This window comes from Phocoena phocoena, chromosome 12, assembly GCF_963924675.1.
Source record: "Phocoena phocoena chromosome 12, mPhoPho1.1, whole genome shotgun sequence".
Classification (NCBI taxonomy): domain Eukaryota; kingdom Metazoa; phylum Chordata; class Mammalia; order Artiodactyla; family Phocoenidae; genus Phocoena; species Phocoena phocoena.
This window is the reverse complement of record NC_089230.1, coordinates 67,035,829-67,144,742: the sequence shown is the minus strand read 5'-3', so window position 1 is coordinate 67,144,742 and position 108,914 is coordinate 67,035,829. Positions and strand designations below refer to the sequence as shown.

The 108,914-nt window shown below is 42.8% G+C and overlaps 2 protein-coding genes and 1 pseudogene across 2 annotated transcripts; 1 reads left to right on the top strand and 2 right to left on the bottom strand.

Moving 5' to 3' along the window:
• Positions 1 to 4,642: 4,642 nt before the first annotated feature.
• Positions 4,643 to 28,815, bottom strand: UBE2J1 (ubiquitin conjugating enzyme E2 J1). The gene is made up of 8 exons (XM_065888788.1): positions 28,658 to 28,815; positions 20,334 to 20,407; positions 18,817 to 18,948; positions 16,575 to 16,659; positions 16,187 to 16,292; positions 13,488 to 13,617; positions 12,132 to 12,251; positions 4,643 to 5,556 (listed from the first exon to the last, which is right to left on the bottom strand). The coding sequence occupies exons 1-8, from the start codon at positions 28,686 to 28,688 to the stop codon at positions 5,278 to 5,280; spliced, it is 957 nt and encodes a 318-aa protein (XP_065744860.1). The 5' UTR covers positions 28,689 to 28,815; the 3' UTR covers positions 4,643 to 5,277.
• Positions 28,816 to 38,881: 10,066 nt separating this feature from the next.
• LOC136132153 (ferritin heavy chain pseudogene) lies at positions 38,882 to 39,431 on the top strand (annotated as a pseudogene).
• Positions 39,432 to 48,194: 8,763 nt separating this feature from the next.
• Positions 48,195 to 84,524, bottom strand: RRAGD (Ras related GTP binding D). Its single transcript, XM_065888728.1, has 7 exons — positions 84,010 to 84,524; positions 69,750 to 70,045; positions 64,116 to 64,315; positions 63,184 to 63,298; positions 62,250 to 62,392; positions 55,004 to 55,152; positions 48,195 to 48,448 (listed from the first exon to the last, which is right to left on the bottom strand). Exons 1-7 carry the CDS (start codon positions 84,143 to 84,145, stop codon positions 48,297 to 48,299), a joined length of 1,191 nt encoding a protein of 396 aa, XP_065744800.1. The 5' UTR covers positions 84,146 to 84,524; the 3' UTR covers positions 48,195 to 48,296.
• Between the last annotated feature and the right edge of the window lie 24,390 nt (positions 84,525 to 108,914).

Here is a 108,914-nt window from a genome sequence, read left to right as displayed (position 1 = left end):
GCGTACCGCAAAAAAAAAAAGAGGATGAGGTCCTGCCCTAAGGGACGGGAAGAGGGAAGGAGAAGCAGACAGAAGACAGAAGAATGTGACAGTCAAGTAATCACCGAAGGAGAATATACATGGTGACTGAATAGAGTAGGAGGTGAGAGAACACAATGAAAGCTAGGACCCAAAAAAAAAAAAAAGGTCTGGTGGGTTGTACCACCATTATCTGATGTCCCTGAGAGGTGGACAAGTTTGGTGGGGTACGGGGGGAAGGATGAGATAAATTTTGACTTATGGAGCTTGAGGTGTCATGGGACCTCTGGATGCCCAGTAGGCAGCTGGAGTATGAGCCTGGAACTCAGGAGAAAGGTCTGGATTGAAGTAATAGATGTGGAACCATCAGTGTAATGGTGGTAGTTTAATCACAGGAAAAGATGAGATCTTCCCCAGAACAGAAGAAGTCGGAATCCAAGTGCAGAATCCTAGAGACTCTGTACTCTTAAAGGCTGGGTGGGCAGCAAGAACACAGGCACAGAAAAACCAGCAGAGATGTTGACTACGAAAACCAAAGGAGTTTCAGGAGGGGGATAGTTAACAGTCAGTGCTGGGAAGAAGTAAGTGAACAAAATATGTTCCTGGACCTGAGAACCAGAACATTGCTCCTAACTTCAATAAACTGTAGTTTCAGTTGTGCGATGTGGAAGAAGCCAAACTGCAATGAATTAAATAGGAATCTGGGAAATGGAGTAATTTAGTACGGGGACCAACTCAGTGGTTCCCAAATCTGGCCACTCCTCAGAATTATCCAGGTAGTTTGTTTAAAAGTCTCATTCCTGCCAAAGATTTAGTGAGGAAGACATGAGACTTATGAAAGTTCTTCTCCATAAATTTTGTTCAAAAGATCTCTTTTGCTCTCTTCCATTTGGACCAGGCCTATCAAGGGCTGACTGACTGGAACCCTAGAATTTTGCACAGATGTTGTTGGTTTTAACAAAATATTTGTTTTGTTGCAGTCCAGATGTAACTTTAGATCCTACCAATTTTTTCTTTAAATCTTATCTATTTATTTATTTTGCGGTACGCAGGCCTCTCACTGTTGTGGCCTCTCCAGTTGCGGAGCACAGGCTCCGGACGCGCAGGCTCAGTGGCCGTGGCTCACGGGCCCAGCTGCTCCGCGGCATATGGGATCCTCCCAGACCAGGGCATGAACCCATGTCCCCTGCATCTGCAGGCGGACTCTCAACCACTGCGCCACCAGGGAAGCCCGATTCACGTATTTCTTTGCACAAATGTCTATTCAAATCCTTTGCCCCTTCTTAACCAGGTCATTTATCTTTTTTATTATTATGAGTTCTTTAGTCTCGATACAAGTCTCTTATCAGATATATGATCTGCAAATGTTTTCTCCCATTCTGTGTTTTCACTTTATTAACGATGTTCCTTGAAACACAAAAGGTTTTTCATTTTGATGAAATATAATTTACGTACTTTTTCTTTGGTTGCTTGTGCTTTTGATCTCGTATCTAAGAAACCACTGCTGAACCCATGGCCACAAAAATTGACAGTGTTTTCTTCTAAGAGTTTTTGCCCTGACATTAAGGTTTCAGATCCATTTGGGGTTAATTCTGCATGTGGTATGAGGCAGTGGGTGCATAACTTTAACATTTGTTTATTTCTCAGGACAGAGGATCGGCCCCATTGGCTCAAGTTAAGAGCTGTGGAAAGGCCCCAGTAAGCCTCTGCAGCCCGATTAGGCCAGAGCTAGGTGGGACTCTGGTCACACACAGCCTTGTGTCCTACATCAAGGGTTCAGGCCTATTTTAAGAGCAATGGGAGAGACGGGATCAGATCTGTACCACGCACTGGAGAAGACTCCAGCTGCTGTGTGCAGAGTGGGGCAGGAATGGAGACTTGTTCGAGATAATTGCACTAGTTGAGAGGAGATGATGGCTAATTAGGGCAGTGGCAGTGAGCATGAAGAGAAGTGGAAAAATGCAAGAGAATATTCAAGGAGGTACAATGAACAGGAGATAAGACCAAATGACGTAAAGAACTCAAAAGCAGGTAAGAATAAAGTCACTGGTTTTATTGAGCAGCTCAAACGAGTTCTGAAGGCAACTTTTAAAGAGGCATTGCAAATAGCTTTGGAGCAATTATAGCCTCCCACAATGCCTGTTAAGAGTACACTTTTTTTTTGGGCTGTACCGCACAGCTTGCAGGATCTTAGTTCCCTGACCAGGGATTGAACCCAGGCCCTGGGCAGTGAAAGCGCAGAGTCCTAACCACTGAACCTCCAGGGAATTCCCAGAGTACACATGTTAACGTACACATTTTTCTTTGTTAAAACTCAGGTTCACTAAATGCATTCACCTTTCATATACTTCTTTGCAAGTAATAAAACAATATAAGCTTTTCAGTACTTCAGCCTAGGTTTCTGAACAACTAAGTCCAATTGTGTGAGGTCTGCCTGTTTACTGATTCTGCTCTATAAAAATGGGAGGTCTCGAAGTACCAGAAAGTTTACTCACAGCCAAAAAGAACAAAACGATTTCTTACTCTCCTGAAATAGGAAATTTTATGTTTTCATAGTCAAAATAATAAACAATTTTTGAAGGTTTTTTAAAAAAAGTAGTTGAGAATTTTGATGAAATTTATTTATTTCAGTAGAATAAAACTATAAGCAGCATGAAAATATAAAGTGCTACATAAAAGCCCCACAATACATAAAATTTGAAAGGTTTCATTGGTTTAAACAGTTACAGGTGAAACAGACATTATTTATTTTCTCAAGCATGCTATTTTAACTACCTTGATATGTGCTATGTCGGTCAAAGGAAAAGCCATGAGTTACCTAAATCTGAGGATTGGAGGAAGGAGTCCTAAGCCTTTACCTACCAGATCACACATCCGGTTTTGGCCTTATGCTGTCAATAAGGGGTTAAATTGGGGCTTTAAAAATAATAGTTTTCTGAAGAGGCCCTTTATCGGGATGTAAGAATGGCTCCAAAGGCCAGTTTTGTTCATTAACCCCACAATGGGGGCCAGATCAACAATTTAAGGAGTTTTAGGTAGCAATGTGAGCTGAAAGGGAAGAAGCAAAAGATATGCCACTTTCAGATACGTGTATCAGGTGCTTAAAAAAAAAAACAGCACAAAGAAGGAGACGGCCTGGCTGTTGATGGGTGAAAGAAGAGAGGCAACTCAGATAGAGGAAGATCTGTAGAACGTGAAATCTTCTTGGCTTAATCGGTTTTAAAGTATAGACACACCACGGAAACATGCAACGAGATCACATAGATCGAGCCTGGCTCAGTGTGATGGAGAGGAAATGGAGGGAAGACTGTTCCTAGCACACGATTAACCTCAGGATAGGCTGAGAGAATGCGGATTTCCTTCTTCTCAGGTGGTAACATTACCTGGTCTTCCCCCGTAAGTCAGTGACCTCTTGCTAGGAGACCACTGACCACTGAACCAATATTTCTAATATTTTACATTCCAAACCAAGACTTCAGAATGAACTTTCTCATGGCAATGAAGTTATAAAATGGTAACCTATAATTTTCCTGACATACGAGGTCTTCATAAAGTCCTTGGGCCTTTTAGACTTTACCAACTTCAGCTGTAGATATAAGAGAAACAATCTGTAAACACTTTAAAAATGCCAATTTATTAAAATTTAAGAAAACTGTGTATTATATAACAGTATACAATACGTTCTTATTTTAGATGCAGACATAACTGGCTATAAGATGAAAACAAATTGTGTCTGATAGTTCATAGAACCAAAATCCTATCAGAGCAGGAGTAAAAATTAAATTTGCCTTTAAAATCATTTTACAAATTGTTTCTATCTTGTCCATAATTTCAGTTAGTTAAAGCTACATAAGGACTTTATAAATACCATTCCCCTAAGTATTCAAGATACATTATGGACTAATGGATTTTGTCTAATGTGGCCTTGTCTAGAACCTAAACATGATTTACAACACTGAGTCGTAAAAAAAAAAAAAAAAGAATTAACTTACAAATGCACTTTTAGAGCGTAACCTATTTGAAAGCTGGGGACTGCCTGCATTTAAACATTAAATCTTCATCAACAATACCCTCAAGAGTGCCCTCAACGCTGCTCTTGAACATGCTGAAGGTGACATTTTTCTGTGATTATATGTTCTCACCAGGCATTATTTATGATGATAAAATTATCTACTAGCGTCTGTGGAGCTAGCTAGCACTAAGTTATATACTGATTTATTGATCAATATATCAATAAATATATTGATATATATTGATTTTGCACTGAAAATTACCTCTTGGGCTTTGATTAGGTGGGCAGTTCTAATTTCTATCACTGTTACATGGGCCCTGAGCTTTTATATTAAAATGGTACATGAAATATTTCAATATTATGATATGCCTGGAATAATTAAATTTATAGTGATTATAAAGCTAGGCATATAATACAACTCAAAAGATATACAATTCAAAGTACAGCAAACATTCCAATCTTAAGATCCTCCCATTTAACTTGTGGGAGAAAATCAAGCAGTTTCCTGGCTTGGATCCTTCCTTCCTTAAATCAAAGCTCTATGGAGGGTTGTTTTCCTTCTTTCTTTTAAAATCTTGTGTGTGAACTGGAGAGAAGGGGATAACAGCATATCAAAGTGGTTACAAAGCATTATTCCCTCTTCAAGTAACATCCAATAATAATGATGTAATCTCATTTCCTCAGAAATGTTTGACCAAAATAGTTTACTTTCACCGAAGAATGTTTAGGACACAAAGTCAGTCACAGAATGGGCAATTCCAGTATGTCTCATGTGAATACATTTTAAGCAAGCTATTTGAGGAGTTTTATTTTCCCTTTTTTTCCAACTCTTATCCCTATATCATTCTACATTAAGTAGAAACAGAGTACTCAATAAATGGTATTGAGTAACTAGTAATACTCATTGGAACTTAAAATACCATTTTTTATCCAGAAAGTTTAAAGGGCTATACAGAAAAGTATCACAAATTTACATAAAGAGAAGCTGAGGCATGAGAAACAACAATAAGTTATTTCCCTATATATAAAGCAGGTCATACAGAGACAAGGGACTTTGACTTCCAGTCCCTTATACTAAGCAGGACACAGTCTGAATGTCTAGCTCTATTTATACTGAATTATGAGGATCAAAAAAGGAATGAAGGGTAAATACAAAATAATCTTTTTGTAAACAATTCTTAGATTATACCCAATGCAGAATGTTTAATGAAGTAGCTGAGTCACAGCTCTTAAGACACGAAACAATATTATAACTCAAAGTCAAATATGTACTCATTGGCCAGATATATCCGTCGGAATATAAGAGCTGCCAATGCCAAAGTCAAGATGACAATCAGCACAGCGGATCCGCCATGATCAGTGTGGTGGTCTCTTGGCGGCCGGCCCTGGGTCACAGCTGGTGACGTAGACGACCTTCTCTGACCCTGCTGCCGGGCCCGGCGCTGTCGAGGGCTCATGGAGGTATCCTCAGCTACAGGTCGGGCAGGCTGTTGAAGGGACGCTGCTAAGGTGTTCTGGACTCCACACTATGAAATTTTAATACATTTTGTTTGAAACTGGCAGATAACACTTGTATACGTACATACAGGCTCTTCAACAGCACAAGGAATCTCCGAGCGCTAAATATGACTAAGGGCAAAACTATCAAGAATTCTCTGAGTGTTGAGATTAATACTTCACCCCTCGGAATAAGCCAGCAAGACAATTTATTCTGAGTGCTCACCAGGTAGAGGAGGGATTTACCAGCAACAAATAAGACAAGGACAGAGTTTGCCCATATTCTCCATAGATCGCTTTGTACTCTCCTCCAGCAGCAATTCTAACAGTACCTGCTAGGCATCTGGGTACCCCCCTTCTTTCAGGAGAGTCAAGGAGGGAAGCAATTTGATTCCCACTTCTACATAAAAATTTGCCATATTCTAAATGGCAAAAAAGGGCAACTCGCAACAGTGTTCTTCCCCCAGTGTTATCTTATTACATCAACAATCATAGAACATAGGAAATAATTTCAAACCATATGTTCTTCATAATAATATTGTTATAAAAAATAGATGTGGTTTTCAAACCAGGTTTATCATTTCTCACAATCCCTGTCAACTGAATTGAACACAAGTCTAGAAGAACTGTTTACTGTGTGTTTGAACTGTGTTATTCTATGAATGTAAAGCATGAACTCTTGTCAAGAGTGCCCTGGGCAGGGCTTCCCTGGTGGCGCAGTGGTTGAGAGTCCGCCTGCCGATGCAGGGGACGCGGGTTCGTGCCCCGGTCCGGGAAGATCCCACATGCCGCGGCGCGGCTGGGCCCGTGAGCCGTGGCCGCTGAGCGTGCACGTCCGGAGCCTGTGCTCCACAACGGGAGAGGCCACAATGGTGAGAGGCCTGCGTACCGCAAAAAAACAAGAGTGCCCTGGGTATGTACTGAGAAACACGTGGAGGTGGTTAGGGGAGACTCAGTGTATCCCCCTGAAAAGCAGTGGATGTCAACTGCTTTCCATCGTTTCAATGAACACTTGGTCAAAGCATAAACACAATGTGGTGCCAAGCGGTTCAAAATCGTAGATGTGTTCTATAGACAAGAAAGCTCTACAAAATATGAATTCCACTTTATTTACAGAGATACCTTAACTCTACCTCTAATAACCCAACAGTCTTTCTTATATTGAAAACAACTTTATGCTGATTATAATAGTGTCAAGACACATTCTTTCAAATAAAAAATAAGAATGTATGTTTTATTCAGAATAACTTTTTAAATTGAGTAATTACAAAAAAAGTGTTGAACGAAAATACTTTTCATTATAGAAATTTTCAGTATTTAGAAAAAAAAGGAATCTAATAATGTAATTCAAATACCTTTTTTTTTTTTAAAGGTAAGAGAATGAGCTTTGTCCTGGCAACAACTGTAAACATAGGGAAAAACTGCTGATCTAAGTTACCTGCAGAAGAAATTACATTTTAATTCTGACAGCACCCCAACATTAAAAGATTTAAATAATCTGAGTTTCTAAAAACTATCCTTTGGAAGCACTCAAATGTAGTGACCCATAACCCAGAGGTAGAAAGGAACTACCCACTCTGAGTTAAAAATAAAAGTGCTGATGCTGAGTTAGAGGTGCATGAACTTGGACTTCCATACTCCAGGGCTCAGGAGCAAGGTGCTCACTGAAGAGCAGATACACAAAGCTGTTACATTTTATGATGTCTAATGTTGCCACACTGTGTCATGTAATGACTTATTACAACATTCTGCTGGAAATCTCCCATTCTTCCAGCCATTCAGCCAAGCAGATAAAAGTATCTGATAGAGTAAAAGTACTCAGGGCTTACAGGGAAATGGGTTCTTAAGGAAAATAAAAAACAAGCTGGTAGTATCAATTCAGAAACTAGCATAAGAGACCGACTCATCTTAAAGCTTTGATTTTAGACATGTCGTTTTGTTCATTAGTTTGAGGGGAGAACACTATCCTGCCCATATACTTGACTAAAACGGGGAGTCTTATCATTACTAGGCTGGCTTCACCACTTCATAGATGTGTGACCCTAAGCAAGTCATTTAACCTAAGACGCAGCTCCCTCTCCTGTACAAGGATACTATCCAGTTCAGTAGTTGCGAAGGATAATTAAATAGGATAATGATATAAAGTGCTTAGGATACACAACTGCTTATTAAATGTTAGTCATTATTAATATTACTATCGATATATCCCTTTGAAGACTCCAGATTTAGGTAACAGAAAAAGTCATGACTTTATTTAGGACTGCTTTTCAGAACTTTATTAGTATGATTATTTGGAGTTGAAGGACTAATTGGACTAAATTTTGGTGGTTCATATTGAACTGCAGATGGAGAATCAAGTTGGCCTTAGCATTTTCAAAATGCCATAGGTTTGGTGGTAGGACTTTTAAATCTCTACTGTTTGCCTAAACTTGTTCAAACACACATATCACAGAATGAAGACTTAAGTCATAATAGTTTCCATTTCCTTCATTAAGATGAAGTGATATTTCTGGGAACGTAAAAGTATGTGACGTTTATATTTAATTAAATTACATTTAAATATTATATAAAAAAATCACAGTCACAGATAAGTCCCTTGTTATATATATATATAAAAGCTTTTCTATAGTAACCTAGAATAGCATCTGGGAGGGAGTTTTGTGTTTGCTTTTTAACACAAAATGAAATGGCTTATTCAGAACCTCAAACCCTGGGAAGAAGAAAACAGTCTGATAGACTGGAAAAACAAAAATCGACCAACAGTATTGTTCCCATTTCTACATAACTAAAAAATCTGCACCAAATAAACAGATGGCCTGATGTTATCTGCTGTGTTTAGACTTTGGGCAATCTCTCGCCCCCTCAAGGCTGAAAAAACATACCTTATCTAGGATTTGATGTATAACGTCTCAGTGAATTTATATTATGCTTGCGTGTAAAGCAGCTACCCCCAGCCAAAAGGAGGTTTCAGTTACTTCCACAGAGATCAAATTATATAATCACACTCTGAGATAATCTGTAAGTAAATGTAGTTAAGAGCTAAATTTGCAACTGTATGCAATTTTACTGTTTTAACCAGAATTGGTATCAATTACCTATACCTACGAAGAAGAGTTCTGCTTTATGTACTTTAAAACCTAAATGGGTGGTGATCATTTCATAATGTATAGAAATATCAAATCACTATGTTGTGCACCAAACTAACGTAGTGTTGTAGGTAAGTTAAACTTCCAAAACAAACAAACAAACTCATAGAAAAAGAGATCCGACTTGGGGTTACCAGAGACAGGGGCCTGGGGGTAGGGGAAATGGATGAAGGTACAAATTCCCAGTTAAAAGATAAATAAGTACTAGGGGTGTCATGTACAATACGATTAATAAAATGAACACTGCTCTTTGTTATGCATGAAAGTTGTTAAGAGAGGAAATCCTACAAGTTCTCATCACAAGGAAGAAATATTTTTTCCTTTTTTCATTTATTTTGTATCTCTGAGATACTGGATGTTCACTAAACTTATTGTGGTAATCATTTCATGGTGTATGTAAGTCAGATCACTATGCTGTACACCTTTAAACTTATACAGTGCTGTATGTCAATTATATTGCAATAAAACTGGAAGAAAAAATGAGAAAAAAATCAAAATGGAAAAGACTACTGTAATAACAAAACTACTGTTGGTGCAATCTAATTTACTAAACTACTTGACTTCTTTATCTGTATTCCTAGCATTTTTTTAGTATTTTTTTTAAAGTGCCAATCCTAAGATTCATTTATTCAACCAACAAATACCGATTGACCATCTACTATATACAAGGCACTATGCCAAGCACTAGGGATATCGTGCAGTAGAAAGACAGCCCTGATCCTCAAGGAGCCTACATTCTGGGAAGGGAGATAGACAATAAATAACTAATTATAAAATAAATTACAACTGGAATAAGTATAATTGGAATATGCAACAGGAGACTTGACATAGATTTAAAATAGACTAAAGACAGATTTAAATACATCACAAGTATTAGGAGACTGTCCTTATAGGTGAAAAATGATTACTACCCTCCTCCTCTCTGTAATAGGATGGTTCTATTTAAAAAAAAACTATTTATGATATCAAAAAAAATTAGAGGGCTTCCCTGGTGGCACAGAGGTTAAGAATCCGCCTACCAATGCAGAGGACACGGGTTCGAGCCCTGGTCCAGGAAGATCCCACATGCCGCAGAGCAACTAAGCCCGTGTGCCACACTACTAAGCCTGCGCTCTAGAGCCTGCGAGCCACAACTACTAAGCCTACGTGCCACAACTACTGAAGCCTGCATGCCTTGAGCCTGTGCTCCACAGCAAGAGAAGCCACTGCAATGAGAAGCCCTCACACCGCAACGACGAGTAGCCCCCGCTTGCCGCAACAAAGAGTAGCCCCTGCTCGCCGCAACTAGAGAAAGCCCACGCACAGCAACGGAAGACCCAATGCAGCCAATACATAAATAAATAAATAACGATTAGAATTCTAAAGGTGAAAAGTAATCTGAATCTTTTTTTTTTTTTTTTTTTTTTTTTGCGGTACGTGGGCCTCTCACTGTTGTGGCCTCTCCCGTTGCGGAGCACAGGCTCCGGACGCGCAGGCTCAGCGGCCATGGCTCGCAGGCCCAACTGCTCCACAGCATGTGGGATCTTCCCGGACCGGGGCACGAACCCGCACCCCCTGCATCGGCAGGCAGACTCTCAACCACTGCGCCACCAGGGAAGCCCTGAATTTTTTTTAAATACTGCAAGCTAAAACATTTACTGACTAAAATTAATTCACTATATCTCTCTGTAATTCATGAAACTACATAGGCAACACATAAAAGTGATTTAACTCTTAGCGTGCACTTTTTTCTTATACTTCCATCTCCAGTCCCCCAAAAACTTCCTTTAGAGCACCCTCTCCCCTGCTTTCTCCAATCCACTTCTTTCTGCCCATCTCACTCTCTGAATGGGAGAAGACCACTCAGTCCCACTTTATAATAAGTATTCCTGAGTAAAAGGAAAATCTGTATTTGCCCAGCTTCTATTTCAATTTTCTTGACCCTTTAAAATCCTCTATAAACTGGACAGGGGGGAAAGATGTGGCTACTCAACCAAACAATCTGTTACGAAAAAGACAGTTCCTCTCTTATATACAGGAAGGAGGGACTTCCCTGGTGGTACAGTGGTTAAGAATCCGCCTGCCAACGCAGGGGACACGGGTTCGAGCCCTGCTCCAGGAAGATCCCACATGCTGCAGAGCAACTAAGCCCATGTGCCACAACTACTGAGCCTGCGCTCTAGAGCCCGTGAGCCACAACTACTGAGCCCGTGTGCCACAACTACTGAGCCCGTGTGCCACAACTACTGAAGCCCACATGCCTAGAGCCCGTGCTCCACAAGAGAAACCCGTACACCGCAAGGAAGAGTAGTGCCTGCTCACCACAACTAGAGAAAGCCCATGCACGGCAATGAAGACCCAATGCAGCCAAAAATAAATAAATAAATTTATTAAAAAATTTAAAAAAAGAAAGGAAAGTCAGTGTTTTCCCCCATAATCTTAATTATTTAGCAACAATCCAGTCACAGTTTCTTAATCAGTCTCTCCAATGACCAAAGCCCGCTAATGTTTAGACAACAGGTCAGGGCACAACTAATAAGACCCATAGCATCCGTGTAATCTTTCATTCAATAACTATTTATTAGACACTTACTATGTACAAGGGAGCACCGTCCAACAGAACTTTTTGAGATGATAATGTTCCGTATCTATGCTGTCTAATGCAGTAGCCACTAGCCACGTGTGGCTCTTGAACACTTGAAATGTAGCCAGTGTGACTAAGGAACTGAATTTTTAATTTCGTTTCATTCTGAATAAGGTAAATACAAATTTAGATAGTCACACGTGGCTACTGGCTACTGTACTGGACAGAGATGGTCTAAGGCAAATCTTTGACTCCAGGCCTTTAAGTCACTGCCTTAATGCTTTTAAGTCAGTGCCGTAATGCAGCTTAACAAACCTTCCAGAGATAGAGTGCCTATTTAGAAAGCAGCTAATGTATGTATATTTTGTTTCATTCAGAGTCTAGCATTATATTGAAACTAACTTTTCAGAAAAGTCATAGAGTTCTGGAAGGACAATAGGACCTAAAATTTGTTTAGTCCAGCCCCATTTAACAAAAAAGAAGGCTCAGAAGATATGAATAACTTGCTTAAGATACTATAATTCGGGCTTTCCTGGTGGCGCAGTGGTTGAGAGTCTGCCTGCCGATGCAGGGGACACAGGTTCGTGCCCCGGTCTAGGAAGATCCCACATGCCGCGCAGCAGCTGGGCCTGTGAGCCATGGCCGCTGAGCCTGCGCGTCCGGAGCCTGTTGCTCCGCAACGGGAGAGGCCACAACAGTGAGAGACCCGCGTACCGCAAAAGACAACAACAAAAAAAACCAAGATACTATAATTCACTAGAGGGAGAGCTAGGCTAGAACCCAACTGTTAGGAGGACCAAAGTATTCAGATATTTCATCTAGATATCACCTCTTCTACTGCAAATAATGACAGTGGTATAGATATAGATATAGATATAAAAGACAAGAGCCATACCGATGTACTTGCTGTAGCACCCTGGAATGTTGTAGGTATATCATCCTGTAAATCGTTTAGTGAAAAAGAGTGGTTTAAGTCCGACTCAGTGATAGTCTTTCCAGATGAATTGACTTCTGCCTATAAAAAAAAGATACACCCAAGAGCAGTGTCACAAGAGGAGATGTACAGAATAACCCACAACCTACTAAGTCCTCTCCTGGATTTATTTTAATTAGTACTTTAATATCAACTAGTCAGTTAAGCACTGAGCATTCATTCGTGTCCAATACTGTGCTAGATATTTTAGGAAGAGTAGACAATACCTATTCTCAAGGAGCCGTTACTTGGTGAGGAACAAAACTAACACTTCTGGTTCACGATCCACTCCAAAAAGCTCTAAAAACTGAAGTTTTTTGTAGTTTTCAGGCAAAGTCTGACATGTGAGGCTATTAACAGTCTTGATCGCACATTACTGTAAATATTCCCAGGTTTGCTGATGAGATATTAATAGATTTGATTATGGGGTGCTGCCCTAGATCCCACTATGGATGTTAGTATAGGTTTAATATTTCTAAAATCTGAAATTCTGATGTACAAAAGACGTCTGGCCCTAAGATTTTCAGAGAAGTAATGTTAAGTACAATAGGAAGGAATTGTACTTCTGTACTTTCAGAAGGAAGAAAATAACCAACATTTATTAAGCACCTCCTCTTCCAGGCACCGCAGTAAAATAGAAGAGAAAATTTCTCCCAAGAACTGGACATGGGAGGATATACAAGATGTAGAGAGGGGAGAAAAGGGAGGAGGCTTAAGGCAGGTTGACTTTTATTGATGGAGCTAAAAATTAAATTCCAGAAGTAATTACATGCAGAGCAAAAGGATGAGAGACATGTCAAAATATTAATAACAGCTATTTCTTGGGGATGGGATATGCATGATTGTTATTTTCTTCTTATTGTTTATCTATATTTTCTATAATAATAGTTAAAATGTATTAAGCACCAGAGACAGTTCTAAATGCAATACATTTAAATGAGCATTAACTCAATTCTCGTAAGAATCCTACAAGTACCATTATTATTCACAGATGAGAAAAAGGTACAAGGTAAGTAATATGCCTGATGCCCTAACACCAATAAGCAGCAAAGCTGAGATTTGAACCCTGGCACAGTATACCAGAGTCTAAGTTTTAACCATTACTATGCTATAATAATAATGCTGCTTCTGTGAATATATATTATTAGTTTTATAATAAGAAAAAATTATTTGTAAAAACCTCAGTGAGACAGAACTACATTGCTTTACTTTCTGTCCAAAAGTTGGCAATAAACAAAAGGGCTACAGAATTAGAATTTATTTACAAATTTAGAGTACCTTGAAACTGATTTGTCTGGCCAGTTCCTTGGCTTCTTGGTCAGCCTGACTTGAATCGCTTCCAGATTTTAAAGGCAACAGGACATCCTTCATGGCAAAGCCACATCCCTCACAACAGAAATCTTGTGATCTGGTAAGAAGTAATTTTTTGATGGGTATAAATCAAATACTTGAAAGTTAATCCAAGACAGTCAAATACTGAATGATTAAATTTAAAAGATCACTCAACAATTCCGTATCACACTCATCTACATGCAAATGAGACAATTTTGGCAATAATTATAGTTCTGAGACAAATACACAAGTTACACTGTTTTTTAAAACAATCCATGTCAATTATAGCTCAATTTTAACAATCTGAAATTTAAAAAAAACAAAAACTAGGGCTTAGATTTCATTTTTTCCTAACATACTGCCTAAATAAAGTAAGCTTTAGATCTGTAAGACAAAACATATAAATTGTTTAACTACACTGTCCTCAAGATCACACATAACAAGCCTATGTTAAGTCTATGTAAAAAGTCCATTTTAAAGCTCAAATCGGGAATTCCCTGGCAGTCCAGTGGTTAAGACTTGGCACTTTCACTGCTGTGGGCCCGGGTTTGATCCCTGGTAGGGGAACTAAGATCCCACAAGCCGTGTGGTGCAATCAAATAAAAACAAAATTTTTTTAATAAAATAAAATAGAATTTACAGACATTTCCAAGGAAAAACTCACAAACCCTACTCATCAAAATAGTAGTACAGCTTGAAAGATCAGAGAACTTGTGGAAAATCCAGACAATGAAATTCCTCATTCATTATAAGTAGAGGCTCAAAATAAGCCTGCTAACTAGACTATTTCCTAATATTAATTTGTTTCTGTATGTTTTTATTTTCTTCTTTGTATGACTGGAAGTAAATGTGTATAATGTGCATTGCTGAACTTTTAAAAACAACTATTTTGTCCTACTTCTAGTTCAACAAAATAAGAGTCTTAGATCTTGAAGAATATACTATTTATAACTTCATGTAGACAAAATATATGTAAAAGTTGTGTTAATTTAGTGTTTTTTTTGCGGTACGCAGGCCTTTCACTGCTGTGGCCTCTCCCGTTGTGGAGCACAGGCTCCGGACGCGCAGGCTCAGCGGCCATGGCTCACGGGCCCAGCCACTGCGCGGCATGTGGGATCTTCCTGGACCGGGGCACGAACCCGTGTCCCCTGCATCGGCAGGCAGACTCTCAACCACTGTGCCACCAGGGAAGCCCTAATTTAGTGTTTATTGATGAATGTTTTTTGTTTCAATAGAAGTAGCACTGCTGTCCATATCCTTTGAGAATCAGTTGTATCCAAATTATTTACCTTAAAATGTGTTCACTTTTAACTGAGAAGTCAGACGAAGTTTAAAGGAGAAAGTTTATTTTTAATATATTAGTATTAGTTTATCAACAAGGACAGTATGCTACCATGGTTGAACGCAAAATCATGTTTTAGAAAGCCTGTATCACAGACTAAGAACCTAGAATATATAGAGTGAGAAGTCTAAACAAAAAGTTTTTTGATTTTTTTTTTTTACCTTGTACATGAAATGAACTGGATGGAAGTATCAAGATAGAAAGTCGACATAGGAAATCAAAACAAATGCTATGTACTCCAAGTACATATTATAGTTTGTGAATAGTAGCTGCAAGGTATATACCAAACTTGGGAATAAGGTTTAAAAAGAAAAGTTGCTGATAAAACAGGGAGTCTATCAAATCTTCCCGAGGCTAAAGTCTATCTGATTTAACAAACATCTATGGAGAGCCAATTCTGGGCTGTGCTAGGATAAGATATACTATAATTTAATTAACATAATAAGTCTGAAAGGTGGTAGGCAGCAAAGTCCAGAATAGGACAATGATCAAAATCAAGAATTAGGGCTTCCCTGGTGGCGCAGTGGTTGGGAGTCCGCCTGCCGATGCAGGGGATGCGGGCTCGTGCCCCAGTCCGGGAGGATCCCACATGCCGCGGAGCGGCTGGGCCCGTGCACCATGGCCACTGAGCCTGCGCATCTGGAGCCTGTGCTCCACAACGGGAGAGGCCACAACAGTGAGAGGCCTGCGTACCGCAAAAAAAAAAAAAAAAAAAAAAAAAAAACAAGAATTAGTTTTAGCACTACTCAAAGGAGAGGCTACTCTGAATCTAATGACTAATCTGGGTTATACAGACAGAATGTACTTGAAAAAAACCAAGAAGGCAATACCACTGGGAAACTACTACTTGATAAAGAAAATCTTTGCTTTATTCCAGATCATTTATTAAGCACTTGCTATGTGGCAGATGCTACAGATACAAAGATGACAAAATGGATTCCCTCCCTGCCTTCAAGGAGTTTTTAAACTTTTGTGGAAAGCTACATACATATCATTACTCTGGCTCTTTTCCATCTGTAAAACTGCCCAAGTGGAGATAAATGACCAGTACTATCTTCTAGAAGGTATCGCTCATTGTAAGTTGATATTATCAACTACTTTTTAAAACTAGATAGCATGAAACAAATTCTTTAGAGTCTGGTCGCCCCTGGGGAGATTGATACAACTGAATTTCTGAAATAGCAAAACTAAGACTAGATCCTGTAGAACCAAGGTGAGTCACAAAGAGACAGAGCCTATCTCCTAGTAGCCATTATCCAGAACAGTATTCAGATCGTAACAAATAAGGAAATGCAAAACTTACTTTTTCGCAAGGGTTCTTCTTTCCTCAGGTGTGTAATCTAGAGAACCTATGGCTCCCTCTCCTTTTGTTGGCATAAACCCAATGATGGCTAATAATGCTGTTCTTACTGAAATAAAAAGTAAACATCAATCTAAATTGCTCTGTAAAAGGAACTGGGTTTACTCTGGAAAGAGAAAAAGAAAAGACTCATAGGGTTTCACTGAAGAGGTACAAGTAGGGGATTGTATTAAAATGATGCAAAAATCTAGACAAGGAAAAGAATTTTATTATTTATTCAATAATATCAAATTATTTATCCAAAACAGCTTCAACCTCAAGAGAGTATTATACATTATTATTATGAATTGACTAAAGTTATATAAGATTTATATTCGCTTTAAATACTCACTACTCCATGAAGGCTGCCAAGTTTCAGGATGATGTCCCGAGATGCTCAAACAGATTTTCTTGCCTACTTCAAATCGTCCATTAGCCTTAGGAATAAATAAGGTATTTTAAAAGTTATACATGTGTGTGTTTAATGTTTTATACTTTAAAGTATAAATATATCTTATATATAAAGAACTTTTAAAGATAATTTTTTAGAGAATTTTAAAAGGATGGAACCTCCAAGGGGATACAGATGTTTGTCCTCTTACAGATACTCCACAAATATTTGCTGGATTCTGAATGAATAATAAAAGCTGTTTTTAGAAGTTGTAGCAGCTTTGTGAAACTGAGTTGCACAAGTGACATCTAAATAACTGACATATAAAGATGTCCTGATATCCTTCTCTGTGCCTAGTATGGTGCTAGACTCTGGGAAGGATCTAAAAGAGAAGAAACTAGATACTGGGGAGGAAGGCTCTGAGATGGGAGTGACCCTCAGAAGGTTGATGCAATTTCATACAGGAACACAGAAGTGAAAGATGAGAGAGAATGATTTCAGTTTTGTCTTGGCAGAAGAGCTACTGATGATGTCCGGCAGGCAGGCAGAAATACAGACACGCTCACATCAGAAGAAGATAATACATTTCTGGTACCTGACTTTCACAGAGGTGATCGTTGAAACCATTTCATAGAAATAAGAGAAAACAGCTGTAGTCTGAACTCGTAGACTATCCGTACTGAGGGGAAGGATAGGAAAAAGAGGCATGAAGTTAGAATATAAGTTCCACGTGGGCAGAGAATTTGACTTATTCTCTGCCACACCCACAGGGTGCATGACACGTGTTTAATAAATATTTGTTGAATGAAGGCTGGAGAAGACTTTTCAAAGAGAGGAAGTGAATCAGAAAGAGTAAGTACTGAAAACCAGTACACATGACAATATCATTGGTGAACAGCTGCTGCCCCACTGGCCCCCACCAGTTTCCCCACGCACCAGCCCTCCCTTCAGACCACCTGGGTCTCTCCACGATATAGCAACTAAAAGAAGGGAAGGGCCCCTCCAGGGCCTCCTGCTCCAGCCCTACTGCCAGCATTAACAATTCTCAACAACACCTAGTGTTTAGTAAGCAGCTTCTATATGCCAGGAACTTTATAGTGTGATTATATTTACCATACACATCCCTTTTGACAAATGAGAAAACTGAATTTCAAAGAGATTATGTAACCTGCCCGTGGTGTAATGGAAACTGCACTGGCCAGAATCCAGGGCTATTGGCTCTAAAACTAATGCTCTTTCCACTACACCAAACACTATAGGTAAAAGCAACATTAATTTGGTGATGATGAATATCTTTTCTTTTACCATTTGCTAACGCCATGTGTATCAGATGTTTAACTTAAACTTAGATGGAATAGGATGAAGACTGAGAAGAGGTGGTGAGATTTCTCAGACTGGTCTCTGAGACTGGTGTCTTAAGCCTGTTTAAACAGGGACCTATGTGTGGGAACCAGAACACAACAGGCTAAACTACAGTTAGCATGTCTTGAAGGTTATCAGAAGAGAAAAATAAGACTGCAGCTTAAAGTGGTAGCAGAGATATGGGAAGGATTTTGTGTTTTATTTTTGCTTCTTTCAAGGTTAAGGGATAATTAAACACACATAAATGAAAGGAAATGAAGGAAGAAAAGCTTAACACTTAACAGAGGAATTTACTGATGGAATACTGTCCCAGGAAATAAAAGAGAAAACTGGATCAACAGCTTTCCTTTACATGGAGATAAAATATGTGAAGATGGAGAGAAATTCTAAGATATAAATAAATAGTAATAACATAGCTAACATTTATTGAGGACTGTGTCCGTTCTTATTCTAAGAGCTGCACGTAAAGATGAGGAGACTCAAGAACAAAGCATAAGAAACGTGAGAAACTGAAGGAGATAACGTGCTTAAGAGGTACAATAACAGTAACTACCCTTTACTGAGTACTTACCATGTGCCAGCCTAGTACTTTGCACACATTAATTCACTGAATCCGAACAACCACACTATGGCAATTAGTATCATGAGTACTTCTCAGATGCTTCAACTTCCTAGGAATTTTTTTCCAGAAAAAAATACAGTCCGAGGTCTGGTCTCCAAAAGCAAAGTTATAATAATAATGGTCCACTTCATTTCTTAATGAAAATGAGTATGCATACACACTTTACAGCCACCAGGAAGAGTTACACCAGAAGCATTCCAAAAAGTCAAGAATTCTTACCGTTAGGAGAATAATGCTTGGTGGTTTCATGGGATACTCTGGTGGCAGTACTATTCGTCCATGATAAACTCCTCCATCAAAATCTGAATCTGGGGGCCCTCTAACTGTGAAGTGCCATTCAAAAAGGTTATCCTGAACAAAAACAATAACCAACAAGGAATCAAGAACATTAAAACATTTTTTATCAGTGAGTATTAGAAACATGGGTGCAAAAAATTAACGTTTTATAATACTGCTAGAACAGTTTCTAATGCACACAATGTCTCAAGTATAAAAGTTATAAATAAAAGGTATTAAATCTAGTTTTCATGTCCCATAAGAGCTAAAATGTTTTTAAACAAATGCATTTTAAAACATCTGAGCATTGTTATATATTCATAAATAAGATTATAGATTTACATATTTCCTATTACTTTAGCTCCATTTATTTTCTCTGAAAATCTCTTCTGGAGCCCTGAAGTTTTAATCTGGACTAATTGCTTTCTTGACACATTCCAAAATTCGTCACTTGAGTGTCTTCTAGGTTTACTGGAATCTCAATCTTCCTCTGTATTTATTTGTTGTTGTTTGTTTTTTTGGTTTTTGCATTATTTTGATGTGGTTTATTGTCACCTATGTGCCTCTGAAAGGAATACAAGGAAGAAAATTTGTGTTCTGGTATGTCTGAAAATATATTTATTTTGAGTTCATGCTTGATTATTTTCTGGATGGAGATTTAATTAATTAATTAAAAAATCATTTGATCTAAAAAAAGATCATAGACTTAATTAAACTGTAAATTAATCCTTATATCCTAATTAGTGATAATTATTATTTATATAATCAAATAATTTACTATAAATTTAGATTGTTTTAGCAAACCTTTAAAAATTATCCCTCATAGATGCCTAAAAGCTCTTTAGTAAGTGGTCAGTAATATTAACACATAGGCTGTTAACATCATCTTACAGTTAACCACGTACTTCATAGTTTGCAAAATGCTTGCACATATTATCACATCTTATTCTCACTATTACCATGAAAACCAGATTGGGCACATTTAAATACCCTCCTTTCACAGATGGGAAGACTGAAGAGAGGTAGAGATGTTCGTACAAAAAGCCCAAACTAGCTGTAGAGACCCCTCAAGGGGCTAAGTGTTCCACCTGTAGAGTCTGGAGTTCTTTCCACTTTCCCTCCTGAGGGAAGACCTAAAATTAATTTAGTATCTGAGGCCCACTTTATAGAGACCAGAAATCTGCTTCTTCTAAAATGTCTGATCCTGAATGGCTAATAGAAATACTCAGTGTACACCTGAAACTAACACATTGTAAATTAACTATACTTCAATTTTTTTTAATGGTTAAAAAAAAAAGTAAAAAAAAAAAACTCAGGAACTATAGGGAATAAAATATATCAATAAAGCATATCAAACACATTTTTAATGACTCAAAGCAATGAAAAAACAATTTTAAGAAACTTGTTTAAAATACTAAAGTATTAAAATACATATGTAGAAGACAGAGATAGAAACTAACCTCTAAAGGCTGTGCATGATAATGATCTGTTGGATCTTTCAATTCTGCTGCTTCTTTCATTAAACGTTTAACGGCTAAAATAAAATTCACAAGATAGAGACATTTAAAATGTACTTTTCTAAGTGATTAGCACAGATTTACAAACCTAATGAAAAAGTTCCTACTTCAACAAAAAATGTGTAGAGGACTTGTTCAACAGAGCATATCATTTAATTATGGGATAATAGTAATAATGGTGGGGAGGAAATGGTAGCTAGGCACTAGAAGAATTACACGTTAAATTAAATATATAGGGAAGTCTCATAAAGTCACTATTTTTATTTAGTAAGTACTTATATATACTTCCTATATGGTAGCACTCAAACATTAATTCATGTAATCCTCAAAACAAGTCTATGAGATAGGTGCGATTTTTAACCCCATTTTACAGATGAAGAAACTGAGACATGGAGAAATTATATAACACGTCCAAGGTCACACAGCTGATAAATGACAGAGCCAGGATTCCAACACAGGCAGTCCAAATCTACCTTGTTAAAATATTTAACAAAAACGTGGCCACTGGAACTCATGCTCATGAACAGTAAACCCCCTATATCCTCAACCTCGAGAGACTATCTACCCACTATCTTCCATTAACTTAATGGCACTGTCCCCAGAGGTCAATGAATTTCTATAGCCCTAGCTGAATTCCTTTTTGAAATGATTCTTCGGCTTAATTAAAACCTCCAATCCACTGATGCCATAACATTCTTCACCCCACCTATACCTATATTCACTTCCCTCTTCATCCACACTTTTGGCTCTTAGGAGTTCCTCTTTCATGTTCCCCTGACAAAATTTAATTCTAACTGAGCCAACTCAACCATCTTTTTTCTTTTTAATATTTATTTTATTTATGTTTGTTTTTTTGTCTGTGTTGGGTCTTAGTGGCTACACACAGGCTCTTCGTTGTGGCGCACAGGCTCCAGGGCATGTGGGCTCTGTAGTTTGCCACGCGCGGACTCTCGTTGAGACGGAGCTCAGTAGTTGTGGCCCACGGGCTTAGCTGCCCCACTGCCTGTGGTATCTTAGTTGCCCGACCAGGGATCGAACCCGTGTCCCCTGAATTGGAAGGAGGATTCTTTACCACTGTGCTACCAGGGAAGTCCCCCAACCATCTTTTTATCTGGAGTCTATACCCAAACAGCTGAGCATTACTGAAGGGGGTTTAAAAAGTCAGAGACAGGCACATTGATGCCATTATAGAGTTATTAACAACAATCTCCACTGGGACACAATGCCACCCTGTGTTCCTACATTTCTCCAGGAAGCCTCCACCCAACCCCCTCCAACAAGCACTCCAAGACTATCTCACACCTATTTACTCTCAATTCTCTTCCGCCTCTTTCAGTTAATGGCACAGACTTTTAGCCCTGTGATCAATGACTATTAACAGCTTATGACAGTTTACAATCCTATGTGTATCTGTACCCTCTTTCCTCCCCTATTGGTTCACAAAGGTCAATCCTTTGATTCCAGCCCCCTCACCCTCAAGCTTTAGGTGCTAAAAAAATGTCAGGATACTGGTGTAGGATACAGGAGAGCAAAGCCAGGGAAACACCAGATGGCCCAAGGCTCTCCAAAACTCTGCTTGAGAACCAGCAGACACAGTTCAACACATGCTATGAGAGAGGTGTGCACCAGGTGGGCACCTAACCTGAGAGCAGACAGAAGAGAAAAGGGGTCAGGTACTGACATCCGAAAGAAAGACAGTAGGAATTACCCACCTCAGTATGAATAAGCAGAGGAAACAATAAAAGTAAATTTGTGGTGGCACAGGTTGGAACGTTACGGGGAGAGGTTAACTGAGAAGCAACTCACACACTACAACCAAACAGTTCGGTATGTGTCAGGACTTTTTGCATAAAATTTCATTTTAATCAAGGGTTCCTAAGCTGGAAAGAAACTCTAAAGTCACTATCCTATTCCATAACTATTAATATTCTTTTCCATCTCCAAATCTGAACTAAGCCCTATAGGCAGAGAATTTGTTCACCTGATCAGCAAATATTCATTAAGTTCATACCAGATGCTGTAGCTACAGACAAAATAAAATATAGCTTCTGTTATCAAGGAGCTTATAGGCTGGGGGGAGGGGTCAATACAAATCAGCATGATAAATGAATGCTATATTAGAAACACGCACATATATATTGAGACACGATCTCCCCCCAAGTTCCAGACACTAACTAGGCTTTGTTCAATTCTTTGCACACAGTTCACCTTCTCTCTACTTCAGACCTTCCTTCCTACATAGCAATTCCTCAGCTTGCATTGCTGTTCCTCCTCCCTTCCCCCACTTCATCATTGAGTCTGGCTCCCACCAGACCTTTATGAAATTTACTCAGGAAGGTCTCCCTGACACCTTCCTTTGTCCATTCTCAGAGGAGTGACTAGAGATTTCCATTTGGACAGATAAAAATCCTTGAGGAGTCCTGGCAGGAGAGTGGAGAGCAGGAATGCTCTCTAAGTTATTTCGTTTGGAAACCACTGCCCTGGATACTGGCTTGAGTCCCCTTGCTCTAAGTCCTCTTAACACCCTATAATTTTTCTTTCATAAAGTTCAGCTCACTTGTGATTAACACCTGTCCTTCCTGCTCAACATTTACTTCACTGCAGTCTCCTCAAGCCTTTAGTACACAGTAAGCACTCAAATATTAGCTGAAATGAATTTTACTATCTTCCCCCCAACAAAACTCTTTCCAAGGATCTGATTAACATGCAGTGGTTTTGGGGACTTCCCTGGAGATCCAGTGGTTAGGACTCCGTGCTTCCACTGCAGGGGGCACGGCTTCGATCCCTAGTCAGGGAGCTAAGATCCTGCAAGCCACATAGCATGGTCAAAAAAAAAAAGCAGGGGGCTTCCCTGGTGGCACAGTGGTTGAGTCCGCCTGCCGATGCAGGGGACACGGGTTCGTGCCCCGGTCCGGGAAGATCCCACATGCCGCGGAGCAGCTGGGTCCGTGAGCCATGGCCGCTAAGCCTGTGCGTCCGGAGCCTGTGCTCCGCAATGGGAGAGGCCACAACAGTGAGAGGCCCGCGTACCGCAAAAAAAAAAAAGCAGTGGTTCTCAAATTTATTTGATAATGAGGTAAAATCCTTCGTTCAAAGAAAGGTTTAAGGAGAACCTCAATATGTAAAACATAACAGCAGGGCCAGCATGGAAGGGCCTTCAGGCTATTTATCCCCATCTGTCCATTCTACCTAAGGGGCCCACAGGAAAAGAATTGAAAGCCCCTGTTTTAGAGCCGTGTAAAAATATCACTAAGTTAATATAATTAGATATAAATAAAATCATGGAAGTTGTTATGAAGTTAATTAGTTTAACTTGATTACTGCTGTCAGCAATCAAAGATGCCAGGAAGACTGTTTTTCCTTATCCCTCATCAGCAGGCTGCAAAATGATTAAGCAGAAGAGGTCAGATTTTATGCCATTCCGTAACATTATCACATTTTCTCTGCCTCTTCGTCACTCAGCTCAGTTCAACAGAGGAAAATAAACACCCAACGGATATTATGAGAGATGTATGAAAGGGTCAGAATTGCTACAGGAAAGAATTTAAAGGAACAATCATTGGTTCAACCACTAAACAAGTTGATTTTATTAGTTCACGGGCCACACAGGCACATACCATGTGAGAGACAAAGTACAAAGCCAAACAGAAGGTAAGATTATTCTAGTGTTTTTATAATCTATTTTTTCTGAAACAACATATACTATGAACACCTTTGTGAAAAAGAACGTGGACTCTGGAATTAGAGCTGCATTAAAATTCTGGCTCTGGGGACTTCCCTGGTGGCACAGTGGTTAAGAATCCACCTGCCAAAGCAGGGGACACAGGTTCAATCCCTGGTCTGGGAAGATCCCACATGCCGCAGTGCAACTAAGCCCGTGCACCACAACTACTGAGCCTGCGCTGTAGAGTCCGCAAGCCACAACTACTGAGCCCACACTCTAGAGCCTGCAAGCCACAACTACTGAGCCCACGTGCCACAACTACCGAAGCCTGCACACCTAGAGCCCGTGCTCCGCAACAAGAGAAGCCACGACAATGAGAAGCCTGCGTGCTGCAACTAGAGAAAGCCCACACGTAGCAATGAAGACCCAATGCAGCCAAAAATAAATAAATTTTAAAAAATATGGCTCTGATATTTTGTAGCTCTAAATCCTTGAAAAAGTCACTTATAATCTTATTCTGCCTCAATGTTCATATCTGTCAAATGAAAGTCAATAATTTTGTCACATAATTCTTTCCTTTTCACCCCTTCCTCTTCCCCAGGTCAGAAATGGATTGAGATTTAAGGCCCTCTCAATGATTCTCCCTGGTTCAAATCCAGGCTATAAGCATATGTAGTTGGCCACATGGCATGGCTCCCTAGCTCCCCAAAAGAAATATCACTGCTATGGAATAGTCAAGATTCAAAGTACCGCCTGGAAACTAGGGCTAGAGCATAGTCTGCCTCTCCTGATACTCCATCTCTTGCTACCACATGGATAGTGAGGAAACTTCTTCCATTCCAGCTCCTCTCTTATCTCTTTGCAAGGTTATCAGTGGAACTCTCCAACCATGGTAAGACAAGATATGCCAGGAAAGAGAAGGAGGGTGGGGAGCGCCTGCATGCCTGCCCTCATTCTTCCTCTTCATGTAGGCCACATGATCACTGTGGATCCAAACTCTAGGCTCTAAGGGCCTCCCATTAGCGTTCTTCACATGCCCAGGTAGCTCACTGGGCTTTGAGACAAAGCTCCAGCTAAAGGGGTCTTTTACAGGTCACTGTCTCTCATGCATCTGTCTCTCTTGGAACGTATCAATGAATATCTTGATATCATCCATCTCCAGGTTATCGAGGATGTGAATCCAACGTCATGCTCCCCAACCACATCTGCCTGCTCCCATAGTGAAGGCACTTAAGCAAATACTTAAGGACTCATGTTTCTGCCCACAAAGACCCTGCAAAGGTATCCATTCAATTTAAAGAATATCTGAGCCATGGAGATAGAAGAATGACTAAGACCTGCTTCTTGTCTTCAAAAAGCTTGTAGTGAGAGAGAAAGACATGAAAACAATTACAACACAAATATTGACCAAGTATGCACAAATATAGGGACTACCTTAGTCTGCCTATGGGAGCTGGACAAGGCAGAACCTTAAAGAAACTTGAAGAATTAATAGGAAGTTCAAATGCATAAAAGGGAAGGCATTCCAAAAAGAGGTTCCAACAGGGACCAAGGCATATAGGTGAGAAGAGCTGCTCCATCTGGAGAATCACTCAGGCAAAATGGGTAGATGGTAAAAATGCAAAGGAGCACAGGAGTGATAGGAGACGAGGCTGGTGAGGAGGGCAAGCTAAACAGTTTACTTTGAACTTAATCCACAGCTATCAGGAAGCTACTGAAATGTTTTCAATTTGAGGAGTGACCTGATCAGTTTTTGTTTTGTTTTAATTGATCTGGTGACAACAGCGAAGGATTAGATATATGTGACTGTGTGTATTGGCACCTGCGTGAAAATGCATGCATTTGTGTGTGTTTCAGGGTAGAGCGTGGAGTAAAGGAGTAGACCAAGAGATCAAAGACGACGCCAGTGGATTCCTGGGTGGCTGTCAAACCCTGGGTTAGGAATATTAGGGTGAGGGGCAAGTTTGGGGGAGGAGAGAAAACTGATTAGTTTGGTTTTGGGTTTTTATACCTAGGAGAGATTTTTTTGGTCTGTGGGAAATTTGGGTAAAGATGTTAAATCACCAGTAAGTTCTATGTATCTACAGCCTAGGAGAAGGGTTTAAATTGGACATTAAAGCTTGAGAATGATTAGTGTGAAGGGGTAGTAGACATCTGGGCATGGATAGAATAACTGCTAGGTTTCTGATGGAGGTAGTAGGTGCCTTTACACCAATCTCTTATATGCCTGCCAATCACCTGCTGAATGCAACCCATAGAGCCCTTCCAAAGAAATCTGCCACAGGAGGTTCATTACACATACATCTCCCTACTTCGTACTCTGATATCCTGCGACTTTGGCCAGAATGGACCCAAAAAGAGATCAGGGAGTCTGATGCAGAGGCAAGTACTGATACGCTAGCCAGAGGCTTATGAAGTGGTTCCACACAGAGCTCTGCACACAGCCAGAGGTCCATTCCAGAAAGATTGTAAAAAAATATGTTTTCCATTGTAAAGCAATTATACTCCAATAAAGATGTTAAAAAAAAAATGTTTTCCCATCTATAAAATGAACAAATTTACTATCCATATGCTAACACATTGGCCTTTAACCAGTGATTTGTACTGTCTTAACTTAATTGTCCCATCCATACCTCTAAGACAACTCCACATCAGATAGAAAAAGTGTTATATCTCTTACATTGTGCAGTGTTTTTAAACACTTCCTTTCACACATGCATTACCCTACGAAATGTTACAAGACAATAAAACAAAGGAAGGAAACATTTTCACTATGCCTCCTGCACTTATTCAATAAGTCCCATATCTCGTCTAATTTACCTTTTCCATGAACTCTAAATAATCTGTACAATGACCAAAAAAGGTTTTACAATTTTTTTTTCATTTTTAGAACAGCAGCACTACCTTTGAGGAAATGAAACCAAAAAGAGGAAGCAATTTATTACACAGTAGAAACATGTCTACCCAAGTTCAGCCAGATGACAAGTAGGTCATATAGTATAGAAACATACAACATTCTGGAGAATTTTAAATGCTTACCACAATCTCAGGTATGATAACCTAACAAAATTGAGCAAGGTCCTCTGACAACAATCTCTTGGGACCCATCAATCCTCCATTACAAATTGCACTACTGTACAATTGTACATTTTCATTATTCTCTGGACATCCCACTAAGTACCTCAGCTGTCTCAAGGAACTTGATACCATGTGACCAAGGAGTCATCCTACATTTTACCCACATAGTTTATTAAAATCTAACACAATCTTAACAATCTAGTCATTCTACCATCTAATCTTAAAACTAAGCTTTTCTAAAAAAAAAAAAAAACTAAGCTTTTCTTTCCCTCTTTCTCTTTGATCTCCTTTTTTTTTTTTTTCCTGGTGTTCTTAGGAGATGGGTTGGGGGCAGGGATTGTGAATCCACTGAAATTGAATCCTATAAATGTATTTCTTGGAGAGCCCATGGCCTTTGCCAGATTTTTTAAAAAGTCTTTGCCTCCCCAAATGTTATGACCAATTCTGTAAACTTAGTTACCTAAGAACGTGTCTTAGCCTGACAGCACTCTGGTTAACAAAGCTCTGTTCAATCAGTATCCTCAGGCTCTTCTGGATTCTTTGTACGTTTTTAAGTTATTTTAAAAAATCAAGGATCCACAATTAGCTCTTTCCACGAGCATGCTAGTCTTGCTGATTCTTACTGAGAAATTGCTTCTTTGGAAGGAAAAAAAGAACTAGCAAGCGTTGGTCAAACCATCACTAACATCCTAGGATTATCATTTAGAGCTAAAGTGTGGAGCTTCTCCCTCCTAACAAATTTATCAAGGTACAGATCGAATACCATTTATAGAACACAAAGATTCGTTTCAAGCCTGTCTTAATCTGAGAGAGCCGCTTACTTTTCGTGCATCTTTATGGTACATCAGAAAAGAATTTGAGGCTAGGATCGTTTGGCTGCTTCTGTGAATGAAGCACGGGCATTAAATACAGAAAGAGAAGTTTCTATGACTGAACATAGACATACATCATACTAGTCAGTATGGCAAAAATCATGGTTAGCTCTAAAGTACACGGCTCAACTAGTTTTCGTAGCTTTTTGGATAACTGGTATGGTCCAGAACATTTCCTTTATGTCTGTAATTCTATTCGCCCCAAATGCTGCAAACAGAACGTTTAAACTAAATCCTCAAATGCGAGTGGGTCAAGCAGCTAATAAAAGTCCGGTGGCGGTGACGGAGAAGGGCTAACGACGGTGTTCAAGGCGCAGGTAGGGCGAGGGGCTGATGATCACTATTACCCAGAGCCATCACCTTTACACCTGTGCTCGGGGATGAGTTGATAACCCAGCTCTACGGGGCGAAAATGAGGGCAGGGCAGTCGCGGTGCCAAGGGGAGTCCCCAGGTTTGGTGCCCGCTCGGCAGCCCGGCTGCGCGGCCTGCACCAGCCCGGCAGGCGGCGGGCTCGCGTAGAGCGCAAAACCGGGAGCGGGGCCGCGAGCGGCGGCCGACGCGAGGGGACGACGGCGCGGGGCCCTGGAGTACGGGGTCACTCCTCCCTCCCGCCCACAGTGCGGCACCGCGCCCAGCCCGCAGCCCCGCTCACCCGGACTCTTCAGATTGTAGCGGGTCTCCATGGCGGGTCGCTGTCCCGGCTCCGGCCTCCCGGCTCGCCGCCGCCGATGCCGCCACCTCTACGCGCCGCTGCCGCCCGGGTCTCACCGCGGCTCGGACCAACCGGACCTGACCCAGGAACCTCCGGGGACGCCGCCCAGCCCTGGCCAGGACTGCAGGCGGGGCGGGAGGGCACGGGCGAGGCGCGGGCTCCGCAGTGGCGCGGGCTCCGCGGTAGCACCGCCTCCTCCGCTGCTCCCCCGCCTCCCTGAGGGCTGGGCAGGCGCCGGCGCCGGCCCGCGTGTCGCTGAAGCGGGGGCCCGGGCTGGAGGTCAGCGTCCTCGTCTGGCCGTGGGCCCAACGCTGCCGCGGCCGCCCGGCCTGCGTCACTCGCCCTCTCCCCGGTTTTGTGAAGTTGTCCTGACGTGGCAGTCGCTTCGTGGCGGGAGGGCGGCGCGGCCGCGGGCCACTTCGCCGGCCCCGGGAAGCCCGCTCCGGGATCTGAAAGAGCGAGCAGCGCCCAGGTCGTCTTCCTCTCACCCAGGGCCGCCCGGAGGCCGACCTTCCGCCGGGCCCATCCGACGTCCCCAGGCGCTCGCGGACCGGCGCGGCAGGAAGCGCCCCGGCCCTGCTCGCGGCGGGCTGGGTCCGGGCCCGGGCCCTCGACACCGGGTTCAGAGCCGCCCCGGCCCGGCGCGCGCGTGCACCGGCGCCTGCCAAGTGCTTTGTTTTTAGCTCAATAGTTGTTTTGGGGTGGAAACAGTTAAATCGGGAAGATAAAATCCAGTGATAAGGGATTGAGTAGGGTTTTATAAGGATTCTTTTTCAGACAGATGTGTTTAGGTGCAAGGCACTTAAGCATTTGGGGAGATTAAAAAAAAGGAATTGAATCGGGGAAAGCATACAAATATGAAAGGTATATCCTTAAAGAACACACTTCAGGCTTCATTGCGGAAAGAGTGGGATTGAGAAAAAGAGGACAGGACTGGGGCTTTTGAAGACTTAAAAGAGGAGCAAAGACTTAGGAAAAGAGGGGAGATTGGGATGGTGAGGAGGATGAAGAGGGAAGGAAAGACGTCTAGGTGGGATGAAGAGAGTTAATCAGGTTGGGCAAGTTTCATTTTTTATGTAAAAGTAGAAAACTTTCTTTTTGAAAGGCAGCAGAATATGCCACCTCAAAATATGCCTCTTTGGCATAAGGATTATTTTGAGCTGATTATTTTTGAGAAAGAGCTGGCTCAAGAGAATCTCTGAAAACAGAGTAGAAATTACCCTTTTCTAGGCGAAATTTACGTTCTCTAAAAAGAAGGAAGGTTGACTCTAAATCACAAGAGAGCCTCAATGGAGAAGGCACTGACAAATCTGCAAAATAATCTTTACCCTTGTTTAAGTGCTTTTCCTATGACCTCCCATAACTGGCCTCCCTCCAATCCCCCTACAGCTTTCTTTTGTCTTTAGTTGAAGATAGTATTTAAGGTGGTGACTTGGGCCAAATCAGGGAGTTACTTGGCTTGTTTTTCTTTTGTTCATCTGTGTATTACAAGGGGTTTCAGCCAAGAACTCATAAGGGTAGAGGGAAATTATTTTCCTCCCTATATTTTCTATTGTTAAAATTAAGAATCTAAGGTGAATTGAGGGCTTCCCTGGTGGTACAGTGGTTAAGAATCCACCTGTCAATGCAGGGGACATGGATTCAAGCCCTGGTCCAGGAAAATCCCACATGCCACAGAGCAATGAAGCCCGTGAGCCACAACTACTGAGCCTGCGCTCTAGAGCCTGTGAGCCACAACTACTGAAGCCCACGTGCCACAACTACTGAGCCCGCGTGCCTAGAGCCCGTGCTCCGCAATAAGAGAAGCCACGGCAATGAGAAGCCCACGCACCGCCACAAGAGAAGCCACCGCAATGAGCAGCCCACGCACCGCAACAAAGAGTAGCCCCCACTCGCTGCAACTAGAGAAGACCCACGCACAGCGATGAAGACCCAACGCAGCCAAATAAATAAATAAATAAACAAATTTATTTTAAAAAAGTAAAGTGAATTGAGTTCTTGATATCTGATTGTATCAGCAACCCTTTGTAAAGAGTGAAATTTGGAGGAGGTGTGGGTAGGAGGTGGAGGATATCAAAAATAAAACTAGATAGTATCTTTTAAAACATTCCGTGACGTTTTCTGAAAAGTAAACTGGTAAACTGATTGGCACATATGTGCATCCAAAATGGAACCCCAGTGTGCTGCTTCATTCACTCACTCTTTGTGTTGAATCTTCAAATTGTCTAATGCTTGACACGCTCTCTGTACCACAGCTCTGCAAAAGCCAGCATTCGTGCAATAGGCCTCACAATGGAGAGGCTTATGAAGCTGATACTATTGTTACTGATCGCAAGTTCGTGTGCTGGATGCACAGTGAGGCCAAACAAGCCAAAACATTGGAGTTTGGAGCAGAGGAATGTTTATGGCAGGGCCAAGCAAGGAGAATGGGCGGCTCGTGCTCAAAAGACCCAAACTCCCTTATGGTTTTCAGGGAGGAGTTTTTAAAGGCAACATTTGGGGTGAGGGCTGTAGGGTGTGTGACTTTCTTCTGATTGGTTGGTGGGGAGGTGACAGGGTGGTGCTCCAGGGACCTTGTGCTCAGCCTGAAGTTACCATCCGCCACCTGGATGGGGGCCTTAGTTCCTATAGAAGGACTCTACTTATATCCCTTGAGGAGGAACTAGGACTCTGCTTTCTTGCTGTACTATTGTTTCTTGAGTGCTTTCCCTTTGTTTCTGCATTCCATCACTTCCCTGATCAGTAACTGTTTGAATCTGCCCTTTGGAATTCGCAGAAAGTCTAGGGGGCTGAAGCCTCTTTCCTCCAAATGAGAAACTGGAGACACAGGAAGGCTTTTGTGCCTGGGAGGGCTCCACAGGGTCCTGCTTTAAAATATTTATTCTTCCACATTTAAAAGTGTTTTTATTTTTTTTAATGGTTTTTTTTCTTGAGCACAAAAGTAATACATGATTGTTGTTTAATATTTAGAATATGAACAAAATACAAATCTCCTATAGTTCTACTGCTCAGAAATGGCCACGGCTAACATTCCAGTGTATTTACCTTTAGCCTTTGTTTAGAAAGCATAGGTATGTTATTAGGGTTGAAATTCTATTGTTTATACTTTTTTTATACTAAAAATATCTGCCATAAGCTAACTGGATTACTTGTTTTGGAAGCCACAGAGCTATTAATGACTTGTTTTTTGTTTGTTTGTTTGTTTTGCCACACCACAAGACGTGGGATCTTAGCTCCCTGACCAGAGATCAAACCCGTGCTGCCTGCAGTAGAAGCACAGAATCTTAACCACTGGACCACCGGGGAAGTTCCTGACTTATGTTGTTAAAAAGGAAATGACAGGCCCAAAATGGAGTCACTTGTGTTAAGCCACATGACAGCAAATCAAGATTCAATACCCAATCTAACTGTAGTTACGACCTCTTCCAGGAATGCATTCTGCACTGGTCAGTCGAATTTTCTGGTCAGCACCAATGAGGTAATCTTCCACATAGCCCCCTGCCATCCCAGTAGGTAGGTTATCTAAAACTGAAACAACCCACTCTTTTCCCCTTTCTGCCTATAAAAGCCTTCCATCTTGTACAACTCCTTGGAACTCCTTTTTATTTGTTAGATGGGATGCTGCCTGGTTCATGAATCCTTCAATAAAGTCAATTAGATCTTTAACTCAGTTGAATTCTGTTTTTTTAACAGTTTGAATTGATAAATTTTATATCAGTGTCTTCCTAGAGTATAATTCAAAATAAAAAACACCTCGGAAAGCCATGTATTGACTTTATTGTAAACATTTTATTAATTACTTAGAATATTTCATGAGGTTTTGATTTTTCATTAAAAAAAAAACAAAAATAATGCTGCCATAGTTTTTCCTACTGTTTTCTTTTCCCCCCCAAGATTTCCCCTTTGTAATGGTTAATAAGAAAAATGGTACTAATTTGCTGGCTGGTATTAATGTTAGGAAATGTTGGTTATTATCAGGGGCACAAGTTTAAACTCTGGTTACCTAAACAAAAATGTCCGCCAGGAAGGAGTTCTTTGTTTTTTTCATGCCTCGCCTTACTGCATTGCAGGTCTAATAGCTTTGCTTTTGTCTACCATCTGGTGGCCAGCTGAGAGATCCAGGAGAGAAACTGCCTCTTCATTTTTTCTTTCTCAGTTTCTGCTATAGTCGAGATAATGTCTTCCCTGCTCATTCTATCTGAACAATTTTCTAATACTATATTCCAGAAGAAAATATTATGGAGAGACATCAAGTGAGTATACTTGAAACCAGTGGAGTGCTTACAATATTAGTGCAGTAGATTTCTTCCACCAGATGACCCCGTACCTCATTTTAAAAGATTTTCCCCATTAATAAGCAGAGAAGCATTTTCTAAACACAGTACTTAATAGTTGTTTGCAACATTATTAAAATGATTTTTATTGTGGCTTTCTTAAAAATGATGTCTTTTCTTGGAAACCTAATTTGCTACCATAGCTTTGAATTATCTGACATCTCCCAAATTACAGCCCTCGGTAGTAGGGATGAGGAAAAGGAAACCTGGTTAGTACTGTGCTTCTGCTTTATTTGCGTGGATTGCATTTCTTTGGTTTTTGTTTTTTTTTTCAAAATAAAGGTGCTTTTAAAATTAGCAACAAAAATGACAATACTCATATTATATCCCTTACTCCTTAGTTCTGAGGAACCAATGAGTTTGACACAAGATCTTTCATTTGCTAAACTTAGCTCTAAAGGAAACACCTGCAACTAAGATAAAACTGGTGTTCACGGGTGAAAGAAAGGTACTTCATGATGGGTCAGCAGAGAGCCCTACACAGCTGCGTCTTCTCTCGCACCGAGTCCTCTCCTAATAGCTCTTCAGGCACTGTCCCTCTGCCACTCTGTCTGTGCCTTTTTTTCTTGTGTCCCCATATCCTGACACCCCGATTTGTCACTCTCTGGACCCCTTGTAGTCACTCGGTCAGCTACAAACCAGCCAGAATAGCTTAGAACTCTGCTCCCTACCTTCACAGATGTTTTGGTTTCTATTTATTGGGAAATTGCAAAACGACAAAAAATACTATGAGTTCAATACTTTTAAACAAACTTGTATTTTATTTACCACTATAGCATCCACAAACTTTCAAAAAATAATAGTTCATAGATGTGCAAAGCACACAGGATGCTCAGGGTGCACAGGAATTATGGGACTCAGAGTAATTCTGCAGCCACAGAGCATTTAGACAATATTATTAACGTCTTTAGAACAAACAACCCTACCTGCTTCCCATTAAAATTCACGTTACAATTATAGGCAAATTTTGAAAAATAACCAAATCATCCACTTCTAAAAAGTGGTCCTGGACTTCCCCACAATGTATTCTTTTAGCACAAAATAACCAAAAAATTGCAGGTATGCCATACTCCGTCTGCCTTATAGCATCTTGTGAAAAAATAGCTGGGCCAGTCTGACTTCCCCAGAAGTTGAACTGGGCTTTAGGTGCAGATGTTCTTGAATGGAAGTATACACCATACATGCCAGGATAGAAAGCAAATTTTTCCCCAAAATATTGTTCTTCAGAAAAGAGAGTTGCCTTATATTTTTTTCTTTACTTTGTCCTTTTTGAACAAAGTACTCTTCAGGAAGACACCATCTCTTGAAAGGACCTCAAGGGATGGCAGTTTTCTATCTTATAAAGGTCAGCTAGCAAAATCAGGGGGAAACGGTGAAAACATATGTATTAATTATTCCTGAGGTTACGACCACGGAGAACAAGCACTGGAGATCATAATTAGTAAGCTTCTTACAAAGGTATTAGAAAAAGGAATACAAGACCTACTTGCGGAGATTGTGAATATGCAAGGGAAAAAAAACACTTGTCCCAATGTTTAACAAATAGTTCCTGAGATGCGGTAAAATCTCCACTGACAGCATCCTACTCAATTCAAAACCTGTTCTATCTTAAATAACTAGAAGGGAACTGTTAGATGACTCAAAATGTTGTTCCAGTGATGAGAGAGACCCTGCTGTAGCAGATCCCTGTGAAGAATCTGACTAAAATTATTTGAGTGAAGAAAAAGTAACTTTTCTAAATTAATACCATTTTGTATAATTTTTGATATTAAATGCAAGTATTTAAATATCTAAATGAATAGATGGTTTAAATAAAGTTTTAAATTGTTTCATTTACATCCATAAAAGTTCTACATTCAAATTGCAGATTAACTAATGTAGACTTTGAAATAAATCAAGTTGGAAAAGGACACCAATGCTTGAGACATATGTGTGTGTGTACATATGTGTCCGTGTGTGTGTACGTTTATGGAGGAGTGACAAAAGCTCTTCTAGGTGATTCCAATCCAGTGCTTCACCATTTCTCTTCCTATACCTTTTTTTTTTTGACTTAAATATTTTTTTAAATTTTGGAACTATTATAAATGCACAGGAAACAACAAAAGAATATACAGGGAGGTCCCAAACATCCTTTGTGAAGCCTCCCCCGTGTTAAGATCTTACATATATATAATACAATGTCAAAATCAGGAAATTGACATTGCTACAATGCATAGAACTTACTCATACTTCACAGTTATACAAGTACTGATTTGTGTTTGTGTTTGTAGTTCTATACAATTATATCACATGTGTAGCTCCACATAACTATAACCACAATAAAGATTCATTGCCAACAACTACAGGCCAATGTCTCCCAAATTGTAAGAATTGCCTAGGTGCTTGTTTTAAAATACAGATTCCCAGACAGACCTCTGCCCAGATATTCCCACTCCAGAACACTGGGGTAGAGATGGCAATTTGCATCTTTAAGCACCCTAGATGATGCTTAAGATCAAGTAACTTTGAGAAACACTGGCCTGGAGCATTAAATGAAACAGTATAACGTGAATTGGTGGCAGTATTTCTTGCACATTATAAACCTGATCTCCTTCCTCTTCCACCAATATGGAAAGACATCCAGGCCTGGTCTCTCCCTGTCAGCGCCTTTACTGTTTGCTTCCCACGTAGGGGCAGTGAAAGCCTGTTACCAAGACCGCCTTATAGGGGTCTGGGAGAGTCTGGAGTTAGTTCCTGGTTACTATCTAGCTCGTGAAGGTGGAACACTGCAGGGGTGAGCTATCCATAGGCCAGAGGCAGAGAATTGGCAGCAGACAACAGCACTTAGGCAATCATGGAAACCGGAAGCAAACAGAAATAGCTTATAGGAATGGAATTCTTCGCAGTGATGGAGAGGGGTAGCATGGGAGAGCCTAGGTCTTAACTGCTCTACTGTACTTGGCCATTCAGGGAAAGGGCCTTAGTATTCTGACTCTCAGTTCTGGGGGACTAGAAAGATCCCCCTTGCCCCAGCAGCTTATTAGTACAGATTAATAAAGCAGGGAGGTCAAGGCCTGAGGCAGCTGGACACTAGTTAATGTCCCCCTTCCCCCCACCCCCATCCTGAGTGGAGGGAGCTAGATCAGCCCCCTTTCATGGGAAAGGGCCTTGTCCACCTGGTTCTTGGGAGTGTCCAAAGAGCACAAAAGGGCAAAACTCATGGATTCTTGATGCTGGATAAGACCGATGTCATCTGAATCAAAAAAGGACCCCTTAGAAGTTAAATATGAACTCATGAATCACTAAACTCCAAGTTAATTATTTATTATAGTCAAGGATAGAGTTTATAGTAAAAGATGATCCTCTAGAGACTGCAGCCCCCGGACGACAACCCAACATACAAAAACATCCAAGGGACGGCAGTGAAAAGTGAAACTGCTCTGGTCAACACAGCAGAAAGCCCTGATCAAATGAAAGAAAAATTCAAGAACTTTCTCAGAAGTTCCCTGTTTGGTAAGATCTTAAAATTAACACAGAGAGAAGGAAAATCTTTTAGGTTGGAAAGAAAATCCTCAGATATCTCTGATATGGCCAGTGGGTTCCCTCTAGCAGTGCTTACAAATTGCAGGTCATGACCCATTAGTGGATTGTGAGATATTTTTTTATAAAGGAAATGAAAGAGAAAAATACTAGAATGCATTGCATGTAGAAAGAATAGTACTTCATGAGATTTTTTTTAAGTAATATTTGTAAGCATGAGGGTATAATAGTTTACATTGTGAATTGTGTTTATTGTTGCTCACAACAAAAAGTTAAAAATGGACTTCGTAAAGGGTTGACTCCTGCAGTTCTGTCCCAGGGCAGTTTTAAGCATCCATTCAAACATTGCTTTGGGTATGAGTTCACATGGTCATTCTGTTTGTTTTTTTTTTTTTTTTTTTTTGCGGTACGCGGGCCTCTCACTGTTGTGGCCTCTCCCCTTTGCGGAGCACAGGCTCCGGACGCGCAGGCTCAGCAGCCATGGCTCACGGGCCCAGCCGCTCCGCGGCATGTGGGATCTTCCCGGACCGGGGCACGAACCCGCGTCCCCTGCATCGGCAGGCGGACTCTCAACCACTGCGCCACCAGGGAAGCCCTTTTTTTTTTTTTTTAATTTTTATTGGAGTATATTTCCTTTATAATGTTGTATTAGTTTCTGCTGTACAGCAAAGTGAATCAGCAATACATATACATTACCCCCTCTTTTTAAGATTTCCTTCCCATTTAGGTCACCACAGAGTATTGAGTAGAGTTCCCTGTGCTATACAGTAGGTTCTCATTAGTTATCTATTTTATACATAGTATCAGTAGTGTATATATGTCAATCCCCATATGTACACTAATATGTATAAAATAGATAACTAATAAGAACCTGCTGTATAGCACAGGGAACTCTACTTCGTTATACAGTAGAAACTAACACAACATTGTAAAACAACTATACCCGAATTTAAAACAAGACAAAACAAAACAAAACACTGACCATAAAAAGTGAATATTCTTGTCTATTTTTCCATAAGTGTTATATAAAAATAAATTGAAATTTTTGAGAGAAAAAAAAATAGTGTATGTATGTCAATCCCAATCTCCCAAATTCATCCCACCGCCCCCCATTCTGCTTTTTAAGATTGTTTGCCTTTTCAATATTGAATACCGAGGACCAGACTCCATCTCAGCTTTAAGTGTAAATCATTTATTGAAGCGAAAAAATGTAACATTCTATAAAGAAAGACTATTGACTGGTATTTACTGGATTAAAGATCTTGTTTCAGATTTTCTTTTTTATTTACTTGTTTTATTTGTTCACTTAATTTTAATCATTTTACTTATTTTATATATAATATAATTTAAATTTATTTATTTATTTTGGCCATCCCACATGGTTTGTGGGATCTTAGCTCCCAGACCAGGGATCAAACCTGGGCCCTCTGTAGTGAGAACTTGGAGTCCCAACCACTGGACCGCCAGGGAATTCCCTAAATTTATTTGTTTTCATGAAATTGAATTGTTCCTTGGAATAACATGATACAATCTGAAGTATTTTTTAAAGGATAACAGGGACCATTAAAGCCTATATTTTCACTTTACCCTGACAATTATAAAAAACTGCAAAGATACTGATGGTACAACTGAAACATAATCCCTGCCTGAACTGAACTTGAATTTTTGATAAAGGTAGATCTTCTGGAGGACCTACCAGGCCAAATTTGACACCTTTAAAAATATCATCCGGGGCTTCCCTGGTGGCGCAGTGGTTGAGAATCCGCCTGCCAATGCAGGGGACACGGGTTCGAGCCCTGGTCCGGGAAGATCCCATATGCCGCGGAGCAACTAAGCCCACACACCACAACTACTGAGCCTGTGTTCTAGAGCTCGCAAGCCACAACTGCTGAGCCTGCATGCCACAACTACTGAAACCCGCGTGCCTAGAGCCTGCACACCACAAGAGAAACCACTGCAACGAGAAGCCCGCGCACCACAACGAAGAGTAGCCCCCACTCGCCACAACTAGAGGAAGCCCGCATGCAGCAATGAAGACCAAATGCAGCCATAAATAAATAAACAAATTAAAAAAATATATATATATATATATATATATATATCTCTATCATCTGGACAGTCCTCGCAGAGAGTCGCCGCGGTTTCTTGCTTCAACAGTGCTTGGATGGAACCCGGCGCTCTTCCCCAGCTCCGGCCTGCCGCTCAGAGCCAGCCCTCGCCACCACCTCACAGCGCCCTCTGACCGCCCCAAGGTCCCCGCCGCCGTTACAACCGCGCAGCCACCGCCACCGTTTCACCTCAGCCGCCCGCCATGACGACAGAGTCCCCCTCGCAGGTGCGCCAGAACTACCACCAGGGCTCGGAGGCCGCCATCAGCCGCCAGATCAACCTGGAGCTCTACGCCTCCTACGTCTACCTGTCCATGTCATACTCTTTTGACCGCGATGATGTGGCTTTGAAGAACTTTGCCAAATACTTTCTTCACCAATCTCGTGAGGAGAGGGAACATGCTGAGAAACTGATGAAGCTGCAGAACCAACGGGGTGGCCGAATCTTCCTTCAGGATATCAAGAAACCAGACCGTGATGACTGGGAGAATGGGCTGAATGCAATGGGATGTGCGATACACTTGGAAAAGTGTGAATCAGTCACTACTGGAACTGCACCAACTGGCCACGGAGAAAAATGACCGCCATTTGTGTGACTTCATTGAGACTCATTATCTGAATGAGCAGGTGAAATCCATTAAAGAATTGGGTGACCACGTAACCAACTTGCACACGATGGGGGCACCCGAATCTGGCATGGCACAGTATCTCTTTGACAAGCACACCCTGGGAAATAGTGATAATGAGAGCTAAGCCTTATGCTGGCTTCCCGTAGCCACAGGGGTGACTTCCCTGGTCACCAAGTCCTTTCCTTAGTACTTTTCCTTCAAATAAAGTAATTTGGTACCCCCCCAAAAATATATATATATATATATATCATCCGGACTTCCCTGGTGGTCCAGTGGTTAGGACTCCACACTTTCACTGCAGGGGGCACAGGTTCAATCCCGGGTCAGGGAAGTTCCACATGCCACATGGTGAAGCCAGAAAAAAACAAAACAAAACAAAAAACACCTCACTAAAAAAATCATCCAACCTTTCAAAATTCTAAATGACTTCTTAAAAAGCTCTGCATTAGCCCTATTTCTTACCATCAGATTCTCTTCACATCTTCTTCATATCAATTTAGTAAGAGAATATAAACATCTACCTTGGACAGCACTCAGAGTTCCTGGTACAAACAGATGGAAAAGAGGAGTAACAGTAAAATAAACTTTTAAAAAATGGTTCTGAAGAACCTAGGGGCAGGACAGGAATAAAGACGCAGACGTAGAGAATGGACTTGAGGACACTGGGAGGGGGAAGGGTAAGCTGGGACAAAGTGAGAGAGTGGCATGGACATATATACACTACCAAATGTAAAATAGATAGCTAGTGGGAAGCAGCTGCATTGTACAGGGAGATCAGCTCAGTGCTTTGTGACCACCTAGAGGGGTGGGATGGGGAGGGTGGGAGGGAGACACAAGAGGGAAGAGATATGGGGATATATGTATATGTATAGCTGATTCACTTTGTTATAAAGCAGAAACTAACACACCATTGTAGAGCAATTATACTCCAATAAAGATGTTAAAATTTTTTTAATAAACTTTTTATTAAATCTAATTTTGGAAATAATATTGACTTCATATATGGATTAAGTTAGAAAAGTCTGAAAATTAAAGTAACACTTAAAACACATCTTTAAGATAATTCACCTCTTCTCTTAATTACAGGGAAAGGCACTACTACCTCAATAAACATTTCTACTTTCACAGCCTACCTCTTGTATTTAGTCACAGTAAATTAATAATACATTAAATAGAGCTATTGATCTGCTCTTGGTAGAACAACTCAACTTTTCAGATGCTTGTTATGACTCTCCATGGTCTTTGCCGGAGAGTGGTAAGATCCTATACAGCTGTGGTTACAAAACCTAACATCTACAGGATCTATCTAAAACTAGTTTTTTTTCTATTATTTTTAGATATTAAAATCCTTCCATCTTCATTGTCTGTCTTTGTGCTCTTTTACTAGCACGAGGTCTGGCATATAATAGATACCCTATCAATCACTGTTGAATGAAAGAAAATTATAATTTAACTCAGAAAATGGCTGATAAAGAAAGGACCGTGCTACTGGTCCAGCGCTGTTGAGGGAGAATGAACCAAGGCTGGAGAAGGGGGTCGGGACTGAGCAGGCAGGGTTTTGCAAACTCTTTTGAGGAGTATGACTGATACCTGTAGTGGAAACCTACGAAGGTGTCAAGCAAGTAAGTGATGTGGTCAGAAGTGAGGTTTAGATGGTCACTCTGGGTCTTGTGTGCAGAATGGAACGGATGGATGGCCGAGGCAGAGGGATACTAGTTAACAGGCCACTGAGATTCAGATTCGAGGAGAAGGTGGCTTAGACCAGGAGAGTGGAGGGGAGGTGGAGAGAAGAGATTCAGTAGACCTTTGTAAAGCTGAGCTGAAGGAACTGGATGATTGCTTGGAGGAGGTGTGCAGGAAGGGAGAGTCAAGAATGAGATCCAGGGCTTCCCTGGTGGCGCAGTGGTTAAGAATCCTCCTGCCAGTGCAGGGGACACGGGTTCGAGCCCTGGTCCAGGAGGATCCCACGTGCCGCAGAGCAGCTGGGCCCGTGCGTCACAACTACTGAAGCCCGCGCGCCGTGCTCCACGATAGGAGAAGTCACTACAATGAGAAGCCCGCGCACCGCAACGAAGACCCAAAGCAGCCAAAAATAAAAATAAATAAAATAAATTTTTAAAAAAAGAATGAGATCCGGGCAGTGCGCTCCGCTGTCCCGCAGATCTGTGTCTTGCTTTGACAGTGTTTGGATGGAACAGACCCAGGGACGCTCCTTGCTCCAGCCTCCCACCAGCCTCCAACCTTTACTTTCCAGTCGCAGCCTTTGGAATCAGCCACTCAGCTATTATTGGCCTCCGGGACGAGCCAACACCATTTTCTGAGCTTAGCTCTTTATTACCGATCAACCATGAGCTCCCAGATTCTTCAGAATTGTTCTACCGACGTGCTGTAGAGCACAGGGAACTCCACTTCACTGTACAGTAGAATCTAACACAACATTGTAAAACAACTATACCCTAAAAAAAAAAAAAAAAAGAACTGTTCTACCAAGGTGGAGGCCATCAGCAACGGCCCGGTCAACATACATCTGTGGGACCCCCGCACCTACCTCTCCCTGGGCTTCTATTTCCATGGCGACGATGTGGCTCTGGAGGGCGTGGGCCACTGTTTCCACGAACTGGCAGAGGAGGAGTGCGAGGGTGCACAGCATCTCTTAAAAATGCAAAACCAGTGCGATGGTAGCGCCCTCTTCCAGGACTTGTAGAATACTCACCAAGATGAGGGGGCTAAAACCCAGGACACTATGGAAGCCACCATTCTCTGGAAAAGAACCAGACCCAGGCACTTTTGGATCTGCATGCCCTGGGTTCTGCACATGCAGACCCCCACCTCTGTGACTTCCTGGAGAGCCACTTCCTGGATGAGCAGGTGAAACTCATCAAGAAGACGGGTGACCACCTGCCTGATCTCCGCAGGCTGGCTGGTCCCCAGGCTGGGCTGGGCGAGTCTCTCTTCGAAAGGCTCACCCTCCAGCATGACTAGGGGCCTCCGGAGCCCAGCAGCCTTTGAGGAGCCCCTCTGGTGTCAGGGCTTCTGCCTGAAGTCCGTCTCTGCATCCACGAGGCAGCTTTTTTTTTTTTTTTTTTTTAATTTATTTTTGGCTGCATTGGGTCTTCATCGCTGCTTGTGGGCTTTCTCTAGTTGCGGCTAGCGGGGGCTACTCTTCGTTGCGGTGTGCGGGCTTCTCATTGCGGTGGCTTCTCCTGTTGCGGAGCACAGGCTCTAGGCTCGCAGGCTCAGTAGTTGTGGCTCGCAGGGTCTAGAGCGCAGGCTCAGTTGTTGCGGTGCGTGGGCTGAGGTATGTGGGATCTTCCCAGACCAGGGCTCGAACCTGTGTCCTCTGCATTGGCAGGCGGATTCTTAACCACGGTGCCACCAGGGAAGCCCTAGGCAGCTTTTTAATCACCCTGGAGCCCTCTCTCAAGCCTTGGACCAAAATGGAAACAATAACTTTCTGCAGAAAAGAAAAAAAAAAGAGACCCAAGTTTCTGGCAGGGACCCTAGGGAGGGTGGTCACGCCATCACAGGGAGAGAAGATTTAGCAAGAAGAAGCCAGTTCCATGTGGGACGTGTTAGATCTGAGGCCCCTCTTATAGGAGAGTCCAACAAAGGTATGCTAGCGGCAATTTTAAATATAGGTTTGAAGGATTAGGATTGAAATGTATCTTTTAGAATTTTAATCCAGATCAGTGTTTTAAGTTATTGTTACATATACTAAAAAATCAAGGTAAAGGTTGAATATAGCTAAGATCAAAGGCCTATTCTCTCTTGATTTTCTTACAGTTTGATATACTATTGCTTCTCAGAAAATCAGATGGCTTGGGCAATTCCCTGGCGGTCCAGTGGTTAGGACTCTGTGCTTTCACTGCCAGGGCCCAGGTTCAATCCCTGGTTGGGGATTCCGCAAACCATGCAGCGGAGCCAAAGAAGAAAAAAAAAAAAGAAAGAAATCAAATGGCTACAAAAAGTATTTAAAATTTCTGATATTTAAATGCTGTTAATATTATTTTGGGCACTGGAGTTATTTAATGGATTAGGAAGAAAAACAGCATAATCTTTGTTGAGTTTCTCCTCCAAGTGAAGCACATTAGCAGACGGCTCCTACTGATTCTTAACGTAAGAAAAGGTATTTTAAACACCTCAGCACGTCAGCCTTCACGAGCCCATGCGGCAGAAACTCTGAACTTCAAGTCTCCCTCTTCCTACTCATGAAAGGAGGGAATTTTAAGGGACATTTGGTGAGGTTACTTAGAGCAGTAATTGACAGGGTGGACTCTTAGGTCCAACTCCGGGCCTCGTATCTTGCTAGTAATATGATCTCAAGTTATTTTCATTTTATCTTTTATAGCTGCCTCCTCTGTAAAATAGGAGTGATAACAGTGTCTACCTCGGGCTTCCCTGGTGGCGCAGTGGTTGAGAGTCCGCCTGCCGATGCAGGGGACGCGGGTTCGTGCCCCGGTCTGGGAGGATCCCACATGCTGCGGAGCAGCTGGGCCCGTGAGCCATGGCCGCTGAGCCTGCGCGTCCGGAGCCTGTGTTCCGCAACGGGAGAGGCCACGGCAGTGAGAGGCCCGCGTACCGCAAAAAAAAAAAAAAAAAAAAATAGTACCTACCTCTTGGGTTTATGAGGATAATTATGTAAAATTATTTAAAATTTTGTAAAAATATTAAATTATGTAAAATATTATACAATTATGTATAATTGTATAATATGTAAATTGTATAATATGATAATTATGTAAAAATATTAAAATTATTTAAGAGCAGTGCATGGCATATCGTGTGCACTCGATATCTGTTAGTATTAAATAATGCTTTTAATGACATGTTCTTTCCCCTAAACTCAACATCACCACTGATTAAAAATCTTGGGGGGGCTTCCCTGGTGGCGCAGTGGTTGAGAGTCTGCCTGACGATGCAGGGGACACGAGTTCGTGCCCCGGTCTGGGAGGATCCCACATGCCGCAGAGCGGCTGGGCCCGTGAGCCATGGCCGCTGAGCCTGCGCGTCCGGAGCCTGTGCTCCGCAATGGGAGAGGCCACAACAGTGAGAGGCCCGCGTACCGCAAAAAAAAAAAAAATCTTGGGGAATTCCCTGGCGGTCCAGTGGTTAGGACTCTGAACTTCCACTGCAGAAGGCATGGGTTCGACCTCTCGTCGGGGAACTAAGATCCCATATGCCATACAATGCAGCCAAAAAAAAAAAAACTTGGAAATAATTTTTTTTTTTTGGTTGCACTGGACCTTCATTGCTGCGTGCGGGCTTTCTCTAGTTGCAGAGAGCGGGGGGCTACTCTTCCTTGCAGTGCTCAGGTTTCTCACTGCAGTGGCTCCTCTTGTTGTGGAGCACGGGCTCTAGGCGTGCAGGCTTCAGTAGCTATGGCACGTGGACTCAGTAGTTGTGGCTCGCGGGTTCTAGAGCACAGGCTCAGCAGTTGTTAGTTGCTCCGTGGCATGTAGGATCTTCCCGGACCAGGGATTGAACCCGTGTCCCCTGCATTGGCAGGCGGGTTTTAACCACTGCACCACCAGGGAGGTCTGGAAATAATTATTTCAGTTCAGGTTTTCCCATGAGAAACAGGATTTCATATTTAACATCTAATGCTAGCCTTCTCTGAGAACTCTGAGGGGGTCTGTAAAAGTCATTATACGGTGGAATCTTACTAAGCAAGTAAAAATCAAAAGGTGGACTGTTAGGAAAAGAATTTTCAGATGGCTAGGGATTAGGGCCAGAGCAGCAAGAACATCTGAAGTTTACTGAAATAAGTTCTACAGCCAAAACAGGCATGCCCCCATCAAAAATATGGAGAGATACGAGTGTTTAAAAAAATAAATAAAAATGTAAATCCAGCTTAAATAGATCAATTTATGCTCATTCTCATAAAGCGATAGCTGGTTAATTAGGACACACACATTTATCTAAAGGAACCCAGCAGTGATATGCATGTATACAGTAAACAACCTCACAAACATGAAAGACCATACTTTCTTTTCACCAAAGAGACCATTCCGCTCCCAGAAAGATTAGTTACGAATATGCCTGAAATAAAATGAGAGTGTTACCAAATCATGAGCGTATGACACACGCTTTTAAATGGGCAGCTAACGTTCTTGAAAGGAATGCTTTAACAATGGTTATAAATGATGTACTGCTTAAAGTAAAACATAATACTAAATACTATACTTGATTACAAATTACATCCAGTCCACATAAGTTGAATGCATACCATACTTTAATAATCAAGACAATCCCGCTGTTTTTCTCGAGTGTGTTTCATAGAACCCGTATATAACAATATTGCTGTGTTTTTAGGCATTTTTACATTTAAGGGCCCAAAATATATCATGTTCACAAAACATTACCGTCTGTGAATGTCAACCAGTTTTTGATATATATTCCTTCAGAAACACGCTATCCTGGTCATACACACTAATCTATATCACTGAAAATAACCAAAGAGGGTATTTCACAAGCAGAGTCTCATCCCTACATAGAAGTTCTAATTGCCCTGGAAATCTGTAGGTCAAGTTCTCAACCTTTGAAAACGAGCAAAAATGTTCCAGAGCAGTCACTGTAGTCACGTATTTGGGCTTTGTATTTATACATTATTTTGTATATTTATACATATTTATAGCATTACATTTGAGACCTAAAGGTGGCCACACACAAGTAAGCTAAGTCCCATATCAAAAATAAAATGAAAAAGGAATTGAAGAGATTTTGTAATTCCAATAGCACAGACTTCAGAAACTGAATGTTTATAACTCCTACATTTCTCTTTAACTAAGAGGTCATTGCCATGCTTACGGCTTTGAGGCAGTAGTCTATGTATCAGTGTGTCATTAATCAAAGAGTGCACTTACTACCATGAACTTGAGTCTGATGTCATAGCATTAACTTTGCCTTTCCCCCAAAGAATCATTTGCTCTTGAAGTAATAGGCTTTTAAGGCACATTTTAACAAAAACCCATCATATACCCAGCTTAAAAATGGAAGCTCCACCTGGTTATAATAACATATATACCTAAGTAATGTGTGATTTACCAGACAGGTAAATGTCTCTATCTTGAGGATAAAGTCACTTTAGAAAAGTGATTCTTTATTTGCTTATCCAAAAAGAAACACTGTGTAAAAATATTAAAGAATAGATTTATAAGAATAACTTCCATGTACCATGTTGGCAAAGGTCTAACAGGTTATAGGTCTGAAAATCAGGAAAAAGACTTCCCTGGAACCCTGGCTTCCTACCCACCTGTGTTTCTGAGTAGGAATCATGAGGAAGGGAGTTAGGGCACCTTCATGATTTTTAGAAATTTCCTTCTCAAATGCACAGACCCTTGGGAGGGCTCAAACCTTAAACCCCAGTCAGCTACCATCTTAAATTACAGTTACCAGCCTCAAAGGAATAGGACTTGGGAAAAGGATGGAAGGGAAGAGGATGGAAAGAAGCTGTAGATAGTAGTGGGATAGCTTCAAGAACAAGTTGCTTTAGGAACCTGATCCATTTTTGCTAGGATCAGCATTGCTATCCCTATGAGGCTCTGCTAAAAACATTTTCTAATACCTGCCAACATGCTTTCCTTAGGGCACTGACCCTTGAGAGGGATCTAGAATAAGCTACTTGGAATGGTTTGGGATGGGGGTAGATTTAGAATCTATTAACTTGCTGTTGGCCTAAAGTAAACATAAGTGGAAGAATTTCATAGAAACAGACACAAAGCTAACTGTAATGCCTCCCCTGGCCATCCTTTTCCACTGACCTTTAGAGGTTTTCAGGATGGCTCTTTAGCCATGCAGAACACGCTGCTGGAGAGTCGAGCTCTAGTTCAATCATAAGGTGGAAACAGGCAGAGTCCACAAGGCACACTGTCACAGGTGAGAGGGAGACTCAGAGGGGACAAATGTGCCCATCAGGATTCAGCTCTGTGGCAGAGAACTGAGATATTACCTGTGGTCGTGGAGCAATGCAAAAACAACAACAACAACAAAACTGGTCCTAAATAAACATTTGCAATGTTGCACAGTAAGAGGCTCATTCCACAGGGGCCAAACGTTGTATAGGACATATTTTAAAATCTGCAGTTGCCAATCACCTACATTTGGGAAACCATGTGGCCTCTGATGTTATTACTTTAGCCTGAGTGGCAGGTACAGAAAAGCCTCCAGAAACCCTGCAATTTAGTGACATTCTGATTTCTCTCCATTGATCGGCACCATTTTGGAAATCTGGTCCCAAAGGTCCTAAAGAACAGTAATGCAGCAAAAAGAAATAACCTCTCTGTATAAAATGATTATAGAGATGTGTGTTGAGGTAAAGAGTTTTGTAAAAAGGGTCGACTAGGGAAGCACTGTCACGGCTATAGAAATTTTTAGATAAGTTTGGTGCTAATATTATTCTATAAAACTTCTATTTATGTCAGTTATAAACAGGGGACAGTTCTTATTGCTCCTGGAGCTTGCTGCCCCAATCTGTTCCTCCACTGAAAAATGTTTTTCTCAACAATTGGTAGCAAAGATTCCCAAATTTATAAAAAGTCATTGCCAACGCATCACTTTTTGATTACTTTCTGACTGCCCTATAGATATGGACTCGGTATGCATGTCCTAGACACCAAGGACAGAAAAGAGCCTAGAAAAGTTGTTTTATCAAAGTTTCGTTCAATGAGGAAAAAAAAATAAACATGAAAAAGTGCAAAATATATACAGTTCCTGGCAGTTCTCACACAGGATTTTTTCTGACTACAGACCATAAAATTTACATTTGTGTAATGAAGTTACAGTAGATTTCACTTCATTGTTAATATACGTTTTTGCTTCAAAGTGCTTACTTTATTTAAAAAAAAGAGAAGATCAAGTGGGTGGCAGGAATTTTTTTTTTACAGCAAATATATGTCATGTGTCCCCATCTCCTTCTTCCTCTTCCTTTAGTGCAACAGAGCAGCAGCCTCATTGAAAGGTCTGATTTCAAAAGATGTTCCTGAAACCTCACCTACAGCAGCACCCTAGGCGTCCCGTTAGGGGTGGCTCCTTTTTTCCTCTGCAGCCTATTCTGAACCTTTCGTGATTTCACCACTTTCATTCTCACCTCAAAAACTTCATGGATGGCCTTCCGGAAGCAATGAAAATTATAGTCAATCAGCCCTGGAGAAGAAAACAAAAATATTTATAGAGGTGCCGCCTAGAAATAATCTCTTTTCATGGCAGCTATGGCGAAGACAAGCCAGTAGGGGGCGGTAGAGGAACAGGCTTAACATAAGATCTATAGATTTCTCTAGGAGGTGTGCAGCTGGGCTTCAGGAATTGCAGGCAAAGTCTTGTGACTATATATATTTTTACTAACGAAAGGTTCCAGAGTATATACCACATTTTCAAAGGTGTCTATGACCCAAAAAGTTTGAAGAACCAACTGAACTGCCTTTTAAAAAAATCTTTCAGAATTAAAGATTGTAAGAACAATTAAGATATATCTTCAATGAAATACTTATTAGTATTTTTTCCCCAAAAGGTATTTTATTAAATTGACTCTGAGTAGAGGCAGACCCTGACTTGGAGTGTAGCTGAGATCTCAAGGTCACAGAGCCGTTGTCATAAGCCCTGGGGAAAACAAAGTCCCTGATTTTGTTTTATTTATTTATTTATTTTGCGGTACGCGGGCCTCTCACCGTTGTGGCCTCTCCCGTTGCGGAGCACAGGCTCCGGACGCGCAGGCTCAGCGGCCATGGCTCACGGGCCCAGCCGCTCCGCGGCATGTGGGATCTTCCCGGACCGGGGCACGAACCCGCGTCCCCTGCATCGGCAGGCGGACTCTCAACCACTGCGCCACCAGGGAAGCCCAGTCCCTAATTTTAGAGTGGTTATCATCACCTCAGGTGAACTCTGAGCTCAGGAATTCAACAACCAATGACACTCTCACTTTTTCAATATGAAGTAAATTTTAAATGGAGAATAATAGTGGAGAATCTTCTTGTATTTTCAGAAATTAATAGAATTTTGTAGAATTGAAAAATAGAATAAAATATAATCTGTCTTGAGCATATTTCTCATCATCACCACTAACTTGTAAAGTGTTGAGAGCAGCATTACGTTTATACCAATTAGGATAAGGCAGTGGGTTCCATTTACTATCTTTAAATTTATTAAAATAACTAGTCCCAAAATTATTTGCATCCACTCAGGTGATGCTTCCAGAGTACCCCCCAACCCCCCCCCAAAAAAAGAATTGTTTTCCAGACAAGAAGAGAAATGCTTCAAAGCAGTCATGTAACCAACCACAAGTACGCTGGAAGAAACACCATCTCAGCTTCCAGGAGCAGGAAACTCTCTGAGTGGCGCCCTCTGCTGCTTCTGCAGTGATAGTGACCACAGTGCAATAAAACTAGGAGACAATTTCCTCAAGAAAAGACCAGTGAGGCAGGAGGGAGAAAGTAATAAGAAATACGCAAGCCCAGGTATGGGCATCTCTTCTCTGCCTGACGCTTTCTTTGGTACACAGACAGGTACCAGGGCTATGGAAATAAACGTTTCTGAGGGCATCCCTCACACAAAGAGACATGGGAGTTGGTGGACAAATGTGGAAGTCTTGCATGCCCAATGGGGGTGATTCTGAATTTCTTGCACACAGCTTCTCCGAGATTCCCCCAGCATGAGTGAGCATACAGCTCCCACTGCGGATGGCTTTTCTACCTCCCTTGTCTATTTCCCCACTTCCTCACTTTTATTTCTTGGAACCATCTTCCAAACAAAGCATGAACTTCAAAAACAGAAAGAAACATGGAGCATAGAAATGATTTTATTTAGTGGGAGTTTGGATAAGAGATGTGAGAACCACCTCAAAATTCTCTGCCTATGTGTGCAACCAACTGCCTTAGGCAGAAAGCTTAGCTAGAGGACTTTGGCTCAATTAGAATTCAACTAGGGAAATTTCAGATCCAGCCTACTATGATTCCTGACAAATCTCAATTTATTCATGGTGCACATTTAAAATGTTAACAGTAGGGGCTTCCCTGGTGGCACAGTGGTTGGGAATCCGCCTGCCAATGCAGGGGACACGGGTTCGAGCCCTGCTCCGGGAGGATCCCACATGCCGCGGAGCAGCTAAGCCCGTGCGCCACAACTACTGAGCCTGTGCTCTAGAGCCCGTGAGCCACAACTACTGAAGCCCATGCACCTAGGGCTCGTGCTCTGCAACAAGAGAAGCCACTGCAATGAGAAGCCCGCACACCACAACAAAGACCCAACACAGCCAAAAATAAACTAAATAAATAAATTTATAAAAAAATAAAAATAAATAAAATTAAATGTAACAGTAATCTTGCTGCCTTTGGAGCTTTAAAAGTGAAAATTCGGGCTTCCCTGGTGGCACAGTGGTTGAGGGTCCGCCTGCCAATGCAGGGGACACGGGTTCGTGCCTGGTCCGGGAGGATCCCACATGCCGCGGAGCGGCTGGGCCCGTGAGCCATGGCCGCTGAGCCTGCACGTCCGGAGCCTGTGCTCCACAGCGGGTGAGGCCACAGCAGTGAGAGGCCCGTGAACCGCAAGAAAAAAAAAAAAAAAAAAAAACAAAGAGTTTGCTGTTTATTTGAACTCTTTCATAAAACGCAGTTGAAAATACAGGAACAGGGCTTCCCTGGAAGCACAGTGGTTAAGAATCCATCTGCCAATGCAGGAGACACGGGTTCAAGCCCTGGTCCGGGAAGAACGCACATACCGTGGAGCAACTAAGCCCGTGAGCCACAACTACTGAGCCCACGTGCCACAACAGCTGAAGCCCGTGTGCCTAGAGCCCATGCTCTGCAACAAGAGAAGCCACCACAATGAGAAGCCCGCGCATCGCAATGAAGAGTAGCCCCCGCTCGCCCCAACTAGAGAAAAGCCCGCATGAGGCAACGAAGACCCAACACAACCCAAAATAAATAAATTAATTTATTAAAAGAAAAAGAAAATACAGAGACACGAACAGAACAAGCAGTATGTTCAGAACCATACGCAGCTATGGGATGGTCCTACCTCCTTCTCTTGGTTCAGCGATTCTCAATCACAGCTGCATATTAAAAGCATCCAGAGAACTTTTTAAAGATTAACAAACCCCAGGTTCCTCCCCCAGGAATTCTGTTCTAATTGTTCTGTGGCAGGCCTCGATGGCCATATTTTTTAACCACCTCCCTTCCCAAGGTGCCTATGATGTGCAGCTATAAGACCAAGAATCCCACTTCCGCTTTCTATCCTCCTCTTTCTGCCAAAGCCGTCAGAAATCATCCACGAAAACACAGACAGAGACCAACATCAGGACAAGTCAATTAACAAGTGTTGATTATCAGCACCAGCAGGACTCAACACTTGAGATTAAAGCAGCAAAAACAAATGGAACCACTCCATGCATATGTAAAGCATCAAGCTCTTTCTAAAGCTAAGGTGATCAACTTAATGCATTTGCCTGGGACTTTCCCAGTTGCAGCCCTGAAGGTCCCCTGTTTCAGGAACCCTCACCTCTGTCCCAGGCAAATGGAGATTGGTTAGTCACCCTAAAAAGCAAACAAGTTTACCTTCATGGGGTTAAACCTTGTCTGCCTATTTATCTCTCTTATCACATTAAAACAAATACTCAGGTTTCTAATTAGTTTAATAAATTTTACAAAATCTGCCTATCTTCAGAGATGATCCTCCCTAGGTGGTTTAACAGTAAGTTGCCCAAGATCCACATGAGAAATCCCTGCTTAAATTAACTCACAGGACCATAGATGGACATTAAAATTAGTGGGCAAAAGTGTGAGGAGAAAGGATTTGCATAGTTTGAAAGTATTTATTCACTACAAAGTGAAAAGTAGGAACTCTCCAGGGGAAAGACCTGGTAGACCCTATCTTAACTAAATCAAGGGCAGCATCGCCAGTAATAAGCCAAACTAACATCATAAATATATGATACACTAAGGACACAATATCATTTCTGTGCGGTATTCTGGCCAAATTGCATAATCTCATTCCAATTGTGTGAAAATATCAGACAAACCCAATTTGAGGAACGTTATACAAAATAATTGATGAGTACTCTTCAAAAGTGTCAGAAAGACCATCACAGATTGGAGGAGACTAGGAGAAATAATAACTAAATCAATTTGGGATCCTGGAACAGAAAAAAAAGGTATTTTTGGAAAAACTGGTGAAATTTGAATAAGGTCTGTAAGTTTTATTAATATTGATAGTATTATACTGATGTTAATTCCCTAGCTTTGAAAACTGTACTACAGTACGTAACATGTTAACATTTCAGGAAGCTGGATGAGTATATATAAACTACATACTATTTTTGCAACTTTTCTGTTAAGTGTAAAATCAGTTCAAAATAAACAAGCTCTCAAGGTTGATGTTATTGTAACCTAAATTTTAGGACCTGTCATCACCCTAGATGGTTTGGGGTCTATAGTTGTACTATTTGCATTACTTTTACTTTCCTTAGTTTCCAAAATCAACACAAAATATTAATCACCAAATATAAATTCTAGAAATATCTTTAACCAAGGGAATATATGTATAATGGTTTAAAACACAAAACACAGAACTGATTCCATACAGGGAGAAGCCTAGAAATCTTTAGCCCAGACTGCTATACACTTGGTGGTATGACCATAGGAGAAAGTCACTTCTATTTCCTGGGTCTAGGTAAAATCATCAGTAACTGAGAGAGTGAAACACAGGATGGTCCCGTCTATCTTCAAAATTCCATGAATCCATTATATAATCTGTTCTTAGTTTCAGCAAGATGAAAATAAAAAGTAAAAGATTACCAGCATTTAATTAAAAGTTTTGAGGGCCAAGGACATAACAGGCAATTTGGCTGGTAATAGTAAATACATGAAAAAATACACAACTTCACTAAGAAGCAGGAAAAATGTAAATTTGTTTTCAATTATCAATGTTTAATGCTAAAACCCAATATTAATGAGAATAAAGCAAAATGGACACACTCATATTCTCTTAATAGCATAAACCAGTAAAAACTTTCTGAAGGACATTTTGGTAATATGCATTAGAAGCTACCAAAATGTATTGATCTAAGTAATTCCATTTGTTGAAGTATTTCCTGAGGAAATAACCAAAGATGTACACAAATATTTAGTGGAAAGAAGGTCATTATGGATTATTTATAACATCAAAATCTAGAAACAACACACATTTCTAACAATAGAAGAAACTAATCATTAAAATGATGTGGTTAAAAAAAGATTTAATGAATTGGAAAGATGTCTGTAATAATTTAAGTGAAGGTTATAAAGTAGTATTTATTATATAATCCCATATATAGAGATATCTATGAAAAAACTGGAAAGTTATACAAAAAATATCAAGAGTGATTGTGTGAGTGAGAAGCTTATTAATAATTATTTCTTTTTTGCTTATTTATTATATCTAAATTTTCTAAATGAATCTATTACTCTGTAACAAAAAGAAGTAATAAAAATCTAAATCATGGGCTTCCCTGGTGGTGCAGTGGTTGAGAGTCCGCCTGCCGATGCAGGGGACAAGGGTTCGTGCCCTGGTCTGGGAAGATCCCACATGTTGCGGAGCGGCTGGGCCCGTGAGCCATGGCCACTGAGCCTGCGCGTCCGGAGCCTGTGCTCCGCGACGGGAGAGGCCACCACAGTGAGAGGCCCGCGTACTGCAAAAAAAATTAATTAATTAAAAAAATAAAAATCTAAATCATGTTTTCAGGCTCAATGAATTAAGAAGATTTCCATGATATAAATAAGTGAAAACAACAGGATAGAAAATTATATAGGCAATATGGTACCACTTTTGTTGGAAGAAAGGAAGGAAAGAAGGGATGAAAGATGAAAGGGAGGGAGAAAAGGAAGGAGAAAAAAAATCCCAGAAATTTAACATGGAGTTTAGCTCTAGATGGTGAAACTGATTTTTTTATACTTTCCTAAGTTTTTAAAGTATTTTTATAGTGAACATGTATTGCATATAAGAAGAAAGGCTATTTCAGAAAATGTTACTATTGCCACTTTGTTGGGAATTTAGGTAAATCATCCCCTAATTACTAGCAAAAATCCCTAGCTATATCAGTAAACTGATATTTCCCAGTTTACATAGTGGCGCCCGGCAGGGCGGGGGAATATGAGTATCTTTATGAGGGTTAATTGCTTTTGTTTCCAAATAAATTTGGTCCTAAAAAGATATTTGGTGACGTTATTAAATATATTCATATCTCCCTGTTTTGAAATCACGATGCTGTCCCTGTGTTTTAGGACTAAAGAATGGACAAGGGCTGAACAGAAGTTAAATAACATCTAGCTTTAATGTTGTATGAGTTTCATCCTTTACACGGGGAGGACAAGTGGTCACAAGGTCCCTAATACCTTCTATGGGTGTGGACCAAGAGGGAGGCCTTGGCACCCCCTGTAGGCTAGGGGACCTCCCCGGGGTAAGAGATCTACAGCCTGGCAACAACGCCCCAGCTGGCTCTGCTCCCAGAAAAGCTCAAGCCCCTCCCTGGGAGGATGGCGTGGTTCCACTACCGCCTCACGGCAGCTGCATCACTAGAAGGCAGGCTGGTTCACGGATCCCAAAACCCCAGGATGTTGGGAGGAGCCAAAGGGGCCTGTGACTAAAGTCTGGAAGCTTCCCAAGGCACACTGCTGTCCACCTGCATTCAACGTCTGAATGGAAATGCTTCATTTAAATCACACAAAAAATTACCTTTTCTTTCAAAGCTTTCCTCTCTGACAAAGCAAACGAGAGCCAGGAACTTGGTCACCTCTTTTAAATAAAGAACTGTTGTATTATTCAGCTTTATAATGGCTGTTGATTCCTTGTCATAAGGGGTTCCTGCTCCATCTTCTTTGAGACTAAATGGGGACAGAAACCAAAACATATTTGACAATTGAGAAAGAACTTCAGTTTGTAACCCAGAGACGGAGACCAGCTTTCACAAAGAGAACGATAATCATAATGACAGGGAGTTTACACTTACAGTGCCTTTCGGCTAAAGATCTCAGAAACCCCCAATCACAAGAATGTACACAGCGTACGACAGTCACTTTCCTACTGACACACTGAGTGTGGTGTGTCAGCTGGGCAACTCTCCAGGCACCTGAGGAACACAGGTGAGGGATGGAGGTTAGTTCTTCTCCCCTCCGTAGCCCACAAGGGCTTCCAGTTTTCTCTCGTGACAGAATAACCAGGCTGCCCAAAGCACAGCCTGATGAAAGACCAAGAAGGGGTGAAGAACTGATCCAAAATAAAGCAGCCTGAAGAGAAACGGCAGCAAAATGCTGGGCTAGATCCAGCAAAAAAACTGCTATGGAACATAGAATTGGGACCTTTGGTAAAATTTGAAAATGGACTCTATATTAGATAAGAGTAATACAGATATGTTAAATAAGTTTAATTTGAAAGTTAAAACTGTGATCCTACAAGAAAACATCCTTGTTATAGGACATGATTCCTATAGAATCATGTTACAAATTCCTCCCAATTAGTTCAGCAAAAACAAACACGTTCAGTCATCCCTCACCATCGGGGCGGGGGGAGGGGCTTGGTTCCAGGATTTCCCCCAGCAGATAACAAAATCTGCAGATGCTCAAGTCTCTTATATAAAACGACACAGTATGGGCTTCCCTGGTGGCGCAGTGGTTGAGAGTCCGCCTGCTGATGCAGGGGACACAGGTTTGTGCCCCGGTCCGGGAAGATCCCACATGCCGCGGAGCGGCTAGGCCCGTGAACCATGGCCGGAGCCTGTGCTCCGCAACGGGAGAGGCCGCAACAGTGAGAGGCCCGCGTCCCGCAAACAAACAAACAAACAAAAAGACACAGTATTCGCATATAACCTACACACATCCTTCCATATACTTCTTTTTTTTTAACATCTTTATTGGAGTATAATTGCTACAATGGTGTGTTAGTTTCTGCTTTATAACAAAGTGAATCAGCTACACATATACACCCATATCTCCTCCCTCTTGCATCTCCCTCCCACCCTCCCTATCCCACCCCTCTAGGTGGTCACAAAGCACAGAGCTAATCTCCCTGTGCTTTGCGGCTGCTTCCCACTAGCTATCTATTTTACACTTGGTAGTGTATGTAAGTCCATGCCACTCTCTCACTTCGCCCCAGTTTACCCTTCCCCCTCCCCGGGTCCTCAAGTCCATTCTCTATGTCTGCGTCTTTATTCCTGTCTTGCCCCTAGGTTCTTCAGAACCTTTTTTTTAGATTCCATATATATGTGTTAGCATACGATATTTATTTTTCTCTTTCTGACTTACTTCACTCTGTATGACAGTCTCTAGGTCCATCCACCTCACTACAAATAACTCAATTTCGTTTCTTTTTATAGCTGGCTAATATTCCATTGTATATATGTGCCACATCTTCTTTATCCATTCATCTGTCAACGCACATTTAGGTTGCTTCCATGTCCTGGCTATTCTAAGTAGAGCTGCAATGAACATTGTGGTACATGACTCTTTTTAAATTATGGTTTTCTCATGGTATATGTCCAGTAGTGGCATTGCTGGGTCGTATGATAGTTCTATCTTTAGTTTTTTAAGGAACCTCCATACTGTTCTCCATAATGGCTGTATCAATTTATATTCCCACCAACAGTGCTAGAGGATTCCCTTTTCTCCACACCCTCTCCAGCATTTATTGTTTGTACATTTTTTGATGATGGCCATTCTGACTGGTGTGAAGTGATACCTCATTGTAATTTTGATTTGCATTTCTCTAGTGATGAGTGATGTTGAGCATCCTTTCATGTGTTTGTTGGCAGTCTGTATATCTTCTTTGGAGAAATGTCTATTTAGGTCTTCTGCCCATTTTTGGATTGGGTTGTTTCTTTTTTTGATATTGAGCTGCATGAGCTGCTTGTAAATTTTGGAGATTAAGCCTTTGTCAGTTGCTTCATTTGCAAATATTTTCTCCCATTCTGAGTGTTGTCTTTTGGTCTTGTTTATGGTTTCCTTTGCTGTGCAAAAGCTTTGAAGTTTCATTAGGTCCCATTTGTTTATTTTTGTTTTTATTTCCATTTCTCTAGGAGGTGGGTCAAAAAGGATCCTGCTGTGATTTATGTCATAGAGTGTTCTGCCTATGCTTTCCCCTAAGAGTTTAATAGTGTCTGGTCTTACATTTAGGTCTTTAATCCATTTTGAGTTTATTTTTGTGTATGGTGTTAGGAAGCGTTCTAATTTCATTCTTTTACATGTAGCTGTCCAGTTTCCCCAGCACCACTTATTGAAGAGGCTGTCTTTTCTCCATTGTATATTCTTGCATCCTTTATCAAAAATAAAATGACCATATGTGTGTGGGTTTATCTCTGGGCTTTCTATCCTGTCCCATTAATCTCTATTTCTGTTTTTATGCCAGTACCATACTGTCTTGGTTACTGTAGCTTTGTAGTATAGTCTGAAGTCTGGAAGCCTGATTCCTCCAGCTCCGTTTTTCGTTCTCAAGATTGCTTTGGCTATTCGGGGTCTTTTGTGTTTCCATACAAATTGTGAAATTTCTTGTTCTAGTTCTGTGTAAAATGCCATTGGTGGTTTAATAGGGATTGCATGGAATCTGTAGATTGCTTTGGGTAGTATAGTCATTTTCACAATGTTGATTCTTCCAATCCAAGAACATGGTATATCTCTCCATCTGTTTGTATCATCTTTAATTTCTTTCATCAGTGTCTTATAGTTTTATGCATACAGGTCTTTTGTCTCCTTAGGTAGGTTTATTCCTAGATATTTTATTCTTTTTGCTGCAATGGTAAATGGGAGTGTTTCCTTAATTTCTCTTTCAGGTTTTTCACCATTAGTGTATAGGAATGCCAGAGATTTCTGTGCATTAATTTTGTATTCTGAAACTCTACCAAATTCATTGATTAGCTCTAGTAGTTTTCCGGTAGCATCTTTAGGATTCTCTATGTATGGTATCATGTCATCTGAAAACAGTGACAGCTTTACTTCTTCTTTTCCAATTTGGATTCCTTTTATTTTTTTTTCTTCTCTGATTACTGCGGCTAAAACTTCCAAAACTATGTTGAATAATAGTGAGAGTGGGCAACCTTGTCTTGTTCCTGATCTTAGAGGAAATGGTTTCAGTTTTTCACCATTGAGAACGATGTTGGCTGTGGGTTTGTCATATATGGCCTTTATTATGTTGAGTAAGTTCCCTCTATGCCTACTTTCTGGAGGGTTTTTATCATAAATGGGTGTTGAATTTTGTTGAAAGCTTTTTCTGCATCTATTGAGATGATCATATGTTTTTTTCTCCTTCAATTTGTTAATATGGTTTATCACATTGATTGATTTGCGTATATTGAAGAATCCTTGCTTTCCTGGGATAAACCCCACTTGATCGTGATGTACGATCCTTTTAATGTGCTGTTGGATTCTGTTTGCTAGTATTTTGTTGAGTATTTTTGCATCTATGTTCATCAGTGATATTGGCCTGTAGTTTTCTTTCTTTGTGACATATTTGTCTGGTTTTGGTATCAGGGTTATGGTGGCCTCATAGAATGAGTTTGGGAGTGCTCCTCCCTGTGCTGTATTTTGGAAGAGTTTGAGAAGGATAGGTGTTAGCTCTTCTCTAAATGTTTGATAGAGTTCGCCTGTGAAGCCATCTGGTCCTGGGCTTTTGTTTGTTGGAAGATTTTTAATCACAGTCTCAATTTCGGTGCTTGTGATTGGTCTCTTTATATTTTCTATTTCTTCTTGGTTCAGTCTCGGAAGGTTGTGCTTTTCTAAGAATTTGTCCATTTCTTCCAGGTTGTCCATTTTATTGGCATATAGGTGCTTGTAGTAATCTCTCATGATCCTTTGTATTTCTGCAGTGTCAGTTGTTATTTCTCCTTTTTCATTTCTAATTCTATTGATTTGTGTCTTCTCCCTTTTTTTTCTTGATGAGTCTGGCTAATGGTTTATCAATTTTGTTTATCTTCTCAAAGAACCAGCTTTTCGTTTTATTGATCTTTGCTATCGTTTCCTTCATTTCTTTTTCATTTATTTCTTATCTGATCTTTGATTTCTTTCCTTCTGCTAACATTGGGGGCTTTTTTTCTCATTTTCTAATTGCTTTAGGTGTAAGGTTAGGTTGTTTATTTGAGATGTTCCGTGTTTCTTGAGGTAGGATTGTATTGCTATAAACTTCCCTCTTAAAACTCCTTTTGCTGCATCCCATAGGTTTTGGGTTGTCGTGTTTTCATTGTCATTTGTTTCTAGGTATTTTTTGATTTCCTCTTTGATTTCTTCAGTGATCTCTTGGTTATTAAGTAGTATATTGTTTAACCTCCATGTGTTTGTATTTTTACAGATTTTTTCCTGTAACTGATATCTATTCTCACAGCATTGTGGTTGGAAGAGATATGTGATACAATTTCAATTTTCTTAAATTTACCAAGGCTTGATTTGTGACCCAAGATATGATCTATCCTGGGGAATGTTCCATAAGCACTTGAGAAGAAAGTGTATTCTGTTGTTTTTGGATGGAATGTCCTATAAATATCAATTAATTCCCTCCCATACACTTTTAAGTATCCTTAGATTATACAATGTAAATGCTATGTAAATAGTTGCCAGCATGCGGCCAATTCAAGTTTTGCTTTTTGGCATTTTCTGGGTTTTTTTTTTTTCTGAATATTTTCAATCCGCTGGTTGGTTGAATCTGCGGATATGGAACCCACATGGAGGGTCAACTGTATTAGAAAAAGAAAGAAAGAGCAAATATGGCAAACTGATAAAAATTGGTGAATCCCAGTGAAGGGTACATAGGAGTTCACTGTACTATTCTTGCATATTTTCCATAGATTGGAAATATTTTCAAAATAAAAAGTTAAATAAATAAATTGGTCTATTTACGAAAAGGTGTGGCCTGCAAACACAAATGACTTGGGTTTGAATCCCAGCTCTCTTATTCATCGTATAAGTTTGGGCAAATTGAGTAACTTCTTTGAGCCTCAATTTCCTCAACTGTACATGAATAATAATTACCTCAAAGTCTCCTAATGCAATGAAATAATACATATATAGTGCTAAGCATAGTGTTGAGAGCATATAAAATGCACAATAAATGCTAACTGCTATTATCATTATTAATATGGCCTTAATGATCAAAACTGAGCCCTCTGAAGCCACTGATGTAATCAGTTATGTATCCTTTCTTTATAGGCAAAGGAGCACGTCCTGTACCTTTTCCCTTATCTGAAACTGTGTATACGTTTTCCGAATCCCAGCTGAGATTCTTGAGCAGACCAGGTCACCTGCTTCTAAGGTCTCCAATTACAGGGCTGCCTGCTTCCCGGGCTGTGGCATGCATCCCCGGCCACCCCCTGCAGCCATGGGCTAGCTCATGGCTGCTCCAGCAAACAGTCTCAAGAAACCCCAGAACTCATGCCCCATTTGTGACCCATACCCAGACCGGTTCTTACTGAACCGGGCGGGCTCCCAGGAACACTGCACTCGGCAACAGAAAAGCAATCTACCAGCAAGGCCCTGCTCCCTCCTCCGCCCAACCCCTCCCTCCCCGTGTTTGTTTTAGCCGGATAAAAGTAACTCTGATTAACATCATTTATATGAACAACTTACCACTTATGTCTAATTAACATATAGCAAAATAATGATTATGCATATCATTAAACATGTGTCAGATTAATTGTGTTGTTCATTGTATTTGATTATGACAGCCATCTAGACTGTAATCAGGGTAGTTTCAGCTTCCATGACTATTTCAAGGTCATCCACTTAGAGTTTCAAAACAAGACAATACTGCAGGGCAGCGATCGTGGAAAATAAGTTCTATTTCTAAAGCCGGTGGCAGTGTTTAGGAAGAATAACAATAATTAATAATAATTATAATGGCAGCTACATTTATCCAGGGTCCACCAGGGGAAGCCTAATGATATTGCATCCTCACTACAGTCCTGTGAGGTAAGAATCACTTTCCCTGTTTCATAAGGGAAGGGACTGTGGGTGTTCATGTGTGTATAACAGTTAACAGAAAGAGTCTAAACTGAATGGAAGAGAGAAATGGTAAGACTGAGGCTCGCCCAGAAGCTGGCAGAGGAGGCTGTGTAAAGCGAGTCACAGCCAGTGAGTAAAGAGGAAGATGAAGGACAGCTCTATCTCATCGATGGGTGTGTGAGGATGTGAGATTCAATATGAATACAAGGCAGCAACAGTGCGTTGCCTTAATAAGATAGACATACAAGGTCACACCCACTCACTCTGTAAAACACCCTGAATTCAGCAAATTCACAATTATGTGGAATTATTTCTATGTCTGGTAACAGAATCAATTTTCCCCACGCCTGTTTATTTTATATTATTTTAAATGTACAAGAAGTTCTGTTTTCTAAGAATATAAGATAATAATAATAAGCAGGTAATGTTGTTTGCTTACTTTAATAATTCTCTGCTATCCACCATAGAAGACAATCAAAACTATATTGGAAAAACAAACAACTCAGCAGTTATTTCATGTAAAGAAGAAAATAACAGAACTGTGGTAAACATGAGATATTTATGTAGAATCCAAGGATCCTAGTGGTCTCCCTCAAGTAAATACATTATGATATGACAACAGATTTTTCAGTAGAGGAAGAACGTATCAGACTTGAGCTCAAATACAATACTAATTCTGTCCCTTATTGACAGTGTGAGCAGGGGTTAGAAACTTAACCACTCTGGACCTCAGTGCCCCCATCTATAAGATGGTGATAGTAATTCCTGCCTCGAGGAATAGTGGAGAATTCAATGATAATAATGTGGGCAATGAAATTATTAGCATAATGCTAGGCATTTACTCAATAATGTTTTGTTATTATTATTACATACGAAATGGTGTATTTATAGATCTCAGTCATTTCAAACAAAAGTACTAAGATCAAATAAGTAAATGCAAAATTCTCAAAGGTTATGAAAGAAAAGTATGGCTCAATTGTAGCCTTTCAGAATGTTCTACTTACCCATAAATACAAGAAATGTCGATAACCACATCGATCATGTCACAGCAGAGCTCATAGGTTTGCATATCCACGGGGGTACTATCAGTTGCAATGTAAATCTTACTGACCACATCAAACAGAAACGCCTTTTCAATTCCAGAATTCTGAAACAGAAAAGGAGATGCGGCCTTAAAGGGACAGCTGATTGCAGAGCATGTCATGGTTACATAAAATGATACGCCATCCTCAGTCTCAAATATGAACCAGCAAAAATTTAGGTTGTTCCATTTTATTACAATTTAAACCTCATTGTCATAAACTTCTTTATAATGGATTTGCACAAGAAATGAAAACTGGAATTATCACGAATTATTTACTTTAGGTAAACAAATTAAGTAGTGTTTCCTGACTCTTAGAAATGTACGTGCAGTTAGGAAAAAGGCCAAGTAAAAAAAAAGCATTTTAAAAACTTTAAATTTAAAAATAGATTTAAAAAATCTAGACAAACAAACTCAAAATTGTGCAGTGAGAATCAATGTGAATACAACCAAAGGTCTGCCTTAATTCTATTCTGTGAAGTTTGACTTGACGTGGTGGTTTTTAGGACTCAGCCAGACAGCACATCATTCACAGTGTTAAACATATTTTTAAAAATTCAACAGTATATATCTTATAGCCAAAACCAACTTTTATGCTCCCAAACTCTGGTAGGATTCCATTAACATTGAATTGCCTACAACTTGAATAAACATTCCGATTATACAAGTGAAGTACAGGAATCGTTTTGGCAGTTAAATTTTAAAGGCCCTAAAACAGTACATAGGCACAATCTTCAAAAATATTTCGGTGAACTTGAAGTGCTGTAAGAGCAAGTAGAAATAAGATCATTTTCACTCTTGCAATGTTATTCTTAAATTCCGCAAATGACTCTAACAGGGCAGTATTATTTACTTACTGAGATAAAGATGTTTAGCAAATTCTCCAGGGTGGGGAGTTGTGGAATCAGCTTCTGAACCACTTTGCTAAAAGCTTCAAATATTGAATGATCATATATGCTTGTCAGATAAAAGCTGAAAGATGAAACAATATTTCATCACTTTTTACCTTTGACTGAGGAATAGACTGTTCAGGCTATGTCGTAACACCAGAATCATGCCTTCTGTATTTACTACACACACATTCTAGCCCCTTTCAGAATTCAAAACAACCTCAGTAAAAAAATGAACATGTCTTAACAAGACATTCCTGCCCAACTCCCCAAAGCAAGAACTGTGCCCATTCTGATCTGCTGACTGGCTGGACTATAGGAGGCTTAAAAATGCAGCCGTATATGCCTATATCAGCATCCTTACATTCTGCAAGAGAATCCACACCAGATCATCTTTATACACACCTCTCATGTTAATAACAGTTATGTTATTGATACTGAAGCATCTAATCTTTCCATTTTTCCAATTTGCAAAATGAATGATGCATATACATACTACCCCACAAAAATTAGAGAAATGGCTTTCCTCTGTGAATATTTCTATTTGAATTATTTTCAGAGTACTCCTTTACTTATGATTATAGATACTATCTGTAACAGTAAACTTCAGCATCGATTAACTTCCTGGATGCAGTTCATGGGTTTTCTCCTATGTGTTTTTCATAGGGGGGAAAGAACCTTAGCTTTGACCTTTGGTCCAAAAAATTGTTCTAAAACCCCACCGCTTTTCCCAAAGATTAGAGTTGGCACATGCAAAGCTTGCTTTTCCCAAATACTACCCCAATGTCTACAGCACAAAACAGGGTACACAGGGCTCTGTGACTCTAAATGACAGTCCGGGCCAAGCCACTCCTGATGGCTCTGGACCCCAATGATCCCTGATGCGTTTCTGTTCTCACCTGAGGTGAATTTTTTCTAATCCAGCATCTGCAAGGTCATCATTTGCCCTCTGGTGAATATCTCTCTGGGTTTCAATTTTGTGGTCATCTGACAGACCATCCACTTTGTGAATAAACACCTCGAAGTTGATGTCGGTGTTCACTTTGTAGGCCCTGGTCACCGTGAGGTGGAGCCTGGCCAGGGCCTCCATGTAATCGTCCTGGGAACAAAGCACACTCCTGTCAGGGAGGCTGCTTTGCTTCCCTTCCACATACAGTCTTCCCTCCCAGCTTTACTGAGGTATGACTGACAAAGATTGCGTGTATTAAGGTGACGACTTAATGTTTTGGTACCACTGTGTACCCATCTGTACCCATTGTGAAAGGATCCCCCCAGTCAAGCTAATGAACCAATCCATCACCTTACAGGTACCATTTTTTTCTCTTCCACGTACACTGTTAATCTTACTATCCCCTCCCAAAATATTTTGCAAATGCCCAAATAAAAGCTGTTTCATAGAATTCAAGACTGAAAACTTAAGTTTTGTTAACAAAGAAATGAAAAAGAAAGGCCAGAAAAATACAGTTATGATTTAGCTTGATGACAGTCACAAAGGTCAGAGTTGCAGTTTTATGTATTGAAAATGACCACACACCATCCAGGACCTTCCCTGGAATACTGTCCCTCCAGGATTCTGAGTCTCTTGGTGAAATGTAATGAACAAGCAGGGATGAAAACATGATAGGGATCACTGGGAAGATGGGGAAGGAGCCAGGAGGAAAAAATTTAAGAACCACTGATCTAGAGCAGAGGTCAGCAAACCATAGCCCTGGGGCCAAACTGGGCCCACCTATTGTTTGTAAGTAAAGTTTTATTGGACCACAGTCACACTCATTTGTTTACACACTGTCTATGGCTGCTTTGAGGGTACAGTGGCAGAGCTGAATGGTTTTCCTCTGTGGAAACTCCTCAGAGACAGCACAGCCTGCAAGGCCTAAAATTACCATCTGGCCCTTTTCAGAAAAAGTCTGCTGACCCCTGGTCTAGAGTTATTGCCCCAAATAACACAACACTATTTTTTTCTCCTTCCTACAGATAATACCTATGTAATAATGTAATGAATGCCTGTGTATGCATCTCTCTGTTTAAGAAATCAAACATTAGACACTGAAGCCTTGTATGTTTCTCTCCATCCTCCCAGCCCATCCCATCACTCTCCCCACACCCTCCAGAGGTAACCACTATCCTGACTTCTGCCTGTATCACCACTTACGTCTTTATACATGACTGCATACATACGTATCGCTGAACAACATACAGAATTCATTTACATTGTTTAAAACTTTACAGAAATATCAACTTGCATGTGGATTACAGTTTGCCTTCTCCACTCACATTATGTCAGTGAGAGTCACCTTTGTTGAAGCACACACTCTAGTGCATGATTCCTGTTAACAGCTCTATAAAATTCCATCGTATGGATGGTCTAAAATTTATCACTCACTTGCCAGCTGATGAACATTCAGAATGTTTCCAGTTATGTGCTAGTTCAGATGATGATGATAATATGTACGACCTCGCACATGTGATCATGCACACATCTCTGTGCCTGTTTGCAAGTTTCTTAGGGCTTACCCTGAAAGGGGGCTTGTTGGGTCCTAGGAATGAGCACCTTGAACTTGACTAGATAATGTGTAAGAGCCCCTGATGCTCCAGACTCTCAACAACACCCAGTGTTGTCAGGTCTCTTCATTATTGCCAACTTGAAGGGTGTGAATAGGTCTTGTTTTTCCAGCAAAAAAAAGGAAAGGGGGGAACTGCCTGGCGGTCCAGTGGTTAGGACCCTGGGGGCGCTTTCACTGCCATGGGCCCGGGTTCAATCCCTGGGGGGAACTAAGATCCTGAAGAAAGGGATCTTCAGGACAGAATTTAAAGGACTTTTCACCGCCCCCTGCCAATTCTGACTCCAAACCTGGACAAATACAGAAAAGCCAATAAAACAGGGATGTTTTTAGGCATTCTTGTATTCCCCAAATTAAATTAATAAAAATGTATCCCTAGTTTTTAGATAAATCAAAATATTAAAGATACTAATAGGAAACTACGAAGAGAGACGAAGATCAAGCAGAGTCCTCATCCTTTGTACTCTTGAAGAGTTGTTTAAAATGAAAAACAAATATTGGACACTGGGATAGCAGATTAAGCATCTTGGAAAAATTCTAGATTAATAATTTGCAGCACTTTTTAAATACCTTACAATATCTCAAATAAAAACTAAAGTCCACATACTGTACAATTCCACATACAGAAATTCTAGAAAAGGCAAACTAGTCTATAGAGAAAGGAAGCACATCTCATCAGCAGGTGCCTGGGGCTGGGGTCTTGGGGGCCGTCTGAGAAAGGACACAAAGAAGATTTCAGGATGGGGGAAACATTCTGTATCTTGATCGTGAGGTGGTTAGAGGTGTATTTGTCAAACTTGTTGAACTGTGTATTTAAAATGAATGCAATTTATTGCATGTAAATTACACTTCAAAAAATGTTATTCCTTATGTCTTTAACTGAAGAGAGGAGTTCAGGGCACATGTCTGTGAGAACACTAGCCAAAGTCAAGAGTGTTATCACAGTCTCAAAAGATTAGAAATCACTCCTCTAACCTCCCTGCCAAGCATATAAAATGGTCTGATTACCAACAAACTGATGAAGTGGTACAGATCTATAAGGGCTAAAAATTACATGAAAAGAAACAAAAGACTTGATTTATTAGAGCAGAGGGATTGTGAATGATTTTTTTTCTACTGTGTTTGTTATTATCTTCTACAACAAATTTAAACAAGGAAAAATACGCTGCCTGGTTTCTATTCCAAAATTAGATCTAGGAATTAGAGGCAGGTCACAATCACCAACGTGGGTCAAGCCGACACTCTAGTTTGGATCCCAGGCATATGTGAAATGGCTCCCGGGGGCCGAGGGTGGCCCTGGAGATGAGGTCCTTTCTGTGGGCCGTGCCAGGGGGCTGGCAGTGTCACACGGGGAGCTCACGGGAAATTACTCTTGATGCTTTCATTCTCTTTTATTTTACAACATTCTGTGAGGACACACTTTCTCCTTGGTGATATATTTATCTGGCAATCCTGTGATTGTGAGGAATTCGCAAGCAAAAAATAAAAAAATACGAGGTGTCAGACGAACATAGCACTGCTTAGAAATGAAGGCAGTGACATTCAAGAGTTGCCGAGACACTTCCCTCAGTTTGGTTTTGTTTAGTGCTTGCAGTCGCAACAAGTAAAGATTCCCCCAAATGTGATTGTTATCAGCTGCTTCCAGTAGAAAAGCCTATTAGGCAAATTCTGGAAACTGCTTATTTAACGATTCCTTATTTTTAGTAAATGACAACTCTCAACAATGTTTTTTTCTACCTTTTAAAAAGTGTCATTTAAAAAGATATATTTCTCATTCTTATACCTTTGTCCGCCCTACTGCCAAAACAAAACCCAACAAACCGAGAAACAAACTAAAACAAAGAACACATTTACCAATCACAATCGAAGGTCCACTTTTCAAGCTCAGGTAAAATTAAAACCAAATTACAGTTCCAATTTAAAAATAGGCTAAATAAATAAATAAAAAATAAAAAAATAAAAATAGGCAAGCGGGAGGGGGAGGGATAAATTAGGAGTTTGGGATTAACATATACACACTTCTATGTATAAAATAGATGACCAACGAGGACCTACTGTATAGCACAAGGAGCTACACTCAATATTTGGTAATAACCTATAAGGGAAAGGAATCCGAAAAAGAATATAAATATATATATATATATAAATATATATATATAACTGAATCACTGTGCTGTACACCTGAAACTAACACGATATTGTAAATCAACTATACTTCAATAAAACAAACCAACCATAAAAAGGGGATCACTTTGAAGCAATAAAATTACCCCAAACAATGAAAAATAAACAGGCAAGTATGCCTATTTTAGCCATATTACAAACACCTGAGACGGAGGTGCACTGGAAATTCAAATTCCATAAATGTAAATTGCTATGTACGCACAATATTGTATTGAAGGAAGTACTTCCTAAGCCATTGTCTTTAAGTGATGAGTCAGGGTTGGAATCTACTTACCCACGGGTAGGGCTACTACAGCTCCACAAGTTCACCATGCAGTCGCTTGGAACTAAAAGGCTGAGTTGAAAATTTCATTTTTATATTAAACAGCCACCTCATTCCGTGAATGAATTTATGATACTCTCAGGCATGAGTAGTCTTGTCCGAGAATGGTTTTCTAAGAGTGGGCTCAGAACCATTATTACTAAGGGTCTTCACAGCCCTTCTTCCCTAACACCACTGGGCTCCTGAAGGGCTGGGAGTGCTTGGCCCTACCTGTCTTTGATTGTAGGTCCACAGTTGCAGGGAAACGTTGAGACCTGAGCTTAGCGTTGGCTTAGAGCATTTCTGCAGGACTTGTTGCCTTTTATTCCCCCACAGCTACAAAAGAGAGCCCTCAGGAGGGCCTTCGGGCTGGGCCACCCATTGGGGACACTTTCTAAGAGTCCCTGCACATGGAGAGTTTGAAGAACGTCAATGTCAATGTTACCTGTGCTCTTTGCTAAGACTGACCTGCCGGAGATGCATCTGTGGTCCTGCTGCTTCCCTTCCCCTCCTCCCCTTAAACCACCAGCTCATACTTCACAGGAGAAAGGCCCAGGGTCTTAAAAACCCAGGGTGCGGAAGAGACCATTCAGAAGGCTGGTCTGAATACCAATAAAGTGAGCAATGCCTGGGTGATAAGGTTCTTCACCAGTCAAGGGGCTCCCAATTCTTTGCTTTCAGCAAAGTTAAAAGAGGACACAATCAGGATGTCTACTGATAAACTATGAAAAAATAATTTTTTTGTGATAGAAAATTGGGTAATTTAGGGGATATAACTCAGAAGGAGTTAAACAATTGAGTGAATGCTAGAACAAAACTCACCCCATACCCACCTTATGTGAACAAGGTTTCTCAGTACTTACAGCTATACAAACAAAAAAAGAATTGATGCCAAATCCTGTCTTAGTCAAGCATAGATACATGAAATAAGTGGAAAAATATATATATGTATCTCAAATTTTACATTTTATATTTAGTTACCTATAAAATACATACTAGTCATGCTGCTGTAATTGTGTACTAGTAGTAATTACAATAATGATTCAGAAGAAAAATGTTCACACTTAGAACTTTATCTTCAAAGGAAATAGTAAACATTTTGAAATGTAGATATATATGTATTTTTGTTATAGAGAACTTGTGATCTTTTATAGATGTCTGCCAAGAGTACCAGAGGGGGACGACACATCGTTGGTGTCACTGGCCTGCACGGTGGTCGCCCCTGCCCCCCGTCTGTGAGGTTTCCTCTAGGGTTTGCTGAGAGCACACAGTTCCCAAACATCGCATGTTGGTCAGGGCTGCATGAAGGGAGCCTTTTGCCCTTTGCAAAGCCTGAGAGCCCCAACTGAGAAATGCCAGTCAGGTAAAAAGTCCTATTCCTGACTCTAAAAACCAAACCAAAATGATTGCAAAGGAACTTGTTTGCAAGAAGGGGCTGCCTGGGGCAGGGGGCTACAGTCCCACCATACCCCGAGACTGAGCCTTACCTGGGAGTCTATGACAAATATCAGTGCTCCTGTCCCCCGGAAGATCATCTCATAGTCAAAGGTAGGGTCAAAAAAGTCAATCTGCCCTGGGAAGTCCCAAATCTGAAAATTAACAAAGGAGCTGTTGGAAACGTCTTCCCGGCAGATCTTGTTCGTACTTTCCAAGAACAGGGTTTCGTTGGGAGACATTTTATGAAAGACAACTTTCTGGATGGATGACTTGCCACTCCTTCTCAGGCCCATGAGCAGGATCCTCGGCTTCACCTCCGTGCTGAAGGGGTCGCTAAAGTCCAGAACTGGAGAAACCACAAAACAAGAATGAGGGTGAGATGCTGTCACAGCGGTTAACGAGATGAGTTTCACTTCCGCCTCAGATGAGATTTATGATCCACAGACAATGCTACGTTTCCAGATACAGAGAGCACTAACTCCATCACCCTGCTCATGGAGGGGCCAGCTTTTAGAAAGTGCAAAACCCTGAAAAATGCTGTATCACCACCTCTCACACAATTTCAGAGGGCCAGAAAACCTGGGATATTCCCCATCACGAGCAGGACTCTGGAGTGTGAAGCGCAGAGGTTTCCTGGAGCAGACTATGGGGGGAGAGAATCCAGCCTTAGCATTCCAGAGCAAGGTCCTTCTTTGCCCAGATCATCAGTCTCTGCACTAAAGAGATGCTTGTTTGAGTTACGCCTCAAAGAAACAATTTTGGACTTCATCAAAATTTAAAACTTTTATGCTTCAAAGGATACTTATCAAAAAAGCGAAGACAACCCAAAGAATGGGAGAAAACATTTGCAAATAATATATGTGATAACGGTCTAGTATCCAGAATATATAAAGAACTCTTACAATTCAACAATAAAAAGATAAGCCAATAAAAAATGTGTAAAGGATTTAAATAGACATTTCTCCAAAGATACACAAATGGCCAATAACCACATGAAAAGATGCTCGGCATCATTAGTCCAGAAGGAAATGCATATGAAAACCACAATGAGATGCCACTTCATACCCACTAGGATGGCTAAAATAAAAAAGACAGACAATAACAAGTGTCAGTGAGGATGCAGAGAAATGGGAACCCTCTTAAACTGTTGGTGATAATGTAAAATGGTGTGCTTTGAAAACAGTTTGGCAGGTCCTCAAAAGGTTAAACATTTGAGTCACCACATGACCCAGCAATTCTATTCCTAGGAATAAAGAAATAACATATGTCCAAGCAAAAACTTGTACATGAATGTTCACAGCAGCACAATTCATAATAGCCAAAAAGTAGATACAGTCCAATGGCCATCAACTGATAAATGGATTAACAAAATGTTGTATATTCATATAATGGAATATTATTCAGCCATTGAAAAGGAATGAAGTACTGATTCATGCCACAACATGGATGAACATCAAAAATGTTATGCTAAATGAAAGCAGACAGACACAAAAGGTCACATATTGTTTGATTCCATTTACATGAAATGTTCACAATAGACAAGTTCATAAAGACAGAAAGTACTTAGTGGCTGCCAGGGGCTAGAGGGAGGGGGAAATTGGAAGTGACTCTTAATGGGTATGTGTTTTCTTTGGAGTGATAAAAGTGTTCTGGAATTAAGGCTTCATGACTGACCCAAAAATATAAGTAAAGAAAAATAAAAGACCCAGTATGAAACTTGGAAAAAGATCAAGAAAAGAAACCAACATTTTAAGAAAAAAGGCAGAATATAGGAAAATAAATATACGTATATTATTTTTCTACATTTCTTTTTTGTTTCCTTCTGAGCTACACCTCGTTATGTCTTTCTCAGACCCTGGTCCTGATCTAAGCATAATCCAAAACAGACTGGAAAGTAATCCTTTATTTCCCTATTGCAACTAAGAATTTTTCCTGAAGTTCTACAATTATCTGAAACACAGGTTACTACCTGATAGAATCTTAGGAAATTTCATTTACTATATATAATAATTTGATGTTTCACTTTGCAATAGGTGCAGGGAAATACATAAATTTCACATAAAATAGTAAATGAATAAAGAAAAAGTAAGTAGCTGTAGATGTACACAGACACTATTCCACTATAAGCAGTATTTTACTCCCATCCTACCCACACACACTTTTCCCATTCAACTTAACCCAATTCAACAAATTGCAGATGATATGCCCTAGACAGAGTGATGTGGAATTAAACCACCCAAAAGATCACCAGCTTTCTTCTTCTTCATCAGGGATTATATGCTATACTTGTAGTACTGTCATTATAAGTCAATCTTAGCAAAAGCAGGACATGAACTGAAAAAGAAAACAGGACTTCCAGTTGCAAAAATATCAGACTAAGAACATGTCACGGTCTCCCCTTCCCCTACTGAATCCCTAAGCACAACAGAAAAGGTATGAACCATAAATAAATAGATGAACAAATAAACACGGATAGCTGAGCTTGAGACCAAAGAGAGAACTCAAAATTGACAAATTACTGAGAAATCCCTAAGAAACACAAAGATCAGATGGAAGGGGGAACCTGCAGCCCTTGATTATGAAGGGTAGGGTTCTGCTGGAAAAGGTAGAACTGGAAGCTCAAACAGCAAAGGACATGAAAACAACCAACAGGGTTGTTATTTGGAGAATCCTAGTGAGAAGAGCCAAGCAGATAAACTCTGCACCTACATACACACTAGACTACACACTAGACTATCCTCCAAGTGGAAGCACTGAATGTAGGAGTGTAGGTATGAGAGGGGGGGCAGTGCCCTAGAGGCACTGATGCCCAGAAGGAACAGGAAGCACCCACAGTACCCCCTCCAAGTACTCTGACCTTCCTCACTGCAATATGTGTGGAGTTCAAGAGGTGGAAGCAGTACTATCCTCCCTCTAGACATTTCCTCAAATGCCAAATATTTGAGGAAAGACAAGACTATAGAAGAGAATACAGACTCAACAAATGGAAGAATGTATACCTGAAGAAGCAGAGTTATACAGGAGTCAGAGTAAACTTTCAGGTATAATTAAAATACTCAGAGATCAGAGAAAATATGGCATTTATGAAACAAGAATAGACAGTTTCAGAATAAGAGCAGTTATGAAAAAGGGCCTTATGGATCTTAGAAATAAAAACACAACTGTTGGGCAGGGAGGATATATGGATTGAAAAGCAGAATAAACACAGATGATAAAATAAATTTTATCAATATGAAAATAAATAAATGAATTTATTTTTTAAAAAAAGGATGCACTCCTGGAAGAAAATACACTCAAATATAGTGGAATGCAACAAGCAATAGAAGACAAATTTTACTGAAACCTATTGAATTGAAATAAGTACTGATTTTAATTTTTTTTTTTTTTTTTGCTGCATTGGGTCTTCGTTGCTGCACGCAGGCTTTCTCTAGTTGCAGCGAGCAGGGGCTACTCTTCGTTGCGGTGTGTGGACTTCTCATTGCAGTGGCTTCTCTTGTTGTGAAGCACAGGCTCTAGGCGTGTGGGCTTCAGCAGTTGTGGCACACGGGCTCAGTAGTTGTGGCTCGCGGGCTCTAGAGCACAGGCTCAGTAGTTGTGGTGCACAGGCTTAGCTGCTCCGCAGCATGCGGAATCTTCCCAGACCAGGGATTGAACCCATGTCCCCTGTATTGGCAGGTGGATTCTTAACCACTGAGCCACCCAGCAAGTTCCTGATTTTAAATTTTTGAATAAAAATCAGAAACTAAAATTCCAGACAATGTAGACATGGGAGACTGGTGAGGGAGAGGTAGGCAAAAGGTAAGTAAGAGAATGCTACGGTCCTTGTTAGAAAAGCCCAGGTATGTAACAATTTTTTAAAATATAAGTATCTCAAACTAGTAGAAAATATAAAATAGGTGTACCACATTTAATTATGTACAACTACAAAAATATTTAAGTGCATAAAAATGTCTTTATTTCTTCCCAATTTATACTGTTGGATGTGGAGGCAGATTGTAACTTCTCTTCAGCAGGGTCTGCAAGTCTCTATGTGGCATGATCATTGACACTGGTGCCCTGGAGGTTGGCTCTCCTCCTCCTGGGAGAGTGGGGCGGTGAAGGAGACCACTGTGGAAAGGGGAGGGAGTGTGTCTGTGTGTTTACATACACAGAGTGGCTGGGAAGTGAAATACACATACAGCTATAATATATACACACAGCTGGAGGCATGAACCACCAAATGTAAACAGCTGGGAAATAGTGAGTCAGATCAGCAAGAGTACCATCGACTCTGTAGAGATCCCTTCCACCCATGCAGATGTATTCTGTCATATTTAACTAGCATGTACAGAAATATACTGTGTGCCAGGGACCTCGCTAGACACAGACATCTCTACAAAGTTTACCCACGCAATGAGGAGGTACAAGTCTGCTTTACACCTGAGGAACTTGGGAGAAGGAACCTGCCCAAGGATGCAGGACACGTATGTGCTAGAGCCCTTACCCAGGGCCTTAGCCACCAATCAGCTGGCACTGTACTAAAACTGCAACAAAGACAAAAGAAGAGACCAGAAATATCAGAGTGCCTTCTGCATAAGAAGAGCAAATACTGCTAGTGAAGCTCTTGTACATTAACTTATATGTAGGTGGGTGCTGGTTCCCAATATAAACGTATTTTTTATTGTGGACTCACAGCCAAAAATGTTTGTAGGCCACTGCTGTTGAATAGGGGAGGTTTCTTACATCAGAAAAGCCTACTGGCAAAAATCTTCCTTCTAATTCTCTCTCACTCTCTCAAATATCTCTACTTCTGAAACCCCGTGGGGTTTCTCAGAGGATCTCCTTCCATGGGAGTAGTGGTAGCAAGGAGCTTCTATCAGAAAAGGAAACACCCCAGCCTCCGAACCTCCTGCAGAGGGCTGCCTCATCCCACCCCGCCATGACATTTCCCTGAGTATCACTGCGCTTGCTCAAGCTTGATAAGAACCACCTGAGAAAAATGAAAGCGTTAAAGAGGATGAAGGATGAGAGCTGCTTTGAAAGGGGCAATAAAAGGGCTAGTACTTTTTTTTTTAAAGGCAAATCAGAAAGGAACTACAGGAGAATCTGGGACTAGACATGGGACCCCAAAGAGGGCTCTTTAAAAGTGTCCGCGGGGGTTTGGAGGAAGTTGCCAGAGAGAGGTGAAATTTACAAGAGGGCAGTTTGTTCCTGTTTCATAAAGGTTCCCTGAACATCTGCCAAGTGTTCGTTCTGTTCGACACGGCTGCGCCAGAGGCTGCAGACACAAAGAAAAGCTTCATTCCTTAGCGATTAGGGGGGAAAACAGACAAGAGGAACTGACAACTACAATGCACTGCTATCTAGGTGTTATGGGTTCAGCGAGAAGGTTCCCTGGAGAAATAGCATCTGAGTCTTAAAGGAGAGGAGGCATAAAAGAGATGAATGAGGGAAAAGGTCGTGCCAGGAAGAGATGTGGCCTTCCTGGAGTTTAGGGAACATAGTTTAAAGACAAGAAAAGCCTGCACACTCTCCAGCGGCTTCCCACAGCATTTTGAATAAAATCCAAATACCTTCTTAGCCCAAAAGGCCCTAAGTGGGCTACCCTCTCATCCCATGCCTGGTTCATCCTCCCCACCACTTCCCTACCCTGCAGCCACACTGGCCTTCTGCTTCCTCACCTTAGGGCCTCAACTCGCTCCTCCCTCCGTCCAGCAAGCTTTTCCCAGGCCTCCCCTGGCTCCTCCTCCCACTCAGCCCAGGGGCAATTTTACCTCCTCTCACCTCATTGGGGTCCCGTCACTTCCTAATATCCCTGTGTCTTCTTCATAGTACTTCACTATACAAAACTATCTTTTTACTTTATATTGTTTATCTTGTTTGTTTACTTGTTTATTGTCTCTCACATATACACAGGCAAAATACATTGTAGCGGGCTTCCCTGGTGGCGCAGTGGTTGAGAGTCCCCCTGCTGATGCAGGGGACACAGATTTGTGCCCTGGACCGGGAAGACCCCACATGCCGCGGAGCGGCTGGGCCCGTGAGCCATGGGCGCTGAGCCTGCGCGACAGGAGCCTGTGCTCTGCAACGAGAGAGGCCACAACAGTGAGAGGCCCGCGAACCGCAAAAAAAAAAAAACAAAATACATTGTAGCATGTGGTGTGAACCCAATAAATATCATTGAATAAATTAATTGATAGAGAGATAACAGGCTAGCTCATGAATGAGATGCAAGTTTGGATTTTACTCTGCAAGCCATGAGGAAATCACTAAGGATTTTAAGGGGAGACTAACATGATCAGGAAGCTCACTCCAGAAACAGACTTCCTTAGAGGGGGTCAGTGTACAGACACCAGTAAGCCACTATGGAATAAAACTTTTTTTGAGCTAAAGGCACTGGAGTTCCTGAAGTCCCTTATTTGCCTGGAGCAGACCCTCGCGAAAGAACTCAGTTGTCAAAAATGTCCTCCCCAGGAGCAACTCTCATCTTCTCTACTTGGAGACAGAGAAGTCAGCCCTACACCCAAACAGACACTGTCAACAAACTATCGTTATCTTCCACCTTTTCTCCTATGGGCCCATTTATCTTTCCAGTGATCTGTTTTTCCATAAGTGCCCCTTCCCGCATTCCCTTTGAAGTCATTTTTTTCTCCCAGAAGTACCCCTCTACCCCTCCTCATCCTCTGTTAAAATGGTATATAAGCCCCAAATTCTAACTGCCTCCTTAAGTAGAATTTTTTGTGAACTCTTATGCATTAGTACTTAATTAAACCTACTTTTCCCTTGTTCATGTCATTTGTCAGTTTAATTTGCAGGACTCCAACTCAGAACCTAAGAGTTCTTCCTCCCTGACAATAATTAGGTTGTTCTAGAAACACATATGAGAAGCATGTGGAAATGGGCAGATGGAATGGATTCATAAGAAGCTCAAATCCACTCAGTAGTACTTGGTGATCCTCTGAACATAGGGGACAAAGGAGAAAGAAACCCCAAGTTCCTGACCTGGAAGATCAAGTGAATAAGGGCCTGTTCGTGAAGTTCACAAAGGTAAAAAGGCTGAACACAGATTTGAAGCTGTTGAGTCTGGGGTGCCTGTCGGCCTTGGCTCAGGTGAGGAAAAGATCTGGGGCCTCAGAAGGCAATATGAATACGAAGCGGCAATGCAGTTTGCTGAGGCAGTCCGTGCCCCATTGGTCCTTTTTTCCCCTGATCTTGTTGGCTGAGGGTGAGGGCACACTGGAGAGGTTTTGGCCTTGGCCACCAAGAAATGGCTCAAACCAACCCGCTCCAACCGCTTATCACCAGCCGTTACCATTTACTAAGCACCTGCATAGCACACAGTGTCATCTCTAATCCCCAAATTGATAACATTTATCCTGCACAGATGTGAAAACTGAGGCCTCGGTGTTTACCACGATAAACACTCAATAGATGTTCGCTGGTTGGGATGATCAAATGAAAGTGATTGAGCAGAATGTGAAGTTACATTAGCTGAAGTTTTAAAAAAGAAACTCCACACCTGACTTTGGCCCAGCCCAGCATTTAGGTATCAAGAGGATAAGCTTTATGCCCAGGTGAAGCTTATCCACTGTGGTCAGGGCACCGAACACACCTTACCTATATCTTCCACTGGATCCTGTTCGTACCCAAATTTCCCAGATAGCTCAGTTTTGTAACTAGACTGCCAGGAAGCCCAGGGAAACTCAGTCACCCAAGGAGCAGGATCATGGGGAGGGGTTACTTAACTGAGCCACTGTTGTCAGCCTTTAACACCTGCAGGCTAATGACTTAACCCAGAAATGGCAGAGCCCTGTCAAAAACGACAGAAGGAAGGGAGAGAGATGGATCCGTGACTTGGGGACAGGGCTGCCTGGGGGCCACACCTGACTGATCTGTGGGCTGGGAATGTTCACAACAAAGAAGGAAACAGAAATCAGGAAAAGGGGAATTGCAGTTCTGACAGGCTTGGCCCTGGCTTCCTGGGGAGAACAAGGTATTGTATGAAATGCATTTCATCAATTCTGATGTATCAGACAATTGAGAGCTATTATAATTTAGGAAAGCTCTCCAAGAGATGAGACGCCTTTGAACAGATCCCAAACTGGAAAATAAAACAAAGATTTAACAAAAGAATTAGGATAATGTGGTAGCAAATGGAATGGTTGAAAAAGTACTGTGTTAGTGCCAGGCTGGGGTTCAAATCCCAGCTTGGCCACTTACCAGCTGTGTAAATGCCCACACATGTCCCAGAGCCCATGAGCCTTTATTTCCTCATCTATCAGGCTGTCAGCGTGTACACACACACACACACACACACACACACACACACACACACACACCCTGCTTCTTTTTTTCTTTTTTTCCCCAGCCCAAGCCTAGGTAACGAGAAGGTCTTTTTTGGAATGTGACCACAGTGAGAGGCTCACTCAGCCTTAAGGGAAAGTTAGAATGTCTTTGCTATTAGTATTCTGTGGGGTCCACAAAGGCTTAAGGTTCTACATACTTAACGGTTTCAGGAAGAGGCCCCTGGTTTGGTTCTATTTGCATCATTATCTGTAGCCCTTTACATTTCTGATCAATGGAACTACTTACACATTCAAGAGCCAGGAGTCCAGTAAGAAATTCCAACCCAAGTGGCAATTAAATATATGAATACTAATACTGTTAATAAGAGAATATGCAAAAATCATGAAGATTCACTGTCCGTTTGATTAACGAACTACTTAGAAAGGAAAATTTAATGCAATCAGAACGTGTATTTTCAAAGGCACAAAGGTTTTTTTGTGTGTGTGTGTGGTACGCGGGCCTCTCACTGTTGTGGCCTCTCCTGTTGCGGAGCACAGGCTCCGGACGCGCAGGCTCAGCGGCCATGGCTCACGGACCCAGCCGCTCCACGGCATGTGGGATCTTCCCGGACCGGGGCACGAACCCACGTCGCCTGCATCGGCAGGCGGACTCTCAACCACTTAGCCACCAGGGAAGCCCGGCACAAAGGTTTTTGAAGATGATTTTTATTTATATGTGAAGACCTAATCTTTTTCTGTGAAATCCTCTCACATCACACTGGCAGGTAACTAAAGAACATGATTCTATATGTGAATATTTCCTTTACATAAGCATCCAATAACATTTCTGGGAATTCCCCGGCAGTCCAGTGGTTAGGACCCAGCACTCTCACTGCTGTGGCCCAGGTTCAATCCCTGGTCTGGGAACTAAGATCCCATAAGACGTGCGGCACAGCCAAAAAAAAAAAAAAAAAAAAAAAAACCACGTTTCTAATGTGTTCTGATTTGTTTCTGCAAGAAGGGAAAAGTGTTCTTGTGAGCTTTTTCTTTTTTTCCTCCAAACGATCACTCTGAGTGTGATCAAGGTTGGCTCTATGTCGCCCTCGATTTTACACACTGAGAAACAGAGCTGGAGTCTTCCCCAGAGATCCTCAAGAGGAGAAAGTTCACCAGCTCTCCGGGCGCGTTAGGCCAGGAGTGAAAAACCCATCTGTCTTGCACGTTACAGCAGAACCAGGGAAAGCCACTGTCGCAGGACAGCTTTAAAGCCCTCTTTAAAAGAGAATTGAAAAGTTGCCTTTAAAAAAAGGTAAGGAATACAAGAATAAAGGAAGTAGAGAAGTAAGAAAAATGAGCAGGACAGAAGTGATTGTGATAGGAAGTAAAATCATACCACCAACAGTGATGCGAGCTGGGGGGACTGAACAAAGCAGGTGAGCCCTCAGGCACAGCACCTTATCCAGAACTCCAGAACCTGCTGATTCTGCCTCTTTGTTCCATTAGACTACCCCAGGTCTGTTCTAATATTAAAATGGGAGATATTTCTTATAGAAGTAGAGAATCAAGATTCTATGATACCAGGAATCACTGAAACATGTTTACAAACATCTGATATAAAAATATGCTCTCTAACCATATGTATCTGAATAAGCTTTGGGCCTCAGGCGTGACCTTGGTCACATCATTTTTAACTATTCTGTGTTTCCATCTATTCCAACACATATATCTCTGTATTTTCAGGACCAGAAGGAAACCCAAGAGATTGGCTATAGCCAGGGTTGCAGTCAACCCAACTCTTTTTGGACAAGGTACAGTTACAAGGGAAGGAGCTTACATTTCCATGTACTTGACCCTCTCCTAAACCTTGCTCAGTTCTAGCCCATGTTGTGGCTGCAGGAAAGTCCCCTGGCATCTCTGAGCCACAGATTCGATATCAGAAGAACACTTCTCTCTACTTACCCTCAAGAAACAATGAGAAGGTAACTTCACTAATAATTTTTAAAATTATTTTAAGAAAAAAAAGATGACACTAATGATTAGAAGTGAATCGCCAGATTCACTGCCTTTAACAGCCACCAGGGAAGGATTGATCACCTGCTGACCCTGGATTTTCTGTGCCTCCAGGGACCACCTAACTGTCACTTCCTCAGACCCTGAGAGAGTGCACAGGCTGCTACGAAAACAAGACCGCACTTAGCTGGACTGTGGCAGAGCAGCTGTCTTAGCCAAATTTCCCTTAAAAATTGGCAGGGAGTTGGGTGGGGGGGCGCTTCCCTGGTGGCGCAGTGCTTAAGCATCTGCCTGCCAATGCAGGGGACATGGGTTTGAGCCCTGGTCCGGGAAGATCCCACATGCCGCGGAGCAACTAAGCCCGTGCACCACAACTACAGAGTCTGTTCTCTAGAGCCCACGTGCCACAACTACTGAAGCCCGCGCGCCTAGAGCCTGTGCTCCGCAACAGGAGAAGCCACCACAATGAGAAGCCCGTGCGTGCACCACAAGGAAGAGTAGTCCCCGCTCGTGGCAACTAGAGAAAGTCCGCGTGCAGCAACAAAGACCCAATGCAGCCCAAAATTAATTAATTTTAAAACTTTTTAAAAATTGGGAGGGACTTCAGGAAAAAATAATTTCACTTTCTGACTAAATAGGATTTTTTTTTTTTTTTTTTTGTCTGAAGGCCGCAGCTGATGAGCAATGAGTTTTAGAGTTTTTTTGTTTTTTTTTTTTTTTAATTTTATTTATTTATTACTGGCTGTGTTGGGTCTTCGTTTCTGTGCGAGGGCTTTCTCTAGTTGCGGCAAGTGGAGGCCACTCTTCATCGCGGTGCGCGGGCCTCTCACTATCGCGGCCTCTCTTGTTGCGGAGCACAGGCTCCAGACGCGCAGGCTCAGTAGTTGTGGCTCACGGGCCTAGTTGCTCCGCGGCATATGGGATCTTCCCAGACCAGGGCTCGAACCCGTGTCCCCTGCATTGGCAGGCAGATTCTCAACCACTGCGCCACCAAGGGAAGCCCCTAAATAGGATCTTTTAATTGGTTTCCTTGTTACTACAGTTTTTAAAGAACTGTAATTTAATAAAGACTTAAAAGTCCATGTGTCCAAAAATAATCAGTATTTTCGGTGCAATTGTTTTTAATGGTTTAATTATTGTCTCCTCTCTCTGGAGTTTTATCTGGACCATGGGGGTTGAAGATGAGATTCATCTTATCTCTGATTAACGACCCTGAAAGGGAGGGTTGAGAAGTGCCCAAATCTGTCCTTAACAGAACTAAAGTGCTCAAGAACACGCCTGGAATTCATGAATAAAATTTGGAACGTAAGCCAAAGAAGTACAGTTCAAGGCTCACTTTAGCTGCACTACATTTTCAACCTTAACACAATGTGGTAAAAGGTACAAGGCACTCGGTTTACAAATAAGATCAGAGGTTCCTTGTAAGACTATGGGAAGTAAAAAATCACACTACCCACCTTCAATCGCATTCTTTTGCACAGCAATGCTGGTCAGGCCTGCATCCCACCCACCAGGGTAGATTTCTGAACCTCATGGAAAAAGCCCCAGGTCTCCGAGAAGCTCAGGCACTAAACCAAGTCCATTAGGATGGTTTGGAATTCATTAGAGAAATGCTTTGCTCATGGTTCAAAGTGCACCATATACATCTCTTCTCAGAGGAAATAAGTCCTCCCCACCCGCTACTTTCCACGTCTTGAGTTTGAGAGTAGGTAAATGTAAAATTTACCCCAAATAACACAGGGTTATAAGGCAACACGTGCCCAGGGCCCATTAGAAATCGGGATGACCATTTGGTGGCACCTTGCTGTCTCAGGAACAGAAGGCCACAGGAACAGAAGTCACAACTCCCAGCCTCCACCCCCATCCTGACTCCCCAGGACCATATCAGCTGGCATGACAGGTGTCAGGGACAGTCCTTGCTAGAACTGCTGACTGAGGGGCCTATCTGCTACTCTAGAAAGCGAATGTTCTGGTAGAGATTCTACATTCAGGCCTAAACCCCAAAATCAAAGCCAGCAACACATGGAAAGAACAGCAGCCCAAGATAATGGAGGAAATCTTCAGAGAATAGACCGTATCCACAGCAGGCCCAGGTGGAGAAAGGCCAGGCTTCAGTAATGTTTGCTCTTCTTACCACACAAATATACTCAGGGCTTTTATAGCAAGATTTCAGTTTGATACCAAGAACTCACGAGGGAGGATTTTATTACTAAAGTAATCATAAGCATCAGTTACAGGCGGGTTTGCTCAGGGTTAGGAGCACTGGGGAGCATCCTACACCCAGATCTGGGGAAGCCCTTTGTTCAGGAAATCCCCGCCCCTCAGCCAAAGCGTTAATTTCACTTCAAGGCCCCAAATCAAAATTTTAAAGTGCCCCCTTAAAGAACTGCAGAATAAACAAACAGGTCCCGTGCTTTTCCTGGAACCCAGTCTCTGGCCCCCAGGACAATATCAAATTACAGGGTTTTTCTTCCCATATACGGTCTCTTATTTCTTTTCCTTTTTTTCAAAGAGGATCACAATTGCACCCTGTTGTGTGTCTTCGGTTTCAAATACCTTGCAAATACATCCCCATTCTGAATCTCTTCGGAGCCTCCGAAGAATCTAGGAGGGGCTAACAAACGCAATTTGAATAATAATGAAGCGACTGAACAATGTAACCACCAAAGGTAGCCCTAGAGACTCCAACAAAAGGGTTGAAAGCCTTCATCTACAAAAATGTGGCCACCTGCTCGACTGTGGGACCAGTTTTGGGGAGCGCAGAAGAGAGAGGCGCACAGATGCACACACGAGTTTAAGCAAATAGGGAATTAGTACAAATGCTCCCTGGGGACCAGACACTATGAAAAAGGGCGACTTGGAAAGCTCCTTTCTCATCTATCAGGCTCAAGGTTTAGTTAACAATCTTCCCCTTCTGATTATTGAAAGTAGCATTCACCATACGTAAAATAATGAAAACTCACCCCCCCCCCCCGAGAAAGGCTTTGTTTGTATGGAGAATTTAAAACAAGTCCAGTGAATTTTCAATAAAAGTTCTTCAAAATCAACAGTCACGAAAGTACTTTTTATCCCTCATGCAATTTCTGCCAAGTGAACATTTTAAAAGTTAGTTCCTTCTTTAGGATGCTGACAGTTCCACCTAGATGTTATGTTTACCAGCCTCATTCTACTTGACCTTTCCAAAAGACCTTACAATAAAGGACTTTTTCCTCGATTTGGAGGGAAACAAAAAAGATGAACCTTTCTGGAATCCTAAAAAGCTCTCAACTCCTTTAGTCCTTAAGAATTAAACGCAGGAAGCCCCCGCTGGCTGAACAATTGCTAAATCCTGCTTCTTGAGCAGGAAACAGAGTTTGCTTCTGAGTGGCTCCGTATTCCCCCGCCCCGCGCTCACTCCAGGGCAGGCGCTGCCATGCCCAGGTGGTGACGCTGAGCAGAGATAAGGTGTCCTAACAACCTTATTTGCCTGGATCTCTGGATACCCGCGGCCACACGGCGACTCCTTTATCACCTGGGTGCATCCCTCCGCCGACCTGGGCGGCCCCGGGACCCCTCCCGCGGCGACACGGGGCAAGACTGACACCCGCAGCTGCCGACGACCCTGCCAGTCACGCTGCCGCCGGCTGCCTTTTTTAGCCACGACATCTGACCCCGGCTCCGACAACAGCATGCAGGGAGAGATCCCAGGGCGCGCCGGGCGGTCCCCTCCCCTCCCAAACCCCCGGACCCTGCGGAGAGCTCGGGGTGAGGCGTGGGGGAGGTACTGGCCCTGGAACTGGCAGAGAGCGCGCGTTCCTCCTGCCCAGACGCTTCCTCTCCGCCCTCTCCACCGATCCCGGCCCCCGCTCCGCTGCCTGCACCCGGGCTCCCCCATTTTGCATCTCGCCGCGGCTCCTCTGGCGCCCCTCCCCACTCCCACCCCCTAACTCCGCTTGCCTGGATCCCCTCCAAGTCAGCTGCCCGCGCGCCGGGCCCGGCGGGGGTGCGGGCCGAGGACGCTCGGGGCGCGGGGCCGAGCGGGGGAGCCGGTGCTCACCTCCCTCCTCCGTCCCGCTGTCCGGCTCGGCGTCCGAGGAGTCGGGCCCGTCCCCGTAGCCCGCTAGCCCCACCAGCTCATCCTCCTCGTCGTCGTCCTCCTCCTCCGGCTGAGGCTTCCCCAGCACCTGGCTCATCGCGCCCACGGCCGGCCGTCCCCGGGGCGACGGGGGTCTCTGGTGGGGGGCGCCAAACCTCCCGGCCTGCCGCTCGCAACCTATTTCTGAATTGGGGTTTTGTCCCGAGGTTCGCGGGCTGAGGCGGGGGCCGCGCGTCCCTCGCAGCGGTCGGCGTCCTGGTCTGGGTCCCGCCGTTCGCAGCGCGCCCGGAGCCCCCCCTGCCCCGCCCGCCCGCCCGCCGGCGGAGGAGTCAGCCAGAGCGCGGCAGTTCCTCCCCAGAGGAGGGAGAGAGAGACTGCGTGACCCAAGTCACCTGACACACACTGTCATACACTCTCTCACACACACACACACACACACACACACACACACCGCACGGGCGCGCGCGCGCTTTCCCGGGAGCACCGCTCGCTGGGGCGCTGGGGCGCTGGGCCGCGGCCGCGCACACACACTCAACCGGGAGCAGGCCGGCGCGGGCCCCTCCACCCACCCAGAAGCGCACACAGACACTCGCCCGGTACCCGGGGACCCGGGACGCGGCGCAGTCACCCACCGCGGCTGCTCGCCCTGGGCCCCCAAGCACCCCTCCTGCACGTGGTCCCCGCACAGGCGGGCGAGCTGGGGTACCGCGCACCCGGAGAACCTCTCCCCGCCTTCCCACGACACACACACACCACCTAGGGCGGCCTTCTCCAGCTTTCGGTCCCGGCCGAGGGTTCCAGTCCCAAGTGGGCTGCCCCCGCCCCGGACACTGCTGCGCCCAGGCCCCCTCTCCGAGCGGCGTGCCTAGAACACCCCGTGGATGCTGAAGCGCCCAGAGAAGAAAACTCTAGAGAAATGCGCCGCACAGGCGGCGCAGTCTCCATAGCAATTGCCTTTTAGTGCGCGTTTGTGGTTCAAAGTACTTCCCACCAAGAAAACAGACGCATTCGCTAATCAGGCCTACCCAGCTGTAAATGTTCCTGAAAAAATAACATGCCTCGTGGCTGCCTAGCCTGAATAATAATTCCTCTGCGGCGTTTGGGCAAAGGTCTCAGGTGTGTAACACACCAAGGGGCTATTCATAGCCACCTCCTCCTGTCTCACTGTTGAACAGACTGTAATCCCAAATCCCACATCTCAAAATAAAACGTTTCAAGGCTCTTGGGGGGGAGAGAGGGGCGGTGGACGGGGAGACAGGACTAGCGGCAGTGTGAGGGTGAGATTAAAACCGGCATTCCTCCACAAGCTTTTCACCACAGGACATACCGTACCCGCCCTTTCTGGATACTGCAAAAAATCACGTGGATGAACTTCCTTCTGTCAAGCGCAATGAGAAATAAACCAGCTGGCCAGCAGGATAATCCAGATTCTACAGGTGCCAGCAGCTCCGCAGGTGGTATGGGGGAGGAAAGCAGCTCAGGCTGGAGGCTCTTGGGGCCCCAGGGTGCTGCCTAGGTAGGGAATTTGGATGGAGAACCTACCCTATGCCAGGGGGCTGGGCTAAGGGGTGAGGGTGCGGGCCTCCACGTAGGCTCAGAACAGTGTTCATGCCCTGGAAGAAATCCCAGCCTAGCAAATCATGACTCCGGTCCTGGATTTTGTAGTAGCTGTAGGTGTTGAAGGTGGACACGGACACCTCCTAGGAGGTGGCTGCTTCCAATCTCGGAAAGGTTTTGGGATTTCCCAGGTGGAGGCAGTACAACATGTATGGCTGTATCAGTCAAGGTCCTTCCCGGGAGAAAAATAGATGGCACATGCAAAGATTTTAATTCAAAAGGCTTTATAAAGTAAAAGGGACAATTTACTAGGGTGTGGGCAGAGTTTAGGGATCGACACAGGGATTAACAACAGTGGGAAGAGGTTATCTCCCCTAAACTAGTTGGTGTAAAGGAAGGGAAATAGAGTCCTGGACAGGGGGCTCAAAACAGGAGCTATAGCTGGTGACAGCCACTGCCAGGGCCACCTCCTGTCCAAGAGACAGCAGTGGGAAGGAACACACTGACCTCTCTTGCCTCCCACCCTCCATTCTTCTCTTTTTGGCCGTGCTTCCTGGCTTCCAGGATCTTAGTTCCCCCACCAGGGATTGAACCCAGGCCCCCTGCAGTGGAAGCACAGAGTCCTAACCACTAGACCGCCAGGGAAGTCCCTTCTTTCTCCTGAAAGAGGTTCCCCTTGGCCAAATCCAACTGGACGCCAAAGGGCTAGGGAGACTGCAACCTAGTCCAGGACTCAGATATTGGGTAGGGAGGGCAGTGGGTTCCAGGGGGCAGGGGTAGGGGCAAACAGTATATCCAGCACAAGCAGGCTCTACTCGCTCTTATCAGAGGACATTTTTCTAGGAGTAATTTTCCTAGTCCATCTTCATCCATTCTGTTTAAGGAAAGAAGTACCTGGGAGGTAGGCTCTTTTAGAGTGGTTTTCAGACTTTCAGTTATCCCAGAACAAACCACCAGCCTGGGGAAGTGTTGAGCTGGCCTGATTCAAAGTGCAGAGGGCTATATATGGGGCCCTAGAAGCCAGTCCCAAGGTCAGCCCAGACCATCAGGACATCCTTTGGGCTGTCTGCTGACGGTGTACGCCTTGGGGATCCAGGGGTTCAGGCAGTACCGTCGCTAAGCCAAAGGCCCCTCTGTGCCTGAGATCAAGAAAAAACGGAGATACCTGATGGTTCTCTGCCTTCCCCCCACAAAAGAGAGATCCTGAGGGGGGGAACACCAGCAGGAGATTGGAGCCTACCCTAGGATATTTGAGAATTTGACCATTCTTGAGAAAAAAAGGAACAAATCCACACACACACAAAATCAATAAAAGCCAAATCCTCAATTATGCTCCACCCCAAGGTAGATAAGAGTCACGTACAGGTTTAAGACATTCAAATTCACTGTCATTTCAGAAATGTACAGTATTGATAAAGTTTGATTGAACAGAACAGGAAAAATCTTTATTGCTTCTCTTTTTTTCTGTTATCATTTCAATACTGTGAGCTTTCAAATAAAGAATATGTTGAAAAATATCTTAGAAATTTTTAAATTTTAAAAGTCGTGGGCTTCCCTGGTGGCACAGTGGTTGAGAGTCCACCTGCCGATGCAGGTGACACGGGTTCGTGCCCCGGTCCGGGAAGATCCCACATGCCGCGGAGCGGCTGGGCCTGTGAGCCATGGCCGCTGGGCCTGCGCGTCCGGAGCCTGTGCTCCACAACGGGAGGGACCACAACAGTGAGAGGCCTGCGTACCGCAAAAAAAAAAAAAAAAAAAAAAATTGAAAGTCGTGTGTGTGGATCCTTTCAGAAATTAAATAAAAATAGAAAGACACTAAACACTGAAAGCCTTTGAGACACTCGGTATAGGATCTACTCAGTGAATTAGCTACCGCCTTGATCACTCTGGCCTGGAGCTCAGGCTCTGTGACTTCTCCCCAGGAGGGCGTTCTCAAGAATGTGAGGATTTGTCTCTGGGCTACTCTTGGTTTTTGCTGTTGTATGTAACCATGGCAGGTTGCCACATACATGATAGGTGCTGAAGTTTATGAAATGAATGAAAGAAAAAAGGGAGGAAGTTATACAGTATATGGCCAGGCATATTTTTGAGAGAAACTTCAGGAAAAAACAGAAGCCAGCGGCTTCCCTGGTGACGCAGTGGTTGGGAGTTCGCCTGCCGATCCAGGGGACGCGGGTTCGTGCCCCGGTCCGGGAGAATCCCGCGTGCCGCGGAGCAGCTGGGCCCGTGAGCCATGGCTGCTGGGCCTGCGCGTCTGGAGCCTGTGCTCCGCAGCGGGAGAGGCCACAGCAGTAAGAGGCCCGCGTACCGCAAAAAAAAAAACGGAAGCCAAATTTTCTACTTACTCTAAACCCTGGGAAATACCACAGTGACGTAAATATGAACTATGCTGTACAAGAGTGTGACCAGAATGAGTTGACGTGCAAGAGATGATGACTCTCAGGCCTTCCTCCCTTCAGGACTGCCTGAAGACTGGAAGAAATTATAGTATAATGACTATGGAATGCTTATTCTATTTTTGCTAACCCTTCCTTTCTAAAAAGACTCTTAACGTTCAGAGATATTTTGTAGCATCATGAAATATGAGATTTGTCTTTTGCCAAAATTTTCCAACTAATATTGGGAAAAAAAGACATGAATAAGGAAGGAGGTCTTCCCAAATAATATGACCTTCAAAATATTCCCATTAAGTAATATTATTGTCCTTAATTTACAGATAAGAAATATTCACCCAAGGTACCACATGGAAGGTACCAGATGGTGAAACTACTTTGGAACTCGGCTGGACACTAGACCTATTCCTATTTAATGGCATTAAAGCTAAAGTCAATTACATTATGGCCTGAAACTGAAAAGGGAGAAGGGGAAGGGAAAAGCTGGCTCCCAATCTCCTAGGTAAAGAACCAAAACATACATAGACACTAAAAAATGGGTCTGTTGTCTCAGGCCACTAATTTACAGGATTCACTGAAAGGAGGTAAAAGAAGAAAGATTGAAAAGCTTCCTAATGAACAGAAGTTAGAAAACTACTTGTCATAATAAAATTGTTGATCACCATCACTCCTTTTATTAGGAACACAAATAGCAAGTGAGGGACTTCCCTGATGGCACAGTGGTTAAGAATCCACCTGCCAATGCAGGGGACACGGGTGCGAGCTCTGCTCCAGGAAGATCCCAGATGTCGCAGAGCAACTAAGCCCGTGTGCCACAACTACTGAGCCCACACACTGCAACTACTGAGCCCACGTGCTGTAACTACTGAAGCCAGCATGCCTAGAGACCGCGCTCTGCAACAAGAGAAGCCCCCGCAATGAGGAGCCCGCACTCCGCGACAGAGAGTAGCCCCCGCTCGCCACAACTAGAGAAAGCCCACGCAGCAACAAAGACCCAACGCAGCCAAAAAAATTTTTTAAAAAGTAAACCTGATCATTAAAAAAAGCAGGTGAAGGCTTCCCTGGTGGCGCAGTGGTTGAGAGTCCGCCTGCCGATGCAGGGGACGCGGGTTCGTGCCCCGGTCCGGGAAGATCCCACATGCTGTGGAGCAGTTGGGCCTGCGAGCCATGGCCGCTGAGCCTGCGCGTCCGGAGCCTGTGCTCCGCAACGGGAGAGGCCACAACAGTGAGAGGCCTGTGTACCACAAAAAAAAAAAAAAAAAAAAAAAGAGACCTGTACAGGCAGAATAATTGCAGTCCTGAATAGGACAGGCAATTAAATACAGACTGCAGCCCTGCATCTTGGGGTATTTTGAGGCATCTGATGGCATTGCACCTGGTTCCTGGGATTCGCATGTTGAAAGCCTTTAAGGCTTTCTTTTTAAATATGTATTTAAAGCCATTAAATCTCTCTTGATGAAGCAAACAAAAGAAAGAGCCTTCTACAGAATCTTGCCGCACTCCTGCTAATCCAGGAAAGCCAAATTTTTCAAGAGGGCAGCTCAGAGTCTCCGGTTCTCCTAAGACAGTTGATGCCCTGATGAAATCATTAAATCATTTCCACTGAGACAAACCATCATTAAATATATTTTATTAAAATAATGTTTTGATATTTTAAGAACATGCATGTGGTAAATAGTCAAACAGCATAAAAGAATATCCAATGAAATGTTAGTGTCTTCCCCCAACCTGCCCCCCTCACCGGCCCTACAGTCTCCTGGTTTCCCTCCGCAGAGGGAAATATTCTGCTTTAAGTGTGCAAACATATTTGTAGCCTTTATATATATATATATATATATAACATATATATATATAGCCTTTATAGATATAGATATATAGATATATTTGATAACTTTATCTCTTTAATAGTCTACAAATTTTTTTTTTAATGAACGTGAAGACAATTAGATTTTTAGGGCTGTACTTTGAAGGAAATAGAGACGAGAGAGAAACCGGGGATGAGAGAAGGAGCCTGATTTAGATGGGGTCACCAGAGAAGACCTTTCAAAGAAGGTGACATTTGAGTTGACCGTGAGACAGAGACAGACAGCAAAGTGAGTCAGGGTGGAGCGTGTTCCCCTGGAAGGTATCTCCACGGTTGGAAAAATCAAGGAGAAGTGAAAGGACTTGGTGTTGGAGGAACAATATATCAGTGTGATGGGAGAGGGGGACAGTGGTAGTCATGAGAAACAGGTAGTCTTCTCCACCAGTATAAAGAGTTTGGATTTTATTCCAAGTGCCACTGAGGCACTGAAGAGTTTTAAAAAGGGAGGTGAAATGTGTGGTTTACATTTCTAAAAGCTTACGCTGCTAGATTGTTTCCAAAGATGGCCTCAACAATCATGCCATCCCACGTGCCCCTCCGCAAATGTGACTTTGCCACTCCCTCCTCTTATTTTTCCTCCTCTTAAATGTGGGCAGGCTCTGTGACTTGCTTTAACTAACAAAATGCAGCAGAAGTGACAGTGACACTGAGCAAAGTCTGAGATAGGGTCATAAAAGACCTTGCTACTTCCTTTTTCACTTTCTTGGTGCCTTTAGCCACCATGAAAAGAAGTCTGGGCTAGCTTACTGGAGAGGCCCCATGGATACAGAGGCCCTGAAATGTTCCAGAGCACAGGAACATAGAGGCCCCAGAATTCCAGCCATCCATCTGAGGGGCCAGGCATGAGAGTGACAACAACTTGGATTCTCCAGCCCAAATTGCAACTACATGAGCAAGTCCAGCCCACTCTGCATGAAACACAGACTTGCTGTTACAGCTGAGCCCTGCCAGCCAACCCACAGAATCATGAACAAATAAAATAGCTGTTTTTTTTAAACCATTAAGATATGGGGTGGTTTGTTACATAGCAGCTGGTAGCTGATGAACATATTCTGGCTGATGTGGGGAAAATGGATTGTAGATTTCAGGTTGGAAGAACAGGAGATCACTTTAGTAGTCCATAAGTGAAATGAATGGAGGCAGTGGAAACTGAGAGAAGTGGATAGATGTGATATAAATTTTGGAGGTAGACTAGATCAGATTTATTGATAGCTTAATTAACATGGATGGTCAGGGAAAGGACTCGTACCAGACATTTGATTTGAGCAACTAGACGTATGGTAATGCCATTTATTAAAGTAAGTTAAGACCCAGATAGGAACAGGATTGGGGGATGGGAGGTGAATCAAGGTCCTTGATTTCTAACATTCTAGTTACTGTATATGGCCACAAGGCAAGCTACCTTAATCCTGTGATTTTGGCTGTTTCTTAGATGTCTATCATGTTGTCTTTGGTATAAATAATGAATTTTTCCAACTACAAGTCATGAATGAACTGAAGATGACACTTGTAAAAGTTCCAAACTAGTGAGATGGAATTGCTACATATGGACTTCCATAAAAAGTTAACTTTTTATTCATATGGATTTTTAAAGACAAGCTTCTGACATAAATGGTGCCGTAACATGAGAGCAGAAATGTCTTGACTGTAGAGTTGGCCAAATAGAGGTACTAACAGCTCCACATCTGTAGATCAGTTTAGACTTGGCAACCCCTGCCTTGGCTGGGAGGGTTACACTAACTTCAGTGATACAAAAAAGCAGATTCTCCAAGACAAATGACCTTATTAAAAATCCACAAGGGCTTCCCTGGTGGCGCAGTGGTTGAGAGTCCGCCTGCCGATGTAGGGGACACGGGTTCGTGCCCCGGTCCGGGAAGATCCCACATGCCGCGAAGCAGCTAGGCCCGTGAGCCATGGCCGCTGAGCCTGCTCGTCCGGAGCCTGTGCTCCACAACGGGAGAGGCCACAGCAGTAAGAGGCCCGCGTACCGCAAAAAAAAAAAAAACATCCACAAGAATGAGAGAGTTCCCAAGATGGTAGAGTAGGAAGGCCCTGAGCTCACCTGCTCTCACGGGCACACCAAAATTACAACTATTCACGGAGATACTGTTGCTGAGAAAGACCAGAACCTACCAGAAAAGACCTTCTATAACTAAAGATATAAAGAAGGAACCACAACAAGACAGGTAGGAGGAGAGGAGTTGCGGCACAGTCAGGACCCGTATCCCTGGGTGGGCAACCCACAAACGGAAGAATCATTACAATTGCAGAGGTTCTCCTCAAGGAGTGAGGGGTATGAACCCCACATCAGGCTCCCCAGCCCGAGAGTCCTGCACAGGGAAGTTGAGCCCCCAGAAAGCTTGGCTTTGAAGGCTAGGGGTGCTTACTTTAAAAATTTTTTTTTTGGCTGCACCACATGCTATGTGGGATCTTAGTTCCCCGACCAGGGATTGAACCCGTGCCCCCTGCATTGGAAGTGCAGAGTCTTAACCACTGAACTGCCAGGGAAGTCCCCAGTGGTGCTTACTTTCGGGAGACCCAGAGGGCTGTGGGAAATAGAGACTCCACTCTCAAAGGGCGCACATAAAATCTCACCTGCTCTGGGACCCAGGCCAGAAGCAGTAATCTGAAAGGAGCTTGGGTCAGACCCACCTGCTGATCTTGGAGAGTCTCCCAGAGAGGCAGGAGGCAATTGGAGCTCACCCTGGAAACACAGACACTGGCGGCAGCCATTTTTAGGAGCTCATTCTACCACATGGATGCTGGTGCTAGCAAAAAATTTTGGAATCCTCCCTCTAGTTTATTAGCCTTGGGACCCAGCCCTACCCCCATCCACTAGACTGTAGGCATCAGTATTGGGATGCCTTAGGCCCAGCAACTACCTGGGTAGGGATACAGCCCCACCTACCAGCAGGCAGGCTTCCTTAAGAGCCCCTGAGCCCACAGCTGCCCTTGGACATGGCCGTGTCCAACAGAGGAACCAGGACTTGGCCCTACCCACCAGGGCACAGGCACTAGGCCTGGGACTCTCAGGGCCCTGCAGCCAGAGATTCTGAGACCCAGCTTCCCCCACTGGTGGACAGACAGAAGCCCCAGGACCACCAGAGCCCTGTAACTTGCCATGGCAGGACCCAGCCAACCCACCAGCAGGACAGCACCAGCCCTAGGACCTGTTAGGCCCCAGCTCAGCCTACCAGCAGTCCGACACCAGCTCTGGGACCCCTGAACCCTGCAGGTAGAGACCCCAGGACCTGGCTCTGCCCACCAGTGGGCTGGTACTAGTCCCAGGACCCAGCTTCACCCACCAGTAGGTGAGAACCAGCCCTGGGATCTCCTGGACCCCAAACCCATCCACCAATGTGTGGACATCAGCCCCAGTCCCACAGTCCCACAGCCTGCCTTGTCAGGACTCAACCAACACACCAGCAGGCCAGCACCAGCTCCAGAATACCAAGGCTCAAGCCTTGCACACCACCAGGCCAACTCCAACTCTCGCTCACCTTGGGGCCCTCAGCCAGTGGCCCTGGGATCTAGCACCACCCACCAGTGGGCTGACACCAGCTTTGGGACCCCCAGGGCTCTGCAGCCAGAATACCTGGGAACTGGTTCCGCCCAACAGTGAGCTTGCACTAGCCCTGGGGCCCCCAGGGCCCTGGGCTCACCCACCATCAGGCCAATACTGGCTCTGAGATACCTTGGACTCCTTAGCCAGCCACTCCAGGATCCAGGTCCACTTACTGGTGGGCCAGTACCAACTTTGGGAAAGCCCAGCACCTGCAGCCAGCCGTGTCAGGAACGGGCCCTACCCACCAGAAGGCCAACACTAAATTCAGAAATTTCAGCTCCACAAGCACCCACCCCAGAACCCACCAATGAGCCAGCACTAGACCCAAGACCTACTAGGGTTGCGCCACCAGCCACCTCATGACCCAGCCCCACCAACCAGTGGCCGGCAGCCTCTGCACAAGGCAGGGTCTGGCAACCAAGCAGACTGAGGCCCAGCCACGCCTACCAGGCTGCCCATAGTAACCAGCTCGCCACAACAGAAGGACGCATGTTGCCCACATGGGGGCATCCCTAGAGCATATAGCTCTGGTGGCCAGAGGGGAGTGCACTGCCAGGGCGCATGGGACATCTCCTCAAAAGGCCAATTCTCCAAGGTCAGGAAACAAAATCAACCTAGCAGATACATAGAAATAAAAAGAGCAAACTAGGCAAAATGAGGTAACAGAGGAATGTATTCCAAATGAAGGAATAAGCTAAAACCCCAGGAGGAGAACTAAGTGAAGTGGAGATGGGCAATCTACCTGAGAAAGAGTTCAAGGTAATGATGATAAAGATGATCAAAGAACTTGGGAGGAGAATGGATGAACGGAGTGAGAAGTTAGAAATTTCTTAACAAAGAGTTAGAAAATATAAAGAAGAACCAAACAGAGACAAAATATACAATAACTGAAATGAAAAATACATTAGAAGGAATCAACAGTAGTTTAGATGATACAGAGGAACAGATCAGTGAGCTGGAAGATAGAGTAATGGAAATCATTGAAGCCGAACAGAAAAAAGAAAAAAGAATAAAAAGAAATGAGGACAATTTTAGAGACTTCTGGGACAATATCAAGTGTACTAACATTCGCATTACAGGGGTCCCAGAAGGAGGCGAGAGAGAGAAAGGAGGGAGAACATATTTGAATACAAAGAGCTAAAAACTTCCCTAACCTGGGAAGGGAGATAGACATCCAAGTCCAGGAATAACAGAGAGTCCCAAATAGGATCAACCCAGAGACAAATACTACATATCATTTATATGTGGAATCTGAAAAAATAAAACAAGCAAACAAATAAAACAAATGAAACAAGTAAACAAATAAAACAAATGAATATAACAAAACAGAAAAAGACTCACAGATATAGAGAACAAACTAGTGGTTACCAGTGGGGAAAGGAAAGGGGGGAGGGGCAAGTAGAGGTAGGGGATTAAGAGGTACAAACTACTATGTATAAAATAAATAAGCTACAAGGATATACTGTATGGCACAGGGAACATAGCCAATATTTTATAATAACTTTAAATGGAGTATGATCTATAAAAATTTTGAATCACTATGTTGTATGCCTGAAACTAATATAATATTATAAATCAGCTATACCTCAATAAAGAATACTTAAAACCATAAGGAAAATCTACAAGAATGAAATCTAGGAACTGTCACTTATACATACCACTTAATGTTACCTAAAAACATGGCAGATGCTGTCAGTCAGCTACTTACCATCCATCCCCAAACCCCTTCTCTTCTCCTGTTTCCCAAACTAGCAATGGGGAAAGTCAGATAGTACTCAAACTCTGAGACTCCTTCACGTCTTGTCAGTAAGAAGATAGGGGGAATCCTGCTGGGGAACTTCTAGGAAAGGGTTTGCTTCCTAATAAAAGATGTCAGGGTATCAGAAGAGCCCCCTGACCCCACTCCCTCACCCTTTCCTGCTCTGAACACAGTTGTGTGAGAACATGGTACTTGGAGTTAGGAGGGCCATCTTGCAGCCTTGAGGTAACAGGCCTTAAGACTAAAAGCCTGTCCTGGAAATGGCAGAATAGAAAGAAGGAAGACCCTGGATGACCTTGCTGAATTATTGTACTCAAACCTGTAAAAGCCTACCCCCCAAACTTCTTATTTCATGAGAAAATTAAAAGTCCATTTCTTTTTTTTTTTTTTTTTTTGATGTTGGAGGTAGGAGTTTATTAATTAACTTATTTATTTTTGCTGTGTTGGATCTTCGTTTCTGTGCGAGGGCTTTCTCTAGTTGCGGTAAGCGGGGACCACTCTTCATTGCGGTGCGCGGGCCTCTCACTATCGCGGCCTCTCCTGTTGCGGAGCACAGGCTCCAGACACGCAGGCTCAGTACTTGTGGCTCACGGGCCTAGTTGCTCCGCGGTATGTGGGATCCTCCCAGACCAGGGCTCGAACCCGTGTCCCCTGCATTAGCAGGCAGATTCTCAACCACTGCGCCACCAGGGAATCCCAAAAGTCCATTTCTTAAGTCAGTGCTTCCCTACCTTGACCAGTCATGGCACACATATTTATATGGCACACTGACCTAAACGGACAGGCTGCTTGCAGCCAGAGGTGACTGGCCCAGAGACTTTGGCCGCCTCAGGCCCTGCCCAGCTGTCCCAAAGGCTGAGGGGGATCAATAACTTGGCCATATCAGTAACCCATTTATGGCACACAAGTAGTGGTGGCAAACCAGTTGGGAAGTTCTACATAAACCACTGAAGGTGGGGTTTTCTGAACTTTGCAGTAAAACATATCCTAACTGATACAACATATAACCTTTATAAGTGGAGGGAGGGAAGGAGGGATAGATGGATGAAATGTGATCATATACCTATCGGTGAATTCAGAAGTTATGTCATATTCAGAGGATCCTAGGAAATGTGTCTCAGGATATATCAGGAGATAATCACAGCTTCATTAGAAAGGGAACTTGGTTTTGCTTCTCTCTGTGCTTCTCACTTCCTTCTTCTCTCTCTGCATGAAAACTGGCTTTCTGTGCTTCCCCCACCAGATGGCAGGAGATGGCTGCTCCACCTTTCCAGGCCCAGTGATAGTGGGCTCAGTTTCCGGAACTAGGCTACCTGGGTAGCCTAACTAGCTGTGTGACCTAGACCAAGAAACTTAACCTCTCTGTGCCTTGATTTCCTCATCTCTCAACTGTTTATAATGTTATATACCTCAATAGGGTTGTAGAAAGAATCAAATCCATTAAATTATGTAAAATCATTTTTCAAGGTGAGCACAATATAAGTTTTAGCTATTATTATTTTTGATTCCTAGGCAAGAGAATCTGATTAGTTGAGTTTAGGCCAGTAATCCATTCCTAATGCCCCAATCATATTTTACATAAGACCATATACTGCTACTCCTTTAGCACATGTACCTCAGCTATTATTTAATATTTGATTGAGGACTGTATTCACCACTAGACTCTAGGACCATTGCTTGCGTTCATTGTTTTGTTCTCAGTGCCTAACACGGTGGTCAGAGCCTCTATGAAGCATAATTCTAGGGCGCACCATTTACGTTGTATTTTATGTGCAATATGGCAGCTTGACGGTGGTCCAGTGCCAATAAGTATGCTGAATCAATGGCCCAGTCCACTATGGCTGGGGGTGCAGCTTGTGGCTGCAAAGGTCTATCCTCATGAGTGGGGAGACAGCTCTGAACCAAAGGGGGAAAAGCTGAATAGAAACTTCCAAAGATATCTACCATGTGCCTCATGTGGCCAGGCACAGGGAATACAAAGTCAAACAAAGTCAGGCAGAGATTGCTGGTGTCATAATCCCCTCACCACTTTGTCCTTAGTTTGATATCCTTAACTGTTCTTGAGTATCAACATACTCGAGGAAGGAAGCCCAGGCTCAGTGGGGTTGAATCATGATTGGTTTACACTGGGTATGATAACCAGCCCCTCACCTTTGTGAGCCAGTTGTGATCAATGACATGAAAGGAAAAATAGATTTAAGGGGCAGCTGTGAAGAATTTGTTCTCAAATTAAAATAAACACAGTGAGAAGGCCTGCCCCTTTCTCCTGCCTAGATGTCAAGCCAAAGACAAAAGCCAGTACTGAGGTGGTACAGTGGAATAATAGAGCCTAGACCCAGATATTTTTATTACATAATTTTTTATGTATTTAAACCACTCTAGTCAAGCACACTCTTTCCAGCAGCCAAACACATTTTAACTGATAAACATGGCCCCTTTATCTTTATAAGTGAAAGTGAGTGAGGGAGACAGATCAGATAATCAGTAGCTTAAGATCAGGAACTGAGAAGGCGGCCCACTACCATCACTCCTATTCCACAGTGTACTGTAAGTCTTTGATTGCATAATAAGATAGGAAAAAAGACAGGGTTTCCCTGGTGGTGCAGTGGTTGAGAGTCTGCCTGCCGATGCAGGGGACACGGGTTCGTGACCCGGTCCGGGAAGATCCCACATGCCGCGGAGCGGCTGGGCCCGTGAGCCATGGCCGCTGAGCCTGTGCGTCAGAAGCCTGTGCTCCGCAACGGGAGAGGCCACAGCAGTGAGAGGCCCGCGTACCGCAAAAAAAAAAAAAAAAAAAGATGAACAATCATACCTATAATTGGAGAAATACAGGGCTTCCCTGGTGGCGCTGAGGGCCCGCCTGCCAATTCAGGGTACGTGGGTTGGTGCCCCGGTCCAGGAAGATCCCACATGCTGCGGAGCGGCTGGGCCCGTGAGCCACGGCCGCTGAGCCTGCGCGTCCGGAGCCTGTGCTCCGCAACGGAAGAAGCCACAACAGTGAGAGGCCCGCGTACCGCAAAAAAAAAAAAAAAAAAAGACAGAGGAACTGAATAGTCGAATCTCAGAAACAGAATGCTAAGTGAAAAAAGCAAGTTGCAAAGGAATCATGCAGAATGATTCCACTTACAGAAAAGTTCAAAACCAGGCAAAACTGAACAATACAGTATTTAGGGCTACATATGTTTGTGATGAGAATTATTATTTTTTAAATTATTTTATTTTATTTATTTATTTTATTTTTGGCTGCGTTGGGTCTTCATTGCTGCGTGCGGGCTTTTTCTCTGGTTGTGGTGAGCAGGGCCTACTCTTCCTTATGGTGCACGGGCTTCTCATTGTGGTGGCTTCTCTTGTTGCGGAGCACGGCCTCTAGGCATGCGGACTTCAGTAGTTGTGGCTCGTGGGCTCTAGAGTGCAGGCTCAGTAGTTGTGGTGCACGGGCTTAGTTGCTCCACAGCATGTGGGATCTTCTCGGACCAGGGCTCGAACCCGTGTCTCCTGCACTGGCAGGCGGATTCTTTACCACTGCGCCACCAGGGAAGCCTTTGATAGGAGAATTATTAACATAAAATTACGGACTGTGGTTTCCTCTGGAGGACAAGGAGGGTATGATCATGGAGGGGCACATGTAAGGTTTCGTGAGTGGAAGACTTAGCAAGGGATGGAAGTCAGAATGGTGGGCTGAAGGACCAACTGCAGCTAATGTCGCAAAAGACAGCTAGTGCAGTCAACTCGTTAAAGAAATGTTGCTGGAAATAGGAGCAGATTATATTCTCATAGAACAGTGAAGGCTGTCATTGGTAGAGTAGAACTTTTTTCTCATGAGGCAGAAGGAGAAAGTAGTGGGGTGGATGTATGAGGCTGGCTGTGATGGAGCTGGACAGAGAGGCAGAACGGAACTGAAGGCTGGGAGCCTCCCTCATATACAGGGAGCTTTAGGATTCTCCTTTCATTAGGTGTCCAAACACTGTGTGCCCACTTGGAGACAAGCAAGCGTGATCTCCAAGCAGCTCACCCACTGACTGCTTTGGCTCTCATGAGGCCCCTCTGCCAGGAATTGCCATTAACTAAGGTCCAGGAACAACTGAAGACCAGTCAGTTCCCAGGAGCATTCACATGTCATATAGGCTGGCTTCTGTTCCTTTCAGCAGGATTAATGTGCAATTGCTCTGACTGCCCATGAATGTAACTTCAAACTCCATCTCATCTCGACCTTGTGGTGATGTCATAAAAGCCTCCCGGAGGAATGCAGCACTCTAGCTTTGGTTGTCTATTCAAGGGACTATAGCTAGGAAAAGTCTTTAATCTGGAAAAGTATAAGAAGGAAATGATCAGGTTGAAAGGTAATGGGTGCTTACCTTGACCTTGGGGGTTCGCCTAGAACTCAGCAGTGACCTGCCTGGAGAGAAACCCAGAGCTGATGAGCACGGAAAGAAAATGTGTTCTAACAGCTTTAGATGGGGAGTGACAGGGATGGGGGCAAATCTGAAGAAAGCCAAAGGATACTCGGAAGAGAGGTTTCACACTCTACCACGTAAAACCCTAGCTATGCCTTTGGGGTTGGGGGAAGTTCAGAAGTAGTGGAGGAAAATCAAGCACTTACCCTTTCCTGGTATGCATAGGGCTGTTTGGATTTCTCCTGCCTAATGTTCCCTGAAGGAGAGAGGGAGATAAATATCTTAAGAAAAAGTAGGAGATGATCATGTTTCTTTTTCCCTGGAAACCAGGCCTATTTCAGAAGGGATAAGAAAAATCCTGTTCAAAATAAGCTCAGGGAAGACCGAAACTCCATTCTAGGTTTCCCCACCTCCCTCTGCAGCTCTCTGTGTTCAGAGAGCAGATACCTGTCGCGCTTCTTCGAAAGGTTGAATGAGGTCCTACTCATTCATACATTCATTCAACAATAACTTACTGAGTGTTCGCTATGTTCAGGGAACTCTTCTAGATACTGATGTAGTGACTGTGAAAAACAGACAAAACCAGACCAGTTAATGGTATGTAAAGTGTGATTTGAATATAGGAGGCAGGAACGTTCAATGCTTTTGCCCGTTTCGTATGGGATGCTTCCGACAAGCTATTAGCAGACAAGCTTTTTGGAATAAAGGCTTCCTTTCTTTTCTCCAGCTTTCTAATGAGCCTGGATCATTCATCATTGTTGTTCAGCTTCTGAGACATCCCGGTTAAGAGAACTACAAACATATTGAAATGCACACTTGGCCACAGGTTGAGGGATGGTTTCTCCACCCGAATCCCCTCTCCCTCCTACAAACCTCCTGGCAACCCCTGCCAGGAAAACCTCACCCAACTGCATCCGCCGCTTCTCTCCCTCTTTATAAGGATGGCTCTCAGGAGGGCGCGGAAGCGGCAGCGGCCCAGCAGGGAGCTGGCTGCAGGCCAAGGCCAGCCCGAGAGCCCTGGGGGCCCCACCTCCCCTCGGGCCGCTGCCGTGCCCTGACCGGCCGCTGCGGGGCGCTGCTGCCCCAGCCTAGGAGCGCGGGCGCGGCGGGGCGGGGCGGGGCGGGGCGCGGCGGGGCGGGGCGGGGCGCCGAGCGGGCGGCGGGCGCGGCGCCTCGGCCACAGGTAACCTGCGGGAGCGGGGAGCGCAGACCGGCGAGCGGCGGCAGGAGGCGGCGGCGCTGGGCGGCGCCGAGGCCCAGGGCCCGCCGGAGCCAGCGGGAGCCCGTGCCCATCGTCTCCCCTCGCCCCCCACGCTGTCGCCGGCGTCGGTTCCAGCGGCGCGGAGAGAAAGGTACTGTGTGCCCTCGCCGGGTCCCTTCGAGACCCTTCTTCATCCCAGGACAGGCGTCCCCTACTCTCGGGGGGCCTCTCATCCCGGGAGGACCGTGTCGCGGGTGGGAGCGCCCCCAGGTCGCTGTCTGTTTGGGGAGGAGTCCCAGACAGAGCGCGTTGCCCCCTTTTCTGCGGCCTCTGGGGAAGCCGGCGTGGGAGGGGGGGGTCCTTCCTGGGGCACCTCCCTTGTCTCTTTCCTTCAGTTGCTTCCCTAGAATATAGAACTTTGGTGGGAGGAGGCAGAGAACTTTCTCGTCTTTGCTTGTCCCCCTCCTCTTTCTCCAGTGAGCTCAAAGAGTTTGTAAAAAGTGGGGGGCGGGGCGGGGGTCCCAGACCGGGCGCGGAGGCCGGCCGTCTTCGGGCGTAAGGGAGGGTCCCGTCTGGTGGCCAGCGTCCCCCGCCGTCCCTGGGCCTGCGGGCCGGCCTCCGAGTGACCGGGCTCGGCTCGGACGCGACAGCAGCCTGACCCCTTCCCTCACCCCTTCGAGGACCACAAAGGTCTGCAGGCGCCGCACCGTGGGGCTGCCCTACCCCCGAGAGGTCCGCTCTGGCTGGACTTAAGCTCTGTAAAGAGTTAGCAAGTGGCATCTCCCCGGGCTCAAGGGAGCGAGCACATTGTTTGGTTTGAGTTCAGACATCAGCTCCTGGACACTTGTCTTGGAAATTTCAGTGTGGTGCTTCCGGTAGATTTGAGGGGCGGGAGGGGAAGTGGAGTCTTATTTGTGACCCTAGAGGAGCGTCCGTTTCCTAGAGCGGGTCAAGAATGTTTTCCCGGGGCTTACCTGGTGGCGCAGTAGTTAAGAATCCACCTGCCAATGCAGGGGACACGGGTTCGAGCCCTGCTCCAGGAAGATCCCAGATGTCGCAGAGCAACTAAGCCCGTGTGCCACAACTACTGAGCCTGCGCTCTAGAGCCCGTGAGCCACAACTACCGAAGCCTGCGTGCTCCGCAACAAGAGAAGCCACCGCGGTGAGAAGTCTGCACACTGGAAAGAAGAGCAGCCCCTGCTCGCTGCAACTAGAGAAAGCTTGCGTGCAGCAACGAAGACACAACACAGACCAAAAAGAAAATAAAAAGAATGTTTTCCCTAAAGCATGGTGAGATGGTATAAGTGGTGGTTGAGAGATCCCCTTTGGGGTCATGAGATTGAGTCTTGATGCCACTTGTTAGGTGTGTGACATTGGAAAACCCACTTCTTTAAACCTCAGTTTTTAGAATTGTAAACTAGGTGTATTATACATTACCTGGGGGTACGGTTGTAGAAATTAAGTGAAATGATGCAAGTGAAAAGCTTGGCAGAGCGCTCTTGAAGGTTGGGCATCCTTTTTGTGAGTCTGTTGGATGGTGATATTCATTCACATTGAGCTAATGTCTGTTAGGCCAATGGAAGTGGGAAGCACTTGGGCAGTGAACACAAACACCCCTGGGTCCACGGTGGTCCCACAGTGTACTGATGGTCTCTGACGTAGTTTCCCATCCTTAAAATGGCAATAGCAGCCTGTTGTTCTCCTGCTGTAGTAGGTGCCGGACTATACATATTTATCTTTCATCATCCCTAGCAGGTGCTTAGTATCTGGTAAATGAAGAATTTTTTTTTTTTTGATTAGGGATATAAATTAAAATTGGAAGAGTTTTCTGCCCTCTAGGTCCTAAATGAGATGGGGAGAGTGGAAGAAGGGTGTAAAGGAGTAAGAGCCCAGAAAACAACTGGTTGCATGTTGTTGGGAGGTATAAACCAAGGGTGATAACAAAATGCTAATTTGTTGACTCCTTGTTCGGTCGTGGCACCAAAAATTAACCTTAGCTTCCCACTCAAACTCATCAGCCTCTCCAGAGCCCCTCCAGATAAGCATATAATCCAAGTAAAAGCAGACGGCTTGTGATCCAACTCTGCTTAGAGACGAAGTACTCTTTCAACTCCCAAGGCCCTCGCATATTGAAATTCTGGTGCTGCCACTGTGGCCTATATCATTCATTCAGAAAGTATCAAACAGAGAGGTACAAATTAAAGAAGAACACAAGGCACACCCAGGTACCCATCACCCAGCTGAAGAACCAGGGCATCCTCAGAACCTTGCAGGCCCGAGCACTCCTCCCTGTGGCATTCCACTTACTTCTCTCTCTCTCCCCAAGGAACTGATAGTCTGGATTTTGTGTTTATTTTCCCCTTGCTTTTCACCTTAATATCTTACATGAAAAACTCTGTGGAAGGGAAGTTTCCAAACAAGCCTTTCCACAATAACCTGGAGCATTCCTGTAGAACGTAAAAGCAGGATATTGAGAGTTAAGATGCAAACCACAGAAAGCTGAAAGTACCAAAGTGCTGGGACGGGCAGGCTGGCCGTCAGGGTCTGCCCCCAGTTTCCTTTGGCACAGGTTCTGCGGGTGTGTTCTGTCTGTGTCAGAGAGGGCCAGTCTCTTCCAACATAGCTTGGAGGCTGTAATTTTGAAAGCTTTGCTTGAGTCTCTAAGAATTGGAAAAACAGTAATTAGTGTGCATGTGTTTTAGAAGTGTTTAAAAAAAATACCAGTTTTCCAGGGGACATTGTATGGGATTTGAAGGATTAAGCCAGCTGAGAGTGACCTTTAAAAACGGTTTTAACCTAAATTCTTCTTTTTCTGGTTATGATATTTGTGTTAGGGACCTTAAGTTATTCCTTTGGGCTGAATCACAGGTCTCCTCCGTGAATCTTACACATTCTGACATTTCTTGGTTAAGGCAAAGATTCCTAAACTTGGTTCATGGCCCCCTTAGTATCTAAGTAATTTTTTCAGTGTCCCTAGATTTAGGTAGTTAGTAGTAGTTAGGTTGAAATAACGTAATAAGTATTTATATCCTAACAACATACAAGCTGTTTGAAAAAAAAAGAATGCACATAAACTGAGAGAAAAAAATTTATATCATTCTTAAATAACCACAGCTACAAAGAGGATGTGTGTGTGTGTGTGTGTGTGTGTGTGTGTGTGTGCGCGCTGCACACACAAACTTTGGGATCAGATTGGATCCCAATCTCATTTCCTGTCCCACGTTAATTTTTCTGAAGCACTTGCTTTTTATCACAGCAACCACTGAAAACCCAAGCTTTGCAGAGATATGATGTCATTGATAGGAATGTAATGGGATCTGATGTTGAAGCTGTGGACTGCTCCAGTCTGTAAGTTCAGTGTCCAGCACATTGAGTACACTGTGTTTCCCTTGAAATTTTCAAAATTCCTACGTTTCCCCTGTGCATTTTCTACAGCTCCTGAGCGCCTTGGCGCACAGTTGGGGAATTGTTGGTCTAATGTAAAACCCCCTTCCCAAGAGAGATCAGTTACTAAGGAAGGTGTCTGCCTGAAGTAGCCCCAGGTTAAGCTTCTGGGTACAGTGGGCTACATCTCGGTTTTCTCCTCTGTAAAATGGAGTGGCTAGAGCCTTCCTCATAAGGGTCATTCAGAGGATTAAACTAGATAACGTATGTAAAACCATCTACTAAAGCCCTGGAATATAATGGAGTCTCAAGAAATGGTAGCTGTTTTAATGATTGTTAAATAGTACTAAATGAATGTCCAGTAATAGGTGTATGTAATTGCCCCTATTTAAGAATAGTCAGTACTTGAAATCTCAACCTTAGCAAATAAACTATGAGGTAATTAGTTCACATTATAGGATGATTTATCATTTTCAAACAGAAAACTCTGGTGTACCATTGTGACACTTTGATTTTTCAGACCATCCTTGGAATACTCATTTTCATTTGCCACCATGTGCCCTGGTTTGGGGAGGAGGTCATAACTGATTGGATTGAGCCTGAACTTTGTCATAAGACAAAGTCTTGGGAAGTTTGGATGTAGGTTACAGGCCAAGAAATGTTTCAAGTAGGATTTAATTTCCGTATATACTTTTGGCACAGAGAGCAGATAATCTTTTCAGATTAAACAGTTTTTATTAAATTGTAGAGCATCCCATGATAATTCCTATCAATAAGTGGTACTTGTTAATCCTCCAAGGAAAGGTTGACTTGGATAGCGATGTCACAGATGGCTGTCATGGTGCCTTTTAGGTAACATAGACCTTTCCTCCCTTGTCCTATTCCTTGCCCAGACCTCAAGCATAAGCTAGGACCAGGTGATATTTTAACAATTTGTGAGAGTACACTCAATAGTGATGTTTCCCTAGCATAGTTGTAGATTCTTATTGTTGCTTTCTTCAGTCATTTATCATTGGGAAGCCTATACAGTGCCATAGGTGATGCTTCCAAATTGACATAAAATTTTTTTCTGTTTGTTTTGGTTTATAATGTTGAGGGTTTTTTTCTCCCTGTGTAAAATTTGGATATATGTTTGTGTGTGAGAAAGTATTTGATTCTTCTGAACTGATAATTCCATTTTTTCCATTTCACGCCCATCTATAAATTATCAGCATTATTTTTACTTAACATATTGCTCCTTTCTTAAAAAATAAGAATTTCATATCTTGCCTTGGGTTAAGCTGATTATATTTAACACTCAATATCTTTTTTTTCTAAAGTATAGCTGACTTAACAATATTATATTAGTTTCAGGTATACAACATGGTAATTCAATATTTTTATAGATAATACTCAACGCCTTATGGTTTTAGGGTATAAAGTAGAAAACTGCATTGTAGATAATAAAATGTGGATTAGAATGAATTGCTTTCTACTTTTTGTCTGCAACTCTTAATTAAAAGAAAATTGAGAGTCAGAAAGTTTGAGCATCCGTTTAACTATTAGAATCTGATATTAGGCACAAAGTGCTTTGCAAAATGCTTGACTCTTTTTCTTAAAGGCTATAATCCATTTATAGTTATTATAAAATATTGGCTATATTCTCTATATTGTACAATATGTTCTTGTAGCTTATTTTATACCTAATAGTTTGTATCTCTTAGTCCCCTACCGCTATACTGCCCCTCCTCCCTCCCTCTTCCCACTGGTAACCATTAGTTTGTTCTCTGTATCTGTGAGTCTCCTTCTTTTTTTTGTTGTATTCACTAGTTTGTTGTATTTTTTAGATTCCACATATAAGTGATACCATACAGTATTTGTCTTTCTCTGTCTGACTTATTTCACTTAGCATAATGCCCTCCAAGTCCCATCCATGTTGCTGTAAATGGCAAAATTCATTCTTTTTTATGGCTGAATAATATTCCTATGTGTTTATGTATATATATACCACATCTTCTTTATCCATTCATCTGTTTTTATTAATACATTTATTTATTTATTTATTTATTTTGGACTGTGTTGGGTCTTTGTTGCTGCGTGCAGGCTTTCTCTAGTTGTGGCGAGCGGGGGCTACTCTTCACTGCAGTGCGCGGGCTTCTCATTGCGGTGGCTTCTCTTGTTGCAGAGAACGGGCTCTAGGCACGCTGGCTCAGTAGTTGTGGCACGCGGGCTCTAGAGCACAGGCTTAGTAGTTGTGGCACACGGGCTTAGTTGCTCTGTGGCATGTGGGATCTTCCTGGACCAGGGCTCGAACCCGTGTCCCCTGCATTGGCAGGCGGGCTCTCAACCACTGCGCCACCAGGGAAATGCTGTCCATTCATCTGTTGATGGTTACTTAGGTTGCTTCCATATCTTGGCAATTGTAAATAATGCTGCTATGAACATGGGGGTGCATGTATCTTTTCGAGTTAGTGTTTTTGTTTTTTTCAGATATTTACCCAGGAGTAGAATTGCTGGGTCACATGGTAGTTCTATATTTAGCTTTTTGAGAAACCTCCATGTTGTCTTCCATAGTGGCTGTACCAGTTTTCATTCCCACCAATAATGCAAGAGGGTTCCTTTTTCTCCACACCCTCTCCAGCATTTGTTATTTGTGTTCTTTTTGATGATAGTCATGCTGACAGGTGTGAGGTGATGTCTCATTGTGGTTTTGATTTGCATTTCCCTGATGATTAGCAATATTGGCATCTTTTCATGTGTCTGTTGACCATCTGGGAACTGCTTGACTCTTAATATCTTCATGTAAAACTAGGAAAGGGTATGTAAGGAGGAAAAGATTTAATTTAAATTTGGGAGTTTATTGGTAGCTGAATGGACTTAATTTCATCTACATCAGTGATTTGTCTTCAGTTCCAGAATTGAGATTATGGGAAATATTTCTGTCCATGATAGTAAAAACATTCTTTAAAAAAAGGTGGATTTGGGACTTCCCTGGTGGCGCAGTGGTTAAGAATCCGCCTGGCAATGCAGGAGACATGGGTTCGAGCCCTGGGTTGGGAAGATTCCACATGCCGCGGAGCAGCTAAGCCTGTGCGCCACAACTACTGAATCCTGCGCGCCTAGAGCCTGTGCTCCGCAACAAGAGGAGCCACTGCAATGAGAAGCCCTCGCACTGCAACGAAGAGTAGCCCCCGCTCGCCGCAACTAGAGAAAGCCTGCATGCAGCAACAAAGACCCAACGCAGCCAAAAATTAAATAAATAAATGAATTTATAAAAAAAGGTGAATTTAATGGAGATAGATATCAGCAGATAGTAACTAAGAATGGAGAAGTAGTTCGAAGTAAACTAGTATTAATAGCTAAACAGGAATCAGCAAGGCTTTTTTTTTTTTTTTTGGTTTATTTTTGTTTTTGTAAAGGACATATGCTTTGAGAAATGTTTGTAAAAGGAATAAATACAAAAGAATAAGGTCAGTTTTCCTTACAGATATTAAGTAGATAAGAGGTGAAAACAGAACTTAGTTCTTTCAAGGTTGTGACCTTTTCCACATTAGCTCTAGGAACCCTGTTCTCCACCGTTGTTGGGTTGTATGGAGGGGCACGTCCGGGGTCCTTGAGGAGGATGGAAGGACATTGGATGGACATTAGGAAACGTAGTGTAGTCCTGGCCACCAGCTTGCGGTGGAGCTCTAGAAAATATCTCAGAGCCTCAGTTTTCTCTTCACTAAGAGGACTAGACCAAAATATTATTTTTTAAAAGGTATGGTTTTGTGAAATCCTTCATATTCACAGTGTAAAAGCAGCACTCTTTTTTTTCCTCACTTCTAAAGATCGGTGCCCTTGAATCAACCTGATGGTCTGTGAGCCAAAGAGAGCTAATGAGATTGTTAACCTCATGTAACCTGATGACTTCCTTTTATTATGAACATCAATAGCTTACTGTGTAGAGCCCTTTCAGACTATGTATGCGTGTATTCACATTTTAGAATATAAACCCAAAGTACCATCTTATTCTAAAACCTGATTCCAAGGTCAGAAAATTTATATTCTTTCTTCAGTAAATTAGAGTTTTCAGTTTTTAAAAATGTCAGCATTTTATTCTAACTCTAGGAAAGTCCCAGGGGAATCCGCTATACTAGGAGATTGCCTCTAGGTGGTGAGTTTTAGGAGTATGGGTGTTTTTCCCTCTCTGCATCTTTACGGAAATTTTAAGGCTTCTTACAATGAACATATATTTAGTTTATAATCAGAAAAATAAATTAGTTAAAAAGTTTTAAAAATTACACAAGAAAATTCATTATTAATCAAATGTACTAAAAAAATACTTTGTTCCCATAATAGAACTATTTAGATGTTCGAGTAACTAAAATATTTGCTTAATGAGAGGTGAAAATGTAATGACATGAGATTGGACCTATTTTTTTTTAAGTTTTATTTATTATTTATTTATTTATATTTGGCTGTGTTGGGTCTTTGTTGCTGTGCACGGGCTTCCTCTAGTTGCGGCGAGCAGGGACTACTCTTCGTTGCAGTGTGTGAGCTTCTCATTGTGGTGGCTTCTCTTGTCACAGAGCATGGGCTCTAGGCACGCAGGCTTAAGTAGTTGTAGCACGCAGGCTCAGTAGTTATGGCTCGCAGGCTCTAGAGTGCAGGCTCAGTAGTTGTGGCGCATGGGCTTAGTTGCTCCGTGGCATGTGGGATCTTCCTGGACCAGGGCTCGAACCCGTGTCCCCTGCACTGGCAGGCGGATTCTTAACCACTGCACTGCCA

What these genes read in the sequence shown, in the direction of transcription:
- RRAGD (XM_065888728.1), bottom strand. Translation starts at nt 84,145, where the DNA reads ATGAGCCAGGTGCTGGGGAAGCCTCAGCCGGAGGAGGAGGACGACGAC. An exon ending in GACATTTCTTGTATTTATGG is followed by an intron (nt 55,153 to 62,249) that starts GTAAGTAGAACA and finishes GTCCCCATTTAG; the next exon opens with TCTCAAAGAAGATGGAGCAG. An exon ending in GGAAAGCTTTGAAAGAAAAG is followed by an intron (nt 48,449 to 55,003) that starts GTAATTTTTTGT and finishes TTTCTTCTCCAG; the next exon opens with GGCTGATTGACTATAATTTT.
- UBE2J1 (XM_065888788.1), bottom strand. Translation starts at nt 28,688, where the DNA reads ATGGAGACCCGCTACAATCTGAAGAGTCCGG. An exon ending in TTGGCAGCCTTCATGGAGTA is followed by an intron (nt 16,293 to 16,574) that starts GTGAGTATTTAA and finishes TTTTTATTTCAG; the next exon opens with TAAGAACAGCATTATTAGCC. An exon ending in AGAAGAACCCTTGCGAAAAA is followed by an intron (nt 13,618 to 16,186) that starts GTAAGTTTTGCA and finishes ACTTCTTACCAG; the next exon opens with ATCACAAGATTTCTGTTGTG.